This window comes from Podarcis vaucheri (genome assembly GCF_965113315.1).
Source record: "Podarcis vaucheri genome assembly, chromosome: 12".
NCBI classification, from domain to species: Eukaryota; Metazoa; Chordata; class Lepidosauria; order Squamata; family Lacertidae; genus Podarcis; species Podarcis vaucheri.
In genome coordinates this window covers 33,288,042-33,415,367 of record NC_138750.1, presented here as the reverse complement: position 1 = coordinate 33,415,367, position 127,326 = coordinate 33,288,042, and the positions used below count along the sequence as shown (strand labels likewise).

At 43.3% G+C, this 127,326-nt stretch overlaps 3 protein-coding genes and 2 long non-coding RNA genes across 14 annotated transcripts; 2 read left to right on the top strand and 3 right to left on the bottom strand.

Annotated features, from left to right (window-relative positions):
• Positions 1-6,697: 6,697 nt before the first annotated feature.
• LOC309515823 lies at positions 6,698-18,403 on the bottom strand. 2 transcript variants are annotated; one of them, XR_014212676.1, is made up of 3 exons: positions 18,328-18,403; positions 15,349-15,411; positions 6,698-7,944 (listed from the first exon to the last, which is right to left on the bottom strand). It is a non-coding gene; the product is annotated as an uncharacterized lncRNA (long non-coding RNA). The 2 variants fall into 2 exon arrangements; XR_014212677.1 differs by having other exon boundaries at positions 6,698-7,888.
• Positions 18,404-18,561: 158 nt separating this feature from the next.
• On the top strand, positions 18,562-40,585 carry LOC309515795 (uncharacterized protein). Its single transcript, XM_082194011.1, has 6 exons — positions 18,562-18,839; positions 25,089-25,184; positions 25,614-25,718; positions 26,629-26,724; positions 36,319-36,436; positions 40,012-40,585. Exons 1-6 carry the CDS (start codon positions 18,593-18,595, stop codon positions 40,076-40,078), a joined length of 729 nt encoding a protein of 242 aa, XP_082050137.1. The 5' UTR covers positions 18,562-18,592; the 3' UTR covers positions 40,079-40,585.
• Positions 40,586-40,731: 146 nt separating this feature from the next.
• VWDE (von Willebrand factor D and EGF domains) lies at positions 40,732-86,066 on the bottom strand. The gene is made up of 31 exons (XM_082194056.1): positions 85,769-86,066; positions 83,436-83,620; positions 81,994-82,225; positions 78,522-78,581; positions 76,630-76,889; positions 75,052-75,141; positions 73,268-73,412; positions 71,254-71,468; positions 70,450-70,523; positions 68,315-68,588; positions 66,430-66,638; positions 64,089-65,083; positions 62,644-62,780; positions 60,126-60,281; positions 59,650-59,754; positions 57,312-57,426; positions 55,676-55,926; positions 55,327-55,546; positions 54,340-54,477; positions 53,502-53,648; positions 51,771-52,457; positions 50,836-50,931; positions 50,657-50,752; positions 48,599-48,694; positions 47,716-47,811; positions 46,676-46,771; positions 45,154-45,249; positions 44,940-45,035; positions 44,194-44,289; positions 41,611-41,714; positions 40,732-41,505 (listed from the first exon to the last, which is right to left on the bottom strand). Exons 1-31 carry the CDS (start codon positions 85,851-85,853, stop codon positions 41,485-41,487), a joined length of 5,673 nt encoding a protein of 1,890 aa, XP_082050182.1. The 5' UTR covers positions 85,854-86,066; the 3' UTR covers positions 40,732-41,484.
• Positions 78,869-124,907, top strand: LOC309515787 (uncharacterized protein C7orf78). 9 transcript variants are annotated; one of them, XM_082193987.1, is made up of 8 exons: positions 78,869-78,890; positions 101,814-101,895; positions 110,921-110,984; positions 112,841-113,302; positions 117,507-117,591; positions 120,018-120,166; positions 123,179-123,259; positions 124,519-124,907. In XM_082193987.1, the coding sequence occupies exons 4-8, from the start codon at positions 112,862-112,864 to the stop codon at positions 124,789-124,791; spliced, it is 1,029 nt and encodes a 342-aa protein (XP_082050113.1). In that variant the 5' UTR covers positions 78,869-78,890; positions 101,814-101,895; positions 110,921-110,984; positions 112,841-112,861; the 3' UTR covers positions 124,792-124,907. The 9 variants fall into 9 exon arrangements, with proteins under 9 accessions (XP_082050113.1, XP_082050112.1, XP_082050115.1 ...); XM_082193986.1 differs by lacking the exon at positions 78,869-78,890 and adding an exon at positions 100,863-100,958; XM_082193989.1 differs by lacking the exon at positions 78,869-78,890 and adding an exon at positions 100,868-100,969 and having other exon boundaries at positions 101,814-101,885.
• On the bottom strand, positions 97,839-100,739 carry LOC309515830. Its single transcript, XR_014212686.1, has 3 exons — positions 100,561-100,739; positions 99,332-99,380; positions 97,839-98,964 (listed from the first exon to the last, which is right to left on the bottom strand). It is a non-coding gene; the product is annotated as an uncharacterized lncRNA (long non-coding RNA).
• Positions 124,908-127,326: the final 2,419 nt, after the last annotated feature.

Below are 127,326 nucleotides of genomic sequence, written 5' to 3'. Positions count from 1 at the left end.
AGAATGCACTTCACCTTACAAAAAAGATATGCTGTAATTAATATATTTAAGTTATTCCGTGTGTATTCAGCATAAACTAATGTTAGCTATCTAAGCTGCTAACTGTAAGAGAAGTGGGTATATTAAACTTGGCATTGTATGCAAATGTATTTCAGGGATAGGCTCAGCCTTACAGGACTCCTTTCACTCCATTGCTGCAGTCCAGCTTCCCTCTTTTTGCACAGGACATTTACTTTGAGATCAGGTTTAGGGAGTATAGCTCTAGCCTTGTATCCAATGAAGCTGTCATGTTAGCACTTGGACCTTTGTCCGTGCAATGGGATGCCCTCTCCTGCTGCTCTCCTTCTGTGCCCTCCTCTCCCAAGTCTGTTTGGGTCATTAATCCAACCTTCTGGAGTAGATTGGGGAAGGGCAAGAGGAACCAGGAATGGGAAAGAGATGTAGTTTTGTCCCTTCCTAAGCATTTTAGAGCTGCCAGAACACACTGCACTTAAACTGCAGCATGTGCAGAAACGTAGCCAACAGCACAGTCGAATGAATCAACTCTAGTTTTACGTTCCAAAACTTGGGAGGATAGGAGAAAATTCCCAAAAGTAAGCGTGTGTCCTGCATTACAACTCTTCAAGCCAAGAACTGAGTGAATAACTTTCCACTCACCTAAACCAGCTATCCACAAGACACTAGTGTCTGAAACTTTGCAAAGTCTGTACTTTGCTTAAGGGATGTTTTTCTCTCTATCCAAATGTTGAGGAAGGCACAGTATACAAGTAATAAGAGACTTGTATAACTAAGGCCAACTGCATATGGAGCTTTAAAGATACAGAGATTCAATTCTATATGCATTCTGCATCTGAGATATTTATTTATTAAAGAACATTTTAAAAAATGCCTTCCTTTCAGTCTGACAACTTCCAGAGCATCTTGCAGACAGCATTTAAAAACAAGAAAAACTATACAAAATAAACGAGTACCGTAAGCATGCCAGAGCATACATCGAACCAAAATAATAATATGACCAATCCAACACTGCGGTTAACACAGCAATCCTTGCCATCTGCTCAACTGACTGGAAGTCATATGGGGGGAGTGTTAGAGCTTCACCCCTGGAGCTGCATCTCCACTGAGGAGGCCCCACAACATGTGCTGATGGCTTCATCAGTGTAGATGTACTACTGGTGGTGCTGTGGTCTAAACCACTGAGCCTCTTGGGCTTGTTGATCAGAAGGTTGGCGGTTTGAATCCCCGCAGCGGAGTGAGCTTCCATTGCTCAGTCCCAGCTCCTGCCAACCTAGCAGTTCGGAAGCACACCAGTGCAAGTAGATAAATAGGTACCGCTGCAGCGGGAACGTAAACAGCATTTCTGTGTGCTCTGGCTTACATCACGGTGTTCCGCTGTGCCAGAAGCAGTTTAGTCCTGCTGGCCACATGACCCAGAAAGCTGTCTGTGGACAAATGCTGGCCCCCACGGCCTGAAAGAGAGATGAGCACCGCAGCCCCATAGTCGCCTTTGACTGGACAACCGTCCAGGGGTCCTTTACCTTTAAGCTTTTAGTGCTGGTGGTTCTTTTGCCAGCAAAAACCAGCATTAGGTCCCAAAACAGGACACTTGGGTGGGGAGGCAGGGGTGGGACAGAAGTAGTATACTAAACCCTGTATCTTTTGCTTGTGTTCAGAAAATATTTGAATATTTCTAACCAGGCTTTTAGAAAAATAAGTTACAATAAATTGTTTACTGTCTAGAAATGTACACCCAGGTTTTTTGCATATCCCCCCCCCCCCATCCTTGCTTCAGTTAATGATATTGGCAATGATATTGTTGCACTGACAACAGTGAAGGCAAACGGGGCTGTGCCCCACCAACTTCAACCAGCCCTCATCTGCCATCCTTACTTAACATCCAGTCCAAGGGGTGGTATTGGCTGTCAGCTTCCTCCTCCTTAGCCTCAGTGATGCCCTTGTAGAACTGGGCAGGGAGGAGGGTGGAGCAAAAATTGAATCAATTGCCTCCGACTCTTACTATCTCTGGCTGCAGCTATTACTCTCCCTACTTTATCCCATTCGGCACCAGCCACCGCTGGAAGTAGGGTGGCCAATTATGCATTATAGAGAGAAAAAATGCATCACCAAAAAAGAAGATGAAAGGGGACACAGGTTTCCAATAAATTTGCACGTGCTAATGCATATGTATATATGCAGATATAGACGTCATAGTAACAAAATAGAAATGCATCTCACCACAGAGAAGAAGGCTGATGAAGGAGAAACCTGTGCTGTTCATGAGCTAATCGCTGGCAGGTATTTTCAAGCCCTCCCTCCCTCTACCTTCTGATGGTTCTTTATCTTTATACTTTATACTATAATTAATCCACAATGAGTCAGCTAGACTGGTGACTGGGAGTGGCCACCAAGACCACATAACACCAGTCCTGAAAGACCTACATTGGCTCCCAGTATGTTTCCGAGCACAATTCAAAGTGTTGGTGCTGACCTTTAAAGCCTTAAACGGCCTCGGCCCAGTACACCTGAAGGAGTGTCTCAACCCCCATCATTCAGCCCGGACACTGAGGTCCAGCGCCAAGGGCCTTCTGGCGGTTCTCTCACTGTGAGCAGCAAAGCTACAGGGAACCAGGCAGAGGGCCTTCTCAGTAGTAGCGCCTGCCCTGTGGAACACCTTCCTATCAGATATCAAGGAAATAAAAAACTATCAGACACTTAGAAGACAACCAAAGGCAACCCTGTTTAGAGAAGTTTTTAATGTTTGACGATAAAATGTGTTTTTAATGTTCTATTGGGAGCCGCCCAGAGTGGCTGGGGAAATAAATTATTATTTAGTGCATATGCTAGAATATATGCACATGTGCCAAATCTCTAAAATTATTTTAATGCCTTCATGTTCTTAAAAAACAACAACCATGGATGAGTTGTTTCTTTATCTCTCCATCTTTCCTAAAACGGTTTTCTCCACCACAGGGTAAAAGTTGCCATGTGCTAGTTTAATTTCCTCCTTACTTACAAAAACCCTTGGATGCTTTCTTTCTTTGTCAGTGTAGTTGTTTAATTAAAACCACGAAACAAATCAATGTTAAGTCATTTTGCAAAACTGAAGACCTGGATAATGAAATCTACCATGTGCTCTGCATAATATATGCAAATCACTGAAATATAACAGGTAGGATATCATTAGGTTAATTTTATCAGAATTTCAAGTAATTGGACAGTAAGATAAACAACTCTTAGGCCTCTGAAAAGGATGGTTCATACTGATGAGAGCCGACATCTTTAAATTAGCTCTCAAAAGTGCATCTGAGTGAGGCCATCTGTTTCCCCTACCCCTTTAGTTTAAAACTTCATGAAAAATATAGGTTTTTGATATACAAAGGCTTACGTGAATGTACAGTTGATTTTCTATAAATGATAGCAGAAAATTAGATGCTGCTTTTTTCCTCACCTAGGGAATAAAATAAGGTACACTGAAGAACCAGCTGTCTTCTGCCACACATCACAGGGCAGCACAGGGAGTCTGTGGAATCAAGTAGTGTCAATCTTCAAGCATTCAGTTACTGACCCCAGTCCTAAGGTATGGACTGCAAGGGGATAGATTCTCTTTTAAATCATTAGAAATTCAACATGACATTATACAGACCACCTAAAAGTTTTAACTTGCAACTTGCTATCAGCATTTTGATCCTAAACAATTTCAGCTGCCCTCTGTGCCTTCCGGCATCGTGCTGGCGGAGTTGGTGGTTTGCTGGGGTAGCCAGTCTTAGGACTCAGCTGTTAAAAAGTTATTCAAACTGTCTGATAAACCCATTTAGAGCCAGCAAGAAGGAAATGAAATCTGCAAAGCGATACAAGCCTTGTTCCCTCTTGGAATATTTCACTGCTATATAGGTCTCCAAAAAAGCAGTCCTGCGGTTATGTTTCACCTGAAATGTTTGCCAGTTCTCTCACTGTTACTTTTGCTGCCAAACATAACAAAACAAACCTTTATTTTCCATAGCCTCAACATGTAATTCTGTATTATAATTTAAATGGTAATGGGAGTGTATAGTAACTAGTGTATCCAATTATTGCAGAGTTTATACCTTTATGGACTTTGGGGCTTTTTGATTGAGCAAAAAGGTGGTCCCAGGAGCGATCTGTACCATTTCATCACCTGAGCAAAATGGGACTGTGCTGTCCTCCACCTCCCTGCTGTCCCCACCCTCTGCTGCTCCTCACTTCTACCAACACCAGAACTTGGTGAGAAGGGAACATTCTGCTAGTGGTGGGAGCTCTGCCTCTTGCACTTTCACTGCCTGAGGCAGCTCTGAGTGGCGCCGACTGTCAGTTTGTAGAACACAAGGAGGAGGATGGGGTCAAAACCAGAATTAGTTGATTCTGTGTGTCACTGACTCCAGCTCTCCCTACCGTTGGCCTCACTGGCTTCTGTTCCATCACTCTCAAAGGGCACCAGTCACCATTCTAACTTTGGTGTCCTCCCTGGCAATGTAATTTCTACAGGACATGTTATGCAACCAGCTGATTCTGCTTATTAAATATTTGCGCTTCACATGCCTCAGTCAGAAGTTCTAGAGACAGACTGACCTGAGCCGTTGGTTTACTTTAGATAGGTTTTTGAAATATCTGTTTTATTTATAGGTATACAAGAGCATGTTTTTCTGTAAGGCAGCATGCCATCAGATTCCCAGGGGAGAGACTTTGGATCTCCAAAACGCTTCTAGCTTTCAGTCAGCTCCTATCTCTTCCTCCCCCCCACCGCCCCAATTGCAGAACTCCTGATTCTACACACACACACACACACACACACACACACAGTACATCAAGTCAGTGACGTGGGGAGGATCCCATTCTCTAAGCTCTGTTGGTGGCGACCTCTTTCAGACACATAGAGAGATTGCATTTCCAGGGGGAGCTAATGACTTTGGACACAGTTGGCAATCTCTTCAACCCTATAATTAAATAGGTGAAAACTAGGAAAGCACTTCAACTGGTCAGGAAGTAGGAGGGCTTTTGTTCTTCCAGGCTGGCAGTCAAATCCCTGTGCCAGCACCATTTTCTGCTCCGTGCATAAATTAGCTGTTCTGTCCAGCTTGATACCCCCAAGAGATTGCCATCTGCCTCCCAGCTGTATTATCACAAAACTCAAGCTGAGATGCTATCTGGATTTCCCTGGGACAGCTACAAAGTCCACTGTGCAACTTTCTCTGGGAAAGAGTGCCATGTATAAACACATTTATGGTCATTTCTCTACCAATACTTGCCTGGTGTCTTTGACAGAAACACCACTGTGATATTTCAGCAGATGACAGAGTGGATTGCCCTGGTAACTTTCCACGCTAATGCACTTCACTGGACATTACTGCCTCATGTTGATACATTGCACAGTGGACATGGGAGTTTTCAATGGAAGAAACAGTGAGCTGCTTTGGCTCTCTATATCCCCCTGTGTGTCTTAAAATACTTTTTCTTCCATTATTTCTTCCTCTACCTTTTATAACTTAGAAAGCACACACAGGAGCCTTTGTTGCTCTAAATTTACTGTACATTTACCGCAACTGTATTATTGGCTTCCGGGTAGTCTCCAGCACCTATTCAAAAGCACTGGTTTTAAGTGCGGTTTTTTTGGAAGCCTGGGTCCAAAATGCCTTATGGACCATTTTCTTCCATACAACTATGAAGGCCTTCCTCAGATGCCTTGCTCTTGGTTCCCTCATTATCTGGGGGCAGGCAGTGGATGAAGGAGAATTGAGAGAGGGGCCTTTTCAGAAATAGCACCAAAAAATAGCATCTTCACATAACGTGTGTTGCTCTGTCCTTTCTCTGTTGGCCTTTAGCAAGGCTGGCTCAGGATGTTTTGCTGCCAGAGGCAAAACAGAAAATGTCACTCCCCGCCTGTACTTCTGTACGCCACCCACTGCCCACTTTCCTTGCTCATGCATTGCATTTCCAGATTTGTATAATGCCTAAATAAGACTAATGCAGGAAGCATCTGTCTACATGGAGCATATTGCTAATTTCTGCAAAGGTTTACTTCAGGAACGTTAATGTTCATTTAAATAATACCCGAGCACAGCAACCGTGATTTATTAGTCTGCTTTTATTTCAGGACGACACTGTCCCTCTGCTAAAGTTTAATTGGTGTGTGTGCATATATATATATATATATATATATATATATATATATATATATATGCTTTCGTAGATTTTCACGGGTACAGGAATGCAGGTTTTGGTGTCTTCGGGTGTCTTCCCGTGTAAGAGTAGGGGTGTCTGGGCGACGTTTCGACGAGGTCTCACTCGTCATCTTCACAAGCTCAAGAGGTCAAGACACGAAAGCTTTAGCAACTAATCTACACTTAATGACCCACCCAGGGGTATTCAGAATATCACTCATGAAATCACTCAAGATATCCCTCAAGTAATTAAGGAACAAAAGAAGAAAAGGCCCACTAATCTAGGAACTTCCTCTCTGCCCAGAACGTTGGAGGCTATACACCACACCCCTCAACAGTATTTATAGGAACTCAAACACCAGATTCTGCTCTGTTCCAGTAACAAGAAGCCGAAAGCACCAGCCTGAAGATGACGAGTGAGACCTCGTCGAAACGTCGCCCAGACACCCCTACTCTTACACGGGAAGACACCCGAAGACACCAAAACCTGCATATATATATATATATATATATATATATATATATATATATATGACCCAGCTTTTCAATTTATCATAGACTTGCAAGCCTCTTTTGTCCCATATTGGCCATCATTGGCTCTCTGTGAAGCTCCACACAGAATCACGGTTTTAATGGATAGTCTGCTGAGGGGTAAGAGCGAAGGGATGACATGAATTACTTATAAAGTTCAGAGATATACTGTGGCTGACAACAAGACTAATGACTGGCTTCTAGGCTTAACTACTCCATTTCCCACCCACCCCTCACCTATAGGCTGTCATTAACAAACCGCAAAGGTGTAAATGGGTTAAAAACACAGTCTGATGCCTGGGTGTTCACAAAGTGATGGAAAAGCTATGAAATAATATGGGACGTGTACATTTTTCACGGCATCATATCTTAAGCTTTAAATTCACAGATACCACCTTCTGAAAGAACGTGCGGAGAGAAATGGCTGTGTGCCTTCCTTCCCCTTCAGATTTAGTGGGCAGGAGTCCTGCTTTACATCCAGACTGAGAGCGCAAAATGCTTTAGCAGGCTACAGTTAAGTCTGAATATTTTGGTATGTCTCCCAAACAAAGCAAATGTGTTTCTGTGCTGGGCTGCGGTTCAACATTCTGTGTTGTCTTCCTGTGAACAATGCAGCAGCTTCAGCAAGAATGCATGTGTGGGAGAGAAGTGGGGTTAATCCTTCAAAACATAGAAACATGTCATGGGAAACGCTCCACCATCTGCTTTTACTAATCGCACAGGCACCCTGATCTTCGGTCCTCACCATCTTTTATCCAGAACATACAAAGGGGCCAAATGTGGTACAATGCAGTCTACGTGCATCAGCTCCAGGTTCAGCTTCCAGGAAGAAATTATGGACTAACCAAACGAAGCAGGATGCTGGATGATTCAGGACAGATAAAAGAAAGTACTCCTTCATGCAGCACGTAGTTAAAACTATGGAACTCACTTTTGCAGGAGGCAGTGATGGCCATCAACTTGGGTGGCTTTAAAAGACAATCGGACAAAATCATAGAGGACACGGCTATCAATGCCTAGTAGCCTTTTTACATTACACTTAATGGGAGAGGTTGTGGTAGGGAGAGTTCTTTTTACCTTATACTTAATGGCTGCCACTTCTCCAACCCCACACTTGCGAAAGGGGTCACAAAGTTGACTAGACTTGATTGCATGCAACTTCTGGTCTAGTTCGTTTCTCTCTTCATGGAGGACAAAGGAAAGAAATGTTATTGCCATGCGGCTTTGAGAGGAAGCTCTACAAATATATATAATCAGATAGTTCAGCAATATAGGATCTGTTCTTCTAGAACCCAACATAGTTGGGTTAAATGAGCAACAATAACAAAACAATGCACATTGTTAGACATCTAAGCTTTTTATCTTCCGTAAACTTCTGATTCACTCATTGGTACATTAGTAATAAGAAGCCTTTTCTCTTTTCATATGATGCATTATTTGGACATAGAAAGTGCATGTTGTTGTACTGTAATAGCTCACCACCAGTTAAATGTGAGACAGTTGATTAAGGTGTTGGTCTGCTAGATTCAGTTTGCAAGTCTTCTGCAGAACATCCATTTGATGATAGAAACCCTGTGTGAGAGTGTGCATACACGCACATTTACGTGCACACACAGACAGACATGTGTGCTTGGAATTGAAAAGAAGGATGTGTCTATAGTTCAGCAAGGCAATCGAGTTGGCTTTTATTATTAGATTCATTGCTCAAACAATAAAACTAAGATCTTGCGGCTGGCGAAGTGCACTTTCCCTCCCCTTCCCAAATGATGTCAAATCACAAGGTGCTTTTCAAACTTGTCATTGTAATAAAGAAAAATGTGCTTTGAACATACTTCATTGCAACTGTTCTCCCGTGTATTGTATTGAAGTGGAACACTTCAAGCTGAGAAATAAAATTTTTGAAGAGAAAATATAACCCGCTTCAACTGTTTCAAAGGAAAATGTATGAGTATATATAAATGATAAACTTTCTGGGTATTAATGGACAAAGAAAAATGGTGTGATAAATGACCTTATTTGTAGAAACCCAAGAATACATTTTTGGACTTCAGCTCTGCTCTCCAACTGTCTGCCATTGATACTGGCTTGCTGAACCAAAAATTGGCTATTTCATAAAGCTTAAGCTGTAGCTAGGCTTTTACAAAACAATCAGTACAATGGTATTGAAGCATCACAATACATTGGTTGTTAGTATCAACAAAAAGCTAGCAGTATGGGACATTGTGCATATGTACAGCTTGCACTATTGGAAAATAAATCAATATCGAAAATAATTACGCTATCACACATTAAGCCCTTTTGAAAGCACCACTGGTGCTTGATGTTCACAGGCTTCCTTTTTCAATGAGACGTCATGAGCAGCTCCGTAAGAACATTAGTTTGGATTTGGATTTGATAGCCGGCTTTATCACTACCCGAAGGAGTCCCAAAGCAGCTAACATTCTCCTTTCCCTTCCTCCCCCACAACAAACACTCTGTGAGGTGAGTGGGGCTGAGAGACTTCAGAGAAGTGTGACTAGCCCAAGGTCACCCAGCAGCTGCATGTGGAGGAACGGAGAGGCAAACCCAGTTCCCCAGATTACGAGTCTACTGCTCTTAACCACTACACCACACTGGCTCTCACACAACCTCTTGTTAAGGCCCTAACAAGAGCAAACCAAAGGCCTATCAAATCTAGCTTTCTGTTCTCACAGTGGCCCTCCAGATGCCTATTGGAAGCCCACAAGCAAGACCAAATGGCATACTCCTAATTCCATGTGTGCATCCTTTCGATGCACACATCTCAAATGTTGCAGTGAAGGGAGAACCCATGTCTTGGAGAAGGGATGCGGGTGGCGCTGTGGTCTAAACCACTGAGCCTCTTGGGCTTGCCGATCAGAAGGTTGGCGGTTTGAATCCACACAACAGGGTGAGCTCCTGTTGCTCTGTCCCAGCTCCTGTCCACCTAGCAGGTCGAAAGCACGCATTTCATTGAGCCACACTTAATTGTTTTCAGTGGAACACGCGTTTGAACATGCATCCCCATCGACATAATGGCACAGCCAGTCATGTGTAAAGGGTACTAAGCTAAATCAGCACCTTGGTATTTTAACAGATAATGTGTGATCAACTTTTGCTTCTAACCTAACACGTAGCTTTTCCAGCCCATTAACAGATATTTCAGACTGAAACAGCTGAATCGTGACTGCTATAAAGTTGTGTCTGGTATTAGGCATAAGGGGCACAGATAGAACAACAGCATTAACATTTGGTACACACATGCTAAGAGGAAAGTTGCTTCTTTGCTTGTATGTGTGCCAATACATGACATCAGCTCTATTGCAAGTTTACCTTGTATTAATATAGCACATTTAACCCTTGTTACCCAAAGCTTTACTAACATTAATGAACTCTTACAACGATTGAGGTCGATCCTGTGCTGTTTCAGAAAACGGAAGCCTTGTTAAATGCACCCCTAAAAAAAGCACAGATGTAAATATCAACAATGCCAGCTGCGCAGCTCAGTGCAATGCAACCATGCATGTAAGTACCACAGAGTTCATTGGCGCTTACTCCCGAGAAAGTATCCATAGGAGTGAATCAGATGCGAAAGTAAAAAATGATGCCCCTTTTTCTTTATAGGAGCATACAGCTGGTTTTTGGTTTTTGGTTTTTAAATGACAAGTAGAAAGATCAAGAACAGATCTTGACATTGTTCCTATAAAAAAAGGGAGCAAGCATGCAAAAGATCATATTAACAGGAAGAAGAGTCCAAGCACGTGTGTGTGTGTGTGTGTGTGTGTGTGTGTGTGTGTGTGTGTGTGTGATGTATGAATAGGAGTAGCAGAGTGAGATGTCAGAGACCTAACAAGACAACGACTTTGGAAAGAGTGAAAGAGGGCATTAAAAAGAAGGTTCCAAAGTTTGAAATTGTGAGTGAAATTCAATAGATAACTTTAAAGTAGGCACACTACTGAGACTCAAAGTCATGGCTACGAGTATTTTTTCCCCCTCGGTCAAAGTCAACCTTGCCCATTTTTTCTTGCAGTCTTCTTTCCATCTCTGTTATTCACATACCCCAAAGACTCAGAGGCCTTTTAATAAATTGTGCGCCTACATATCAAATCATGATTGTACTGGATTCACATATACTGCACCAAGTTTCAAGAATGTGTAAAGCATTGATCTTAATGCACTGCTATAGAAGGACAGCTTGAAATGGTTCTGGCTGCTGTGGCATTGGCTTCTTCCTTTTGATCATGCACAGCATTATATTTTAGCATCCATTATGCAGAGGTTGTTGGGACCTTTATCTACAACAAGGTGAACTTTCAGGAGTGACATTTATTCAGTACAAAGGGCCATAGCTCAGCGGCAGAGCTACAAATGTCCCTCATCTGAATCCTTGTAGATTCGCTGCCAGCCAGTGTTTGCATTCAAGCACCCGTGTCAAGTACAGAAGTGAAAAGAATTCATTTGGCTTTTGGCTCCTGTTCCAAAAAAGTCACAAAATCCATTTATTAAAAAAGAATGTCACAAAACTAAAATAATTTCTAAACAACACTAAGAGATTGGTTTCATGAAACAACAACTTAGAATGCTCTTATTATTCTGATCTTTCTTTGAAGTCCAGCAATGCTAATGATGGTCTCCAGTATCTAAAAGTAAGTGAATACAATCTTTTCCCTCATTGTTCCCCTGAATTAATCTAAATGGCTAAAGATTATTTGCAGTTCTATTCTAAGAACAGCGCCATTTCTGCTGGGGATTACTGCTCTGTATTTTGCATACAGAAAATGGTTACGAATAGTTCAACATACCCGCCTCCCCCCCCCCCGTGTTCAATACCCCCTTTACTCCAGTCCCCATTTACATAGACCAATCTATGTATCAATCTATGCATCTCAGCATCAGCATCTATAATAAAACAGCACACACACAGGTGGCACCAACTGGCTCATCTACCCGCAAAGGGGCTTTGCAAAAGCCATTTGTAAAGACCCCTTTAACAGCCATTGATTATGTCCTAAGACATAGATAGACACTTTGCTCTTCTTCACAGTAGCGATCATTGGTTAGGCTCAGGAGGAAGGAGCTCTCTTTATTAGCATCAGGGCCAGGGCACTGGGGAGAGGAGGATGGGGGCATGGTACTAAAGGGGCTAAACCTTTTATCTGCACCATTTCCCCAATATAAATGAATCGCTCCCATACCACCCTAGTAGTATGGTGGCTAAGAGATGGAGCTGTAAAGTCCCCAGTGTTAATCTTGTTTCTGCTATGAACTCACTAGGTTGGCCTAAGCAAGCCACTCTCTCTTATTCTCAGCCTAGAATAGGGAGGATAATAATACTAATTTACACAGGACTATTGTACCGATTACACCCAGATGATGCATGTGAACATTTGAAAATGCTATTAAAAAGTTGTAGTTGCTGTTGTTGTTAGCAGTACAGACAAGCTTTGAGGGTTGCTTTTCTGATTTAAATTAGGGAAATGAAAAACTGGGCAAATGAAATCAGGCAAAGAAAGATGTTGGGAAATTCAGTTCTGGATCTCCTCCATCAGATCTAGCTTTGTCTTTAGGGCCAACTAGAAGAAATAACATGAGATATATTGTCGGGCTGCGGCAAAGCAGTCTCTCCTCCCACTGGTATAAGTGTAAAGGATTTGGTCTGTTATTCGGGATCTAACTCATATTGTTGTTTCAGCTGCTTATTTAGTCTCAAGGAGGAGAGTCAACACACTTCCTAAAGGAAGGTAGACTAGTCAATGTTCTCTTCCAACATAGTGGGAAAATAAATATTCCTCTAATGAGGTGCCACCTTGTGGGGTCAGAGAGGAAGCCGGAATTGAAGTATTAATTCATGGGTAGGCAAAATAAGGCCCGGGGGGCTGGATCTGGCCTTCTAAATCCGGCCCGCGGACAGTCCAGGAATCAGCGTGTTTTTACATGAGTAGAATGTGTCATTTTATTTAAACTGCATCTCTGGGTTATTTGTGGGGTCTGCCTGGTGTTTTTACATGAGTAGAATGCGTCCTTTTATTTAAAATGCATTCTACATGAGTAGAATGTGTCATTTTATTTAAACTGCATCTCTGGGTTATTTGTGGGGCATAGGAATTCGTTCATTCCCCCCCCCCAAAAAAAAATATAGTCCGGCCCCCCACAAAGTCTGAGTGACAGTGGACCGGCCCCCTGCTGAAAAAGTTTGCTGATCCCTGTGTTAACTGGAGACACGGCCTGGAAGATAGGGCAGACAACAGCATCTGTTGGCAGTGTAATATGGGAATATTCCTGCCCTTTGTAAAGACACAGGGTTTATTTATGTATTTAAAGGATTTATATAATAAGCACCAACCAAGGATGGTAACCCAAAAACTGAAAATTTAGATTTATTTATATTAAGAAATGTACCGTTAATTTCAGTGACCTTCTTTGGAGGTCACATCCCCCCTTTAAACTTTTATCAAATCAATGACCATTGTTTGTGCATTCAATAACGGTAGGATTTTGTTCAGCCTTTCTTTTGTGAATTGGAAGGACAGTCCCTCCTCTTCACACACAAAACCAATTGAGCAGCTATTGGCTGCAAGGTTTTTGGTTTGGTTGTCACCAAATGTTTTGGAAAGATAAGAGCTTAATAAAGTTACAGCATGATGGTTGAATGGCTAATTGTTTTCGATTTACTGCAGTTAATGTTTGCACTAATCTTTTTACAAGCAAATTAAATGGATAGATTTAATGGATGGCAACTGCAGGGCTTTTGTTTGGTTTGGTTTTGTATCTGCAGCATGCAAAAACCCTCCAGCAACCACATTTTTAAATGTAAAACAGAATGACAAAGAACCAAACTCTGGGTTGTTTTTTTTTAAAAAAAATTAATTCATAATTTGTAGCTATTTCAGTTACTAGTCTAGAGATGCTGGTAAAAATATGTCTGTTTCTCTGGAAATAGAAAAAAAAAATTATATGCTGCTGTAGTACCATGATACTCTGCCAGAAATTTCCATATTCCAGTGCTAAATAATTGTAGGATTGGATGAGACCCCAAGTGACATCTAGTCTAACCTCTTGCAATGCAGGCACTATGCATGGTGCAGCAGGTAAGTGTCAATATATTTACTATTTAAAAAAAAACCAACATCAACACCTTGAACAATGCAATGTGCAATGTGTTCACTATGGGTTATCGTCTCATTTTCTTTTGTGGCAGAATTACGGTAGCATTTCCCCAACAGACCCAAACCAAACTGTTCAGATGGATTAAAACATAGATCAGTTGCTCTGACTGAATTAAAAACTATTGCTGCCCTAAGCTGCCATTAACTGAACGCTATGATGTATTTTTTGGCTGGGGAAACTGGCGTGATCAATGCTGCTAATCTATGATGTAATTTTTCATTGTCTGGTGTGATAAATCATAGATAGAATGATTATCGTGGTGTGTATACACGGGGCTGTCTTTGAAGATGGCTCAGAAACTGCAGCTGGTGCAGAAACCAGGAGCAAAAGTACTGATGGGAACAAAGCAGCTTGAACATATAACACTGGTTTTGGCACAGCTGGCTAAGCCACTTTGAATATACGCAGATGCAGCATTCATTCTCTTGAGTCACTTCTCCAGGTGGCCCCACTGAGAAACATTCAGGGGGCGGGGTGGCAAGAGAGAGGTTCCCTGTCCATTGTAGTTCCCCATTTATGGAATAATCTCTCCAGTGAGGCCTGCTTGGCACCAACATTAACATCTGTTCAATGCCAGGTTAAAACATACCTCTTCTTCCAGGCGTTTGAAGAAATATGGTCATCATTACTACTGGTGTTTCAATGTTATACATATCTTCTTTGAAGGGGCAGTGTTAAACCACGTTTCTGTGTGTTTCAATTGTGTATGCAAATTGCCTAGAAATGTTTTGTATTAGGCAAGAAGGATGCAGCTAGCCCCATATGCCTGATGTTACTGTGTGCACTTAAAACATGAGCCTGAATATTTTCAAGAACCGACAAATGAAACCCCTCTCTCTTAAGTAGTATGAATATGGGTTTGGGGTGGCTTCATCTGTATAGTTCACTTTTCATCTCTGTGATGCAGATCTAGTGCATGCCATAAAATTAGTTTCTGGGCCCAATTCAAAGTGCTGGTATTGACCTATAAAGCCTTAAACAGCTCAGGACGGCAATACCTCAAGGACGACCTCTTTCCATATGAACCTACCCAGAACTAGAGATCATCTTCTGAGGCCTTTCTTCGTGTGCCTCCTCCTCAAGAGGTCCGGAGAGTGACAACACAGGCCTTCTCTGCAGTGGCTCCCTGTTTGTGGAATGCTCTCCCCAGGGAAGTTCGCCTGACGCCTTCATTATAACACCTTTAGGCGCCAGCAAAAATATTCCATTTTAACTCGGCCTTTGGTTGATTTGATTGATATCCTATGCCCTTTTAAAATGTGTTGGGGTTTTTTTGGTGGGGGGGGGTTATTGCGTTGTTGTTTTTATTGTGATTACGGTATGCATTTTGTGGTTTTACATTTTTTTTTTATTCTGTGAACCTCCCTGAGACCTGTGGGTATAGGGTGGTACATAACGGTATATAAATTCAAATAACAACAACAACAACAACAACAACAGTTAGAAAACTTAGAGTATACACTGATGTCATACTCACCTGTGTTATTTCCATGCATCCCTCTTACCTGAGGGGAGCAGTAAGTTGTGATTCTGTTCCTTTCTGCCTCCAGGGACAACAATATAAAGAATATATAAAACATAACACTCTGTTAGCCTACATATACCCAAGTGACACCATTCTGCTTTGCAGGGCAACTGGCATCATTGGGCCAGAGGTTAGGCAGCTACACCAGTGCAAGGAGACAAGGTGCCCCCTGGTGCCCAACTTGTAATATGAGATAGTGCGTGTTTTTAGGATCCATTTGACAACTGGCAAATTTTACTTTATTTCAAGATTATAAATAAATAGTTTTTGAATGGGTATGTTTTTTGGGGGGTGTCTAGTTCCATGTCTGTGAACTCAGCATGCATCCCTTTTTATTGTTATTTTTGTATTGAGCGGTAATATTATTCAGAAAGGAAAAACATGCCTACTGAGGTTACAAGCACTCCTGTTTTAAATGAGGTGCAAACTGCATGACTCAGACAATTTGAAAATGCAGATTACCAGACTCATAAACCCTTAGATGAATTTTGGTGCACAAAGATAATGACTAGACCTAATCCCTAATATTGGAGATAATGTTTAAACAAATGTATTTAATTTAATGAGACACCTGGACAAGCTTATTTAATTCACCCTTGCATCTAATTAGCTGCATTGAAGGGACAGTTACTATATTTCATCTTAAGGATTCTCCCCCCACCCATTTCATATTAATCCTTTTAATACCCTCAAAGGAAGCACAGATGAAAACAGGGAGGGGGGAATCTTGTTAATTAACCTGGACCTCTGGAAAACCTTTTCTGGGGTGTTATAGAGTGCTGCTAATACTCTGACCTCCTATTAAAATCTGAGTCCTGTGCATGAATAATAAGAAGTATGCAAATAAATGTATGCTGTTGCCAGAAAGAGGACTGCGTTAATATTAAGTTATTCAATAGTTATACCTAATCATACAAAAACCAAACATTATATTAATAAAAACTGTGGTGTTTCCCTAGTATTTTAGAAGATTTCTCAGAGAAATGAAAACAGGCCCTAATCCAAAGATGCTGCCTTGAGTTCCTTGGGAGGCAGGATAAAATTGTGTAATAATAAGAAGTAGCAGCATATAATGCCAATCCTGCCCCAACTGCCAATTAGTTTCTGGGCCCAATTTAACATGCAGGTTTTGACCTATAAAGCCTCTCCCCATATGAACCGACCTGGACCCTGCAGCCCTTCTTCATGTGCCTCCTCCAGAAGTCTGGAGGGCGGCAACATGAGAACGGACTTTTCTGTGGTGGCTCCCCTGGCGCCCTTGTTACATATCTTTACAGGGGTGCCAACTTGAATAAAATATTGTGGGGGCCCAATTAGGCCCCGGCCCGTTTAATTGATCACAGGACACAGTGCACACACACCATTTGAATGAGAATGCCCATCAACTTATTGCCCAATATTTTATTGTGGGGACCAAAACCCCCACAGCCCCTAGCAGTTAGCTTCTATGCTTAGGTATGTCTCTCAGGCAGGGGGCGGACTTTCAAATGCCCTCAGTGCCCTTTGTTGTTGTTGTTTAGTCGTGTCTCACTCTTCGTGACCCCATGGACCAGAGCACGCCAGGCACTTCTGTCTTGCACTGCCTCCCGCAGTTTAGTCAAACTCATGCTGGTAGCTTTGAGAACACTGGTAGCTTCAGTGCCCTATGTGAGGCCAAAGATCAGTACCCCCTGCCTTCTGTTCTGTGTGTGCAGTACTGAATTTGCTTTATGCCAGACTGTTCTACTTGATGTTTCAATGTGTTGTCTTTTTCCTTTTTTTGATACAGTGGCACCTCGGGTTACAGACGCTTCAGGTTACAGAATCCGCTAACCCAGAAAAAGTACCTCGGGTTAAGAACTTTACCTCAGGATGAGAACTGAAATCGCATGGCAGCAGCGGGAGGCCCCATTAGCTAAAGTGGTACCTCAGGTGAAGAACAGTTTCAGGTTAAGAACGGACCTCTGGAACAAATTAAGTTCTTAACCCGAGGTACCAATGTATTTTTATTTAAAATATTAAGCAGTATAGAAATGAAATTAATAAAAATAACTGCAATGCCCTGTGGTGCCCACCCCCCCTGTCAGCTTGGTGCCCAGTGCAGGGCCGGATTTAGGTTTGATGAGGCCCTAAGCACTACTGAAGGTAATGGGGCCCTTTATATGTCCAGCTGTCCTCTGTCAACAACAAATTGTCGCTGTTTTTTGTGCTGAATATATGCTGTACGGTAATTTATGGACCTATTAGTTATCTAAAGCCATTTGCACATAACAAAATATGTACATCATAGGAGCCAACACAACACGAAACACTGTTGCTGTATGTAGGTTTTATTTTATTTGGGTTTTTTTTAATCTTATATTTTGGAAATGTTCATCCAGGTTTTTTCCCTTTAATTTTTTTGGGGGCCCCCAAGAGAGTGGGGCCCTAAGCTCTAGCTTGTTTAGCTTATACGGAAATCTGGCACTGGAAGCACAAGCTTAACTGATATAGTGGTACCTCGGGTTAAGTACTTAATTCGTTCAGGAGTTCCGTTCTTAACCTGAAACTGTTCTTAACCTGAGGTACCACTTTAGCTAATGGGGCCTCCCGCTGCCGCCCGATTTCTGTTCTCATCCTGAAGCAAAGTTCTTAACCCAAGGTAATATTTCTGGGTCAGAAGACTGTAACCTGAAGTGTCTGTAACCTGAAGCGTATGTAACCCGAGGTACCACTGTGCTTTAAATTTGCCTCTGCCCCAGGCCTTTCCCCCTTAATAATTAATTAAACAATTTTTAGCCTTTAAAACTGGGGGTTTATTGTTTCTATTTGTTTCTGTTCGTTGTTATGCTTTGTTTCCATTGTAAACCGCCCTGTGATTCTCGGATGAAGGAAGGTATAGAAATTAACAACAACAACAACAACTCTTGCATTGGACAAACGCTTGGATTTTGCTTCGGAACATAAACTCACGTGTATAAGACAGAGCCTTTCAGTGGCTCCAGTCACCCGAGGAAATACGTCGTGTAACGAATATATATATATATATATATAGTGAGTGAAACTAGAGAGGGTCCGGGAACAGAAGGCGGAGAAGGGGAAGGAGTGAGAGAAAGGGGGGAAAGCAGAAGAGGAGGCAAGAGCGGCAGCGCGCACAAGGCGAGCGATGAGAGCGCGTGGCGGGAATCCCTCAGCCGGGAGCAGAGAGCGCCGCTGGGTCGCCGCGCCAGGCCGAGCGATGGGGTGGCGCGTGGCGGGAATCCCTCCGGCGGCGGCGGCGCTGTGGCTGCTCTTGGTGGCCTGCGCTGGGGCGCCGCCGTTGGCGCTGGCGCAGCCGTCCAAGGTGTCTCGCGGCGTCGCCGTGCCCTTCGTCTTCGACCCGCGCGCCGTGTGCGCCGCCCCGCCTTGCCAGCACGGGGGCCTGTGCATCCGGAACGGCACCTGCTTCTGCTCCAGGGGCTACGAGGGCGAGCGCTGCCAGTATGGTGGGTATAACGGGCAGAAGAGCGGGTGGTGGCCGTAACAAGTGTGTGTGGGGGGGGAAGCCCCCTTCCCGTGCAAGGTGTAGGTCATTGCTGGACCTGAGATGTATGTTTTCAGGACCCAACCACGTTCCTTTGACAATCAGTGCTAAATTTTAAATTGCTGTAAGCCGCCCTGGGATCTTGCTGGGAAAGTGCCAGTAATAAATGTAATCCTCGTCCCTCTAGCGCAGGTTTGCAGCTAATCTCTCCTGCTTCTCTGCACCAGCCTTCCTTCTGGGGCTGCCCATCCGAAGGGATGGAGGAGCGACCCTCTGCGTGGAGGCAGATCAGAGAGCCCTCTGGGGCGAGGTGGCAAGCTTCTTTACGGTCCCATTGTTTTCTTGGAATTAGTTTTGGGAGTTTTACTTCGAAGTCAAACGGCAGTCCTCTGCCTGCACGTTTACCTGGGAGAAATGCATGGGTCTTGGGTATTCCAGATTATAAATACGCAGGAAAGGGGTTAGTGCACATTCAGAATCGAAGGTTTGCTGCCCGATCCCATCGTTTACTTGGAAGCCCCGTCGATTTCTGGCTGTCAAGTCAAGAAGTCAAGTCCAGGGAAGCTAACACTACAGTAAGGCTGCAATCCTAAAAGCATCATTGGGCACAACGGGACCTTATTTTGAGTAAACATGAGTAGGATTGAGCACTACACTTCTGTTAATCTCCTAAAGATTCCTGCCACAAAGCTCATGTTTTGTGTCTGCTGTGAAAGTTGACGGCCTGGAGTTTGTTAGCATTGATTTCATTGGTGCCGCTTGTTCCCAAGAAAGTGTCTGTGGGATTGCAGTCATGAGAACAAAGAGCATTTTGGCTTCAGCAAGAGATTCTTCTTACTGAAAGCAAGATCTTGCTTGGCTGACAAGCCCCGCCTCAATTCTTATACTGAAGTGCTTTTACAGGAATCCTTTTGTGACTGTGGAGGAAGATGTAACCCAAGTATTCATCTGGTGGGAATAATGTGCTTGGCTGTTCCGCTTGCAAGTCACCCTTTTTCCAGCACCAGGGAAAATGTTTGAGCAGGGAATCTAAAAAAGAAGAAGAAATGCTGACCTTACTTTGTGTACTGTTTTTGTCCTCCTGAAAGTCCCAGGTCCCAAAGAATAGGGGTGGGGGGAGATATGGGGGTGGAGCACACCAGGGACTTTCTGTAGTCCTTTCCTAAATATTCAGATTTTCTTGTTTAAAAGTACAGTGGTACCTCGGGTTAAGTACTTAATTCGTTCCGGAGGTCCGTACGTAACCTGAAACTGTTCTTAACCTGAAGCACCACTTTAGCTAATGGGGCCTCCCACTGCTGCCGCACCGCCAGAACACGATTTCTGTTCTCATCCTGAAGCAAAGTTCTTAACCTGAGGTACTATTTCTGGGTTAGCGGAGTCTGTAACCTGAAGCGTATGTAACCTGAAGCGTATGTAACCTGAGGTACCACTGTAGGTCTCTAGCCCTTATAGAAACTTTTAGAGAAACAAGAAAGAACTCAGCGACAGTTTGCTTTCCAGTTGATCCCTGCACACCAAAGTTGTTCCTACCTTCTGGTGTTCTGACCAATGAGTGCAAAGGAATGGGGACAATTGACAAGTGCTGGGGCAGCTAGGGAATATTGCATGGATTGTGAATGGAGCAACTTTTGGACAAACTTTGTGGACAAACATCCAGGAGCCACCTATCAGTGGTGAGTGGAGCCTGATGGAAAAGTGAATATGACTCTTACCCAGAGCTTTCCAAACTGTGTGCCGTGACACGTTAGTGTGTCGGCTGCAGTGTGTAGGTGTGTCACACATACGCTCCCCATGCTCCTCCTGGGGCTGGAAAGGGTTAGTTTAACCTCTGGTTTGCTAGTAAAACTGAATTACTGTATCATGAAATGATGCAAAATTGAATTACTGTGTCGCAAAATGATGTACGTCCCAAAAGTGTGTCACCAACTTGAAAAGTTTGGAAAGCTCTGCTCTTATCTTTGTACTGTAGGTTGCGTTCTAGCTGTGCAAATTCAGATGTTTCTACAGACACCCGTTGCATCTCTCTCCATCTTCGTTCTGGCAGGCAAAAGGCATTGCCATCATTCAAGGAAGGACACATTCCAGCCAGGCAAAAGCACTGAAGGACGGTGTGCCCCAGAGAGCTTTGAGGGCCAGTAGAGAGACCTAGAGGGCCCAGGCCTGAGGTTCCCCGCCCCTGCACTAAGTCCTTATTTCTAACATTGCAAAATGTTTTTAAAAATTGAATTAACATTTTATTAATTCATTTTATGGGCTGCCCAGTAACAAAAATTCTCAGGGTGGTTTATGATGGCATATTTGTATGCTCTGGCTGTACTATGGTGATTCCCTCCTGCTTTAGGCTTCCTCACCAAAAAACCTTCAAGACCTCAGGATTCGGTCTGAGATATAGGTAAGCTGAGTAATAGCTGGAAGATAGTGAGGACGTGGTGCTCTAAGCCTCAAGGCTAGAAGCAAAGAAGATGAAGGGTTGCAAAGAAGATGAAGGGTAGGGTTGCCATATTTCAAACAATGAAAATCCAGACAGAAAAGCTGTTGAGCAAAAAAATACCGTTTTTTAATGAAAAACGGCATTGCCAACATGGGCTGCCATACATCCAGATTTCCCCTGACATTTTTTACCAATTTCCACCCAGACACTGCTGCTGACTCCAGTGTCCCTGATATGTCCGGGAAATCCAGGACATATGGCAACCCTATGAATAGGCCCAGTCTGTCCCTCAAAACTCAACAATCTGTGGAGGCCATTTTGATATTTTGACAAACATAGCCTAAGGCCAATGCTTGTTCGTTAATTTGTTTTGACATTTACACTCCATCTTTTATGATTTAACTCAAACTCAATGAAATTCAATTTGATTATGAATTAAATTTCAACTTAAAATTATAAATCACAACAAAGTTCAAGCAATCCTAATACTTAAATGAAACATCAGGAAGAATGGCAGCATAAAATCAACAACTGACAGAAAACAACATCAGTGGTTTTAACTATAATATGCATATGCCTGCCAGAATACAGTCTTGGGAAGCTGTATAAAAGTAGACACCTTTATTGATACAGACAGTATAATGAAAGGAGATTATACCAATTAATCAGGTATAGTTGTGTCTAGGGTGGAAAGCTACTTATAAGGATTATCACAAGAGGGGGTCGAATATGAGGAATCTTTTATTTGCATAATTGAATTAGGAATAGTTCTTTGGAGAATCCAATGCATATCGCTCTCTATTAGTAAAGTGAATAGTTAGCATGTAGCTACTCTGGGTATTAAAGTGGGTGGGTCCCTGAAGATGGGAAGAAACAAAACCCCTCCAAGTATGCAAACAAATCTTGCTTTTAAAAAAAGAAAGCCCAGCTTTTACTTTAAAACCCAGGTTACAGATCTACTACCACCACCCTATATCCATGGATCTCAGAGTGGTTCACAACGTAAAATCACAATATAAAAAACAGAAAATAAATAATAAAATAGGGGGGAAATACATAATGAATATGTATTTATAAATAAATAAATAAATAAATATGTATATGCCTAATATGTACATGCATTTAATAAATAGTAATGCATTTAAAAGACCATAAACTGTTTAATTAGCACAAGGCCTGGGAGAAGAGGAATGTTTTTGTCTGGTGCCTGAAGATTTATAACGAATGTGCTAGGAGAGGCATTCCACAAGTGGGGAGCCACTGCAGAAAAGGCCCCTTCTTGTGTTGCCACCCTCCGGAGCCTCCTTCATGGAGGAGGTACACAAAGAGTGGCCTCAGATGATGATCACAGGGGTCAGGTCAGTTCATATGGGGAGAGGCAGTCCTTGAGGGACTGCAGTATTTTGTTGAACATTTGAACAAGTTTTAAAATACTAATAAATGCTTACTGTGACCTTTAAAAAATATTTCAAGGATTTAATAATCGTTTTGAAAACGCTACCAAATGGAGAAAAAAGAATGGTAGCATTGGATTACTTATGGGCAATACTTATTGCTATGCGCCGAAATATTTTTTTCTGCTCTTCTTCATTCATGAACAATGAGTTAAATAATTCTTGCTCACGTACTTTTTTGAGAAGTGTTTCTTCTTGTGATAAGCTGTTAATGTTTGCCATTCATTATTTTTTTGTTAAAGTGCACATCTTTTTATTATTTTAAAAAATTGCCATTTCCAACATTTAATTTGTGCGTTCAGAGACCAGAACCGTCATCAGACATTATAGACTCCTGCCAGTAAATTCCTGGTGATCACCTGAATCTCAATTTAATCCATAATGCAAGTCCAGAGGAAAACCTGAAAATGTTCTATTGAAAATTGTTTGCAGATAGCAAATACATTGAAATTGGGATTGGCTCATGAATGATTTATTAGCCAAGAACTAGCTAAACTTGTCAGATAATTTGTTTGCACAAAATCATCGAAGCAGCCGTATGCCAAAATGTGCAATTTCCCAGTTATTTATTTGTCCATCGTGCAGGCACATCTTGTAGCTGCCACAAAGAATTCCCCTAGAATCCACAAGGAATACTGTCTCCTCAGCAGGTTTTCATTTTAAGCCCATATTTAGCATGGATGAAAGCTTAAGAAAATGCTGTTTGCTGTAGGAAAACTATTCGGTGAAGAAGCTGATTAATCACTGGTAAAGGCTGGTGAAAGGGGTGGGGTGCGGTGATGAGAAAAATGGTTGTTTGAGGACATAATCAGTTTTAACTGTAGAAAGATTTGCAGTTGTGTTGTGCAGTTCCACATGGCTTCCAACCATAAATCAAAAACTTAAGAGCTCAAGATGAAGTTAGATGTGGGTTCACAGCTGCTCCCAGAACTGTCCTGAATAACCAGGCAGTCTAAGGACCCATGATATTCCCAATGGATTACTAGCATCAATAAAGCTTTAGAACCAACTACAGTCGTACCTTGGAAGTTGAAGCTCCTGCAGCCAATCGGAAGCCACAGAAGTCGCAATGGACGTTCGGGCTCCAAAGAAAGTTTGCAAACAGGAACAATCACTTCCGGGTTTGGAACCCAAAACGTTCGACTTGCAAGTTGTTTGAGATCCAAGGTATGACTGTAGTTCCTTTTAGATAGACTTGTTAATTGCGTATTGCCCAGATCAGTGCAAGGGGTAACAATGAATGAATGAATGAAATCTGCTTTTTGAAACGTACCGTATTTTTTGCACCATAACACTCACTTTTTTCCTCCTAAAAAGTAAGGGGAAATATCTGTGCATGTTATGGAGGGAATGCCTACGGGTGGCATGCCTACGGATTTTCCTCCTCTAAAAACTACGTGCATGTTATGGTCGAGTGCGTGTTATAGAGCGAAAAATACGGTACCTTTACATCTTAAATAAGAAGCCATTCATTAAGCAAAATGGGCACTACTCAGAAAGAAGCATGCCAGAAAATAAATGATCAAATTATTAGTGTTACCGAAATGATAAACTCGCTGATTCAGGGAGAATCAATCAAGTGTTCAAGAATAAAGGGAGCGGGGGAGTTAACTTTAGGCAGACTGAGCGCTCGCTTCTGTCATAGCTACCAGTACACCCAGCACTAACTTCAAAGGGACTTCAAGAGCTAAACCTGCCCCATCATCCTTTGACCAGTGAGATAGGAGTGATTCATTTATAATATTTCTGTAGCCTTGTTGTACTGTTACATTTGCACCAATGTTCATCTGGATTAGCTCTTAATCAGAGTTGAAAAGCAAAGCGTTTCCCATTACTGTAGCTCTTCTCTTTTGCCTCTGGTTTAGCTATTGAGGAATAGCTAATCTATTGAAGAATAGCTATTGAAGAATAGCATGACCCTTTGCTTTGGAAATTGGATTTGGTTCAGGGTCATCCTGTCACAAGTTCTTTTCATATAGCATTTGAGAGCTAATTAATATAATCAGTTGTGGTAGTTGTTATCAGATGACAAGCTTTGCTCCTATCACTGGGTAGCAAACAGTATTTAACATGATAAGAAAGTCCAGTCTTCATTATAGCCATTTCACAAACCAAATTACCAGTAGTAGATTATATTTACCATTACTGAATGTACAGCATGCAATCATATGAATTGCTGCCCAGTTTACTGGGCCCAGGCAAATGTATGAATTAACTGGTAGGCTCCTTAAAGGAGTCGGGTGCTTTTAAGTAGACTGTTCCCAACCCCAAAGCCCAGAAATGTCTCATCTAACTTTCTTTGTCCCTTTCTTTTGGTTCATAGCAACTTGTTATCCAAAATGTAAAAATGGTGGGAAATGTCTCAGGCCTGGAAAATGCAGGTGTCAGCCTGGCTATGGAGGACGATACTGCCATAAAGGTAAGTTGAATTTGGACAGTTTTCAAATTGTAGCAAAGAGTGGGGGAATAGTCTAAAACCATTGCACTTGTAGTCCAAAACTTTTCGAGGGTACTAAGTCGGTCAGGACTGCAATACAGACATGGTATAATGTGTCTGGAACTCTTATATATTGAGATTAATATTTAATTACTATTTGCATTTCTGGATCTGTCCTGCAGTCGCTTTGAGTGTTTCATTTTGAGGCAGAAAGTCAGGACAGCAACGTTTTCCATAAATAACAATAAGCAGGTATAACGTTATCGTAAACAAATGAGCATGACATTTCCACCTATATGCCTCAACTCCATTCTAGAATTGTTGCTTGGAAGAGGCAACATTTATGCAACAAAACACCCTTGCTATAATGCTGTTCTTGGCTTGCTTTGTGACTGTGCTGTTTCCTTCCAGTAAGCTGCGAGGGAGGTTGTCAAAACGGGGGCGAGTGCATCTCTGTCAACGGACTGGTAAAGTGTCTTTGTGCTTCAGGCTGGACAGGATCAAGATGCCAAGAAGGTAAAAAATCTTCACTTCGTTAGTTATTGTGTTTCAGTCCCACTCTTCTTTCAACTTGGAGTTTTCCCCATTTTATTGTTGAAACAATCGGTATAACTAGATTAGGCCGAGAGAGAGATTTGTTCAGGGTTGCTCAGTAACTTTTATGGTTGAATGGGGATCTGAATTCAGGTCTCCTGTTCCAAGCTGAACTTTTCCCACTACGGTATGCAAGTTATCTAACTCCTGGCAGAGGAGAGGAGAGGAGAGAAGATCTCAACTGGTGCTTGGATGCAGTACATTAAAATATATCCAGTGTGTTACAGGGGCAAATCGCCTTATATGGTTCTGCATGGAGGGGTTCCTCCTACTCTTTCTCCCCCCAAAATCACTGTCAGAGCTAACACAGTTTACCCTCTGTTCAAGAGGTAACCGTTTCTGAGAATGACAGCTAAAGCCACTGCTCTCAATCTGTCAGTTTCATGCAAAGGTAGAATGTGGTCACTTTTAATGACGCCACTGTTTTGTTCTGGTCTGAGAGAGGAAATACCCCCCCCCCCCTTAAACCAGGGATGCCTAACCTATGGGCTTCTGAATGTTGCAGAACTACAACTCCCATCAGCCTCACCCAGCATGGTGAGAATGGCCACGGGTGGTGAGAGTTGTAGTTTGGCAACATCTGTAAGACCCCTGCTTTAAACATTCTCTAATGCTCTACAGTGGGGATGGGGAGATCTCATCATCACCCCTTCAGATGTTGGTGGACTACAGTTCCCATCATCCCTGACCACTGGTCATGTTGGCTGGGGCTGATAGACTCCAGCAACATCTGGAGGACCCTAGGTGTCCCCACCCCCTGCCTCCCCAGCTCTACAGTATAATATTGAGAGACCGAGATAGATGACTTTGCTTTATTGTTCTTTCGTTGCAGCGGTTTGTCCTCAGGGATGTCGGAATGGAGCAACTTGCGTCGCTCCTGGAATCTGCAGCTGTGCAACTGGCTGGGTCGGCGGCGCCTGTCATTTAGGTGAGTTACATATCTTTTAGAGGAGCTTTCGAGCCTCTTGAATGAAATGCCTAAAAGCTGACAAGATCATTGTGACACCCGCAAGAGCTATAAGGTCTTTGCAGAGGCATATGAACTGCACCCAGTTTCCCACCCTCCTCTCCTATCTCGTGCGTGTACTATCCCCTCATCTAAATATGAACAGATCGATGCAGATAGGAAATATTGCATGAGTTATTAATTTTGTACTGGGATATAGCTGACCTGAGCAGTTGCTGGTGTGTAGTTGGCAGTTCATTAACTGTACCTGCCTTCGGTCAGTGGCTCTTTCATAGCTGCCCCATGCAAGATTGACTGAAAAGAATGAGACAGCAGCAACGTAAAGATAGATTGCTGGTTTGCATTGTTAGGCAAGTCCTACTGAAATTTATGGAAAGTGAACAGTAGTAGGAATGATGATAATCATTGTAGTAGTAGTAGTAGTAGTAATTAATAATAATAATAATAATAATAATAATAATAATAATAATAATAATAAATTTTGTGCTTCATCTAATGTGGTTTGTTCTATGTGAAACCTGCAATCTAATCTAACTTCAAATTTCATTGGGTAAATAGCCGTTACCACTCAGATGCTGATATTGGTGAAAGTTATGATAAAATAGACAATACTGATGCTCCAGAAATGAGTTTCACATTACAGCAACCTCTAGGATTTCTTTTTTCAGTTCAGCAGGGCTTTAAAAAGAAGGGAAAGAGTCTTCCTCTTCCCTAAAGGCAGACAAAAATAGTCTGTCCATAGCTGCTGCAGGCTTGAAGTGGAAAGCATGCAATCCTCTTAATGCAGTGGTTTGCAAATGGTGGGTCAAAGCCCTTAAGGCAATGATAGATGTCAAGTGGGCGGGTCACTAAACTGAGTAGCGAGTGCCAAGCTTGAAGCAATGCAAGTGGATAAGAGAGTATCTTAAAAGCAGCTTCTGGGATCCTTCAGCTAAAGGATATAAGTGACTGTCAAGTATGTCTGTGCCGGGAGCTGCATTTGTCTGGGTCAGTGGCTGCAATCTAGAAGTGCATTCTGAATTAAGGCAATGTTGGATGGATTGGGTACAGAAGCTTCCAGGCAGGACCTTTCTTTAGGCAGAAAGTCAGCTGAATTGAATTGTGCTGCCATCTGTCTTTCCTTGAGACTAACGTGACAGCTACTCTTACAACAAATGACTGAGACTAACTACAGTGGTACCTCGGGTTACATACGCTTCAGGTTACATACGCTTCAGCTTACAGACTCCGCTAACCCAGAAATAGTGCTTCAGGTTAAGAACTTTGCTTCAGGATAAGAACAGAAATCGGGCTCCGGCAGCGCAGCAGCAGCAGGAGGCCCCATTAGCTAAAGTGGTGCTTCAGGTTAAGAACAGTTTCAGGTTAAGAACGGACCTCCAGAACGAATTAAGTACTTAACCTGAGGTACCACTGTATATAGGAGTGACTGCGAGGACCATAAACCTCTTGTGTTTACTGTACCTCTAATTCTCAAATACACCATTAAGTTCAGTTAGGGCATCATTTTCTTTCAGTACCATGCAAGCTTTCAGAACTACCAGTGGCAACTTCTTTCTTTTCTTGCTTCTAAGATGGGGGAGGGCTGCTTTCGAGAGATGGCCCTTGAACTGAGTTCCCTGTGAAGGAGTGATTAGCTACTTCCCTTTTGAGTCTCTGGATTAATCTTATGGGTTAATCCTCTTGAAATGAATAATCATTGCAATAGCAGTATGTTAAAGTAACAGGGATAGAAATATAGAACAGCGCAGAAACATGCAAAACAGTAGGTACTGCTAGAATGGCTCTGCAAAGGAGCATTCTATTCTGGTTGCTTTTATTAGGAACCCACACAAATCACCATCACTGGCTAAATAACTTGTAATTTGCTTCTCTCACCTGCAACGGTGCAGACCTGGAAACTGCTTTAACGTTCGAGAACACCCATGAGGGTTATTTATTTTTCTATTCGTTTTATGAGTCACTTCTCAACAAGTTGTCTCCAAAGCTGTAGGTTTTGAAATCACAAGATATTTCCCCATTTGAATTATTTTTAAATCATGACAATCGTTCCTCCAAGTATAAGATTTAACAAAATTCCAATACTATAAGGATGAATGGCAGGCACGAATACTGTAGTTCTGCTGTATTTTACTGATATTTTCTTCTTAGGAATAATTGCGATAATTCAATAAAATACTATGCATCAAATGTGGTTAATGAGATGAAATCTGTGCTGTGTAACTGATATGAGTTTTGGACTCCCCCCCCCCCAGCATTGTGTAGGTTGCCATGTCACCATGGAGGCAAATGCATCGCTCCAGATGTGTGCAGATGTCGTTCACCATACTCTGGTATACAGTGTACAAAGAAAATGAAGCAATGAGACAGCCTACTCTGAAGACGAGCTCCTTTTATTTTAATGAATAAACATTGAGAGAAAGGAGAAATTTTGCATTATGCTAGCTAGACGGTCCATACATAGGATTTTAAAGTCTTGATTATATATTAAATGAAAGCTCTCCTATACTGAAGGGCGTTGTTGTTGTTTTTTAAGTATGCCAATATCAAAGCAGTTGAAGGTGTACCAAAATATATGAGTGGGGGGAATTTGGAAGCACGTGGATACCTTATGTTTCATTTTAGCACATGTAACATTGAATATTTTTTAATGAATAAAGCATTCCCCCCTGCCAAAAAACCCCCTGCTCTTGCTGTTTCATTCACTTCCACAAATAGAATTTGTCTTCCCATGTAATGAATATAATCTTGGGTTTTTAAAACTCTTTGATCTTGCATGAGAAATCCCTGGTAAGAAGCAAAGCATCAAATGTGGGTCTTGCTGCGTCATACGGTTTTATAGACATTGCTTTCCTCTAATAGTGAACTCAATGAGTACCAGGATAGCCACAGTGGGGACACATGAGAAAAAAGAGGGACATATCAGAATGGTTTTTGGGGGGTGGACTCCAAGGTTTGCAGAAGTACGATTTTTAAAATCTTAAGGGAATTGCACACAAAGTGTGTGTGTGTACACACACACACACACACACACACACACACACGTCCAGTGAATGTAACAGGCACTTTGGTTTTATAGCTTCCTGGCCCAGCGTGAAAAACCTCTGGGGCAGAAGCAGAGTTCTCTGTGTGGATTTTGCAAGCATGTACTCAGGGCTTGGGTGCCTATAGCCAGCAGTTGAGTCTGCACATGTGGTTCTTGAGGAAGCCTGTGCACACACTCTATGGCACTTATGCGGCCCCCGGCACTAAAGTGTGGTCAATTCACCTGCTCTATTAGCTTGTGGTGCAGATAGGAATAACACATGGGCACCCTCCGTCTGGAGCCAACCACACACAGCTATTTCTCTGCATAGCTAGTCACACACAACGTTTTCTTCTATGCAACTATTGCTGGGTTGGGGACAAGAGCTCCAAAGAAAAGTAGCTGCTGTAAATATATTTCCTATTTAGTGCTTTCCTCTGTATATTAAAAAAAAACCCTAGCAGTCACAAGAGAGAAAGCTTTTCTTCCCTCCTCCCCCCAATCCCTTTTAGTTGTAAAGTTGAGGCAGTAATTGGAATGTGCATATGTTCAGAAATCTTATTCTGAAGTTGCCACGGTGCTAGACAAACATTAATTTCATGGTTCTTTAATTAAAAGCATGGTTGCTTTGCCAACGGCAGGCAAATGTTGGCCTCTTGCAAGGTCAGTGAATTTCTGTATTTTGGATTTTAAAAAATTGCTTGAAAACAGCTCCATCTGCTGGCTGTTAAGGGTTTTTTTCTTCCTCCTGCCCAACATTGTCCATTCCCCTCTGAATCTTCAATGTAATTTTACTATTCAGCATCAGTTCTCTTAAGTCTGGTCTGACACAGCAGCACATAGAATCCATGTCTTAAAGGATCAAATCACAAAGGCTGTGTTAACACAGAGCCTACGTCATAGCATTTACATTTGAAATGGACAGAGTCTGTGCCAAAACTAAATTTAGTTAGTTGCTGTAGTAGCCCCTTACACTGTGTGTGTGTGTGTGTGTGTGTGTGTGTGTGTGTGTGTGTGTGTGTTTTACTACGGTCAGTGGGGTGGATTTTTTTTCCTCATTAGACTGCATTTAAGATTTTGTCTGGGTAGATGACTCACTGCTAGAAACTGCTGGTTGCAGTCTAAATGTGTTTGTGTGTGTTGTAGAGTGAGGTATAATTATATTGATTTAAAGTGGTAGATAAGAACAAAGCCTAATTACATGAATTGGCTTTAGCTGCAAATAGTTGTTTGTGCTCCTTGCTACAAGAGATAGCCTCTTCTGCCTCATTTGCCATAAAAGCTACAAAGCTGTTGGTAAAATAATAATGATGATAATAATAATAATAATAATAATAATAATAATAATAATAATAATAATGACACAGGGTTACACCATTGCTGCTGGGCCAAAAGACCTGAAATCAGCATCTCTTGTGGCAACAAGAGTCAGTATTGCTAGGCACCTGCCAAAACTCATATAGACATCTTAGAAGGAGAGTGGCTTCTTAGCAAACAACAGGCCTCTTGCGTTGCTCACAACTGAGCTGTTGAAACAGTATTTAAGCGCAACATAAGGAGTTTATTTATTTTGAGAAAAATCCTTACTTTTCCAACTTTTAGATTATGGCTCCAGATGAGCACTGTAACCTCTGGTGAGCTGGTTTAGAGTAAAGGGTATGAAAAATATAAAGATAAGACTCTTGCCAAGTGGCACCCAGTGAAAGAAAATGTGCAAGCAACAGCATGATGAAGCCTACAGGTTTTATGTTAGTGCTACCAGTCACTCCTGGTCACTCACAGCATTCATGTTCAGATTTGAGGGGAGGGACAATGGTGAAGTACAAGGTGCCCTCTCCCCCATTTCACACACAGAAGCCAACTAGACTGGGCAGATGGCTCTTACTTCAGCACCGGCAAGAGGACAGCGCCCTCCTCTTGGCAGTTGGCTAGATTAGGATGCACAAGCTGGGCTGTGTAGATACACCTGCTGCTCTGTCCTCCAGCTTCCGGAAGCACTCTGCCTAAGGGTAGGACCAACTTGGGGTCTACCGAGCGCATCTGGCCCAACCTCCCCTGAATAATCTCTCATCAACCCCTTTTGCAGCACAGGGGGAAATGGTTGCACGATGCAGAGGAAAAAAAGAAGTGTTTCTTCTGGAATGCGAGTCCATCCAGTGAAACTATAGGTGCTGGAAATTTCAGGACACATAAAAGAAAGTGAAGAATTCGCACAATGCATAGTTAAATCGTAGAATTTGCCCCTGCATGAGGTGGCGGGAGTCATCAAGTTGAATGGCTTAAAAAGAAGACCAGACGAATTAGCGGAGAACAAAGCTATCCATAGCTACTAGGCACGTTGACTATGGTCTCCCTCCGCTGTTGGTAGTACAGGTAACGACTGGCACAGCCAAATGGTGCGTTATTGCGCATGTGCACAGAGCACCGAACCCAGAAGTCATGGAAAGGAGCAGGGTGGGCTTAGATGTGCTCCACTGATGCACATGAGGGTCCAGAACGTAACCCTCACACAAAACAAGAAATGTCTGTATGTCTCTAACTACCAGTTGCTGGGAATCACAAGTGTGGAGAGTGCACCAGCAGGCATTTGTCTGGCTGGCCGTTGTGAGAACAGGATGATAAGACTATATGGCCTGATCTAGGAGAGATCTGCTAATGTTCTTATTATGAACATTGATCTGATTGAGCAGGGCTCATATGTCTTCTTCTTTGGTGATCAGTTGTAGCTGAGTAAGATTGTCTTCCATAAACACGGTTTTAACAATGAGTTTGTAAGTGACTGTGGAGCCAATTCTGGATCCACACGTCCCTCCACAGTGGGGTTCAGGGAAAAAGCGAGGCAGACTATGTTTAAGGCACCTTCTCTAGCCCCTCCCCCTTTTCAGGGTGAGCAGAGTGGATTCTAAAAAGGGCTGCTCAGTCATGGATACAGCTGCTGAGCTGCTCAACTGCCTCGTTCCTTGAGTCAGAACGACTGAATCTGTATCCACTGTCCATGTGCCGGTTCATGACTAGGGGCTTCCAGATTTCACAATCCTGCCCCCGTTACCATTTGCCAATTGCCTTGGGGCTTTTGGAGTTTGAGGTTGGGATGGGTTTTTGGAAGATGCCTGTGCGTGAATTTGTTTTATGTGTGTAGATCAGTGCACGCTGACCAACGCACAGTCTTCACAGTAAGGCTCTGTTCCAATGGCATGAGTAGTCACTACGACCAGTAGATTCTTATCTGCTGCAGCCTTCATCCACCTTCACAGCTGTTGTAACATACCGCTTGTTATCATCCTCCTGTTCTGCCGTTGAGGACTTCTTAGATCATTCTTTGTCTAGCTCCTTCCCTTTGACCTTACCACTTTGGGTGACTGCTGGGAGTACGAGATTCCTGACGACTTTGCTCACAAGGGTCATAGGAACGTGCAAGCCCATTCATCACAACAAGGTGATGATCCAGCGTGGGAGGGCTCGTATGTACAGTGGTGTGGATCAGTACTGCTAAGGTAATGTGGTGCCAGGTCCAAGTATAGCACTCGTGCTTTGAATCACTACACCTAATCCTTACACCTTTTGAGTTGCAATCTGAAGGCAGAGGCTTATGAGACTCAATTTTAATAGACGAGGAGAAATTCAGAATTACTCTACACTTTGGTAGCTTAACTTGGAATTGAAGTGGGGCTGGAATCATGTCTTTTGTTTCAGACATCCCTTAGGCTTGCACATTTGTCATGTCTTTATATTCTGATGATAGCAACATAGCCTCCAGCCTTCTGCAGTGGCGCTCACAGAGTTGCTGTAGTGAGATTTCCAGGCTAAAGTCACCTCTGTAGGAAGACTATGTCAAGTTACTACAATGAAATGATAAAAGAAAGTTACAGATGCAAGTCATGCAAACCAATTGTGTCTAGAAATGTGTCTGGAAAATCAGACATATTTTTTATGAAGTAATGCTTTAAACCATTTGTCAAGGGAGGAGGACATTTCCAGCATTGTAACATGTCAGATAACAAACACCCTTGATCTTAAACTTTTAAAATTGTAATGTACATGGTTTACAATGTTGTAAATGGATTAAAGGGTTGTTGTTTTTTAATGTGCTGTGAATCCCTATTCTTTTAGGTGGTCAGATGGAGGTCTTCACCTCTGGCATATTACTTCCTCTGAGTGAAGATGGGGTCAGGCTCTGACTTCATCAGAATCTTGTGCTCAGTGTGAAGCAGATGATTGGTGCTGAAGCTTCCAAACAATCTTCATAGGCAGCCCTATGTATAATGCATTGCAGTAATCTAACCTCGAGGTTACCAGAGCATAGACAACAGTATTTAGGCTATCCCTGTCCAGATAGGGGCATAGCTGAGCCACCAGCCAAAGCTGATGGAAGGCACTCTGGGCCCAAGCTATGAACCTCTTTCAGAGGAAGTGTAACCCCATCGAGCAGGCAATCTCCCACTCATCTGGTCTAGGGAACCACCCACTAACAGTGCCTCAGTCTTATCTGGATTGAGTTTCAGTTTGTTGGCTCTCATCCAGTCCATTACCAAGGTAAGACACTTGGTCCAGTGCTTCCACTGCCTCACCTGCAGATGTAAAGGAGAAACAGAGCTGAGTGTCATCAGCATACTGCTGACAACGTACTCCGAACCTCCAGATAACCCCACCCAGTGGTTTCATGTAGATATTAAACAATGTGGGGCATAGGATTGAGCCCTGCGGAACCCCACATTGAAGCACTTCCCAAGCAACACCCTCTGGGAATGACCATCCAAGTAGGACTGGAACCACTGCAAAGTGGTGCCACCACCCCTAGTTCAGACAGTCACTTCAGAAGGATACCATGGTTGAGGGTATTGAAAGCTGCTGAGAGGTCGAGAAGTAACAGGGATATGTTTCCCTTGTCTCTCTCTCTTGACAGAGGTCATCATACAGGGTGACCAAAGCAGTTTCTGTGCCAAAACTGAGCCTAAACCCCGACTGAAATGGATCCAGAAAATCAGTTTCTTCCAAAAGTGCCTGGATCTGGTCTGCGACCACTCACTCCAGAACCTTGCTCAGGAAAGGGAGATTAGCAACTGGCTAGTAGTTAGTTAGATTTCCCGAATCCAGGGAAGGTTTCTTAAGGAGTGGCTTTCTGGCTGCCTCCTTCAAACAGGCAGGGACCACCCCCTCACGTAAAGAGGCATTGACCGTCTCCCTGGTCCAGCCAGCTGTTCCCTCCCTGCTGCTTTTTATCAGCCAAGAGGGGCAAGGGTCTAGAGTGCAAGCCCTGACTGATCTGAGCACCTTGTCCACATCCTTGAGCCTTACCAACTGAGCCTTTCCTTGGAACAATCAGGAGTACAGTCCCAATTAGTCCTTTACAGCCACACATTCACCTATTCCATGTGACAGATGTAGGTCAGGTAGTTCTGGCTTGGGCAAAACAGCTTCCCTAGCCACCCTTGCTTAAGCCTCATTTCTGGCTCAAAGTCTTATTGTGCGCTCTAAATGCTGCCTTCAAGATGCACACAAGACAAAGTTAGATGGTTAGAATAATAATAATAAATCTCTAAGATGACCAGTAGTCAGTCTAGAGTTTGGATTTGATATCCCGCCTTTCACTCCCTTTAAGGAGTCTCAAAGCGGCTAACATTCTCCTTTCCCTTCCTCCCCCACAACAAACACTCTGTGAGGTGAGTGGGGCTGAGAGACTTCAGAGAAGTGTGACTAGCCCAAGGTCACCCAGCAGCTGCATGTGGAGGAGCGGAGACGTGAACTCGGTTCCCCAGATTACGAGATTACCACTACACCACACTGGCTTTTCCTCCAGGATGGTGCCTCCTCCTGTTTGGAAGAAAGGTTGAATGGTGTCTTCACCAGGGAAAGGAGAACCCAGGATGCAGAGTTTTTATGAAGCTGTGCTAAATTCCAGCTTCTGTAACGAATAAAGCTCCCTTACTCCTCCATCCCTCATGACAGCAAATTAGAAACTTGTGAAGCTGCCATTGGTCTACCTAGCTCAGTACTGTCATGACAATGATTGGCAGTGACAATGATTTCAGAAAGGACAGTCTCAGATTTATACCTGCAGATATTAGAACCTTATGTTCCACCACTGAGCTACATCCCATCATGTCAAGTCTGGAGGTTTGACGTGACCCATCTTCTGTGCAGACATATAGAGCACAACAGCACTGCAATGTCAATCTCACATCTTCTCCCCACTCTGTCCTAGGCTGAAATAGTTCCAGAAGCCTTTTCAAAAGATAAATGCCAAGGTTGGACCAGTATTATCCCCCAAAGCCTGGAATCACAAAAGCTACAAAAAAAGTCAATAAAATCTCTGGCAGTACTGCAGAAATTGCAAAGTCAATCCCAGGCACAAAGTTCAGGAACAAGAGGAAAGGTTCAGCCTGCAGTCTCTAATTGAGAGTCTCAATGCCCTGAAGGCTAGAGTCACTGCTTCAGTTAAGGAGCTGCCCAGGAACTGGCCTAAGGGAATTGCTGGGAGGGAACAGAGAGTCTGGCTAATTGGATATGATGAAGGTATGCTCTTTGATTTAAAGCTTCAGGGGAAAGCAGCAGCAGCATCCCTTTTGAAGAAAGAAGATACCAAACAGTCCTTACATCATCAGTCATGTCCTTCCTCACCATTTCATCAACAGACAAACTGCATTCTACAAGGTAACTGCCATTGCTCCCATCAGAGAGGAACATTTCACTGGATGTTAAAGCCATCACAAATATTATGGAACAAACCAGAGTTGGAAATGAATTACATCTAGCCAACAGTGTGATGCGGCAGCTAAAAAAGCCAATGCAATTCTGGGCTGCATCAATAGGAGTATAGCATCTAGATCAAGGGAAGTAATAGTGCCACTGTATTCTGCTCTGGTCAGACCTTACCTGGAGTACTGTGTCCAGTTCTGGGCACCACAGTTCAAGAAGGACACTGACAAACTGGAACGTGTCCAGAGGAGGGCAACCAAAATGGTCAAAGGTCTGGAAACGATGCCTTATGAGGAACGGCTAAGGGAGCTGGGCATGTTTAGCCTGCAGAAGAGGAGGTTAAGGGGTGATATGATAGCCATGTTCAAATATATAAAAGGATATATATAAAAGTGCGTATCTGAAGAAGTGTGCATGCACACGAAAGCTCATACCAAGAACTAACTTAGTTGGTCTTTAAGGTGCTACTGGAAGGAATTTTTTTATATAAAAGGATGTCATATAGAGGAGGGAGAAAGGTTGTTTTCTGCTGCTCCAGAGAAGCGGACACGGAGCAATGGATCCAAACTACAAGAAAGAAGATTCCACCTAAACATTAGGAAGAACTTCCTGACAGTAAGAGCTGTTTGACAGTGGAATTTGCTGCCAAGGAGTGTGGTGGAGTCTCCTTCTTTGGAGGTCTTTAAGCAGAGGCTTGACAACCATATGTCAGGAGTGCTCTGATGGTGCTTCCTGCTTGGCAGGGGGTTGGACTCGATGGCCCTTGTGGTCTCTTCCAACTCTACGATTCTATGAAATTATGTGTTTCCACAATCCCTGGCACAGGTGCTTCTCCTATGCAACCCAAGGCAATTCCCATCACTTGTTTGCCCACGGGACTCCAGCGAGCCAATGTTTGAGTTTCATAATCTCTCAATACCATAACAAATCTTACATAGGGCAGAAAGGAGATGCTGAGCATGACATGTCCCCCCAAAAAAATATTCATCATGAGCTCGACTTAGATTGCTGAATCAGAACTATAGTCTAGCATTCTGTCTCATCCTATGTGTGGCCAACCAGACACCTATGAGAAGCTCACAAAGAAAGCAGGACGTGAGCTCAATTTGGATAGCTCCGTTGTTTAGAGCGTGATGCTGACAATGCCAAGGTTGCAGGTTTGATCCCCATAAAGGACAGCTGCCTATACCTGCATTGCAGGGAGATGCAGTAGATGATCCTCAGAGTCCCTTCCAACTCTGTGATTCTATGAAGAACATACAGTAGTCTACTCTCCCACTCATGTTTTCCAGCAGCTGATACATATTGGAGGTCATACCTAGCCAATGTTACTAGTAGCCATTGATAGTCCTACCCTCCATATGTGGCAGGTGATGTTTCTGTGGTTTTAAGAACATATGGAGAACCTGCTGGATCAGGCCAATCGCCCAACTAGTCTAGCATCATCACAGTGGCCAACCAGGCTCCTATGGGTAGCTTACAAGCTGGACCCAAGCAACAGAGCACTCTCCTCTCCTGCTGTTTCCAGCAACTGGGAAGCAGTTTTGTTGCGTTGTTCGCTTTTCTTGCTTGCAATTTTAATATGTTTCATGAAGCCTGGTGGAAACATAAAATTGTAATGCGTGTGTGTGTGTTGGGGTGAGAGCTCTGTGCAGGCTTGGCAACTGTTGCCAAGGAGATCAGAATGCTAGGAAAGTGATAGTCGGAGGGCATTTTAAGTAAGTGTGCAGCTGTTGGGAGGGGGGAAACGAAATAATGATAACTGAGGGGAAAGAAATAGCTGTTTGGAGTTTGTGGAGGACATCTTTTGTGGCGACTGAACAGACGACTCCACAGCATCAAAACAAGACTTGAAAGCGGCGTGGGGGAGACTGCAGTGCCAGCTCATCTCTCTATAAAATAATTATGCTGGGAAAAGGTATCCCTTTCACCACTTATAATAAACACTGATTTACCAAAGTGTTTGTGTAGGCTTTCAAACTCCCTTCCCAGATGGCAAACTGAGTGTGTGGCCGGTCACGAGTCTTCTGGTGTCACCAACAGGATCTGGGAATGAGGAATTGGAAACAGAGACAAACAGGGAAGCTGGAGAGGAGCAAGGCCCTGTTCAGTCTAGGCATCTCCAGGAAGGGCTGAGATGGACTTCTGTCTGAAACACTGTGATGGCAAACTGGTGCGACTCACGGTGCCAACCCAGGGTAATTCCTCACTTGTGCCCTCTTTGTTATCTAATCACTCTCATGCCCATCCTAGATTTTAGTGAAATCCCACTTCCAAATTCAGGTTTATGTCTGCTGCTACAGCTGGATGCCATTTGTATTCCCAAGGTGTTCAGCTTTTGGGGACACGAGCTGAAGGCAGCTCCAAGCTGTTTTTCTTATGCTTCAACCTCACAAATCGAGCTGCAGGAGCCCTGATTCTTCCGGAAGACTTTAGCTCATGGACAGCTATGATGCTGAAACATCTGCAGGGCATTGTATCAGCTACCGCCGCTTGATTTAAGTTCTCTTCCTTGCCTCTTGTTCTGTCCCATAACCTCTGCACTGTGTTTGATATTTTCTCCAGGTTTAATCAGGCTTCCTTAGCCTGATTAGGCTAAGGAACTTTAAGAGGGTGCCAAACTTTAAGAGGGTGGGAAACTTTAAGAGGGTGGGAAGCCAGCGCCTTCTCTCAAGGACTGTGGTGGATGAAGGAATCCCATGACTTGAAAGAGTTGGTGGTAGTCTCCAGTTGGGTATAAGAATCCAGACCCTGGTTTCTCTCAACAACCCAAAAGTAATACAGATGAATACCTTAGCCCAGTGTTCTTCAACCTTGGCTCCCCAGGTGTTGTTGGACTCCAACATCCATAATCCCCAGTCAGCTTAGTCAATGGCCAGGGAGGATGGGAGTTGTAGTCCACCAACATCTGGGGACCCAAGGTTGAAGAACACTGCCTTAGCCCATTCGTGACAATGTACTTCAGTGAAAATCCAGTTGTTCGTTTCTCTTTGTTCACTCTGACAGGACAGATCATTCTCATATTTCAACTCCCTCACTTCTTTCCAACTTTCACACTCCCCCAATCTTGCTCACATTTCCCCCTCCTTTAGTTGGAACATGTGGTGTGTGGCACATGAACTTTGCCTGCTTTTTATCTGTCCTTCCACAAATAATGTGGGTCTCTAGGACTTCTCCACAAAACGATTCTCCACCACTAGCCCCTTCTATTCCCACAACGTGGAATGGATAAACATGCAACCTTTAACCATTTTAGTCTCCTACATCAGCACTTCAAACCTCAAAGCCTTTTTTATTTCTTGTTTGGCCAATTATTTGTGGATAAGTATTCTAATTATAACAGCAGTGTGATTATTTCCAATTCTCTGAAGCAAGCCCTCCTACTGGCATTCAGGGGTCATTGTTAAGACTCCCTAGTGTAAGTGGCATAATGGGGTCTACTGCAGTAACAGCTATGATGTGCAACCAGCTGCATTAAAGATCTCCATAGCGGTGCTAATTCTCCTAAATTGGCATTTCTGTGACTACAGGTTCTTCTTGGGCATATGCCAACCTGGTGACACCAACAACAAGCAGCAGGTCCTGCCAGGGCCCTGAAACAGCTTCCCAAGGATGCCAGCTGCTTCTCATTGAGCAATGGAGTAATAAGAATTAGAAACAACATGCTGTTCACTGGATCTGTGTACATGCGACATGTAGCCAAAAGTTCTCTTGCGTAGATGAATTGCTATAGAAAACCAAACTGTGATAAACCACTGGCTAAGACAGAAATGGTTAACATAACAGGACCACAGGTATGTTTGAAGCAGTAACCCTGAGAAGTAGCTGGAGCCATCCAGTATCCCCCAGCTTACTCGGATGCCGGTGTGAGGTTACAGTGGTTCACGATGTCCTATCTTACTCACAGGTCCACAGCATGGTGAGCATCTTCACTGGGTCGAGCTGGTCCTTTTGTATGTGGGCGTGTTTGATCTTTAATTTTCAACCTCAGCAAAAGTTCATTGCATACAAATATGGAATTCTCCTGGCTGTATGGTGCAAATTTATGGTGCCGGCATGTTACATATGAGGGGATGTATAAACCGTTCCAGAGTTTCAAATTCATATTGTCTCCAAATGCTCTTTTTTCAATCAGTTGCAGTAAACAGATGGCTTAAAGTCACACAGTTGAATCCTACACCATACATATTGGCAGCGTCGTATTCCACGACTGAACTGGCAGAGGCACCTCACAAATTGCAAGACAGGATCCCAAGCAATATTAGGCACAGGTTTCTTTTCTAAAGCTTGCTCCCTCCAGCTATCATGGATTGGGAATCCGAATTATCTGCCTTATCCAAGTATTTATTACACAAATTTAAAGCTGCCATAACCTAGTTCTGAGGCACCATGACAAAGGTATAATTGATGGTGTATTATGCCTGATTTGGATAATTTCGTTGGTTTTCAAAACCATACTGAGATGGATTCTTTGCTGTAACAAACTCGGGGTACTCCAGCCAGAGTAGCAGTGTGTTGGATGTTGATTGCCAGTCAATCAGGAGCATTTGCTGCTATTCTGAGCCAGCTGCAACTTACTCAGCCATTTGTGGTTAAGGTAAAGCCTGGTACAACCTCACCTGGAAGTATCTAGCAGCCCAATCCCCCTTGGATCCCACATTTGATGCCACTATCTTTCTGCTGCAAAGAGCCTGTGCACCACAGCCATGGGGAGAAGCAGGCCACTGGGTGCTTCGAGGTGAGCCCTAGACAGGCTTCTGCTTAAGGTGATTGGCTGGGAAGGTTGCAGCATGCCTGGCAAAGCAGCGTTGTGCCCTACACAGAGGCAGCCTTGCGGGGAAGGGAAGAACTTCAAAGTATTCATATGAAGAACAACTCTGCACTCTACATGTGGAAGGGGCCAGATTGTGCCACTCGTGTAACATTGTCTTGAGTGATCCTCTCCACACCAGAGATGGCTGGCATCCATGCAGCACATCGTGTGACCCAGAGACATTTGTTCTTCACGCGTGACGTCCTTGTACCTTGAAACATAAGCAGCAAAAAGACCGGCAAATTAGGATGCAGCTTAATTTCTCCCTAAACCTCTTCCATCTTTCAAAAGCACTGAGTATTTGTACTATGATTACCTGAATTTTTTTGGCACATGTGACTCCCGTGTAGCCAGGACGACAAGCACATACGTTCGGCAGTATGCATGTACCTCCGTATAGGCATTTGCGGTTGCACGTGGCTGAAACATACATGTGTGCATGTGTTTTAATCTGGCAATCAAACAAAACCTGTCTGTCGAGGAGAGAGCCCCTGGGGATTCTGCAGCAACTCTTAGGGTGCACAAGCATGTGTTTACATGCTACAGCTCAGCAAGAACAACAACAAAAAGCATTGGTCAGAAAGGCATCCCTCGTTCAGTTTCCAAATGGCCCATGAATATACAGCAACAAAGCAACGTTTTCAAGAGTGTGTGGCTCTGCTAATGGCCCAGTCATTTGAAGAATGTTGCACTCCTATAAGATGATTTAAAAAATGATATCACACTCCTCAAAGGCTGTGAAAAAAATGTATGTATTCACTTCCTATGACACAGTGTTGGAGATGCTAATTTTAGACATATTTGATGAGGCTGTAGGGAAATACAGAAGTACTGGGCTGATGACTATATAAAAGAGATATCAGGGTAAACAGACTGCTAACAAATACAACTGTGTAGCTTTCAGGAAAGCTTGATGGTGCAATCCTGTAAAATGGCAGGTAATATGTGGCTTGCAGCCTGTTTGCTAGTGGAAGCAACAGCAAAAGGGAGTAGTGTGGATTTTATTTTTGCCAATAATGAAGTCTAGGAAAGGAATACACGGCATAGGAATTTAATGTGTAAGGGTGCAATTTTAACTCCTGCTGGCTGAGTTGCCTTAGGAAGAGCAGGAACCACTGTTCAGCTAGGGAAGATGGAGGGACTGTGCACATATGGAATGACCTGCCACTGGATGTTCCCTGGCAGAAACCTCAGCTCTGCTGATGGACTGGAGAGGGGGAATGAAATGTGTTGGGTGAAAGCATGGAGATGCCATGTTCAAAGTCTCTTCACCTCCCCCAACACACCTGCAGAAATGCTGAGGTTCCGTGCAACAGCCCTGGGCTGGAGAAGTTAATTCCCTCCAGTTGATGACAGGAGGAGGAATAAAGAATGCCCCCTCGTTCACTTCCAGCAGTGAAACAGCAGGGCAATGGATGCAGAGTCTACTGTGCCAGCAGATCTCTTTGCACAATACTGGAATAGAAATGCTAATTGTGAAAATGTTAAGAGGGAGGTGTTAAATCATAGAACTGTGGAGTTGGAAGAGACACCCAGGGTCATCGTCCAACCCTCTGCAATGCAGGAATCTCATACATGGCAGATGGCCACCCCGCCTCTGCACTGGGGGGGAAAAGAAAAGTTTCATTATATTGTTTTAGTTTGAGCTTCAAATATAATGTTAACTTATTCACCAAGGATTTAAAGAGGAACTTTTTTTTAGTTTCAGGTTTTAGATTTATTTTTTAATGTTATGATCTAGTACAGGGGTGGGGAACTGGATCTGACCAGATCCAGAAGTAGCTAGCCCTCCAACAAGCCACTTTTGAGAGGTGGAAGGGCTCTCCATCTGTCAGTCACCTGATGTTGTGTATGACTGAAAAGGTCATGCCTCAGCTGCAAAGAAGAAGCCACCGTTTGAATTCAAAAAGACAGTAATAATAATAATAATAATAATAATAATAATAATAATAATAATTTATTATTTGTACCCCGCCCATCTGGCTGGGTTTCCCCAGCCACTCTGGGCGGCTTCCATAGAAACCAAAAAAACACTAAAATATCAAACATTAAAAACTTCCCTGAACAGGGCTGCCTTAAGATGTCTTCTGAATGTCAGGTAGTTGTTTATCGTTTTGACATCTGATGGGAGGGCGTTCCACAGGGCGGGCGCCACTACCAAAAAGGCCCTCTGTCTGGTTCCCTGTAGCTTTGCTTCTCGCAACAAGGGAACCGCCAGAAGGCCCTCGGAGCTGGACCTCAGCGTCTGGGCAGAACGATGGGGGTGGAGACGCTCCTTCAGGTATACTGGGCCGAGGCCGTTTAGGGCTTTAAAGGTCAACACCAGCACTTTGAATTGTGCTCGGAAACGTACTGGAAGCCAATGTAGGTCTTTCAAGACCGGTGTTATGTGGTCTCGGCGGCTGCCCCCAGTCACCAGTCTAGCTGCCGCATTCTGGATTAGCTGTAGTTTCCGAGTCACCATCAAAGGTAGCCCCACGTAGAGCGCATTACAGTAGTCCAAGCGGGAGATAACTAGAGCATGCACCACTCTGGCGAGACAGTCCACGGGCAGGTAGGGTCTCAGCCTGCGTACCAGGTGGAGTTGGTAGACAGCTGCTGAATCTACTGAAGTAGATTGGCAAAAATCTGGATGGGTATAGGGCAGTTTCCTACATTCCATGGAACTGTCATTTCTGACCATCAGACATAAAAGCCCTATTGTTTTTAAACATGACTGATTACCCTGGGATGAATGGAAGGTGAGGCAAGAGTACTTGATCTCGCAGGGAATGCTCTCTTTCAAGTTACTTTAATAAAGACCAGTTCATATGGTGCAGCTCTGGATGAACAAGCTATTAAAAGTCCTATAAAAACACCTGTGCCCCCCCCCATAATCCAAACATTACATCCGACTCACGTGTTTGACACTGAACTCCTTCCCATCCAGGAGGGCAATGGCAAGTACTTGGTCCAATACATTCGCCCCCGTTCCTGCACTTCTGAAGGCATATAGCTGTAAAAGAAAGGCATACGTAGAAAGAGAAGTGTGAATACCCTCAATGGCTCAAAATCAGTGCAAACAATGAACAAATGGTACTGGGAACTGTAAGATATACCTTTGCTTAATCTGCCTGCCATATTGATGCGTTCCCACCCTTGATAGTTTTCTGCGAGCTTAGGCAAATTCTAACAACTGTCTGCTACTCTTGGCGATGGCATTTGCCGGCTTTTTATATATGAAATTAATGCAACCTAATGTTGACCTCATTTTCATTAGTTTAATCAAGCTACAGCCTCATGTCTTCTGGAGGAGAAATGGGAATTTGTCTCGCAGAACTGTGGTAATGCTTCAAAAAGACTGAGGGAGACATGCTGTTCCAGTGAGATACTAAGTTGAGCATTCAAAGCCTGTTTGCTTAAGAACGGAGATAAACAAGGAAATCTGAGCATGCCATTCTGGAGCAGAAGCTAAGACCTGCTTCCATCATTTAGACAGGAAAACCCTCAGGGTCACATTAAGCAGCAGTGGAAAGATGCCCTCCAGTTACAAGCAAATCTAAATTAAATGCTACTTATTGCTGTAGCTTGGACGGAGGACAGCCTTTTTTATACGCCCAATTTAACAGGCTTCTCCTTTTCCAAGCAGCTGAGAGTAATACCTACGAGTGTTACATCTTTTGCCTCTCCAGCCCGATGGGCAGGAACAAACGTTTGGGCCCACGCATCTTCCTCTGTTCATGCATACCGGGTCACAGACACCTGAAACCAAAGAGCAACGAGAAAACGCTCAGCACACGAGACTGAGCTGCCAGAATTGCCCTGAGTTGGCGTGCTGAGATGCGAGAGCATTTTTTTTTTTTTTATGAAGCAACCTTACTTTTTTCACACCGTCGGCCACCGTAGCCACCAGGACAGGCGCAAACATTGTTTCTCATGCAGTGGCCGCCATTCTTACAGGCAGGGTTGCAGATGGCTAAAGACAAGAGAGAGAGAGAGAAGTGATGCAGTGGTTCGAGTGTTGCATAGCAGAGGGGCCTATTATTTTCATTTTCTTTTCTACAGGGAAAAGGCACCTTAGGAAGGGATGCGGGATGCGGCCCTCAACTCTTCTGTATCTGGCCCTCCAGATTCTTCGCAGGCCACATCCCCTCATTGGCTCCCCTTCACATCCTGTTTTTGCCAGTCTGGAATGTTTCCTTGAACTCTGGTCATGCCTCTGGTTTCACGAGATGGAGGGCACAGAGGGGTCTGTGAGCACAAGCACACTAGTAGCCAAAATTGTGGAAAGGAAACCTTTTGGGAAAAAGTATATTTCTGAGGTTTGATGGCTCATAACACCTGATTGCCTCTCTAAACATTCATGCTCATTGGCTACATTCAAATGAAGGAAAGCAATTGCATATCAACCTAAGCAAGTTGTGCTTCCATTTTCTGGTCATTTGGCTATAACTTTGGATAGAATGCAGATAATTGAACAAACTTCATTGCATTACATTCTTCATTAACTTATCTTTCCATTGATATATAATTTTATGGTATTACTCAAAAAAAGTGTTATGAGCCATCAAACCTCAGAAATACTCTTTGTCCAAAAGGTTTCCACAATTCCACAGCTACCTGTGTGACCCTCAGAAGTGAATGCTGCCCACGGTGTTTTAAAGGTTCCCTACCCCCTGATCTTGTTAGATCTGAAATTCTCATCATTGAGGGTTGAGAATGGGAGCTGATTGGTTCTCTCTAGCTTCTTAATTAGAAAAGCTACTGCTGCTCTGAGGCCTGTGACTACTGACTGTCCACACTTAGGCCTATTCATTCCCCATCAGCACAATCTGATGAAGATCAAAGGTGGGGCAGTGTCCTCTTTTGTGGATCATGTATAAAGCGGGTTGTATATGATGAATGGTGCTGGTGTTGAGACCTGCCCCCTGCTGCCCTGCCACAATACAGTTAATATGGGAAAGGCTGAAACCTGATGGCAATGAAACCCTCCATCTGGATCCAGAAATGCTTCTGCAACAAATCGCTCTCCTTCAGCTCCTACAAATTCTGACCAAGTGCTTGAGTTTGCCCAATGCTCGGACCACGATAAGCTACATTATCCCCACCAGGAGTGTTTTTAGAGCACTGGTCCATGACACAAATTTGCATGTGCTAATTATATGTTTTGCCAGCGCTGGATTGTGCAGAGTGCCCATAACCGAAATGGGTGGAGGCACAGAAGTTGTGGGGTCCACCGCAAAGACACAGGGGACACCACCCCATCGCAGTGCCCTTTGTGCCTGCTATATGATCCATTTGGAGCCATTCTATCAATGTTTCTTCCCTTAAAAGTAGAAGTGTGTGTGGGGGGGAATCATTAATTATCGCACGTTTCTTTTAAAATAGCACAACAAAATTACCATTTTGGCAATAGGCACCGAAGAATCCATTGGGGCAAAGGCAAATGTTTGGTTTAATACAGGATCCACCGTTGAGACACACTGGGTCACACACAGCTAGAGAAGACAAGGAGAGAAGAGAATTCATTTTAAAGGTTAAGCGGAAACACATTTAAGCATGTGTGCAATGTAGCAATTTCATTTCACTGCATGCAAATACTTGGTTAAGTCACTTAACTAAGTTGTAATGGGAGAAATAACTGAAGTGTAATTTGCTTTGAACTGTTCTTTGGAAGGAGGGCTGCTATATCTATCAGGCCAAAAAATAATAATAACCTATGCTTATTTGCATAGGTGGCTTATATAAATATATGCTCGGTTAGAAACTGTAATTAACAACAAAACACCCTCCTTTTCTGGGAGAACAAAACACAAATTGGGGGGGAGAACAAACAAACAAACAAACAAACAAACAAGAAAAACCCTAGTTGGGTAGCTTAAGAGGCCAGGTGACAGTCCTACCCTGTGTTTAAAAAATCAGTGAGAACTACAAGAAACTGCATGAAATATTATTAAAGCTGATTTTGCACACATAAGAGGGTAAGCTATAGCAACCCCTGACTTCCCCCGCACAGCCTCTCTAGAAGGTTCCCAGTTTAGGAAGCCAGGGGCTGCTGAGGGGAGGAGCAGACAAGAGCTCCTGTGGCTTCAGTGGAGAGATCCGAGCAGCAAATGCTTCTTCCATAACTTCCTTAAGTAGGATTGAAACCTTGACTGTTATTCTGCAGAGGAAGCCTGACCAGAGTTCCACCATGTGGTTCCCACAGAAGCTTTCCAGACAGAAGTTCTTGTGGGAGCCGCTCCCTCTCCATCCCTACCTTAACCCTGGTGCGAATAAATCTCTTACCACAACCAGCTTAACGCTGGTCCTTCAAAGCCTGCCACTTTTCATATCACCAATCGTGATTTCAGCATTTTTGAGCTGATCTTGTCTCTCTTGGTGGCAACGTGTGCGTATGGTTTTACTGCAAATAAGCGGCTTTTGGGGCTATATTTTTTACCTGTGCTGCATGTGGGTCCATTCCAGCCAACCCTGCACTGGCAGACATCTGGGGCGAGACATTTACCTCCATTTTCACAGTGCCTGTTGCAAACCACTAAACCAAGCAACCAGTGTTTAAGAAACAAAATAAACAGAAGTTAGTAGAGAAAAAAGGGGTTGCTGTCATAGCTTTATTGCATATCTATATACACCCAAATAATTTCCCAGGTTTTGTCTGCAATTGCCTTTCTGCTATGATATTTATTTAATAAAATTCACACACCAATTGATTGTAAAAACAAACAAACCTCATAGTGGTTTACAAAGAGAAAATAACGAGAACTACACCTCAAGATATTTAGCTGAATTGGGACTTAACCATGCTTAGAATAGGCCTATTGACATCAAAGAGGTTGCTGTTAGTATGTATTATTCCATCCAAACAGTTAAATAGGAGTCATAGGTGTATTTTTCCATTTTTTATCATTGCAAAGTATATTGTTGTAACATACTCTGGGACTAAATGGTGAAGAATGGTTATGGAATAAAATAAACAAATGACCTTCAATTAATTTATTCACTGGCTTAGTTCTGAGGGTTTTGGGTGGTGGTTTTGGCATTGTTTTCATTGTTTTGTTTTGTTTTATGCTGTATTTTGTGTGATATGGTTTAATTTGGGGCATTGTTTGTATTATATTATTGATTAGTTGCCTTGAGTTTCTTTGGAAAAACCAGGTGGGTTGATTAAAAAAAGCAAAATATAATAATTTACTTCCGACAAATTCACCAAGAGGTTATTTTGGGGCACAGAACATCAGAAACGTATAGTACCTCTTATCTATGTGCATCTTGCTACAGCAGGATGCTTTGTTTATATGTTTGTTATGTTTTCCATTACTTACTTGTTTCACAATGTGGTCCCACAAACCCATATGGGCAAGTGCAAAGGTTTCTGGTCAGACAGGTCCCTCCATGTTGGCAAGGTGGCTCACAATGTGCTGGAGGTGTAAAGGGAGGCTCGTCAAGATATCAGTTCCAGAAATCAATTAACATTAGAAACTTTTAAACAGAAGGTGTAAAAATTGAAAGAAAATATTTCTACAACACTATTTTTGCATTGGTTACTGGCAAAACTATCAGGATGGGTCTATGTCCCCACCTAGTAGTCAAAAGGCAGGACAACAACTTGTGAAGAAGGCGACTTCCAGAATGCATCTCAGTTCATCCTGCCTTTGAAGAAAACCAGTTTAGATTTGCTTGTGAACAATTTGAAATTGCCACCATCTTGTTAAAAAAACAACTGAAGCTGCTTCTTGGCATATTGAGAATATCTTGGTTTTATCAGGGATCCAACTTAAGTATGCATATAAATAAGCATCACTCTGATGATATATCAACAGAGACAACACTGGTAAATGTCAGTGCTGAACTCAATCTATGTTTGTTTTTGACAGTGGTCTAAGTAGCTTAATGACAGGAAATGTGCTCCATGGCAGATTTAAGACCCCAAGGGCTATTTCATTTATTTCATTATCATCCTGTGCTTCACAGGCAAGCAATCCCAGGGTGAGTTATATAATCCAAGCAGACCGTGTACAGTAAAGCAACACAATATTGAAATGTGTTTTTACAATCTTCCATAACTTACTCCATATCCTCCTTCTCACTATTAAAACAACTGGCCTACTATATTAATCCTCCCCCTCACCAAGAACCTGGAGGTAGAGCTGGGCCTTTAACAGGGCTTTTTTCAGCCAGAACACACAAGGGAGGTGTTCATGGTGAGTTCCGGCACCTCTCTTTCCAGTAAAATAGCACTGGCCTTTAGATTATCTATTCTAAAGGAAACATTAATTTGGCCGTGAGGGATATGTTTCACTGAGTACCGTGCATTTAGACAATATGTCAAAATATTGGCCATCAATAAAATGACCACCATTGACATCCATCTTTATACATATGAACAGGCATGGGAACTATGAGTCTAAAAATATAGGGTCTTTAAGGACAAGTATATGTACAAAACTGTTTGTATGGATATTGTTAAGATGGAGAGTTGGGAGGTATATTCTGAGCAGCATGGGGAGAAATTCAATTTTGTTTGCCTTTTACTGAGAAACTTCCTAATCTGTGCTTTTCAATTCAATACGCAAACTACAATTTGTGTGTCTCCAAATTTTGTGACACAGTTCTCCAGTCAAATAATGGGTGCAGAAATGAGTGTATTGGGGGAAGTGTGCACACATGATTGAAAATAACATAAGTAAATGCATTACGTTTAGGAAATTTCCTTCCAAAATACATACACTAAAAACTGCATAGGGGGAAAAATGTATGTATTAGGTGAAATCTGTCCTAAAATGCTGGTGAGCTTTCATGAGGATTCTTTTTAAAATGCAAATTGCTGCAGAAAAGTGAATTGGATTTAAAATTGGAAAAAATGAGAAACAAAAATTGACAGATTCATTGATATCCCTACTATACCTTCCCTACACATTTATCACACCAAAAATATAACACAAAGCTGTGATGCAGGGTGGAACTAAGGAAGATGGAATAGGACACAAACAGAACTGAGAAGAGCTTGGGGGTGACTCATGCATGCAATTCAGCCACTCTAAGGCCAGTTACATCAGAACAAATCTTTGCACCAGATACATGGTGGCAAACTGTTAGAACTGAACGAGAGCTGCCTGCCTCATGCAGGGTGCCATTATTGCTATTCTCAGTAAAGTTGCAGTTCTTTGGAATACCTTTAGAACCAAGAGTGGCGCACTAGAGCTTCTGCTGTTGTGGGAATGCTGTGATAAACACGAAATACAACTTTTTCATTTGTTTCAGCTGTTTTCTGGAAGGAGTGAAATAGCTGACACTGCAACTTCTGAGAATCAATTTTGACACCGACATTCAGCATGCATTTTGGGTCATCCTTTAATTTTAAAAGGAGAGCCCAGTGTTACCTTCATCACAGATGGGGCCACTGAATCCGGGGGGGCATTCACATACATTAGGCTTGGTGCATTTCCCATTGTTTTTGCACTCTGGTCGACACAGAGCTGTATAAAACCAACATTAAATTCTTAGATGTACCATTTAATATTATTAAATGCAGAGGGTGCATAAAACAGGCATCACTCACCAGCCTGACAGCTACGGCCAGAGTAACCAGGCTTACACCTGCAAGTATTGGGTGCCACACATTCCATGTTTTCACCACAGTTATGCCTGCATATCGCTATGAGAGAGAAAAATGGGGAAAATAAGATCAGTAACTCATCTGGTTTGTGGTATTCACTTTCAATACCTAGCATGCAAAATTAGCTAACAGCACTGACCTCGAAAACACTATACTTTCCATCAGTGTGTGCAATTATGAAGTTCAAGTTGTTCTGCAACCCCATCACATGTGGCCACCAGCAGATATGGCAAAACGCAATGATCAGTGAACAGAATGTGCATTTGGGGAGCCATTTATGCAATTTCTGTGACCTTGTTGATAGCGTTCCTGCTCCCTTCTCCTTCCCCACCATGACTGTTCTTTAGACACAACTCAGCCATGCAAAGTTTCACATAGAACAGCAGCTGCCTAAATTTTTGTATACCCCATGCAGCTTGGAAACAGCAAGCTGTCCAGCTCTCTGGTCTGGTTCACACATAACAATAAGCCTTAGCTTGTTTAAGCAAAATCATGAGGTAACCATAAGTTGTTCCACAGATGATCAAACAAAACATGGTTTGTTCCTCCAAAGTTTGTTTCCAGCTGCTCATGCCTCATGTGTTTGTAGTCTGGTGAACCTCTGGAGTGGAGTGCTCAAGCCATGGCAAAGGGTGCTGAGCTCACTTATAATCAAAGGTTCCTAAGTCAACAACATAAACATGGCTTTACATCATGTTTGCTGGGCTGGGTTTACACACAAACCTAAGCAACGGATAATAAACCATACTTTAATAAACCACAGTTTAGCGTTATGTGCATATCAGGCCTCTACTGCCATTGTAAAAGTTCGGCAAGAACATCTGCTGGAAATAGGATTATGTTGCAACAAAATAGCAAAACATATGTTGCCGCAGTACCTCTACAAATCATACCATCTCCGTAATAACCGAAAGGACAACGACCGCATCTGAAGCTTCCATTTTCACTTGGCTCACAAGGAACCCCGGGGAAACAGGGTGACTCTGCACAAGTGAGTAACAGGGAAGCAGTTGACGCAGAGCCTGGTTTCCGATCCGTGCCAGGCCTTTGGAGTGTCACAGCAAACCTTTCAAAGGTGGGTGGCAAAGTGCTGTCTTTAGGTTTGCCGAATGGCCTTTGGAATTTGTGGCCTCTTCCTCCTCTCAGTTCTTTGCTGGTTATTAGTGTCACGTTAGCTTTGCTGCTCAGTGTTATGCTGGCTTCTAGGGGAGAATAGATCTGCTCTCGTGCCACCGTCGGCTTCTCAGGAAATACTGTCTTATTCCTAAGTGGTGTGTTAGATGCAGAGCTGACTGCCTCTGCTGCTGACTCTTCCTTTGCGGTGCCAGAATGGATGTTTACAGTACTGGCACCTAATGCATAATCAGGGGATGCGCTGCTAACAGGCTTTCTCAAAGCTGGGCTCTGGGAAATGAATACATGTGAAGACACAGTTGTTTTGGCTGCAGAAACGGATGGACTGCTGTTGGCTACTTCTGTGGGAATGAAACTTCTGGGAACATCTGTGGGATTAAGAGGGAAGTCTGTGGTATTTGGAACCTCAGCAGTTGACAGTTGCAGGAAACCTGCCAAACAAACAGGAGACAGACACAAGAGCATTATTACAAGATTTACATTTCAAAGAGAATAGTTTTAAAACAGTAAAAAAAGAAAGTAGACTTCTACATATATCTGGATTTTTCCAGTCGTGCTTGCTGCGGTGTACTTAGCATTAGAAGTCTACTAGGAAAACATACAAAAGGTTAAACCCAAACAAGAGCTCCAAGAATTGTCAGCGGGGAGCATAAGACATAAGGGAGAGTTGGCAAGGAGTGTAAAACATAAACCTGAAATTAATACTCCTTAGCATCTACCTATCAGTAGCCTGCACAAGAAGTGAGCCGCAGCACAAACCCTTTCCATATCCTTTCCTGTTTGTCAGTCCATCTTTCTTTGGATAATACATTCTCCAGAACCTACAGCCGAAGCAAGATGGATAGAAAAACAGAAAAGAGTGAGGCCAAGAGCTTATGCAAAGTAAGAGTAATGAGAATGAGGCATAAAGGAAGACTAGGGACTGCAAAAAGTGTTTCAGTGAGGAACGCACCTGCTCAGGATTACAGCCAGACATGTCTAATAATAATAATAATAATACCCCACCCATCTGGCTGGGTTTCCCCAGCCACTCTGGGTGGCTTCAACGAAAGGTTAAAAATACATAAAAACATCAGTTATTAAAAACTTCCCTAAACAGGCTGCCTTCAGATGTCTTCTAAACATCAGATAGTTGTTTATTTCTTTGACATCTGATGGCAGGGCATTCCACAGGGTGGGCACCACTACCGAGGAGACCCTCTGCCTGGTTCCCTGTAACTTCGCTTCTCGCAGTGAGGGAACTGCCAGTAGGCCCTTGGAGGTGGACTTCAGTGTCCACATTGAACGATGGGGGTGGAGACGCTCCTTCAGGCAAATGTCATTCCGTTTTCAAAAATGGAATATCCCCAGGAATACACGGCCATTCATTCTGATGGTCAGAAATCAGAAGGAATTCTAATAAGGTTTGCCTCCCACCCAGTTCTTCTATCTTAAAATATATATATGAATAACATAAACCTGAGCTCTTTACTTGCCAGAGACATTTTCATCAGTATGGGCACCAGCAATGCTATATCCGTGATTTTTGCCCGCACCGATTTTTTCACTGGGGTCTATTTTGTTATATCCATCTTCTGGAGTCAAATGACCAGAGGGAGCCTTGCTTGTTGGTTTTATTCCAGCTGCGACATAAACAAAAGAATGCCCAAATCAAAGGGATGGCAAACCAAAGGTAGCTTATTTAAAGGACACCCAAAGGGTTACATAAAAAGTTGTTAAGCTTTTTGAAAAATGTTCAACATTCCAGGTTACAGCACTGCCAGCCTCACTATTCCAACTGTGGCCAGAAGGATTCTACGCACATCTTCTGCAAGCACACAGAGGAATGGACTGTACAAACAAACATTTAATTGGAAGTTGCTTATATGGGAAAACACATACAGACATAATTATTTTACCGTGCTGTGCTGATCCTCTCTTGGAAAGTCTTAGCTTCTTACCCAGTAAATGCTGCTATTGTTTTTGTTGTTTGATTCCAACTCCCATCAGCCCCAGTTAGCTCAGACAATTGTCAGGGATGATGGGAGTTATTGCCCCAAAAATCTGGAAGACAACTGGTTTGGGAAGGCTGACTTAAGTCAATCGTTCAACCTGTCTACCAAAACTTTTCTCATTCAAAACCATGTCTCCTATCCCATATAGACGGAATCAGCTATCAAGCATGAAAGTTCTATGAATTTCTATTATATGGACAGGATTATTAGACAGGTTTCTGCCTTAGGCACATCCGATGTTTTAAGCACCACTTAGTGCAATGAACAAAAACACTTGGAAATAAAATGAAATATGATTTTTTTGGTGATAGCTTTTTACCATAACATCTTTTCCCATCTCCGTACAGGCCAGTAGGGCATGGACCACAATAATAGGAATCCATAGTATTGAAGCAAGCTACTCCAGGGAAGCATGGTCTGGATTTGCATTCATCAGGGTCTTTTTGGCAATGTCTACCTAAACAGAAAGAAAGATATTCGGGCATGCATCAAAGGCTCTTTTCAAGTTTCTGTTCCTTCTCGGGAACTAGTAGCTCATACACACACACAAAAAGCCACAAAGATTTTCAAAACAGAAAGCAAACGTTGGTTCATTGCCTAACTCTTGGGAGATAGCAAGCCCTTGATTTTCCAGAAACAAAAAAATAAATAAATCTGGGATTTTTATGATGTATTTCTTCTATATACATTTAAGGGGACGTGGCCACTTTTGCAGAAAAAAACCTCCAGCCTCAGGAAAAGTTATTTGGGATTGATTTCAAGCAGCTGTGATGGAGATTCTGAGTTTTGATCATATAGATTCATCTGGACACATATCTCCCCTATTTATTCTTAATGTTTGGTTGTTTCAGATAAGACTGAAGACAAAATGATTTCATGTATATATTTATGCGGAATTTTAAAAATGAATTTTATGTAATTTTGTTTGTTTGTTCTCCTTCTATGCAGTCTGCGGACTAATTCAATAGTACCCTATCCTGTTCCTATACAACCCTACATCCAAGCCTCATTAAACTCAATTGCACGTACTTCTGAGTAGGCATGTATAGGATTGCACTGTGCTTTCTAACTCCTTATTCTAGCTTCCACTGTAATCCGCAAACCACACAAGCTTTTTGAAAGCCAAGCTTTTGCCCCTCTTCCTCATTGGCTTTAACTGGCCTGAAGAGGCGTACGCAAAGATCTAACTCAGTGATGCTTGAAAAATATTTGTTCTGCTTAAATAAACCTCACAGTAAACTGGAGCCTGAAATCATGCATGTAATTGAATTATTGTTATGTAAATATAGAATAAGTGACAATTCACCCTGCAGCCCAGGTGTACATTCACAGCGGAAGCTATTTATTCCATCAAAACATCTGCCAAGGCCACAGGGGTCGGATGCGCAGTCATTGGCATTCACTTGACAAAGGTCACCTTCAAATCCTGGCATGCAGATGCATAGATATTTCCCACTTCCAGGAGGGAAATTGGTATCGGCCACACAGGACCCTCCATTTAAGCAGTCACATGGTTTCACGCTGACCTGCAAAACATGCCCAATAAACAGCAGGCTATAATTACTCTTGAATGGGATATTCCATTTGCAATGGAGCTCTTGTCATGGCTGCATGATAGCAATTAGAGTTGGCTATTTGACCACAATAGTTATTACCTCGATTGCAACTTTGGTTTCGGCACTGCAGTCATCCGTTATGAAAAAGGTAAGCAGCTCAGGCTTCTTCGACAGCGCCTTCCATATCAGGAGTCCAGCGGGAGAAAGACTGGCACCTGGTGGGCCGGAATTCAATAAGAAAGTGACGGCAGAGCCTTCTGCGTCCGTCGCTGAGAACTGATACACAAAATCCTCCCCATAAAAGGTCTGCAGCCTTTCTTGTGTATTTTGAAATACAGGAGGCTGGTTGTCTGAAAGGAAAGAAAAGGAACAGCCACAAAATGAGAAATATGAAAAACGGATGACATCAGGAAATTTTTATCTGTTCCCCACCTACTTACATAGCCACTGTTAGGGGCCATACCAAATGTGCACCTGACTGCAGTGCTTTGCTTGATCCCGTATCATCAAGTTGTTGGTGAAAGAGAGCATGAGGATCACCTAGTGCAACCCTCTGCAATGCAGGAATCTTTTACTCAATGTGGGGTTCAAATCCACGGCCCTGAGATTAAGAGTCTCATTCTCTACTGACAGAGATATCATCTTGTGCTTTTTCATTAAGCATTGCAGTAAGTCAGCCTTCCCCAATATGCCTTACAGATATTGTCAGATACCAAGTCCCATCACCCCTGACCATTGGCCATGCTGGCTGAGCCTGCTGGGATTTGGGGGTCCAACTGCACCTGAGGGTTGCTAGGTTGAGGAAAGGTGTGCAACCAGTCCGTGACACTGGCTCTAAGCATCTGCTGAAAGGGATTTCACTGGGGTGTGTGAGTTCCTGCACAAAGTGGTTTCCTGCTTCCCGCTTGCCTGTGCCCATCATGATGGCAGACATTGCTTTACACAAGGAATCAGATACAACTATAATTCCATTTCCTGGAATTTCAATGGGAGGGAGTTAATCACAGGTCGCACTGAAACCAATAGGACTTCAGTTAAGTTAGCCTGGATTCAACTCAAGGCTCTTTAACATTCAGCAGGTCATGAAACGTGTTTCTTCAAGACCTGTTTGCAGGTGCCAATGGATGCAAACAGGTCTTGAAGAAACACATTTCATGACCTACTGACATGCAATAAACATCACCCTTCCCCAAGAGCATCACACCACAGTACAAAATGGCCCAAATCCATCAGGAAAATGAACCCATGATGAACTTTAGCCATCATCCTGGCACAGGCAGCTAGGAACAAAATGAGCTGATGCTAGATATCAAATTTCATCTGAAGTTTCTGTTTCTCATGAGAAGGTTCACAAGTCATAAAGTCTAGACAGGTGATGTACTGATCCAAACTCTCAGGCAAGAATGGACAGCCTGTGGCCTTCCAAGATGGTGTTGGACTCTCAACTTCAATCAGCTCCATCCAGCATGGCCAAGGGTAAAGAATGATGCACGTTGTAGTCCAAGAACATCTGGAGGGCCAAAGGTTTCCCATTCTTGTAGGAGTAACACTTGACTCATTGCCAGCTCCATGTCATATGTATCTCCTCCTCAACTTTCTGGAGATGTGTCTCCCCTTCACAGTTTACTGTAAACATTAGTATGCACATGGAAAACATGCATGAATCTGAGAATACAAATCATTTGTTAGGTTTAGGCATCTGAACCAGTGAGCTTCATAACTAATTAGAACTTACTTTCAGCAACTGACCAAGTTAACTTTGATATTTCCGGTCTGCAGAGTAAGCAAGGGCTTGTAGGATTTGTGTCACCTTCACCATAACAAAGTCCATCTATGCTGCATGTTTTCTCCTTTGCAGAAATAAAACATCATTCATTAAGACTTTGGAATATTTTTCCTGCATGTTTATTCATGTGCCATAAACTGTCAAAGCAGTGGCCTACTAGTTACTCTCACGTGCCCCCAGCCTCAATCTAATTTTTGCATGCTTCAGAGAGTTCACAACTTGTAACAAGCCAGGTCTTCAGAAAGGTATTCTACACCGCTCTCGCTAAAATGAGCAGAACTTGGGCTGGACCGAGTATGGCCAAGCTCTTGCACAAACGACATGCCTTCCAGTGGGGCATTCAGGAAATCCTTTGTAGTCCACACCTGATAGGATTTCAAGGTGCCTTGTTGAAACGACTGAGTTTGGTGTTTCAATTCTTGATCACGCAAAAAGGTCCACTATGGGAATCTGAATTATTGGGAGGGTTTTGTAGTGGATCACTAAATTCAATGCTGTATTGTATTGTTCTATAGCAGATTGCGAATTTGGGTTGCAAATACTGTAGAGATTTGCCTGGGAAGAATTCTTGCTGAACATAGTGGGACTTACTTCTGAGTAAACTTGCACAGAATTACCACATCCTTCCCTGAACTGGTGCCAGCCATATGTTGTTGGACTCCAACTTCCATCAAACCCAGTCAGCATGGCCAATGGTCAGGGATGGTGAGACTTGTAGTCTAGCAATGTCTGGGGGAACCAGGGCAGGGCAGGCATGATTACATTTATTCATATCAAATTTTTGGTGGATACCTGGTAATACAATACCATTTTGCATCCAAGTAGAAGCTGCCTGTTTTTACTTAGAAAATATCTTTTAAACAAACCATTCTGTGCCTGAGACAATCCATCAATGTTGTGCAGTGTGAAGCTTCCACAAAATCTGGGTTATGCTGATTCAAGGGCTGCTCTGAAGCAGCTCTGCTATTGGTCTAGGGCAGAGTTGGAGAAACGGCAGTCCTCCAGATGTTGCTGGACTACAACTCCCATCATCCCCAGCCACATGGCCAATGAGCAGGGATGGTGGGAGTTGGAGTTCAAGAACATCTGGAGGACCATAGTTTCCCCATCCCAAATTTAGGAGATGTGAGACTCAGTAGCACACACAAGGAAGTAATATTATCATGGCTGTGATAACCTCTTAGATCTAGAGATGTATGAGACACCTTAAGGACAGGAGGAGGAGGAAAGGCTGAAAGAGAGCACTTTCCCTTCTGGAAACAACCAACAAACACATCAGAAGTTATTTCTGGAATGAATCCAGTCAACCCAGTTGGAATTTGGGAAGCAGCATTACGAGTAAAGTTGGGAAGTAAGGCATTACGAGTAACAGACTGCCTATTTCCAACCTGTGAACCTTAAAAGTTTCATGTTCCTATCACCACTGACTATTGGCCATCCTGGTTGGAGCTGTTAGCCAATGAGGAACTCCCCAGATGCTCCTATCCCTACACATTTAGCTGGGAGTCTCACTTAACTCAGTCAGGCTTGCTTCTGAGCAGACATGTCTAGGACAGTATTGTTGGTCCTATGCATCTGATGGTGTGGCCTCTAGTCATGAATACATGTTCCATAAATAAACGTGTTGCTCTTTAAGGGAGTAAACCCCAAGAAAAAATCTGTACTCGCTCCCTTGCTGAGGAGCAAACCCTACACAAATCTGGAGTGGAGTCCCCAAGATGGCTGGATCACGTCTTGTACGCCTCCTTCCAGCAACTCCTGCAGCCAGGCTCCTGCCAAACGTATTGCTCTGCTTCCCCTTGCATCACATCAGCAAGGCCAAGAGTGGGGGGCTTCTCCATCTGGGCAGCCCAAAACCCCCATTCACACTGCCAGGGCTTACACTCCAGAGAGGTCACTTTGGCACTGCTAATGCAGCAAAAACAACACAGGAGGCAGCAGTTATGAGTTACCGATCTCTGCAGCCACACCAGGCACTATGATTCTCCAGCGGTTTGGCTTCAGCCCTGGAGGAGCACCCTATCATCTCTCGAGACAGACAGATGCCAACAACAACTCATTAAGGTGCCACAAGACTCACAGCTATAACGGATTAACACTGTTGCCCCTCCAGAAATTGTGTATTGCATATTTAACTGGCTAATTAATTGATCACTCCGCTGAAATTGTACATGATTAATCTATTCTGTTTCGTTTAATGAGGTGACATCTCTGCTAGATTTATCTCCTAGCCCTGATGAGGTTGTAAATATTCAAAGCAAAACAACAACAAAAATAAGACACTTGCCTTTAATGTGCAAAATCCATTTGATTGTGGGTCGCATATCTGACAAGCTCCATCAAATAATGTCACTGTTTTAGGGTTGCTATAAGTGAACCCGTCATTAGAAATCTGTTTTGACATAGAGCAACAGTTCTGTGAGTTACATAAGCATCCGAAAGGGGATTATGGCGCGTTTCACAATTGACAACATGCACATCCTACCTAGACCCCTACATATTTTAAGCTTGATTCCTACATACTGCAGGGGTAAGCAGAAGATAGAACGGGAAGTAATGGTAGATCTCTGGGTGGCCTATTATAAACAGAGAGCAAAACTTGTTTCTTTGGTGCATCCCCCCACCCCCAGTGTGCCTTTTGATGATTTTTAAATGGTTTTACAAGTTATGCTCGTGCACCTCCTCAGCTTACTTCTGTAGGATTTGTTTTAAAAATTATCTCAGTCGCTATATGACTATATGAAGTAAATCTCTAGAGATTACCTTAATTTGCCACTTTGCAATGGGTTGGCCATCCACAAGATCCAGACCATCATTCTGGTGTCCTTCAGTGGGAAGTTGGCAATCCACAGTCCTGGTGTTGTGGAAAGTGGCGTGGGTGAATAAAGATTCCCCAAGCACCCACTTGTTATCACTGTACTGAATTAAAGGACCAAAAATGCCTCATTTAGTGACCCTATAAACAAGACGGTGATATACAAATAGATATACAAATCATCTCAACTGAAGCAAATCTCTACAGAGTACCTTAATTTGCCACCTCTTTTGACCCAATTTGGCAGTTCTGGGGGTACAAAATGGGCAAGTATTCTGCAGCACCAGTGCACCATCAAGTCAGAGCCATATAGTGTAATGGCAAAAGATCCATTATTGGATCTTCTCAGGGCTTTTTTTTTTTAAAGCAATGGAGGCCCTAATTTAGATTTAGGCTATGACACTTGGCAATAACCAGTTCCCACCCCCCACTGAAGAATACAAGTAGGTTCCAGCTTGGGTGGGTGGGTGTCATTTGGATTGCAAAACCAGTGCAAGAAAGAAAATGGCTTAAACCATTGACCTACACCATCTCACATCTACCTCTAGAGGAGGGACTTTTTTTGCTGCATACCCTGAGATGATTCTCATTCAACCTGTGCAAGCACCTAGCTTTATCTACTGACAATGGGTCACTTTTATATTCTGTCAGCGAACTCTTTATTTACAACATAGTGGCTGAAATGTCCATGGGCCACTTAAAGAGTAAAAACCCTTCTGCTTGCTTCTTCAGGATGGTTTCCACTGCTCCCACATATAAGGTAAATTTTTTTAAAAAAGGTAAAGGACTCCTGGATGGTTAAAGTCCAGTCAAAGGTGACCATGGGGTTGGGGTGCGCATCTCACTTTCAGGCTGAGGGAGCCAGTGTTTGTCCACAGACAGCTTTCTGGGTCATGTGGCCAGCATGACTAAACCGCTTCTGGCACACCATTTACCTTCCCACCACAGCAGTACCTATTTATCTACTTGCACTGGCGTGCTTTCAAACTGCTATGTTGGCAGAAGCTGAGACAGAGCAATGAGAGCTCACTCTGTCGCAGGGATTTGAACCGCTGACCTTCCAATCAACAAACCCAAGAGGCCCAGTGGTTTAGACCACAGGGTCACCAGCGTCCCTCATATGGAGCAACTGAAACATAATACCTTTTTGAGAAACAACAGAAATGCAAAGTACCGCTCAAGCTTTCACGTTCCCTCAGAACATGGAGTATTCAACTTGAATGTTAAGCAAAAACACAAAAACAAAAAGGGGAGTCAGAGGGAGAGAGAAATAAAGATGACAGTGGGTAGGCATAGTGAAAAAAGTATGCCGTCTATAAGGTGGATTGCAGGAGCTGTGCAACACAATTCCATGCATACAGGTGCTGAAACAGGTCCCACTGTGTCCAACAGAGCTTATTCCCAGAAAAATGAACATAGGACTGCAGGCCTAATTAGGTCAGGCTGTGCTGTTTGTGAGCAAAAAGATCTCAGGTTGTGCCTGAAGTTATAGCAATGGCTGTTCTTCTCCCTTTGCAAAACATAAAAATTAGACATTATTCAGATCTAATGGACTCACATGGCAACCCAAACTTTATCTGCTTGATAAAAGGATAGGCCACAGAACCTTTTTGTGGGGGGGGGGGAGAGCATATGACCAAGAGTGTCGCTGCTGAAAGTGTTATTAAAACCCTCCAGCTTGCAATGAGTGAGGAGTGAGACAGTTCAAGCTGTGATAAGTGAACTCCCAATAATTGTCTCACTAGGAGTTTGGGGAGTAGCTCTTAACTTAATGGAATGTAAATGTGCTGTTGGCTTTCTCGTTTCAAACTGACTTGCTGATGAGAGGATCCATGTTGTGTACAAAGGGAAATCCACAGCCTGCACTGTAATATAACCTGCCAAAATAACCTCAGCATCAGCTGGACGGAGCCAAGTATAAAGGGGCGCTGGAAAAAGAAAATGTTTTCTACTGAGTCGATGGGAAAATTGAATTTCTTATACATGAGGGATTTTTTTTTTTTGAAAGTTGTATTATATCTCAGAGGCCAGGCACTAGTTTCAGCTCCTTTAGCTCAGGCTTCTGACATTGGCCAATTGATCAAGGGTCTTGGATAAACTCCAGTTTGAGTAATTGCTTTCTCCCCTATAAAAATTGTCCTGTAAATTTTGCTCGCAGTCTTCATACTCGCAGTAGTAATGCAGAACCAAGTAGCTGCACCCACAAGTCTGAAAGAGACTTTCCAGTTTGTCACCTTTGCACAGAGCCAAAAAATAAAGTTGAGAAAAGAAAAGAAAAGAAAACCACGCTGAACTCAGTTTCTCATAGCCTTCTATTTGCAGGTTCTACCACTTGTACCACCTATGATTTCCTCAGTCAACAACTGCTTGAATATGGAGAATACGGATGCAGAATGGCTTATAGGAACTTCAGGTTCTAAAAACCTGAACGCTGAACCTTTATCAATAATGCATAAAATAATCCACCTGCAACTTATTAATTTCACATCTGGGGCCTGGTGACTCCATGAATCCACGGCCAAAAACTCTTACAGTTGTGCAGTCATACTGCTGGATATCACACAACCCTCCATTGTTCAGCTCTGTAATTTCCGGAACCTGATCTTGAAAACGAAAATCAAAAAGTGAAACACACCGAGTCAATCAACTTCATGTAAACAGTATAACAAAGCTTTTGTGCCATCAAATACCTATCAAACAAATATGAAGAAAATAGGGCACTACAGACACAAAACCTGGGCAAAGAACAAACTAATTTCAACATATTTCACACTGAATTTCTTTGAGAAAATTCAACATACCGAGTTAAAGGAAGACATAGGTTTCACAAACAGTGAGAATGGGGGCACACTTGTCTCTGAACCTCAAATTTCCATTCTGCGGCCGGGATGGGGGGGTGTGCGCACTCATATGATTTGAATAATGTTCCATCCAAAAATATCCCCAGCTCTCAGAAAACTAAATGTCAGAGAGAAGTGTTCTTACTTAGATATGCTAATTGTTTCATATGCACAAAGAATATGAGGAGCATAATTAGATCCATTACAATCTGGGTTCTGACCTCGCCACAGAATGGAATCAGTCTGGGTTGCCTTGATGAAGGACGTTTATAGAGAGCAGGACACAGGGAGTAGGAACTTGTTCCTGCATTTTGGTCTCTCATCATCAACCATGGCATCCTCCTGGACCAGCCCCGGGAAATGGGAATTCGGTACACTGTATTACAGTGGTTTTAATCCTCCCTTCAGTCCAGAGAGTAGTATTCAGAGAGTGTCTTTCGGCACCCTGACAGCTATGCTGTGGGGTGCCACAGGGGACTGTCTTATCTCCAGTGCTATTTAATATCTTCATGAAGCTGTTGGGAGTGGTCATGAGGAGTTTCAGTGTGAGTTTTCATCAGTATGCTGATGGCACTCAGCTGTATTTCTCCATAACACCTGAAACAGGAGGCCACACAGTCTCCTGGCAGAGGCATAGTGTGGGGAGTGCCAGGGGTGACCATGGCCCTGGACACACAATTTATGAGGGGCTGTGAACCAGGCAACCCCATGTAGACACCCCCCAGCATGGTGCTCCTCTTCACCCACCAAGGGCTGTGTTGCATTATATAAAAGACCCAAACGGTATCTAATAGAAATACCAAATAGAGGCATCCGGCTTCATTCTATAAGGAGGCTGGAATGTGAAATTGTACTATTTCCCCAAGCTAGTAATTGAGACTAGTGTTCCAGTGAGCAGTGGTTAAATCTGGCACAACAGGAGTCAAATATAACATGACTTACCTCTAGGAAACAGGACAGATGCAGAACAGACTGCAAAGCTGACTGTTTTACAGATTAGAATATAGATGTTGGATAAGGAGGCTTGCTGTGGGGCAGAGAAAGAACGCTAGTAACTGTAGCTCGACTCACCAGATGAGGTGCTGCAGTCGTACGAGCTGAAGCCTTGAAAACAAGCACAGCCCCATTCAACGCAGTGACCTCTCCCGCTGCAGAGGTTGGGACACTTCAGCGCTAAAAGCAAGTCATCAGATAATCTCTTGTCTTCTTCTCCAGTGTGGTAATTAACTTTTTCCAAAGCTCTCTTTTCACATTCGTTTTCTAGGAGGGCCAAGCCTGCCTTTGCCCAGCTGAGGTCGTCTTTCAGTTGCAGATCCTTGATGCACAAGTCTACCACATCGCTGACTCGCTGGCCAAGGAGAGCCTTGCAAGCCCTCACTATGCTGGAATTGGCAACTGTCTCCTGGCAAAGGTCCAACGCATCCGACTCAGTGAGGCCAGAAGGCGTAGGCCATGAAGAGATGGGCTCTTGGTATGGGTCAGCCATGTGATCTTCTGGGAAGAAATAGCTAAATCCATCCAGATCTGTTTGGCTAAGGCTCTGGGATGGAAACACAGAAAGGTACTCGTAGTCATGTTGGCGCTTTGGGCGTGAATGTCTTTTGCGGCGCCGCTGGCTGCCAAACTTGTCTGTGTAGCTGTCAGCCCCCCGGCCCCAAACAGCCTGTTTGTGTGTTGTAAATCCTGTCTTGGAGTTCAGAAAGAGAGCTGTGCGTTCTGGGGTTGCTGTCTGAAGAGCTCTTTGATTCTGAGAGCATCCCTCTCTGGAGGGAACAGCAGAAGAAACCTCCTCCAGCACGGAAGCACGTTTCCTCAAGTCCCTGATAGGATCAAGCGAGCCGATGTACTCAGTGGTTACATCCAGCCCTGGGATCAAGGAAGGGAGCCAAGAATTTTGTTTGTTTCTTCTGCAGGGCAAAGACAATTCTGCCTCAAAAACAGAATTCAGTTTATTTGCTGGTTGGTCTTCTCCCACATCACCAGCATTGCAATTACAGAAAACTATTTCCTTGGCTGGAGTTGAAAGATCCGGTATTTGGTCAAACAGACTCTCTCCTGGTGAAATCCTGTCAAAAAAACAAGTGGAAAATCTCAACATGGCTGCTATCCAAACATGCAACATGCATGGATGGATGGGGGGAGGGGAGAACTGTTCATGCCACTGGAGCTTTGTGATACTTGTTACCATAGCAATTTTCCTTTTAGACATTTGGCTGTCCAGCCTCTGTTCCAGCAAAGGAAATTCTACCAGACCTCTAGGCAATTCATTTAAATGTTGAACCAGTCTAACCATCATGAAATTTCTCCTGCCACCCAACCAAAAAGTATCCTCCCATAACTTAACGTCCAGTAGATACAGTCGTGACCTTTGGGGCAGCAGAGAATAAGAGCTTGCTCTCTTCTATGTGACAGCCCTTCAGATAATTGAAGAATGTTCTCCGCTCAGGCTAAGCAGTTCCTTCAAACCCCCTAGGACTTGTTTTCTATACTGTTGAGCATCTCTGTTGCCTTTATGGACTCTAATTTGTCAATATCCTTCTGAAAGTGTGGTGTCCATTATTGCACAGTGTTATATAGCTGGGTTTTTTGTGTATGTATGTATAAATACAGAAATACATAAATAATGGTGACACGCCTGCCATCCCCTCAACCTAGATTGTCTCACTGTACAGATAAAAAGATCAGAGACCTTAAGCTATGAAACAGGACACATTCATAATGACAGGGGAAATTAATTAAATGGACAATGGATATATTGTGTAAGTTTGTGCAGTATCTTTTCATTGTTTTTTTAATGTTATTGAGGAACTAGAGTCCACATCCCCTTCCTGCTGTTATCATTTTCATAATTAACTTTAAGTGACAAGAAGTCAGGGCATTTTGGTACAGCATTTCAAAATTCGGTCAGTGCCTGGATGGAAGGCTGGGAACCACTTGTATGTTACCTTGGGTTCCATGACAGAAGAAAGGTAGAACAGAAATAAGTCTGCACTATTGCGAGCCAGTGTGGTATAGTGGTTAAAGCAGGCATAGACAAACTTGGCCCTTCAGATGTTTTGGGACTACAACTCCCACCACCCCTAGCTAACAGGACCAGTGGTCAGGGATGATGGGAGTTGCAGTCCCAAAACATCCAGAGGGCCAAATTTGCCTATGCCTGGGTTAGAGTGTTGGACTAGGACCTGGGAGACCAGGGTTCAAATCCCCACTCAGCCATGAAGTTCATTGGGTAACCTTGGCCCAGTCACTGTCTCTTAGCCTAACCTACCTCAGAGGGTTTGTTGCGAAGATAAAATGGGGAAGGCAAAAAACCCACACATGTATGGCACCTTGAGATCCTTGGAGGAGCGGCGGGATATAAACAAATAATTGAACGAATAGATCTCCCCTTTGCAATAATATAAAAGATTACCTCCATTCATTGATAAAAGATGTGTAAGTATCGGCTCCTCCAGTGATTTCAGTTCCGTCCACATCGTGGTAATCGTTCTCCACAATGCCATCAAATGTTCCACAGAGGCCCAGCGTGTGTTTATAATCCAAACTGGGGGCCCTGAGAGTTAGACTCATTCCCCATTCACTCACGTCGGCTCGAATAAAAGCTCCTGAAGAAAACGAGATCTAAAAACAAATGGCATCACACCGAGAGAACAGGAAGACCTTTTCAGACTGTGGTTTCCATTTATTGACCATTTTGGAGATGAAACAAATTACTGCTTTGCCCTATCTCATCTGACTCCTTTTTTCTGTCTTTTAAGTACAGTAAGCCCACAACTTATGCAAGGAATACATTCCAGGGATGACGCCTAAAGCCAAAATTGTGTCTAGTCAAACACATTGGGCTTGACAGCGGGTGGAATTGCCAATGTCTTTTTTCATTTTCCCCATTCTAAATTTTCTATTTTGCCAAGTGCGTAAAGCTGATTGCACACAAGTTAAATGCCCATAAGTTGCAGGCTTATTGCACAGCACTGTGTTTAAAAGATGCATTTTCAAAGGAAATGAACCCTGTGCAACAACTCCACTTGCAACTGACTGCTATATTCAAGCGACGGAGGCCCTCAGGACAACCGAGCACAAATCTGTAAATGGTAGGGAGAATTGTCACTTTGACATGGATACGTAGGAAAGGTTGGCTTATCAACACAAAAACCTCTGTGATGGTTCTCTTTCATCCCTGGACCACTCCCAAATCCATGTCAACCAGATCATGTGAGAGAGGCAGAGGACTGTGACCCAGATTCTACAGATAATATGACCAGCAGGACAATAGGTCAGGAGCGTGTACCGCTCTCCTCCTCTGGCGTGGTCACAAGGAGATCAGCATCTTTTGCACCTGCTTTCAATTAACAATAGTTTAGGATTTGGACATATGATTAATCTTAACTATGGCTTATTGAAACAAACTTGCTTTATCAATCACAGTTTGAAGTTGGCTTCTTTCAGTAATCATAAAAGCTAAAAGTAAAGGACCTCTGAGAGTTAAGTCCAGTCGCGAACGACTCTGGGGTTGCGGTGCTCATCTCGCTTTACTGGCCGAGGGAGCCGACGTTTGTCCGCAGACAGTTTTTCTGGATCATGCGGCCAGCATGACTAAGCCGCTTCTGGTGAAACCAGAGCAGCACAAGGAAACGTCGTTTGCCTTCCCGCCGGAGCGGTACCTATTTATCTACTTGCACTTTGACATGCTTTCAAACTGCTAGGTTGGCAGGAGCTGGGACTGAACAACGGGAGCTCACCCCGTCATGGGGATTCGAACTGCTGACCTTCCGATTGGCAAGCCCTAGGCTCAGTGGTTTACACCACAGCACCACCCGTGTCCCTTTCAGTAATCACAGTTAAGACTAATTGCAGTTCATCAAGGTTTAGACATAACAATTGTAGCTAAGGCTTCTAATTTCCTCATGGCCACACTGGAGTAGCAGAAAGAAGGAATGCAGAAGTCCAAGACTAAGCCATGTTTGTTTAGATAATCATAAATCATGGCTTATCATTAATGTCCAAACACAGCCCATGTATGTTTATTGGATTTTTAAATTTAAAAATCCCTAATGCTAAACTGTGGTTAGTTAAGAGTGGGTAACAAAAGCTCCTAGTTTCCTCATGGCTAAGTTGGAGGAGAAGGGCTGGGCAATGCAGAAGCCCAAGGCTCAGCCAAGCTTCTTCATGCAATGATAAACCATGATTTATCATTAATGTCTGAAAGTAGCTTATATATGTGCATTGATTAAAAAGGAAACAGGAAACTCCTCCTGAATCAAGTTGCTTTGCAATGGATATAAAATGGATCAACACACCGTGACTTTTCTTCCTGAATATGATTCACTGATCCTGACGCCGCTGTCTGCCGAAGCTCTGCTCTTTACAGATAAGTGCGGCTGCGAATCACGTAGCTGACCACTGCACATGTCAAATGCTATTATATCAGCCCCTTCTTGGGCAACAAAACCACAGTTACATGATGCTGGGTAATAGAGGCTCCCACAGTCCCACTGGCGCACGTGGACTTCAAAATCACGGGAAGTACTTCTGTATAGCACAAACGTTCCCGTTTTAAAGTTGTCATACATCCTAGAAAAAAGGAGAGCATGCGAAATTATTTGTGTTTCAAAATTATCATCACTTTTACGAATTGCTATTTTAATGCAGTGCTGATTCATCCAATGTTGTCATTTTTTAATCTAACTTTTTTTGGGGGGGCTGTTCTAACAGTTTTTTTTATAAATCAACCCTATGCATGTTTACTCATAGGTATGTTCTGCCTAGTTTTAAAGGGCCTTGCTCCATGAACAGGATTGCGCACTTCCTCACTGAAATACTAAAGTCAAATTATAGCATTCCGTCGCATGTATATTTTATCCCAGATTTCTTTTTATTTACAAAATATAGCTGGACTACAAACAAAAGCCGAAGGCCAACATTGGGTGGCAGTGATGATTTCTTAATCATTTTCCTTTTTGCATTTCCCACTAAAAATTGCCCCCCCAAAACAATTTTTGCCCTGCCAAGGAAAATATGATGCCTGCATCATTTCACTTGAAGGGTAAAAAGTTAGTGAGGTTAAGGAGTTTTTAGGGTGGAAACTGAATGAGGGGAAAGCGTTATGAACACCCACTTTTGTTTACTGCCCCCATAGCTGCATTTTTGAAGAAAAAGAAACTATCAGGGACAAGCTGTATGTGACTGAGGATCGGGTTTAACTTGGCCTTCGTCAGAGGATGTTTCTGGAACTTTCTTTTTCCTTTCAAGGCTGAAGAAAGATTATTGGGGGTGGGGGTTCTCCCCAGGGAGCTGAAACTGCTATAGGAGAGCCACTTTTACTTATGACGTGCAGACTTATTATCTCTGCTCACACCCAGGGCGTAGGGTGAAGCCAATTCCCCCAGAAGAATTCCTGTACAAGGAGAATTGAAAAAAACACTTTGGATTTGGCTTGGGATGTTGGATTTTGGACTCAGAGATGCTAAAGTTTCTTTGAGCAATGTGTGCTTTGCTTCGACAGCTCTATTCAAGCAGCTTCCACAATTGTAAGTAGCACGATTATTATCCAGACATGGCAAGCACCCGATCTCCTGTCCTCTAATGGAACCTTACCTTACTCAGGTAATAGCTGCACTGAACTTCCTACTGCTCAGGAAAAGAAAGAAAGTTATTTATTTGTTTGAAAGAGAACCAGACGAGTATGCCTCAGCCTTCGCCAACCTTGTGGCATTCAGATCATTCAGACGACGGCCGTTATCCCCAGCCGGCACTGTACGGCCTGGGGCTGATGGGAATTGTAGTCCCAAACACCTGGATGACAGTAGGTTGGTGAAAGCTATATTCCACAATATTATTTAATCACTCCCTCCCCATTCCTTGGTGTGCTGATGTTCCCCCAACTCCCTAAATAATACCTTTTTATTTTTAAAGGGAAGGTTTTGTGATGACGTGAGAATGGCATGATGGACAGTTTTCTCCAATACCATTCAGGCAGGCCGCACTTACCTGTGCGAATTTCAGGTAGTTGCTAGGAGACTGGGCTGAATAAAAAAACTCACTGCCTCTTTGCCTAGTCAACGCTCACATAATATGGGTTTTTATAAGCACACACTCGTTCCTGGCTATGCATTGTGGGTGCGGAGCATTCAATGTAACCACTATTACTCATCTCTAGGGACATATTCTGTAGAACTGCTCAGAAGATATGATCAGCCCTGGCTGTGTTTCATTGTGACAGAACAGATTTCCTTCATAAATATAGCAACTGGCGTCACTGAGTTGAAGCAAGTCACTAAAGCCATAGGTTCTTTCTCCCCAGCATTTTGATGGGGTGGGAGATGGTTTTGATTAACAAGCGACAGATAAAAAATATTAATGTATTCATCTTACGATTAAAAAAAAAAATCCTCTCTTGAAAAGAAAAAGGGGAAAGAGTAAGTTTGTAAATTACCTGCCATCAAATGTAATGATATGTGGGTCAGTAAAAGAGTAGCAGTAGGCAGAGGGCAGATCTTTCACAGTAACCTTTAAAAGAAGTGAAGACATTAAGGTAAATCAGCTGATCAGGAATCCTTCAAATATATTGACGTGCTGATTACGGAGATTGACTTACAAGTAAATAACACAGCAATGCTTCAATTCTAAGCCTCACTAATTTCAAAGAGACTTACTTGTATCAGGTAAGTGTGCAGAGCAGGCAATGGGGAATCTGTGCCGTTCACAGATGTTTTTGAACTACAACTCCCATCAGCGCCGGCCTGACTGGCCAAAGGCCTGGGATGTTGAGAGTTGTAGGCCAGCAACATTGGTTTCCCCCATACATGGTGTATAGAGCGGCTGCTTAAGGTGGTCTACCTCCTACATACAAAGGAATATGCTAGTCATCACTGGCTTTTCAATACGCTTTAGTCATCAATAATGTTTTTAACTAAATTTATCCATCAATTAGAGGCTTCTGATGAGGTGGCAAAATGGTTTTAAAATAGCTTTTTAATCAATTAAGATGTCCAAGTGCTGTTTTTATTTCATGTTTTATATATACATGTAAGCCACCTTGGGAGAACCCTGCCCTGAAAGAATTTCACAAAACAAAACAAAACGACATGCTGTGCGAATTAGAAATGTCATTATAAATGATGCTCGTAAGTCATTGTTAAAAACGTGCAAAAAGAGAGAAAACCTAGCCAGTTTACATCAGCTAACTTCCAAGTGATTTCTTTTTCTTTTATCAAGACTGAACGGAATGGGTTTCCACCTGAATACTTTCCACCATGTAGCCATTCCACAGGAAGTTGTCACTAACAATAGGTTCTGCCGCAATTCTGGTTACTCTCTCTCCATTTCGGGTGAAATACGTCACCGCGGTGTAATGGATGTTGGCGTGGCCACACGTCCCATTGTGGCAGGGATGCTGAAGAAGCTCCACAGAGCAAGAAGAAAGAGCCACGTTTAAGCTCTGCGGACCTTTACCTGTTCCAAAGCAGATAGCCATTAGCAAGATTTCTCTTTAAGATGCAACAGAGTTCTGTTTTTAGCATTAGTGATTTGTTAAAATCAAAGCAGTTTTTTGGGGAAGTGGCAGGATATAACTGTCAGGTTGCAAATAAACAGAGAGGCAACTAGTTTAACCTCTTGCAGGATCTTGTATACATTCTATCTCATCGCCCTCTCTTAGCTCCAAAATTTACTTATGTTATCATGTGCACACAAGCATGAAGCAGGGGTGGGAAAATGTGTTATTGGGGTGTCAGGCTGTGTGCCGAGACCCTTCTCACCCCTGGATACAGCAATGTCAGGGAATGGTGTGAATAGGATTGGGAAGTGTATCCTCAGCCAAATCAGCTTCTGTCTGAAGAGGAGGAGGAGAACGATTCACATCCCTTCTACCGCACAGTTTCAGTAGGAGAGAGAGAGGAGAATGCTGCATAGCCTCCGCAGGAGTTACCTAGCTACAAGATAGTTGAAGAAGAGGGGGAAGGGAGGGAACAGCCAGCAGAGACCTCCCTAGAGAGACTGGATGACCCCCTCTCTCCTCGGGCTCATAGGTCTCTCCATATTAGAGAAAAGAGGATGCAGAGGGGTGAAACTTCCCGTTGGCGCCCAGGATGTTGCTGGAGATGGAAGGGAAAGGCTCAGAGTAGCCAACAACCTCTCTTTGTGGGGAGATATGGATTATTGCTTTGCAACCAGATGACTGAATAAAAAGGACTATAGAATACAAACTGCTTGTGATTCATGCCTATGAAGTTACCAGGGAAGGAGAGGACTCTCCATACCTGACAAGCGAGTATTAAAATATAAGTCAGGCTAGCTTCCTGATGAGTGATCACCTTGGTAATGGACCATTAAGGAAGACAAAGGAAAGGGGCTCTGTGTGAGACAACAAATGGGCAGGGTCACCTCCGTCAACTCTTGGGGTGTTAATACTGTGAGCCCCTCCATTAGGTTGTACACATATGTGAACAAACCATATATCATAAAGACACCACAGTCTCCACCATGCCTCATTCCCAAAAGAGACATGAACCCTGGGTAAGCATCTGAAAGCCCTGAATCTCACACTGCTTGGAGATTGAGGTGGGGCGCAACATTATCACAACACAGCCAGTGCCAGACACCAATGCATCTTATTGCCTTAGGTCAAGAATGAAGAATGGAGAACCTTTGGTTCTTAAGATGCCACTGGCATTCCCATCAGTCCCGGTCACTATGGGTCAATGGTGAGAAAAGGTAGGAATCAAAAATTCAGAACAGACAAAAGGAATTACTACCAAAGAAAGGCCATAGCTCAGTGAGAGCATTTGCCTTGCATGAAGCTGGTTCCAGGTTCAAACTGCAGCATCTCCAGGTAGGGCATGGAACATCTCCTGTCTAGAACCGGCCTAGAGGGCCATGCTTATTGTCAGTATAGACAATTATAAGCTAGATGGATCAATGGCTGACTCAGTATACGGCAGCTTTCTGTATTCTATGTAGCCCAGTTTCCACACCTGTGACTAAGAAAAAGAACATGATGAACCCTCCTGCAACCACACTGGTTTAATCTTAGTTTAACGCGGGCATTGGCATGGTGTTTTCCACTGTGCCAAAAGGCAGCAAGCTAAGCTAGAGTTCTGAACTGCAACACAGTGCTGGCTCCTCACACAAAGGCTGCCATGCAACCAGCATGCATCACCTGAGCAGGGCAATGCATGAACATGTCAAAATGAGGATAAAAAGTACATATTCAAGGCACAAGCAAATTAAAAAAAAATTGAAGAAGAAATTACCTTCCTCCATTGTTCTTAATTTTAATGAGATTTTGCAGTCATTTTCCAGCTGACTAGCTTGAGGACAAGGAATGGGAATTTTGCTTTCTATCGTCAGTCTGTATTCCTTTCCATCTTCTGATATTATAAATGCCTCAGGATGTAGCTGAATATAAGAAAAGGAACATGCTATGAACACAAGGTATCTGTGTGGAATTATCTCACAGTAAATGTTCAGAACAATGCTGAAAAGAATTTAAAGCGAAAACTGGTTTTTACAGCTGTAGAAAACAACAGAAAGGCAATCAATAAGATAACATCCAACTGTAAACCTTGCTGTGATGATGGCAATTAAAAAAAAAATTCCCTTGGACTTAATTTCAGTAATCTTGCAAAATAGATTTCTTTCCCCCCCCATGCAAAAGGAATACAAAAGTAGTTTGCTTTTATAAGGAAACTCCACAGAGTGTGCCTAAACACAGGCTGATTTAAACAAACAAACAAAATGATTGCATGCCCATAGGCGCCGACTCCATGGGGCTTGAGGGGGCTCGAGCCCCCTCAAAAAAATTTTTGGGGGGGCTCAGCCCCCCCAATAATCTCGGGCGGGCACCCTTCCAGTAGAGCGCCGCCGCCGTCCCCCGCCTCCTCCGCACCTGCTCCTTCGCCAGCCAGCCAGCCGCGCGCCCTAATCGGAGAGCCCCGGCTGCCAAGGCACTGCCGGAAATCCCGCGAGAACAGGGGAATCCCGACTGGCCACACCTCCCAGCCAGCCAATCGGCTGGCTGGGGGGGCGTGGCTTGCCCTATTTAGGGCCGGAGCCACTCTATTTGCATATTCATGAGCTTATTTATTATTCATGAGCTTTCCCGGGCCCCCCCCAATATTTTTTCTAAGTCCGCGTCCCTGTGCATGCCAACTCGTTAGTAGAAATAATTTAAACGGTTTGACGAAGACCAATTTAGCTTGCACTTAGTTCCCACTATGTCAAGTCTCAGAAAGCTTACGCGCTGCATATTTAAAGCACATGACTTCCCCCAGAGAATCCTGTGGACTGTAGTTTACTCCTTGCATAACTACATATCCCAGCAACCATGGCAAGCTACAGTTTCCATGACTCTTTGAGGGACATCAGGTACTTTAAATGTATGGTGTGTACACAGCCTTTTCACAGTGATTTAAATGGGACCTAGGTGTAATTAACTCAGGCTGGAATCCTATATACAATGGGGTTTACGTCTTAACAGGGTAAGCTTGAACAGCATGCCTGGGTCCAACTCAGGAAAAAAATTGCATGCATTTGGAGTGCCATTTATTACCTTTACATGCTATCACACCACTAATTTTATTGCCAACAGAGAAAAATTCTTGCACCAGCAAATATTACAATATTGTTCTTCTGAATATTTGTACCACTGCAGTGAAGACAAATATGACTTACAGCACAATCCTATACAGCAGGGGTGAGGAACCTGAGGCCCTCCAGATGTTGCTGGATTCTCCCATCAACCCCAGTATGGCCAATGACAGGGATAATGGGAGTAGCAGTCTAGTAACTTGTGGAGGGCCATCTACACATACTGTATATCTACTCAGAAGTGAGCCTCACTGAGTTCAATGGGGCTTACATCCAAGTACAACGTGCAAGTGGGGGTCCTGTGGCCCTCCAGACGTTGTAGGCATTCCAACTTCCAGCCAACATGGATGATGGGAGTTGTAGTCCAACTTCATCTGGGTGTATGGCTTTTCCACCTCTGGGGTACAGGGTCATAACTACACAATGCACTGTTTTCTTTTCAGCATACCTTAATTCCTGCAAAAAATTCCATGCTCTCGATGAGTGAACTCTGCATTTCTGGTTTCTCTAAGAAAAAGGTGGAACTGCTGCAGTAAATCTATGCAAAGGACAAGAGAAGGGACAACACTATATTAAAGCAAGAATGGCAAAGGGCCTTGTGGCACCTTGAAGACTAACTTAGCTTTCAAGGGTTAGAGTCCACTTCGTCAGAGGCATGAAGTGTCGTCCTCTGTTGCAGAAATATATACAAAATCAAGAGAGGTAAGCAGGCAGAAGCAGTGAGATCAGAAGGCAAGGAAATGCAAGGAGTACAGACAATGCAGAAGATCACAGAATGGTTAAAAAGCAATTCCTGAGAATTGGTGCTTTGCTATTTCTGTGTTGTTGCTTTTAACACTCTTATGTATCTCAATTGGATCTCCTTCAGTTGTATGCCACTGGGGCCATTCCATATATCATGTGATCCAACTTTTTAACCTCATGTCATCCAATTATCTTAATATTTTGTACACTCACTGAATGATCAAAACTAAGTTTAAATCTTAAATTTTAATTTTTAATCTCATCCCATTTTTTAGTTAGGAGGGTTCAAAAAAAAAAAAAGGAAAAAAAAGATGGCAATTTTGGCCTTGCCAGACTACACAAAAACCTTTAAAGCTCAGCCCAGGATTGAGATACATCAAAACTAAAAACACCAATCTCTTCAGAACTTTGATCATTTAACAAGTGTACAAAATATTAAGAAAACTGGATGACATGAGGTAAAAAAGTTGGATCACTTGACATGGAATGACCCATCTTGAGAGTGTTAGGTCCTTAAAAAGGGGATATACCGGTAACTACTTTAATTATTATTATTTTTTTAAAAAAATCCTGTTCCTTTGCCAATTTTGATTCTGGCACTGCCTATTTTGCCTCTAGCCACACCCACCACTGGCATGCGGCCCCCAGGAGCCTGGCCAAAAGGGAACATGGCCCTGAGACTGAAGTCTTCACCACCCCTGCTGTAAGCTTTATGGGCAGATGGAGATTTAAACCTGGATCTCCCTGATCAAAGTCTAGCCACCATGCAACGCTGTCTCTTAGGTTGTAGGCATTCCCAGTGTCCCCTAACAGAGGGAACAGCAAGATGCTCTAGGTCAGTTTTCAGTTCACTTTTTAAAATTTGTATACTGCCTTTCCATATTGCTATACAGTTTTTATGGAACTGCACTGAGATACATGTTATTTGTTTGCTCTGTACCTGGTAAAAATTTGCTTGCTTGTGGCAATTATGAGGGGGCAAATTTAACAAAACCAAGTTTTTAGACAGATGCAGATATAACCGTCTCCATCCCAACCCTAAAATCTCATCCGGTGAGCTTGCTGGATTCTTAGAATAACAGATACACAAACCACAACCTGGGAGTTAAGGGTGCTGCTTCTAAGGGAATCACAAATAAGGAGTTTTGGAACTCAGCATTTATCATTTGGTGCGACTCCTTGCTTAACATGGATTAACTTTTTGGACTCGTAATTAGAAGAGCACTGAGGAGCATTACCTCTTTGCAGAAACATAAAACAGTAATACAGAACTTAAACATACCCTGTCTCCTAGCCGGAGGTTTACCCCATCCAGTTCTAAGAGTGAGAATGCCTGGACTGTTGTCTCTTGCTTCAGTTCTTCTTTGATGCTTTCAGGAGACAGTCTGGACCAAGCCACAAGAAAGCCCACAGAGGTGTTTGTGGTAGGAACATCAAAGGAGCACTTTAAGAAAATGCTTCCTTCAAGTAAGACCGCCACTATTTCAGGTGTGCTTGGAGGGGGTGGTAAAGGAAGTGGCAACTGTGAAGTAGGTAATTTCTCTAACAACAAAAACAAGTGGAGAGGTGGGTTAATGCCATTTAAGAAATGTAAAGCAGAGAGAAGACTTCCGGAAACAAGCATCAAGCAAAATAATGTGATTTCCTGCTAACTATTTTAAACAAGAACATAACAGGAGCCCTCCTGGATCCAACCAAAGGCCTATCTAGTCCAGCATCCTCTTGTCACAATGGCCAACATTTAAATTTAGTCTTGATGTAATCAGAGTCAAGGGACGCGGGTGGCGCTGTGGGCTAAAGCCTCAGCGCCTAGGGCTTGCCGATCGAAAGGTCGGCGGTTCGAATCCCCGCGGCGGGGTGCGCTCCCGCTGCTCGGTCCCAGCGCCTGCCCACCTAGCAGTTCGAAAGCACCCCCGGGTGCAAGTAGATAAATAGGTACCGCTTACCAGCGGGAAGGTAAACGGCGTTCCGTGTGCGGCTCTGGCTCGCCAGAGCAGCGTTGTCACGCTGGCCACGTGACCCGGAAGTGTCTGCGGACAGCGCTGGCCCCCGGCCAATAGATGTGAGATGGGCGCACAAACCCCAGAGTCTGTCAAGACTGGCCCGTTCGGGCAGGGGTACCTTTACCTTTAATCAGAGTCAAACAGGTATAGTGGTATAGCATAGCATGTGGTGTGAGAGTGCGTGGGGAAAGGGCAGCTATTGGGAACAGAAAAATCAACACACAATTAACACACAATATCCATTGAACCTATGAGCAGATCATGCAACATAATGAAAACCAAACCATTTATTGATTATGTTTATTACTTTGAGCTATAAAGAGTTAGAAATTAATGCTGGTGTGAAGTCACAAAATGGCCGCTGTAGGGTGGACACAATAACTTCAAACATGGGGAAAGAAAGAAATGGACAGATAATACTCCATAGATTCCTTGTTACTTTTTAGCTGTTGTATTTCATTTCCCCAACCCCCTCCCCAAACTGGTCAACAACAGGCATTTTCCAGTGTCTTTTAGACAGAAAGACTTTATCATTGCCCAAACTTGAGGGTGGTTACAGGACAGGGAAAGAAAAGCCAAGTATGTCAATGGGAGTCACCTCATGTGGGAGACATCACAGGCAACCACCCTTCTGGTGTCTCCCACTCTGGGCCAGTGGGCCACCATTGGGAGCTAATGGCTGCACCCACAAGGAAGCGGCATATAGTTGGTGGAAGGACCCGAAGTGAGAAGCAAGGAAGTGAAGATCTTGCGAGGCTGCAAGAAGAGACAAAAGCTCCTAGGTGACTGCTCAGCAGGTCTGTCATTTTCTGTGGGTGGCCAGGACTGAGAGCTACCTTTGAGAGAAGAGTCTCAATTTGTGTACTGTACTGTATTTGTATTTTAGATACCATGTTGCTGATTTCCCCCTCTTTTTCTGCAGTTGTGAGAATTTGTATTGCATTCTGTATTCCTGAATGTAATTACATTTGTATAATTGTTCTGATTTTAATGTTGCACAGATATCCTGTTATGATATTTGTGTTGTAAACCGTCCTGTGGTCTTCTGACAAAGAGTGGTATGTATAAACAAAACAAATAAATGTTAAATAAAATCAAAGTTAAGACAGAAAATACACAGAATCCCTGGGTCAAAATAATATATTGACAAAATCTGTACAAAACAACTTACCACTGCATGTGGTTTCTCTCTCCCCAGTCTGGCAGGCCTGCAGTTCAGCACCTGAAGCAACTAGAGATATATTCCTTACATATAATTGCATCAGGTGACTGTTCAACAGGAACTCTTAGCATTTTTGCCTTGTATTTTATTAAAGATAAATTAGAAAATTAATGGCTTAGATTTTTGAGCCTAGATTAACAGACCCTCCAAGTGTCCCTATTTTCCAGGGACGTCCCTGATTGAGAGAAGCCGCCCTGGTTTCTGATTTGATCCTGGAATGTCCCCCTTTTCCTTAGGATGCTTCTATTTTCATTGGAGAAATGTTGGAGGTTATGGTGTTATCCAACCCCCAAGCCATCTGAAGGCAATCCTGTATAGGTAAGTCTTTTTAATGTTTAATGTTTTATTATGTGTGGGGTGTAAACAGTAAAATTATCATTATGGAATGGGACATCCCTATTTTCATAGGAGAAATGTTGGAGGATATGGATTGACAGCTGTGGCAAATTCCAGAGTGGTGGCCATGCCAGTTTCTCACAGCAAAAATAAGGGTCCTGTGACATCCTTCTTTCAAAGCAGGTGATGAAAGCTAGCACCTGGTATCAAAAGCTCTCCTTCAGATGCCACAATACTTTTTTGGCTTTTGCTCCAGCAAATAAGCATTTGGATCAGGGATTGGGGGACTGTGGCCCTCCAGTTGTTTGTTGCAGTACAATTGCCATCATCCCTTGCAGTTTGACATGCTGGCTGGGGGTAATGGGAGCCGGAGGGTGTACATATGCCCTCAGAGGCCTTCCTTTGTGCCCACAGGATTCTGTCCCCTCTGACCCTCCCTCAGCTGAAAGAAGCCTTCTTTAACCCTCTATTTTTGCAGTGTGGGGTCAATGCAGGGGAGGCTACAACTGGGGTGGGTAGAGTCTTGCTGTGTGTGGAACCACAACAGTTGCTCTGGTTTTCAAATGTGCCCCAGAAGGGTGGGCAAACCCTTCTATACCTACTCCTGTTTGAAAGTTACACCTCTGGGAAGCTCTGGCCTGGTTTATTTCTTCTACAAATATTAGACACCACCCAGGACTGAGTTATAGAGTGGGAAGATTGTTCACCCGCAGTCAGTAAGTCCCTGGTATTGTTAAATGCTGACATCTAAGTTCACCCTGAGAATGCTTATAATTAAAAGTTCAGTTTTTATTATAAACTATTCAAGCTGAGTGAACTGTTTAAAAAACTTTTCAGCATGCTGCAATTTCACTAAACAGCGCTAAGCTTTTTTAAAACCAAATGTATTTCGCTTTTTTAAAGACAGCTCATTACTTTCAGTTTAAGAAAACAAGTTGGCTTTTAGTTTAATGTAGCAATGAAAACGTTTTCAATATTTAAATTGTTCTCTGCCATAAAAACAAATGGTGTATTATACTATACACATTTCGCATTTTCAGTAAATAAGTTGCATAGGATGATGAAGAGTGTTTATGCCTTTCACTATCGGCTTTTCGCTGGCATAATAAAGAAATCCATTAAATTATGATAATTTCTTTTGGCACATAAAAGTAATAAAGAAAACATTATTATGGTGGCCTACTCAGGGTAAGTAACAGTTCCTCTTCCTGATAATAAAAAGTTTATTTCATGTCTTTTAATTAAAACACTAGACAGTACGAATTTAAAACCCTCTTTTACTGCAAGTAAAGTGACTTTTACCAAGAGATCCTTTTTCTGTTCTAAGGCCAATTTTCAGATGCAAATGGAATTTTGCTCCAACTACTCATCAAGTTTTTGAAAAATAACGCAACTTAGCATGTCAATTGCTCATTTATTCTTTAATGGGAGGGTGTTTCAGAGGCCAGGAGAAGCATCAAATCTCCTTCTATTAAGAAGAGAAAGGGAGAATCACAAGTCGAAGATTCAACATCAGATGCCTCCTTCCCGCCACTGTGAAAACCTCCATAGCCCTTGCCCTACCGGAAGGGTGTGCAGATTAGTGGATTGGAGGTGGGTTAGTGGAAGTTTGGATCCAAAGGATCTATAGACTACCCAGTCGCTCCACACACCTCCAAACCACAGAAGCTGGCATAGGGAACCTCCCTTTCACAGTTTCCAATGGGAGGGAAATCATTAACTACAAAATAACAACAATAAGAACAACACCTGGAAATGGAGACAGAGGTGCCCATGCCTTGCTTTGCCATTACTTCTGTACTGCTGGGGAGAGGTTAGCAGGATTTTGGAAACTGCAGTATATCTGCCTTTGATTCTCCCTTTCCTGCAGCTTTTAGGATCATCACCATCATTATCATCATAATTTATTATTCATACCCCACCCATCTGGCTGGGTTTCCCCAGCCATTCTGGATGGCTCCCAACAGAATAATAATAATAATAATAATAATAATAATAATAATAATAATAGCGGAAAAACATCCAACATTAAAAACTTCCCTAAACAGGACTGCCTTCAGATGTCTTCTAAAAGTCAGATAGTTGTTTATTTCCTTGACATCTGATGGGAGTGTGTTCCACAGGGTGGGCGCCACTACCGAGAAGGCCCTCTGCCTGGTTCCCTGTAGCCTCACTTCTCGCAGTGAGGGAACTGCCAGAAGGCCCTTGATGCTGGACCTCAGTGTCCGGGCTGAACAAAGGGGGTGGAGATGCTCCTTCAGGTATACTGGGCCAAGGCCATTTAGGGCTTGCAATCTAACTCAAATAATTCTTGTAGATGGGGCTGCAGCCTTGTCTGAGCTTATGAGGTACATATGATTTATTATTAGAGACATTTTATGTAATAACTTATAAGAATAAAGCACAATGGCTGTCAAGAGTTTGGCTCGTGATATGTGATCGCTGATTGTTTGGATCACTTTTGAGAGAGGACACACTGAGAACAGCTTTCTAGAAAGGAAACATTTGAAAACAATATTCCCCAGCTGCAGTCTGAGGTGATGCAGTCCTCTCTATAACACTTCAGAATTCTTTCATGAGTAGACAAGGCCTAATATTCTGTATAGATGTAAAAGGTAAAGGTAAAGGGACACCTGACTGTTAGGTCCAGTTGCGGATGACTCTGGGGTTGCGGTGCTCATCTCGCTTTACTGGCCGAGGGAGCCAGCATACAGCTTCCGGGTCATGTGGCCAGCATGACTAAGCCGCTTCTGGCGAACCAGAGCAGCACACAGAAACACCATTTACCTTCCCACCAGAGTGGTACCTATTTATCTACTTGCACTGCGTGCTTTTGAACTGCTAGGTTGACAGGAGCAGGGACCGAGCAACGGGAGATCACCCCATCGTGGGGATTCAAACTGCCGACCTTCTGATCAGCAAGCCCTAGGCTCAGTGGTTTAACCCACAGCGCCACCCGCGTCCCTTCCATAGATGTAGAAGGACTTATAAAAACGCAACAAGAGACCAAATGGTTTGAGACACATTTGGGAAAAGAAAACATATACATGTTCTGGGATGTAGCAGGCAGCATGTGCTTCCTCACCTTCTGCACAATATCCCATGCACCCCTGGGTGGGCTGGAGTAAGTATACAAAGAAATCTCCACAGTTCCTCACACTCACAGGAATTCGGAAAAGGCAGCAGTCCTCTGTGGTGCTGAAGAAAAACTGCCAAGTTGCACAGGCTGTTAAGTGTTTGATCTCACCAGGCTGAGGCAAGGACTCGGACTCTCTCAAAGACAACCAAACAGGGGCCTGTGTCCCACAGTGATTCATCTTTTAGCACCAAAACAGAAGAAGAAAACAGTTGATCAACAGAATGTTTCCACCATCGAAGATAAGAAACGCATGCACACACACACTAATAAGCCAAGCCAAAGAGGAGATTGTGGCCACTTCACTCCTCCTTGGTTATTTTGTTGGGCTGGTCCAAGCCATGGTTTGGCTTGGCTTAGCAGACTGTCTGATCATGGGCTCATGGTTTAGCTCTCTGCGGAGTAACCATCAGCTGTAACCAAGATTTGCTCTATGGTTTACAGCTCATGGTTCAACAGGGAGACCAAGAAGCAGATTCAGATGAAGAACTAAGTCAAACCATGGCTTAGCTCAGCACAGAACAGAAACAGAAGCAAAACCAAAGAGCAAAAGGGTTGCAATCTCCTCTCTCGGAGCTTGATGCCGGTGCAAAATCATGGTTAGCATAACATGCAAAACAGCCTTTTGAGAAATAAGGGACACCATGGGCAACCCATTCCCAACCTGTTGAGTGCAATAAAGATAATGAGGTTGACAAGCACTTGGCAGGCAACAAATACATGCTGGTGGGCAGCCTCAGACTACGCAACACTTAGACTCTACAAACTGAGTAGGTCTATAGCAGCAGCTATCTCATAATAGAGGGTGGGGAACCTGTGGTGCTACAGAGGCTGCTGAACCACAACCTCCTCATTTCTGACTGTTGGGCAAACTTGCTGGGGCTGATGGGAGCCCAACACTATCTAGAGAGCCACAGATATTCCAGCCTTACTTTAGTGATAAAGGAACATAGGGAGCTGCTTTTTACCATCCTGGTCAGATTATTGTGCCTCCACCTTGCACTATACAAGTTGATTTTGGCACAGATGATAGAGAGCTAGAAGATGTCTTTCGTAGGTTGATCATCTGCATTCACTCAGTGTCAATAATGTGGAGAAAGTAAACTTGTTTTAGAACAAGAACAGATATTTTTTGATGCTGCCTACTAAAATCTTGCCCATCTCAGACCAAACAGAATTTTCTATCACTACTCTAGACGAAGAATATTCAAGGAGGTTTGAGGATGCAGCAGTGGACTTTGCAGCCTTGTGGTGGACCAGAAGGACACTTGCATTATAAAGCCAAGCATAACAGCTCAAATTTACATGTATGGAAAATGAGCAATATATATATATTTTAAAAGGAGTCTGCCATATTATACAATTATAGGTCAAAAGGAGAGCATCCATACCTCCACACACTTGGTTGGCATTTCAGCCTGCTTATCGAAAATCAGGAAGCGGTACCACCCTGATGGCAGTGAATGATCACATATTAAGTCCTGGATGGCTGATTGCTGAAGCCGTGATGAATCAAAATCAACACTTCGGTATGGACTCTGAAGGATCTGATGACCGCCTGGATGACATTCCAGAGCTGTAGAAAAATTGGAGACATTAACATTCTCATGCATTTATCTGCAGCGGGTGTTGCTAGTCATAAAATGGCTGCCATGGAGGGTGTGCGAGTGGTTTAACACAAAATGTCTGCCTGGAGCACAGCATAACACTAAATTAGGTAGACAACCCTTCCCATCCTCCTTAAGTTTATGACAGAAACTTAGCTATGTCCTGATTATGGAGGTTACACACACTGATGCTGTCTAATAACAACAGGAAGCATTCTAAGCCAAGGTTGCCACACCACTGTAATTTCACAGAAATTGCTTAGAAGTACCTGCACATTTTGCCCCATAACTTCTTTTCTATGAAGGTTACAGACTTACTTTTTTCTAAAACAAAAGCTGAAGTCTAGGGTACCTGCCAGAAGCACCATTGGAAACCTGCTGGGGTGCCATGGGCACCAGGTTGGTGACCTCTGATCTACAGCATTATATCTAATCTTGGTCTGGTTTGCAAAATATGGCAACCCAAACTATGGCTATACCAGAACAACTCTTGGGCACAACTTGTGGTTAGTGAGGAGAAGGCTTAACCATGAGCCTCAGTCTGGTATACAAACTAAGCCAAACTGTGTTATGCAAACCAGGTCACTATTTCCCGGAACAAAATGATGCCTTGCTTTTGCTACTAATATTTATATTAAATAAATGTCTATTGGGCTCTATTTAGCAGGGAGCTAAGAAGTTCTGGAACATGAATCATTTAGCAAATCTGTCCCTTCTGTCTATCACAAAGAAGCTATGTTTGCAACTAAAGGAGTTTGAATCTCCTTTTAAAAATGCAAAGTTCGTGAATCAGTTGAATTCTGATAATATTGTGTGATATTTGCCAGAGACTAATCAAGACAGGAATCAAATATATAGCATGGGTTTTTTGTTTTTTTTTTTTTTTTTTTTGTCTTTGGAGCAAGCGCTTAGTATATCATGGCTCATTTCACCACAGAGACAAAAAACAACCATCCTGAATTGAAGAACTTGAAATGCAGTATTAAACAAGAAGACAACTGCTTTAAGTAATCAATAGACAAGGAAGCACAAGATAACTTAATAAGACAGTCTCGGTTACCATGATAAGCTTAGGTCAAAACATATCAGCAATGCAATCTGTCTTCGGTTTGTATAATATAGCTAACTTCTGCCAAGTTGTCAAACAACATTTATATAAATGTTTCCTACTAAAGCCCATAACATCATAAAAAAGCAACTCAGTTGTCACTTTGTGTAAAAAATCATTATCAGCACTAAAATCAGTTTATAATCAGTGCCAAGACAATCGATTAAAAATAATATTGAAGCCTTTTTCACTTGGATTCTCACATTTCACGCGATATCCTAACCACAAAGGATTCCCCATACGAACCACAGCAGAAGTATTATAGTCCTGTCTCTTAACTTCTGATCACCATCATTATTTGATTTCTATCCCTCTCCTCCTCCCAAAGGAGCCCATTCCTGTATATATTCTGTTAATTCATCTAGAATCAGTACCCTGACTCCCTACATTTATACAGCAAGAGTGGAAATACATAATAATAATAATAATAATAATAATAATAATGTTTGATCTCTCTTGAAAGCAATGAGGAGTTAAAGAGGCAACATCATGGCTATTAGTTATGCAAAGAATTTCATTTATCTGGGGGGGCTTTCCTTCCAATTATTAGCAATTATTGGTAGCAGTAATAAGGACAGCACTATTCTGTTATTGAATTACTGAGGCTGTGCGCACACCATATCTTTAAAGCACATTCAAACCACATTTTTGACTCTTAAAGAATCTTGGGAACTGTAGCTTGTTAACCCTGTAGGGAACTGTAGCTCCGTGAGGGATAAACTACAATTCACAGGCTTCTTTGGGAGTTAAAATGCGTTAAAAAGGTACCAGAGCGCGCAAAGTGATGCTCAACAGGCACAGAATGAAAACAAAACCACAGACCAACTTTTGGGGAGTTTTTTGTTTTTTGTTTTAAAAGAACGATCCACTACAGACGAGGGCATTCCATTTGCCAGCATTACACCCGTGAACGCGCCCCTTTCCGTGAGCCTAAAGATGCTCCAGGGGCTCCCCTTTTCTTTCTTCGTGCCCAGAGCCACCGCGCGCCCTTGCTCTCCTTTCTCCTTACCTTGCTGGCCGCGCGCTACCTCGAAGCACACCACCAGCGCTGCGCAAAGGGAGAGGACGTTCCCCGGCAGGCTTGGAGAGCGCATAGCTCTCTCCTTTCTCCCACTCTGGACAAGGCGCTTTCTCCCTTCAGCAAGCCAGCTTGGAGAGCGAGCTTGGCCCGGATCCGCTGGGCGCCCTCCGCCGAGCGCGCTGGGAGCGAAGTTTGTGCGCTCTGGCTCCGCTGCAATCTTCTCGCTGCTGCTGCTGCTGCTGCAATTTCCCAGGTCCCGGGACAGCCTCGCGCGCCCTCTCCCTGCAGGCCGCTCCGCCTGGAAGAAGGAGAAGGAGACAAACAAAAATGCAACAGCTGGAGCACCAAAGCTGGGAGGGGAGCAGCAACCCGAGTAGCTGCAACCGAGCCTGGTCGCTGACCCCACTCAGGTCGGCGGGGCTTTCAGTTTAGACTGCCAGAGTAGCAGCGCCGTGCCGCTTACTGCTAGGTAAGTCAAGTTGGGATCGCAGCCTGTAAGCCCCGTCGACCATATGCTGTGGGTCTCTCCGGCACACACGGGATTGGCCATTCCTCCAGCATTCTCACGTTTGGAATGCACGGAATGCTACCAGTGTGCGGCAGTGAAGCTTAAGAAGCGGAGGCCCGGCACTTGTTCTTTCACAGGCCTCTCCACAGGCAGGGTCCTCCTTATTCAAGGTAGCCCTGGGATGACAGAGGCTTCTACAAGGAGATGAAGAGAAGGCAGCAAAATAAAATAATCCCAGGGTAGGAAATAAATTACCAACATTTCCAGCAGAAATAGGGGAAGTGGACAATGCCAGGCACACAGGCAGAATTATGAAAAACCCAACAAGTCAGAAGAGTCCAGCTTTTAGGATTTGGCTTAGTGGTTAGTCTTGATCCCAAACACCTTGGACCAAACACAAACAAAATTGTCTGGATTATGCCCATTGTACAGAAATCACTGCTGGCAGTAGTAACAGAATGTTAGACTAACTCTGCATACATTTAGCACATTGGGTCTTTCATAGAATCACAGTATCAAAGAGCTGGAAATGCCCCACAGCTGTGCCATGGTTTGTTTTGTAGGAAAATATAAGGAGCAGGTAGTTAGCCAGATCCTATGTGGATGATACTCAGTTTTGCTTCTTGTTTCTGTTAACTAATCCCAGGGAGTTTCCAGAAATCTTAACCAGGTGTCCAGAGGTGGCCTTTGGATGGATACAGGCAAATGAGCGAAACTTAATCCAGATAAGATGAAGGTCCTTAGGTGTGGGCTGGGAAATCAATGGCCATTTCCAAATGGTTCTAGATCAGGGGTCAGCAACCTAAGGCCCATGGGCCGGAAGTGGCCCGCGGAGGTCATTTGACCGGCCCATGAGCTGCTGCCCCTGCACCGAATTGCCCGCTCATGTGCTGTGCTAAACCGGCGCAGCACAGCGCGAGGACCCACTTCCACAAAGCCAGAAATCGCGTCTGCACACGGGCCTGCGCATGATCTGGCCCACGGAGGGATCTCCGCGGGACTGATCCAGCCCAGGCAAGATAAACCTTGCCAGCCCCTGTTCTAGATGGTGTCGTTCTCCCAAGCTTGTGTCTTGATCTCAGTGCAATTTCTGGATGTGCAGGTAACACACCAGCTGCAACCCTTTTTAAAATATGGACCTTGCCTCAATTTCTCATGCCCTGGTTACACCCAGACTAGACTCCCAGTTGGTAAAAAGGCAGCTGCCCAGCTGCTTGTTGGAGCCGGATGCTTGGAACACAATACACCTATAACTGCACCAGTTGCGTTGCCTGCTTATTTGTTTCTGGGCCCAAAACCAAATGCTGGTATTGATATAGAAAACCCTAAATGGTTCCGGACCAGGTTACTTGAAAGACTACCTTCAGCTAACCTGGGAATCACAAGTGGGGGAGAGTCTGTAGCACTCTAGTCCTGCTAGCGGACTTCTCATAGGCATCTGGTTGGCCACTGTGAGAATGGGATGCTGGACTCAGCTGGCTGTTGAGCTAATCCAGCACAGCTCTTCTTATGTTCTGATGTAGGTTCCCCATGTGATGTAAAATCCTGGAAATCAGAGAGCCCACAAGAGTGAAAGGAGGCTCATTGCCTTAAGCAAGGAACTGTTGCCCTCCCTGGGATAACTCACTTGGTAGAGCATGAGACTCATAATCTCAGGGTTGTGGGTTCGAGCCCCACATTGGGCAAAAGATTCCTGCATTGCAGAGGGTGGAGTAGATGACCCTCGTGGACTCCTCCAGGTTTACAATTCTACTAACGTGTGGGGGATGATTGGAGGGGGCAGAGTTAATGCATTTGTTCCTGTATCCTCCTGCTTATGTGTTAGTTTACACAGTAGCCAGAACACCTTAAGAGGGTTCTTGTGTATCCTTTTGTTTATCCTTCTAAGCTTGAAATCCTAAACACCCTTAACAGGGAGTAAGTCTTACTGAACTCAGAGGCACTTAATTCTTAAACACACAGGGTTCTTTTGTAAATCTCCTTGGTTTACACTTTGATATTGAACTCTGCAGATGTATGCTGGTTTTGCAAGAGATTGCTCAAGATCACACATCGTTATATGATTTTTGACGATACTCCAATGTCCCGCAGCAATTTTTTACTCTGCTTCAATCCTATTGACGTTTCTTTTCCTTTCTATCCTCTCTTACCCTTATTTCCCACTCCAAATCATTCCTTTTCTCCCTGCCTTTCTTGATCACTTTGATCATTTGCATCTGCATTGGGTGCTCAACAAAACTGTTCTGAATCCTACTTTGCTGAGTAGTAGGTGTGTATTTTTATTTTAAATCAAAGTTAGCAAAAGGTACTCCTTTAAAACAGAGGGCCAGACTTTGTTTAAAACTTGGAACCACTCTTTCTAAGAAACCTGACATGTTGATTATAGGACCAGGCATCAGTGTGCAACATTAATCACTAGAAAACAACATCGGGCCAACTTCCAAAGGTATAATCTGAACAGCAGGCTCCAGGGGAGCTGATTCATGCATATTAGTCTCCTGGACAACTTACGGTAATTATTCTGTCAATCCTGTCCTTGTTACCTTTTTTCGGCCAGGGTAATTTTCCCTTCACAGTCAACTGTCCCTCAAGCTTTGTCTAAGGAGCTGTGCAAGCGACAGGCAATAAGCTGTCCAGTTTCTTGGCCATTTTGTAGATACTTGGTTATCATCATTGTAACATTTAAACATACTCCTGTTTTGTTTCTTTCTTTTTTAATTATTTTGAAAAAATCCAAACACCACTTAACACTCACATTGATAAAAGAAATAGCGAACTGGTAAATCTGTGCTGTGTTAGGGTCATCGATTATGGTACTTTCAGGCTGCAGCAATGTATAATCCCCACTAAAGTTAAAAGGTAAAGGACCCCTCGATGGTTAAGTCCAGTCAAGGTGACTTTGGGGTGCGACGCTTATCTCACTTTCAGGCTGAGGGAGCCAACTTTTACTAACAACAAAATTTATAATTCTTTGTGTGTAGACATTTGTGGACTTTCTTGATTAGTGGACAGTAGAGCTTATTAAAGGGAAAAGATATTGTGAGAAATGGCAAGATTATGGTGGATTGCAGTAAAACAAATTTGCATTAGATTTTCACCACTTGGAAGCTTTTCTTAAGGGACTGATGCACAGCAGGGGTTGTTCCTATTCTACAAAACAGCACATCTCACCATTTTGGTCTTCATCTTTTGTGAGTTGTCAGGCACTAAAAGTATACTGCTGGTCTTTGCTCTGTAAGAAGCTTACATTTTGTAGCCTATCCATTTGTTGCTATGATCACCCTGAAGGATTTCCCTGCTGTTAATCTAACCCTGCAAGGCCACCATTGGTGCAAGTTTGAGCCAAGGTTTATCTCAATGGTAGTTCTGAGAGAACTTCCATAAAAGTCTCACTATAAATGTCAAAGCCCATTAAAAAACAACTTTCTGAGATGGCCGAAAGCAGTTGAGGCCAGTTAGTAAATGTTAGAAGAAGGCGAGGGTGTTTTAGGATCTTTTTAAAAGACTTTAGCCTTCAAGTCTCACATCATTTACCTAAGAGTAAGCCCCACTGAATTCAATAGGGCTTGTTTCTGAGTAGGCATCCTTGAAACTGAATTTTGCCATCACTATTTCCTTTTCCTGTTAAAGAAAATATGGATTCATCAATGGTTTTCTGATTTTATGGTTATGGTAGTTTTAATTGATTTTATCATTATTGTACCTTTTGAAACCTCACTGTATATCAGAACACACAATTTACTTCTGTGGCAGCTTTTTCACTACCCTTGAAGAGTGTTCGTAAGTCCTAGCAAGAGTTATGCAGAAGGTGTAAAGTGTGCAGCATTTTTTAAAAAAAGAACATGTGGCTTCTTGTAGAGGATGCTATTTAGAACAACGATAATGATGGCCTTCAGAGTATAATGAAACTACTGTGTTCTTCAGACCAAGACAAAGGCAGAATTTTGCTTCAGGGCTTTTCTTTCTTTGGTCATCTTGTTCTGCCACAGAGAGGGGTTCGCTGAGTGGCAGCTTCTGATCCCAGAGGTAATGAAAAACAAGTAAAGGGCTTTGCAGATGGTGATCTGGTGATGTGAAGTCAACAATAAGAAGCTAAGGAGAATCTAATTGCATCTGTGAAACTTTTCCTGTAATGAATGAAGAGTGCTCATCCTGCTTTGCCATTTTGATTCAGTTTGGCCTTGGCAAGAGAAGATTCATCCAGTTCATCCCACCTCTCTATAATTATCGCAATTTTTAAATAAATTGAATCTTAGTTAAATGCACCTCTCACCTATTCAAAGGAACTAACTTTTCATAAGCAAGTCAGTCCCTGCCCTGTGGGTCACCCTTCATCCTCTCCTTACCTCCCTTAAACCTTTCCCAAGTTACTTCTGCTGTCCATCATTCTCACAGGCTGCATGCAAACTTAAGGAGGGCCCAGGGCAAGTGCTACAGACCCTCCAAGTGTCCCTGTTTTCCAGGAACAGATTTACAGAAGCCAGTCTGGTTTCTGATTTGATCCCAGAATGCCCCACTTTTCCTTAGGAGGTTCCTATTTTCATTGGAGAAATGTTGAAGGGTGTGGAGTTATGTGATGCCTGAGGCAAGGAGATAAGTAACGATGTAATCTTTAGAAGACACCTGAAGGCAGCCCTGTATAGGGAAGATTTTTAAATGTTTAGTGTATTATTATGTTATTGTGAAGCCTCCCATAGTCAAGATGGGTGGAGTATAAATAGTAAAATGATGATGATGGAATAAGACATCCCTATTTTCATCCGAGAAATGTTGAAGGATATGCAAGTGTTATCTGTGAGCACTGCCAGAGCTCCAGCAGATGGCCAAGGATGCCAGATGCTAATGCAGACCCTTAGTATCGCAAGATTGTCATGAGAGCACTGGGACTAAAATTGTCAACCAAAAGCTTTACTTTTCTGGTTTATAACCACAACAGTTATTAACACTGGGCTTCAGTAAAGCGAATAATTTAATTAGACAGCGCCTCTATGATATCGAGCGACAGAATAATCTGGCCGCAATTAGGAAATTTTGTCCATGGTATGATTATTTCCCACCTAGTCATTTTGACACTTTGGCACCCTATTTGCAAAATTTAACAATTCCAAAATACAGACGCGTTTTCAGATCTGGACCAGCATCCTGTTCTCACAGTGTCTAACCAGATGCCCCAATGGGAAGCCCCCAAGCCGCACACACACCCTAGTGATGCCTATAACTGGTATTCCAAAGCATCCTTTTCCCAGCTCTATTTCATGTGATGCAGCTGCAGCCATAACTTTGAACAATAAGCCTCAAATCTTTTAATTTCCTTGTTTATCTTTTTTTTTTTAAAGGAAACATTAGCAAAGCTATAACCCTCTGTTTTGTATCCAAGGCATCCATTAATAAAAGTGTTACTCGGAATCCCAAGGAAGGTGTGTGTTTCTGAAACGTAAAAGCTCCATGTGTTTTATCTTAAGAAACAGCCATAACAGAACTAGTTATTTAAAAGTGACGCACCCATTTTTAACAAAAAGCTTTATCAGATTTCCCACCAATCCATTAAGAACTCTCTTGGTTCTTCCACAAGCAGCCCAACGTTGACTCTATGACTCAGAGTCTCAGAACGCGTATAGTGCGACTTCTAACGGATGCAGTTAAAGTCACAGTTTCCCCCCAACTATTTGCTGCTGATGGGGTGAGCTCCCATTGCTCGGTCCCTGCTCCTGCCAACCTAGCAGTTTGAAAGCACGTCAAAGTGCAAGTAGATAAATAGGTACCACTCCGGCGGGAAGGTAAATGGCATTTCCGTGCGCTGTTCTGGTTCATCAGAAGGGCTTAGTCATGCTGGCCACATGACCTGGAAGCTGCACGCCGGCTCCCTCAGCCAATAAAGCGAGATGAGCGCTGCAACCCCAGAGTCGTCCGCGACTGGACCTAATGGTCAGGGTTCCCTTTACCATTACCTTTATAGCACAAACCAATGAAAGTTAACCATAGGCAGAGTGGAGCTTGTCGGCTCTCTCTGCTATATATTTTTAAAACACCCTGTTTTTAACTGTAGCCTTGCTTAATGCCTCTCCCAGTTTTAGTCATCATAGCAAGTCACTCTGGCAGTGCCTGAGCAAACTTGACACAGCTAGGTAAATTTATGTCATGCATGTCTAATTCTTAGCAGCTTGAAAACAAATCATGTCTTTAAAAACCTTCGTGTTTAAGGATGGGAACAGCAGGCAGCATCTTGGAAAACCTGAAACCTCCATGAAGCAGCTTCTAAAAGCACTTTTATAAATGCATGGTTAAAAAAAAGTTTAAAAAGTTGAATCCTGCATTTCGTTTTTACTTGTACCAGAGGAACTCTGTATTAAAGTATCTTATGCAAATATATGCCTGGATATTTTAATGCCTCCTTATTTGCACCACAGCCAACTTATCTAGGGTTATATGCCTATTAGCAGTTTAAAACAGTTCTTCCACAGGGTTCCACGTTGCATTTGCATGTTTCTGTACCAGGCATAGGCAAACTTGACCCTCCAGATGTTTTGGGACTAAGATTCCCATCATCCCTGACCACTGGCCCTGTTAGCTAGGGATCATGGGAGTTGTAGTCCCAAAACATCTGGAGGGCCGAGTTTGCCTATGCCTGTTCTATACACACAAGAGATAGGGGTAGGGGTGTCTTCTCCTGATGTGCATTACCTGATGTCCTCTCACACATCTGCAACACCCCAAACTCATATTCAGTGAGACTCATCTGCACACGCACAATGCCTGCCTCAAATGCACATACCACAGCTTAACTGTGAAGTGAATGCAGCAAATAGGACGGGAGCTGGTTTGAGGGGAAGTGCATCACGTAGGTCCAGGCTAGAGATGGATTGTGACTCATGTTGTTGGGACACAGCTTCAAAGGCCAGGCGTGAGAGCACACTGGAACCAGAGTAAACATTAATGTGTACACAGCCCAAGTGGATCACACCGGAGGTTATTTAGTCTGTAATTCAAATTAATATATCATGCAAGGAATACTGGAACAGTTCCCCACATTTTTGTGACAACAAATAGAACTGCAAAATGGGAAGTTTCCATGCGCAGTCATGTTGACAGTACTTAATTTAGAGTGGTGGAAGGATGTTGGGGCTCAAATCAGTCTGGAAAGGTCATCTTCCAGTCTAGAATTGAGACCCTTATTTGGATAGAAACAGAAATGCACTCTGGATTTGCTCAGAGGCCCTTTTAAATTCTGTTCTTTCTGCTTGTGTTCTGGAGTTGGAAACTTGGCACTGAAAACAGATGCCATGACTGAGCCTTGGCACAAATCAAGTCATGTGTAGTGAATAGCAGAAGTTGGCATGGCATGAAATTAAACTGTGGGCAGGGTACAGCTATGATTGCTGTTTTGGCATGAAGGTCGCTCCCATGCAGATCCTGAAAGTCCCACAAACTACATGTTGAGCAGGGCGGTCTCAGTTCCAATCATTGCTACTCTCTCTTTGTAAAACTTCATTAAAAGCTTGTACATAGAATGCAAACTAGGCTCCATATATATATGGAGTTGATTTTGACATGTTTGAAACCCAGGCTTACCTATAAAAATGACCTTTAGAAATGAAACAAAAAAGAGACTGAAAGTTTAGGAGCTCTTGCAACATCAAACTATTTTAGATGTTCAAACACCCTTTGCAAAAACAAAGGATTGGTGGAAAAGGCCATAGGTGCAGTGGGTCAGTTTGGCTGGCTGTTGACTGGAAGTTTGGTGGTTTGTGCACACCCAGGGATGGCTGTGGGCGATTCTATTCCCCCCTCCTTTTCCCCTTCCCCTTCTTCTTCTTTTGACAAAGTAATAACCATAAATAAATAAGAATAGAAATGTGCACCCCACCACTGAGACCATTCCATTGTAACTATCCAACCTTGCAAAATTTCAACACATCTTGCGATGGTTTGACCCCTTTCCATTTTAACAGTACAAACACCTTCCGTATCTCCTCGAAATCATTTCTCCTGCGCAGTCCTCGTCTTACCTCAGTGGCACATGTTAATTTATCAGTAATAGATACATCCCACGCCTCTTTATACCATTCTTCCATATTATATTCTGCTTGCCCCTATTATAAATTGGATGGTCAAGCTGACATCTGGGTAGACTATCAATAGCCACTAGCCACAATAGCTCTGCTCTGCCGCCATGGTTGGAGACAGTAATTTTTCTGAATACCAGTTGCTGGAAACCACAGGAGGCGAGAGGGCTCTTGTGGTCATGTCCTGCTTGCAGATTTTCCACTGGGGCACTTGTTTGGCCACTGTGGGGTCAGGATGTAGGGCTGAATGGGACACTGGTCTGATGCAGCTGGTTCTTGTTATGTTCTTAAGGTTTGCTAAAATCTTATTGAACTCAGCAGGGCTTACTAAACACTTACAGGATTGTACTGTTAGATCTACGAACGTTTTTTGATGGAGGTGTGAAATTTCTCTACCAGGACCGTAAGACTTGATATCCACAGGCAAAACAGGTTTGCCATGCATTAGGCTAGGGGATGTGACTTGATTGAAACTTGCAAGGAAGACCAGCTGACTATAATCAAAATACCACGGATGGAAATTTCTATGCAAATCTGAATCTTTAGCATTGCGGGTGTCGGAGCAGAGTTTGACATATTTTCCAATCCTAAATGGGTTTCCGAGATACAATACCTCTCTCTCTTTTTGTGTGGCTTCCCCCTCCCCATTTACATTTTGGTAAAATTACACTTCCTTCCACTCTGCCTCCTATAGCGATGGGATTTCAGAGGCTTCACTTTTCAATCATAATTCGCAGGATTCTTTTAACACGATGTGAGCACAACACCGTCTTTGTTCATAGCTAGGAGCTTTTCGAAATATCGTTACTGAGATAAGATCTCTGATTCACAGAAGGCCGGACAAAGCACTTTTTAATGCCATTTGGTTAAGAAAGTAAAATGTCTTGTGGACAGGTTAAGTATTTAAAATGATAATAAACACTTAGTGAGGGGAAGATTTGCTGTTCAAAACCACAAATCTGAGCTTGAGTGATTCACTAATTGCTTAGGACCTGGGCTGGACAGCTGTGATAGAGAAGAAAATGTATCATCATATAGGTAGTTGATGGATGGATGAGAGAGTTAACTCTGCAGAGAGTTAAAATGGCTTTCATTCAGATTTGTAATTACAAATGGATTATTTGACCCCCCTGTAATTCAGCGGGTAATCTGAGCATCTGCTCTATATAACTCATTTTTTTTTAAAATGTGTTTATTGAGTTTTCAAAAACAACAACATGCAGACAAGACGAACAATGAATAAAGAACAACAAGTGTGTTGAGCACATTGTTGCAGTTAGAATGAAATAAACAGAAGGTTCAGTACACTTTTGCAGACATAATAAAATAGATTCTGCAAAGGGAATCAATTTTAGGCATGTGTTGTTGGGGGGGCCTATGCAGCACATTATTTTTATTTGTGAGGCGTATAAACAGAGATCATGCAACCTCAAAATGGTCTTATTTCTTAACCCCTCTTATCACCCTCCTGTGATGGGTTAAATTCTCAGACAAAGCAGCGGTCCCACACCCTCTCAAATCATCCATCCCTAGAGAGATCCAGTGCAGACTTCCAACTTGTGGGGATTTCTAGTCTGGCTACAGCCAGCAGCAGAGCTAGCAGCTCCTTGTGAACAAGAGTGGGATTTAAATCACTTTCAATTATATATTGTATGTTTGCTTGTTTTGTGTTATATATTTACTTTTAGCTAAATGACCACAAAACTAGGAAGAGGACAGGAAGAAAAAGCAGGAAGAAACACCAGGGCGCTTTCAGACTGTGGCTGTTTTTGGGTCTCAGTGCACCAACACAGGTAGTTGTAGTGCGGCCACAGTCTTGCCTCCTGGACAAGGAGGAGAATGGTCTGAGGAAAGGCATGGAGAACCTTGTTTGGCTGCATGGTCTGAGGTTCCTCACCTATAGGTTCACCCATAGGTTTAGCGAAGTGCAAGTTAGGGAAACACTTGTTCTACCAACCTTACTGTATGCTTGTGAAATATTGGCCACTTATAAACGCCATCTCCAACTCCTCAAAAGATTCCATCAACAGTGTCTCCAAAAAATTTTTACACATCACTTGGGAAGACAGGTGAACTAATATCAGTGTACTGGAAGAAGCAAAGATCACCAGAGTGGAAGCAATGATTCTTCAACATCAACTTCGTTGGACTGGTCATGTTGTGCGGATGCCTGATGATTGTCTTCCAAAGCAACTACCTGTACTCTATTTCGAACTTAAAAACGGAAAGTGTAATGCTGGTGGTCAACAAAAGAGATTTAAAGGCTCTCTCAAGGCAAATCTTTAAAAATGTAGTATAAACACCGACAACTGGGAAACACTGGCCTGCAAGTGCTCCAATTGAAGAACATCCTTTACCGGGGGGCCACCAGGTGGCGCATTGGAAGATGGCCGACAATAACATTTCCCCGACCCACACGAGGTAACAAAGAGGCTGCTATGGGAAGTATGGGGATGGGGGGGACAGCCTTGCCAGCGACGTCCATAATGCACCCCCGGATTCAAAAGAAGGGGATGCAGGACATTTGGCATCAGTTCGGGTTCGGCGCTTCCTGACGCTGTCTCTAATCAGCGCCTTGGTTCGCTTCAGCTCGAAAATATAATTGGAAATATATAATTGGAATGAAGCTGAAGCACTTACATCAAGCAAAGTTCGAGAGATAAGGCTGCTGATTAATGCATCTCTGTGTTTAGAGCGACGGGAGGAGACAAATAAATCAAGCGATGTCCACCATTACGAGACTGGTATGTGCGGAGCGAAAAAAGGGGGGTGGAGGAAAAAACTTTTATTTTCTTTGCCTCATGTGAGTATTTATAAACTTCCACCCCAGAGAGACGAATCACCGCCTTTTACTAATCGCAAGCAAGAATTTAAGAGCTATGTGGAGTGAATTATTGATTAAAGAGAGGACTGGTAAATATGGAGTGCGGAGGAAAAATTCTATGACACAGTTTTTAATGGCGTCTTGCTAAGACAGGCTTGTCGAAGAAAGACGATGGGAGGAGGACCAGGGTCATTGGAATGTAAATGATGGATTGAATGTGATAACCTGGCAGAGCCCCCTTTGTGATATACGTGGCAAGCTTGGGAAAACTAATAGGACAGACCGAGGATAAATTTTCGAAGAAGGGGAGGAATGGCGGCTGTCCTTATGAGATATGACTTTTGGAGTGTGCAAAACCCACGCAGATGTTGTTTGTTCCTAACCTGCTTGTGAAGACTATCAGAGATTGCAAAGAAAGGAATGCATGATAACAACAAGAAGATGAAGAAGTAATAAAGAGACTATCTGGACAGATCTGGATAGAACCGTTTGATAAAAGCAGTAACAGAAGTGATGTTTTGATTCTCGTTCGGAGCTTGATGTAAGGATACCCCCAACAAAATTTAAAAATCTGGCTGTATAATTTGGAAGTAATATGATTTGGAAATAATGTGATTGGATTGGCCTGTTAATAAAAATTATGTTTTTTTTAAAAAAAGAATATCCTTTACCAAAGGTGTCATGGGCTTTGAAGACACTCGAGCTCAGGACAAAAAGGAGAAACGCACTAAGAGGAACACATGCTTGGCAAACCCTCACCACGATCAACTTCCGCCTGGAAACCTATGTCCCCACTGTGGAAGGATGTGTGGATCCAGAATTGGCCTCCACAGTCACTTGCGGGCTCACTGTTAAAACCATGTTTATGGAAGGCAATCTTACTGGCTATGAGTGATCGCCAAAGAAGAAGAAGGGAAACACTAACTCAGAGAAAGAGAGATGGGGGGGGGAGAGAGAGAGAAGGAGCCCAGTTATTAGTAGAAAATTCATGTTTTTTTGTTTTTAAAAAGAAGCCTGGAAGCACTTTTAGGTCAGTTTTTAAGTGTCTTTGTATGACTAGAACATTTGCTAGCCCCTTAGTGAGGTAGCATCTGCATATTAAGGAAACTAATGAATGTATGGTGTGGTAAAATAGCACATAGATTTTCTTTTAAAAGCATCAATCAGTCAATCAATCAACCAACCAACCAACCAAGGTGGGGAAATTCCTGATCTTTTAAAACGGTCATTCTGTTCTCAATTTCCTGTTTCTCAGTGTTGAAGGCTATTAACAAAATAATAATAATATGTGTTGGCACCAGGTAGTAGTTCATAAAAGCTGAACTTTGATTCTGTTTCCTGTTCATGGAAATGTTAAGCTTTTAAGATTTGTCAATTGTCCCTTTGTGTTTATTAAGAGGACACCATTGCATTCTGAATTCTGAGATCCAAAGGAAATACCTCTGTTCAAATCCAAACATTGGGAAACGATAAATTGTCGGTAATAAAAAGTACCCCTTTCTTTGCTGAAATAAGCTATGGAATCGGAGTGTTGTCTTTTCCATCACTAGCAAAGTGGTCACATACAACTTATGCACCACCAGCCTCGCAGCTGATTGTTGAATCGTCTCTGCACAGCATCCACAGAGCCGGCAAATCTCGCACAAGGGAGCAATTCACTGACTCTGCTAATGGATCTACATCAATATAAGTGGCCATTGAATCGTACCAAACGCTTGTAGAATCACAGAGTGATAATCTTTCGATCTGTGCTTCCTTCCATTTCCTTGTTTCACCCATCTGACAGCATCTGTGAAAAAGATATGGCAAATTTCCTGTGTATTCAATCATCTGCTGGTTTACAGCTTGGACAAAAAAACAAAAAGAAAAGAAAAGAAGAAAGACTCCCACAAGGACATTAAAAGCATAAATAGCAGGAGCTTAGCGAGGCAAGGGTCTCCGTGGATGGAAGAAACAATGAATTGTCTGATATGCTTCCACAGAAATTGCACTGGTCTTCAAAGGCTGTTCTTCCTTGGAGCTCCTAAGCAGAATGTCAGTCTCTCGATTGTCCCCAAGTCCCCATCCATGTGTAAAAGGGCTGGTTTATTAGATTGGGGATGGGGCACCTGTGGCCCTCCAAATGTTGCAGAGCTACAATTTCCATCCTCTCTTACCCTTGGCCTTGCTAGCTGGGGATGATGGGCGCTGGAGTTCAAAGTGCATCTGTGCTAGAATGTTGCAGGAGAAAAGTTAAACTCAACAACGTACATTGGAAGCTGCCAAGTCAGACCCAGATTGTCTGCATTGTCTGGCAGTGACCCTCCAAGGTTTCAGACAGACCACATTCCCAGAGTACCTAACCGTATCTGTGTAGCAACTGCAGGGCTGGACTCTCGTTTAAGTTCTTGCACAAGAGTGCTAGCAAGCTATTTCCCTTCCGCCCACAGTTCTCTGGCTCTGTTTTTGTGAAATTCCAACCTGGTCTCAAGCCAAATAAACAATGAAGAGAGTGGAAACCAATATTTGGGAATACTGTATGTTCCAAAACCCTATATATGCTTTTTCTTATATGTGTCTGTGGAGTTAATCTGAGCCAGGGTTTAACTGGACTCAGCTCCAGAGGCTGATTTCAAATGCCAGGGCTCTGCACTTAAAGCAGAAAAGAGAGACAGACTCTGGGGATGTGCAGAATGTTTTTCTTAAGTCCTGACTGGGCTGCTTCCCCTGCATGTGAAGACAGGCTCTGGTGGATCGAGCAAACGAGACCAAGAAAAGGTCCAATGATCAAGAAGGCAGTTTCTGCATGTGCTGTAGAGGGAAGCAAGGGTGCCTGCCAAGTTGAATAAAATATTGGGGGGACCCAGGTAAGCCCCGCCCCACATAATTGATCACAACACATGGTTCACGCACACCATTTGAATGGCAATACCCATCAACTTTGGGAGCTCCCAGACCCCTCAAATATTTAAGGGGGGGTGAAGCCCCAAGGAACTGGCTCCTATGGGGGGAAGTGAGAAGCAGATGGGGCTTGTCAAGCTGGAAAGGGAGCTCATCTAAGAGAAGGGAAATTCTGATCCTGAACCTCTTCTGCCTTGCAGGATATCTTTGGGAGAAGAAAAGAGTAGGGAGTAGACCCTACACAAATTTGGAGTGGAGTCCTTAAGACTGTTGGATGGTGTATTGTACACCTCCTTCCTGCAACTCCTGCAGCCAAGCTGGTGCCAAACATATTGCTCTGCTTTCCTTTGGATCACATCGGCAAGGCCAAGAAGGGGGTCTTGTCACCTGGGCAGCCCAGTACTTCCATACCGACTGCCCAGGCTTGCACCCCAGAGAGGTCACTTCGGAGCTGCTTCTTAAGGGTGAATCTTTATAGTGTACTTCAGTCAAGCGTATTAAGCACCTCTTGGTGATCAGTAATATAAAAGGGATGGTTCAGGATTAGAGAATACAGTAGAGAAGGATGTCCAGTTGTCCGTGTTGAGTGGAGATTCAATTGCCAATCTGATTGGCTTCTGTATCCGGAAGGGGGAAAGGTGCAGCAAAATGCTTTGGAGTTGCCTAGAGTAACAAGTGCCTGGAATTTCTGTTCTCCCAGCTGTCCTTTGTGAGGTCACGCATGGATCTTCCTTTGGGTTGCTTGTCATGAACCGGCTTTTGTGAGATCACAGGCATGCTTCCGGATGGAAGGAGCCCTACATCATCGAGCAGCGTCGTGATCTGAGCCCTTCGCCTGCATGGCTCTGCGTCTCATCCAGTGGGAGTTGTTAGGGTGTCTTTTGTTTCTGTACGCAGACAAAGGTAGAATTAATGTATGTGTTCTAAAAGCAACCAAGTCAGAGGGAAAGGGGGATCAGGGAAAGAGTGCAGATAGGTAGGAACATTAATGATCTCCTTCATTTCCAAGCTTCCTTGATATTTTCTGAATTCCAACATGAGTGACTAATATTCCAAATTAACTTTCGCCCAATAGTGAGGCACTGCCAATAAAGAAATAGTTTGTCCACAACTCTGATTGATAACGCAGCCTGTAGGACATTTGAAGTTACTGTAAATAAATGTATAAATCTCAGCAATGGCCACAAAGGGCAGTACAGTGTCCCTTGAATTGCAAGAGTATATAAACTTTAACATACCCGATTAACAAAATGTTCCACTTGGCCTGCTTTCCCCTTCCAGTGGCATAAAGAGAGATTTTGCAGACAATCATTAGGTTTAAATACCTGGTACAGTGATCCCTTTTAAGCTTCTCCCACAGGTTTTGTTAAAAGGCAAGCTAAAGACACAGGCAATATTCCTACAGTTTTATTGTTCATGACCTGGTGTGGACTTTTTAGGGTTTTAATAATGATGATGATGATGATATGGCATATAGTGACCGGGCTTAATCCTACGTAGGACTCCATCTTGTACCTAATTCTATACCTCTGAAATCAGTGAGGCTGGCAAGATTGGAGCTACCCATTGCCAAAGTAGAAAAACAGAAGAAGGGAACGAACCTGTGGGCCTCCAAACATTGCTGACCCCGTCTCCCATCAACCCCAGACAGCAGGGATGATGGTCAGGGATGTTGGAAAGTATAGTCCAACAGTATCTGGAGGACCACAATTTCTCCATCTCTGCCGTAAACTGATTAGGACATATTGCTGTTTTCAGGTTGACAAACAAGGGATTTGGACCCTCCGTTGCTATAGGGAATCACCATGTGGCACAGGATCTACAGTACAGGTGGGAAGAGGTAGGTCGTTCTATGTTATTAACAGCATGTGCATCCCATGTCAATATCTTCAGATGTGATGGGTGTGACCCCACGAAGGCAAGGCCTTTTTGGTGGTGACTCCTCAGTTGTGGAATAGGTTCTCCAGGGATCTTGGCTGCCACCTAGCACGCGACCTTTGGAGCACAGATTGAAGGCAATTTTATTCTCTCAAGCTTTTAATCAGTGATGTACAATTGACTCCTGCGTTTGCTATTTCACTCATTTTATTGCTTACTTTTATGGTGGATATTGCCGTTTGGCTTCAGCTTTCAATGTCACTTTCTAGCTCAATGTTAATTGTTGATATTAAACCTTCATTCGTAGGAGCCTTGGGCGCCACTTAAATTGCAACATGCGATAAAAAACCCCAAACTTTATAATAAGTAAATCACTAATACATAGTTCTTTAAGCTGGTATTATTTCCATTTAAAGGACCGATAGATTAATCTTGGAGTCTCTGAAAACGGAACATTGTGTGTTGTTTGATTTGCAGTTTCTTTAACAGTATATAGATTAGGACTATGCAGCCTTAAAATAACACTATTGAACTCTGAAACTTAATGTCTCTTAGCTCTGGCCTTGAATCTGAGGTATGAAGGGATTGTTTAGGCTATAACAAGGGGTGTCTCTAAATTTCCCACTAGAGATCCTGCTTTTAGTGTTGGCAGTTCCAGTCCTCTGAAATAGGCACCTACTGCAGAAGTTGATTTTGCTTAAGAAGGCTGTCCCGAAGTGTGAAATATTAGGAAATACTAACTGAACATTTGTATGAATTGGTTTGTTGTTTTTAGAGTTTGTGGAAATGGGTTTGATTGTTTTTAGAAATTGTGTTTTCTGTACCGGCAACCCCTGATTTGTGTGGGGGTTGCATTCTAGGTCATTGTATGTGACGGGGAAGGTCTATAAGCCTGGTCTACCCTACTCCCACCCCCAGTCCTCACCCCTTTTCTAGCCACTTCCAGGTCACCACGATGTGCGCAGTTGCGCACATATCAAACGCATGTAAATCGATCATTACCTGCATTTTGTTTTTATCTTGTTTTGCATCACTTTGATGGCCTCAGGCTGCAACATGGTTTATAGACTCCTAAGATCATTACGTCCAGGGTCTGAAATTAAGTACTTGCACCTCTAGTGAGAATCAGGCTCCCCACTATTTAATTAGTTATGGAAAAACAAATTATGTATTGAAGAATGTATTAAGTATGATGTATGGTTTTTGCCAGTGAATATAATAATGTATAATCTATAGATTAAGCTAACATGGAAGGGTTGACCCAAACTTGGTTGCAACCTGAGAATCCAGGCTGTAGGTATTTTTAGCTGAAGATGGCGCAAACATCCTCTTTAATTATCTGTAACAAAATCTCCTAATCCTGTATCCTCAGGAGATGATGAGCAGTCATCAGTTAACCCCATTTAATATACGGCTGTTTGAAATGAGAGGAAGTCTGTGTAGTCAAGCATTTTCAGCACAGTGAAATTGAGTAAAAAAAAAAAGTAATATAAACCTGTCGGAAAAAATATCAGGAAAAGTAAGTGCTAGGATGATGGGGGCCTACAGGAAACAGATTGAATTATTTACACACATAAAATGATAATGCAGTAAATATATCCGGAAAGCCGTGGCTTATCCTTTATACACAACAGGTTCCAATTAACCTACAGCCTGTGAACATCCAAATCCATTATATTCAGAGATTAGGAAAGAAAATGTAATTGATTTAATGGTAACTTAATGGCACATAATTTTATACCATATTAACAACAATTAGATTTTCCCCCATCCTGTTATGGGATGGCGACTGTGGAGCAGTAGTACCACTGCTTCTGTGTGTTTTTAAAAATTCTGTCAGAACTTTGAGGGCTTTTTTGGGGTGGGGTGAGGGAAAGGATTTGTACAACTCAATCCTTCTCCATACTGAACGTTTAAGACAAGTACCATGTTATATTGGGTTGGATCCCGACAAAAGCTGCAGTCCGACCTAAGCCCACTGAAGTGCCACCGAACCCAGGAGGACTTACTTCCGAGTAGACATGGTTCGGATTGCACTTGTTCTCCAATGAAATCAATGGGACATAAGTTAGGATTTAATTACCCATTGATAAATCCAGGTTGCGCAATTAAGGTAGATTTAAAGCTCTTACACAACAAACCCGCTTCCCCCTCCCATACTCATAGCTGTCAACAGTTCCCTTTTCTTAAGGGAAATTCCCTTATTCCGAATAGGATTCCTCACAAGAAAAGGGAAAGTTGACAGCTATGCCCATACTGGATGGGGAAATGCGCTTGAAAGTGCAAGGGAACACCTGATTCAATGTTGTCTACCCTCTCCACAAGCAGATCAGCACAAATGATCCATAAATAACAGCCAACATTGCTGAACAGCAACTTCAGGCAACCAAACAAGAATGAACATTCAGTAAGGTTATCTGGCAGTGACTTTAGTCTGTATCCAACCAGTTATGTATTATCTCTCCCCCCCCCCCCACCTTCCAGTTGTCATAGTTTTATTTGGCATGTATACTATCATTCAACTTCTCAAACTGTACAAGCAACAATAACTCCCCCATGGACCTTTCTGGACCTTTTGCTATAAAGTGTGAATCTTGGGTGTCTTTTTTTGTTGCCCCTGCAGCTGTTGTTTTGGAAGACTCATGCCAATAAACCAATGCAGAAGCCCATAGGCACATCTAAGATGGCTGCTCACGCTGGTTACATGGCATGATCAGGAGGACTTTCCATCCTCCAGGTGGTTTGGTGCAGAGAATACAGCAGCACTACTAGCCCTCATGGAAACATCCAGTCCTTTGAAATTGTAGCAACAGAGATGGTATCCTGTAGTTACAAATACACTGCACAGGAATGTCTACCAGAACTCAAAACCAGGCATAGGCAAACTCGGCCCTCCAGATGTTTTGAGACTACAACTCCCATCATCCCTGACCACTGGTCCTGTTAGCTAGGGATGATGGGAGTTGTAGTCCCAAAACATCTGGAGGGCCGAGTTTGCCTATGCCTGCTCAAAACTATCAATCTCCCTCTTTATAGGACAGTGTGTCTGCACCTTGGGTGATGATGTCCGCATAGAGCCTCACAAAATCCATCTTCTAGCTCTACGTTTTCTGGAACGCAGAGCATGTTTCGCGGTGGAATCATGTAATCCTAGAATATACAATTGTAGAATTGGGAGGGACCCTGAGGATCATCTAGCAGTCCAACCCCCTGTCAGCTGTCTCATATGGGGACTGAACCTGCAACCTTAGTGCTTGTGTAATCACTCTGAATAATAATAATAATAATAATAATAATAATAATAATAATAATAATAATAATAATAATTTATTTATACCCCACCCATCTGGGCAGCTCCGAACATAATATTAAAAACATGATAAAACATCAAACATTAAAAACTTCCCTAAAGAGGGCTGCCCTCAGATGTCTTCTAAAAATCAGATAGTTGTTTACTTCCCTGACATCTGATGGGAGGGCCTTCCACAGGGCGGGCACCACTACCGAGAAGGCCCTCTGCCTGGTTCCCTGTAACCTCACTTCTCGCAGTGAGGGAACCGCCAGAAGGTGTCTCTGGACCTCAGTGTCTGGGCTGAACGATGGGGGTGGAGATGCTCCTTCAGGTATACTCTTTCAGATTCACTTTAGCACTATCTCTTTTTCACAAGTACTTCATCATGGGGGGGGGGGGTGGAATCTAAGGACCAGGGATTTAATGTGCCCCCACTCTGGCCTCCGGCACCTTGCAGTGCTCACTAGAGATCTGCCCCCACCCCCGTCACCGGGCCAAACCTCTGACCAACTTTGTTCCAAGTCCTCTATGAACACTTTTGGCTGGCTGGAATGTGTCCTCAAATTTGATCTGCTTCTACTTTTTGAGGATGGAGGATGGCTCTGCGTGTTTGTGTTTGTCGAAACCTCTGACTTTTGAATGGCAAGGAAGTTGCATCCATTGCCCTGCCCATACTTGCATCTGGCTGCACCCATCTTTGACTTCTGGCCATGTGCGACACTGAAGGGATTGCTGCACTCCTACCTTGGCTGCATTCACACCATAAATATAAAGCACTATGGTACCACTTTAAAAAAATCATAGGGTCATCTAGTCTAACCCCCTGCCATGCAGGAATCTCAGCTAAAGCATCCATGACAGATGGCCACCCAGTCATGGCTTCCCGCAAAGAATCCTGGGACCTGTAGTTTGTTTGAAGTGCTGAGAGTTGCTGGCAGATCCCTATTCTCTCCTCAGAGCTAACATTCCCACCCAGAGAGGTTTAACAATCAATCCTTCTTCACAGGGAACTCTGTGAGGGAGAAGGAATACTTTGTTCTGTCTTTCTTTCGTCTTTCTCCAAACTGGATGCCATTGCCTCTTGCTTTTATTCATTTCACAATATTTCTGCTTTCATTTAGATGTAAATAAATAATGCCTTGGGTTAGAAAAAGATCAATTTATTTTGCAGAACTATTTGTGGTTGCTTTTCTAATTTTTTTCATTATTATTATTACTATAGCAAGCAATACCCTGCCATCTAGTGGAGAAAAGAACCACCCAGTTTTACACTTCTGATGATGCCGAATATATGAATTCCCTTCAACTTTAATACACAGGAATCAATCCTTATGATTAGGAGTTAATATCATGCTCACGCATTCAGATTCATGCCTGCGATCAATAAATTTGGGTAGAAAATCTCCGGCTAATGCTAGTTTGATACCAGTACTTATTCTCAGCTTAAATCACTGTCACATCAACTATTTAAAATGACAACTTTTATACATTTTAATATTCTGTGCATTTCATTGAAGAAGAAGAAACACAGTAAGAGCAGAAAATGGAACTCTGAGTATAAGTAGTGAGTCATAAAGTGAGTCATAAAGGCTCACTATTATATGTATATCATCCTTTTGACTTGCAGGTTTGTTATGTGATGTGTTAGTGGATGTGTCCATCTTGCTCCTAGAAATGTTTTTTGTCTTTAGCGTTTCTTTGCTTGCAGCAAATTGGTTGCCCTATATTTCCTTTGCCGCTGGTGCTCCTTGGAGTTTTGCATGTCACTGATGATGGCAGTGGCATAGCGTGGATTGTCAGCACCCGGGGCAAGGCAAGTAATTTGCGCCCCCTAACCCGTAGATTTGCGCCCCCTAACCCGTGGATTTGCGCCCCCTAACCCGTGGATTTGCGCCCCTAACCCTAACCCCCAGATGTTGCCCCCGGTGCGGCCGGCCCCCCCTGCACCCCCCCACGCTACGCCACTGGATGATGGTGATGGTGTACAACCAGTGCTTTTTTCTGGGGGTACAAGATGCATACCCCTAAACATTTTGTGAATCTAAGTTTGGCCTCATTGAGGGGCTGTATGAGTAGGAAGATGAGAGTACACCTAAACATTTTTTATTTTATTTTTTAGAATAAAAGCAGTGCTGGCTGTGCGAATCCGATCCGAGCCGCTGGGTCGCCGCCCACTGTGGAGGGGGTGGGTGCCAGGCATGCGGTGCGGAGAGAGAGCGAGGGACTATCTGGGGGAGGGACAGTGCAGCGGCCGCCCAGAGCAGCGCTGAGCGCGGGAGAGAACCACACCAGACCAGACCAGGCAGCAGCAAGAAGAAGCTGGCAGCGGCGGCAGGTTAGGGGTTAGGGGGCGCAAATTACTTGCCTTGCCCCGGGTGCTGACGACCCACGCTACGCCGCTGCTAGAACTGCTAGATTCAGACTATGTATTCATTTGGTATACACACACACACACATATACTGTGTGTGTGTGTGTGTGTGTTTGTGTATACACACACACACACACACACACACAGTGGAACCTCGGGTTACGTACCATCCTCCTTATGAATGCTTCGGGTAATGAGCTCTGCTAACCCGGAAGTAGGTGTTCCGGGTAGCAAACTTTGCCCTGGGATGTGAGTGGAAGTCACGCGGCAGCAGGAGGCCCCATTAGTGAAAGCGTGCCTCAGGTTAAGAACAGTTTCGGGTTAAGAATGGACCTCCAGAACAAATTAAGCTTGTAAACAGAGGTACCACTGTGTGTGTATATGTGTGTGTGTGTGTGTGTGTTTTGAGACTGCAGACTGAAAGAATAAAGAAACTTATGGTTTATTACGAATGGCAAGCAAAGCCATTGTAAGTACAAGCTTATATGTGGCCATCATGGAGTCATAACAAAAGACAGAACACTAACTGACTGAGAGAGGAGGAGAAAGGAAGTAAAGCCTGAGAGAAAACAAATCATCAGCAAGGGAAGAGAAGGTTGCCTTTCTGTTTATTGCCTTCCGCTGGTTCAGATAACTTACTGCAAGTGTTGCAACTCCCAACAGTACTGGCACTTTTCTATTTTCTATCTGCTGTTCCTGGAGACAGGACTAGGTTTCCATATTTTAAAACTAGGTCCATTGGCCATAAATTGTGGAGTACTACTCAAGTACAAAGGAACTAACTGGGCAAAAGGTATACCATACCCTCCAAAATCTTCTGATGAAATGGGGGACTTCCGGGTTGGCGCCATCGCCGAATGGCGGACTCCCTCCGAGCTCCGGAGGGAGTCTGCTCGGCAGGGGCTGGGTCCTACCGCGCCGGCGACGCGGGGACCCTTAAAAACCACGGGCACGGAGCCCGTGGACATGGGGACTCGGCTGGTACCGTCAGCGCCCTCCCGACTCGTGAAGGAGCCTTTTTAAAGGCTACGGATCGGGTGCCGGGGAGCGGCGTGGTACTGTGAGTCTATCGCTTCCCCTGCCGAGCGCAGCCGCATGCCATTCGTCGGAGAGCGCTGGCTTCTTCCACTTGAAATTCGGACATTTAACAACAACCCGTGAGTAATTGGGTAACCGGGTATAAAAGGAGGAAAAAAAGGAATTTTTTTTCGGATTCGGCACGAGCGGGGGGGATCTAAAAAGGAAGTCAGTCCCCTCCCTGATTGTAAACATGCTAAAACAAGGACTGAGAAACCAAGATCGATTCAGAAGTTTATTGCTGACAAAAATATCAACTCCACGATGGGATACTACAAGAATTGTGCTGGAGGAGAAAAGTCGAGGGTGAGAGGGAAAAGGCAACCCCCCCCCCTGGGAACCGGGGCGATTCAGAGAACCTGGCGGAGAGAGATGGAGAGTTTGACAGCTGTCAAAGTAGCTGTCAAATCTTGAGAATACAAAGAGGACTTTGTTACAAGTATTTTGCTGGTTAATTTTGATACAATTGGACATAAATATGGATACAAAATGTCGGGGGGAAAAGAAACAACAACTTGACTTTTGGATTAGAGGACACAAAGTTACTGCAACCCCCCTAGAGGGGCTTTGGGACATTACAAGTGGCGTATGTGGAAAACTACTGTGGGATGTGTACTGGTCTTAGCTTCTGGGAAAGTAGCAAAACTGAAATATTGTTTTGTCTACAGAGGTGACAACACAATAGAATCTTTCTATTGAAGCAAGGTAGGAACTGGACGTAAGTTTCTGTTCCTGAATAACAAACCTCTGTAGAGATACTAGATTTCAGAATAAGAATGGTTTTGCAGCTGAACAAGATAGAAACCTGAGAAAGTGAGAAACAAAAGAACAAAGGACCAACTACGCCACGGAAAGAACAATGGGAGGAGCAAAAATGACCAAGGGAAATTAAAGGCCTCTATTAGACTGGATTTTTGAAATTAAACATTATCAAAACAAGCAAATTTAAAGAAAACAGGCAAGATGGATTGAGAAAAATTTGGCTGTGGACTTGAGACCTCCAGGCCGACAACATACAGACTGATGGACATGGGGAATCCAAACCGGGGAAGGGAGGGGGAATTCTAGAATCCAAAGGCTATGTAACCAACTTTTGGAATCTTCTTCTATCTTCTATCTTTTATCTTTCTATATAACTTTGGTATTTTGATTTGACATGTTTTGGAAAAAAAGGGGGAATTCGTGGAAGGAAACGGGGTAGATCTTGGGGGAAAAATCTTTGTTCTATTTTGTTAAAGATGAGGAGTGATGTTAAGATTGTAATTTAAACTGGCTAATAGGTACAACATATTAGGTTTAAATTGGGAACGAGAACTTGTGGAACCAACGTAGGGAAAGGGGAATACAGTCGGGAGGGGAAGGAGGGAGTCCCAGAAAGAAGGTTACGAAAACAAGGGTTTAAAATTGGTCTTTCTTTTTCTTTCTTTTCTCTATCTTTTCTATTTTTTCTATTCTGTTATTATTGAAAATTTTAATAAATATGATTATAAAAAAAAACAAAAAACAAAATCTTCTGATGAAATGGGGACGTCCTATTCCATAATAATAATTTTAGTATTTGTACCCTGCCTATCTGACTGGATTGTCCCAGTCACTCTGGGCAGCTTCCAACATATATATTATATAAACATTAAACATTAAATAACTTCCCTATATGGGACTGCCTTCAGATGTTAACGGATAACTGCATAACCTCCAACATTTATCCAATGTAAATAGGGATGTCCTAAGGAAAAGTTCAGAAACTGGGATGGCTTCTGTAAATCCGAGATTGTCCCTGGAAAATAGTGACACTCGGAGAGTCTGTTATATGGGAGAGAGCTTGTCCTATAAGAACAGGAATAAAAAGACTGTCTTTATGCCGGTTCTCTCTCAATGGCCTGTTTCATCTTGTTCATTTTCCCTCAGTTTCATTTAGCTCAGTGAACTTTTCTGTTTCCTAGCATTTGAAAAAATAGCCTTGAACTGGTGTAGCTTGTTGCTAGGTTTCAAGCTCATTTTATACAGCCAAGAGAGGCACTCTTTTCAGGGTTGTTTTTCCCCTCTTTTTTGAATTTTGAATGACGTCCTGAGGCAAGAATTGTCCTGTTACTTAGCAACCCAGATGGGTTGAATACATTTATGCATTCAAACCTCTTTGTATAACAAAAAAGAAAGAAAGAAAGAAGAGCACAAACATATCCCAGAACAAACATTGCTGTTATGAGACTCTCCTCTCTCTGTGTGTGTGCTTGCTTTGCTCTAACCAGGGCTGCAAAAGGAAAAATGTGATCTGGCATGAAACACTTGGGAAAGGACTTGGCTTTAGAGAGGGTGAGTAGAATCTCCTTGCTTCTTCAGCTCTGCCTCTTTTATAAGGGTTGCAGTTTTACTGTTATTAATAACTAGGGCAACACTTAACAGAATTGTGATAGTATCAGGGAGAACTGTGTATATGGCCAGAGGAGATTTCAAAAGTTCTCACCACAATTTCTAAAAAATGCAAGTTTGTACTTTACAGCCTACTCCATGTCAGGTTCAGAGTTCCTGGGCTGATATACAAATCCCAGAACAATGTAGGTCCAGGATAGCTTAATATAAAGCTCAAACACTGTGATCATCTGAAGGAATGCAGTTAATTGTACCCGCCTCCCACTCCTCCCTGTAGCAGAGGCCCGCCTGGATGAACTACAGGCTGGACATTGAGTGTTGCTGATTCCATTCTTTGGAACACCTTCCAAGAGAGATTCAGTAAGCATCCTTGCTAAGGACTTTCAGGTGTCCTGTCAGGGAACTGACATCAGAGCATAGTGGAGAGGCGAGGCTCCCAGATTCTGCAGGAGAGGGGACTAGTAAGGGAAGAGAGAGAACGTCCTCTGGGGAAAGAAGTCCAGGTGACACCAGGAAGAAGGGAGAGGCAGAGAGCAGTTCGGAGGGGAGGCTCCGAGACTCTTCCAGTGAAGTCAGTGGAGAGGGTGGAGGACCACCACTCGGCACGCCCACTCTGCGCAGAAGGCTTCCGCGCAAAGAGGCGAGGCGAAGGTTGTCCATTAAGGAATTCTTATGCTGGAGGAAATTTAGGAGACGCCCACTCACGGATTCTGCTAGCGACTGAGCAGCAGCGCAAAGGGCTACTCAGTCAGGGAAAGACACAACCACCCCTAAGCAGTTTGGAACGGCTGGAGGTTTACACACAAGCAACCCCCTTTCCCGTGACATGTCCCTTGCAGACTTCTTTAGCTGACAGGCCTTTGCAGTTGTCTAGTTTTTATTTTTGCTTAGCCGGTCACCTTAAATATTAACTTTTAAACAGTGTTTTGTGTTCTAACCATGTACACCACCTTGATATCTTGGCAGTACAGATATACTTCTATAAAGGCATAAATATCTGGCTGCGAATATATCTGCATATGGGAATACAAGCTAGCTATTGATTGCATTCTTCCTTCAGGGAAGGAACTTTTTTTGTTTTGTTTTGCATTCTTGTTGGGTGGGGGGGAAATGTATGTGGTGATGTTTTGCTAGGTACCATGTGTTGCCACAACCCCAATTTCAATTTGCTCATTGCCTGAGCACAACTTAGTACAGTGATACCTTGGGTTACATATGCTTCAGGTTACAGAAGCTTCAGGTTACAGACTCCGCTAACCCAGAAATAGTACCTTGGGTTAAGAACTTTGCTTCAGGATGAGAACAGAAATCGTGCTCCGGCAGCGCGGCAGCTGCAGGAGACCCCATTAACTAAAGTGGTGCTTCAGGTTAAGAACAGTTTCAGGTTAAGAAAGGACCTCCGGAACGAATTAAGTACTTAACCCGAGGTACCACTATAATCAGCTACATTCGGAATAAAAAAGTGCTTTATATGCATTATAATACTGTGACACCAGATGGCGCTGTGGAGTCCCATCTTTCACAAACACGATTTCCCTTGATGAAGTTTACAGCGTTTTTAACTGAAACACTTTTTTGATGTGTCTCAATCCAGACCTAGCCAGTTTTTTTCGAGGGTGACTTCTTCTGTCAGCCCAAAGGAAGCGATGCAGCATGCTTATTTTCATGGGTTGTTGCTGTTGTTTTTAAACAGCTGTTTTCTGCAGAATTGTATTAAAAATAAATTTGTATGATAAATCAGTAATAATCAAAATCTTTCTTCTTATTCCTCTTCCTCTTTACCTCTTTACCTTGTTTAGGCATAGAGCGGCGAATGCAGAATGTTCCCCAATATCCATGCTGGGAACCAATCGAAGTGTACTTTCGGTTTGAAGAGGATATTTGCTACGAACCTGGAGTTAGCCTTACAACGAGATCGAGTCAATGAGTCTCAGCCACTCACAGCCCCTCTGGAAAAGGATAGCTGCCTAAAACAACCTCCCGATTTCAGCTACAGGCTTTATATCACCCGAGGCCTTCTCAGGAAGCCGCGAGGAAAGTCGAAAGAGCTGGGGGAAAAATCGCCCCCAAGCACGGTGCAGGAAGAGTTGCAGAGGATAAGGTCCAATTTATTTTTCTCCATCGTGGAACGCGAACAGGAGCCCAAGATCATTACAAGGTTTCCCCACATGGGTCCCTACGAAGCCCAGCTAATGTTCGTGAAGATGGGAAAGTTCAAGAGCAGCAAATACCAAGATCCAAAACCATTCGACTATAGACAGGTAAAGGGAAGGATGAATTGAGATAGAGGCAACTGGAAAAGGGTGGCCTTTGGTGGGGAGGGGGATCGAGGCAATGCGCTGAACCAGGTGTGGGTAGACTACAAGGCTTCTGGTTTATTTCTACTTTGTGCTGCCCCAGAGGTATTGGGACATTTATGCACAATCTCACTTTCAATACCGTTTACACAGTTTTGGGGTGGACATACTGCTTTGTTTCCAGTCAATGCATGTCCCATGACTTCTTGCTTAAAACATTTAACTTTTCATACTACAAATGTTCCGGGTTTGTTTGACTGTTTCCCTGCTTTCATTGTGCTGCAGCGCAAGACTGTCCCTCCAGACAGCAATAGCAACTAACACCAGGGAAGCTTCACAGAGCAACTAATAAAGCAAAATGACCTATGGATGGTCCACAGCATAAATCTACCACAAATGCATTATTGTTGTGTCAATGGCATGTTGCAGAATAACCTGCAAACAACAACAACCAGCCAAGATGGGGTGGTTTATTTCTTTATTTGTTTTAACTATACGGTCGTACCTTGGTTCGCAAACACCTTGCGAGTTGAACGTTTTGGCTCCCGAACGCCGCAAACCCAGAAGTGAGTGTTCTGGTTGGCGAAGGTTCTTTGGAACCCAAACGTCCGATGCAGCTTCCGTGGCTTCCGATTGGATGTAGGAGCTTCCTGCAGCCAATCAGAAGCCGTGCCTTGGTTTCCGAACGTTTGACTTCCGAGGTACCACTGGAGTTCTAAGATGTACAAGTTGGAGCCAAGTGTTTACACAGTGGCTCAGTCAGACAGATGTACATATAGAATTGAAAAAGGCTAAAGGGTACTTCTGAGAACATGCTTGGCCCAGTAATTTGCTTTTATCACCAGGGTGGGTTTCTCCCAGAAATTCAATCCTGGCCTGCCCCCCACAAGTTTTCTTCATTTCAGCAGTGAGAGAGGCACATATTTTCATTTGATGCTTTTCTTAAGGAGCCAGACATCAGAAACCCTTGCAATCTAGCTCAACTCACCTAGAAATCTACCATTAAAGCTTAGTTATCCTTCTGCCTTTACACATAGGGATTGGGGGGGGGGGCTTGATTCCATTCTCCTTGAAAGGTGAACCTACCTAATTCACACTTCCCGAAATAATACATGAATCAAAACACAGCCATCCTTTGAAATTTGCATTTCTCCAAATTTTGCAGTGTGCTTCTCCGGCCAAGGAATATGTAAAAAAATGCATGTACTAGAGGAATGCATGCATATAAAACCATGAAAGACAATAACATACAACAGGAATACTGCTTTGCAAAAATGTCAGTATTGGGCAAAATTGTATGCTACAATGCTGATGAATTTTCATGACTTAAAAAAAATAAACTAATGTGAAGAACCAAAATAAATATTAGAAAAATGAGAAAGCGAGAGAACCCTAAATTGAAAGTTTCGCCTATCCCTAACTATATAACACAGAAGCTATATCATTTCTGTTTTGTGTGTCTATAACAGGCATAAGCAAACTCCGGCCCTCCAGATGTTTTGGAACTACAATTCCCATCATCCCTAGCTAACAGGACCAGTGGTCAGGGATGATGGGAATTATAGTCTCAAAACATCTGGAGGGCCGGAGTTTGCCTATGCCTGGTCAATAAAGTACACACACACACCAAGAAACAACACAAGCAATAGAATTTAGTGTCTCCACAAGATGGCACTATTGCAACAAATGCTTTGGTCAAATGAATTCAGTGATGTGGATCACATTTATCTTTTCCTTATAGTGTAGTTGGGTTATGTGGTTATATTAGCCTTTGAAAAATGTCTTTGAAGCCTCAGGGCTCTTCAGAAACTTTTTAAACATTAAGATCTTCATCTTCAATCATGGTACTCTGTTGGTGACTGGATTTTTTCATGAGACTTAAATTATTTTATAGAGGCACATTAATGTCCAATACAGCCATTTCTGGGGACACGGGTGGCTCTATGGGTTAAACCACAGAGCCTAGGACTTGCTGCTCAGAAGGTCAGTGGTTCGAATCCCCACGATGGGGTGAGCTCCCGTTTCTCGGTCCCTGCTCCTGCCAACCTAGCAGTTCAAAAGCATGTCAAAGTGCAAGTAGATAAATAGGTACCACTCTGGCAAGAAGGTAAATGGCGTTTCCGTGCGCTGCTCTGGTTCACCAGAAGCAGCTTAGTCATGCTGGCCACATGACCCGGAAGCTGTATGCCGGCTCCCTTGGCCAATAAAGTGAGATGAGCACCGCAACCCCAGAGTCGGCCACAACTGGACCTAATGGTCAGGGGTCCCTTTACCTTTATCTCATGTCCAATACAGCCATTTCTAATGCATTCCATTGTTTTTCTCCATTCAACCACAACACAAATTAACAGGTTAACCCTCCCTGTAGTATTAAAAAACCCCCCGATATCATTACTTTTATCGCACCGAACATTTAAGGTTGCAGCTAGGACAGGAGGCCTTTCCACCTGGTCCTCAGGACTCTTCTTAGGTTTCGCCCCTTCCCAGGCCAAACCCCTCACTGGATCTGCCCCCTTCTTGAGTGTTTTGCCTGGAGGATGCAGAGGTGTAGGGCAGTTCTGAGCTAGATGGACCAACAGTCTTCCTCAACAGAAGGCAGCTTCCTATGTCCCTATGAGTGTTTCTGGCTGGCTGGAATATGTTCTTCAGCCCTTACTTCAATGAAGGACAGAGAAGGGTGCATGAATACGTGTAGGAAGTAGCCTACCATACAAAGGTAAACTTTAGATTTGTTGCTCTCCTACTTTTCCCTCTCATCTCATGTACCACTAGCATGCAGCAGGTTACTTAAAAGAAAATGTGGCGCCAAGCAGAAATGGGTCCTCAGAACTGACTTAAAAGTTTTTTTTTCATTGAAAGACGACCCTGCTTATGTGGTCACATGTGAACCTTATGATATTAACAAAGGGCAGGTGTTTACTAGCAGAACCGGTTAAGAATGTGTATACGGAGATGAGGTGCTTTGAAAAGCTAAGATTAGCATTTCCTTACTAAACTTACTGGATAACTTATTCCTGCCTTAAACCAGGAAGTGACTGTATATTATTAACGACAGCTGTGTGTCTTCTGTTGACTTTTGAGAGCCTCATAAGTTTACAAATCAGTTTTATTGATGTTAGCTGAGCAGTTTAACAACTGAGTATGTGGCAAGAAATGAGCTCTGTCCGGTTCCAGGATCACTTCTTGTTTGTTTATTTATTTTAGAGAATCTCAACCTTTTCAGACCCATGACCCACTTTTACCCCAAACATGCATTTGGAGACCTATTTCTTAGTCTTTTATCACATATTTGCAGTGCTCCTGTTGCCACCCACCTTAAATCAGGCTGCCACCCACTAGTTGAAGACTACAGTGGTACCTTGGTTTATGAACTTAATCCGTTCCGGAAGTCTGTTCTTAAACCAAAGTGTTCTTAAACCAAGGCATGCTTTCCCATAGCAGCAGGAGACTCAGTTTACAAATGGAACACACCCAACAGGAAACAGAACATGTTCTGCTTCCAAGGCAAAGTTCACAAACTAAAATATCTGCTTCTGGGTTTGCAGCGTTCTTAATCCAAGTTGTTCAAAAACTAAGCTGTTCTTAAACCAAGGTACCACTGTAGTGCTGTAAAAGGATCCCGGTGTTGCCTTGAGACTGAAACACAACAATACAAAAAAAAAACCAACACCAAAAAACCGCACCCTAGTAACATAAATAAATAAAACAAAATACGGGATATAAATCCATTTAAAAAGCAGTATGAAGGAAATGTAGAACAGCTCACTTATTAAAGCTATGTACACACTGCATATTTAAAACACATGCCTTCCCACCCAAAGAATCCTGGCAGCTGTAGCTTGTGAGTATGCTGGGAATTGTAATAATGTGAAAGTTAAACTACAGTTCCCAGGATTCTTTGGGGGGAAGTCGTGTGTTTTAAATGTGTGGTGTATATCTATCTGTATAGCCTTTGCTTTAAAAGTACGGTGCCACAGCAGGAGGTAAAAAAACCTCGACAAACCTAAAAAAATAAAAGCATGGCAAAATAAAATAAAATAACCCTGTTTGCTATATCTACAAGGAAGTCGCTGTGAATGGGCAGTAAGAATGACAAGCGCCAAAGCATTGCTCCCAAGTTGTTTGCAGCAAATCCAGGTGTTCCCTCTCCATGTTTTTCCCTGTGCAGTATGAGCCAGATAGACCAAATTTTGTGACCAGCTATGCCAGAGACCCTCTGAATCTAAAGTTGAAATCCCAGGGTTTAAGCAAAGGTAAGTCCTCGCTGATCTTCAGAAGTAGGTATGACACCCGTTTCATGCATCAGAGGAACATTATGGTTTGAACATCATGTTCTCTCAGTAATAAATTGGATTGGGAAGCTTGTGTTGTGCTGGACATAGGGTGTGGTGTGGGATGTGGCTCTCAAGACTCTCTCCAGGCTGCGCTCCCTCCTCCTGGTCCTGCTTTGCACCCTCCTTCCTTGGCTGAAATATGTCCTTGAAATCTGATAATGCTTCTTACTTACTTGGGTGGAGGATAGATAGGGGTGTATGAGTCGATATGCTATATACTGTTTAGCGGCCTACGGTATAATTGCACTTGATAGCTCAGTTGGTTAGAGTGCGGTGCTGATAATGCCAAGGTTGCAGGTTTGAGCCCCACATGAGACAGCTGCCTATTCTGGCATTGCAGGAGTTTGGACCAGATGATCCTCAGAGTCCCTTCCAACTCTAAAATTCTATGATTCTAGAAAGGTAACATTAATGTCTGCTGCTCTACCAACTTTTGCTGCTGGCCCTGCCTCCCACAGGCCTGCAGCCCTCAGAAGGTTGCCCACAAGACAATGTGGCCCCCATCAGCTGAAAAGGGCTCCTCATCCCTGTAATAAATAATAGAATCGTAGACTCATGGAGTTGGAAGGGACCCTGAGGATCATGTAGTACTGCTGACCTATCCTGGAAGTTAAAGAGGGTTGCAATTGGCTCCCAGTATGTTTCCGAGCGCAATTCAAAGTGTTGGTGCTGACCTTAAGGCCCTAAACGGCCTCGGTCCTGTATACGTGAAGGAGCATCTCCACCCCCATCATTCACTGAGGTCCAGCGCCAAGGGCCTTCTGGCAGATCCCTCACTGTGAGAAGCAAAGTTACAGGGAACCAGGCAGAGGGCCTTCTCGGTAGTGGTGCCCACCCTGTGGAACGCTCTCCCATCAGATGTCAAAGAAATAAACAACTACCTGACGTTTAGAAGACATCTGAAGGCAGCCCTGTTTAGGGAAGTTTTTAATGTTAGATGTTTTATTGTGTTTTTAATATTCTCTTGGGAGCTGCCCAGAGTGGCTGGGGAAACCCAGCCAGATGGGTGAGGTAGCAACAACAACAACAACAACAACAACAACAACAACAACAACAACAACAAATTATTGTTGTTGTTGTTATTGTTAAACTCTGATAGTATTAATCTTCATTAAGCAGACATATTAAGTAGTTGGCCCTCACAACAGCCATTATTTCCTTTAGGGAACAATAGTATTAAAGGTTAGTTTCTGGCATATTTATAACACAAAACATTAATGCTAAGATTCTCATTTGACTGTTTATAACACTCAAAAGTCAACATATCATTACAAGCAGGTGATTGTGAAGCTTGACTAGGGCAGTCCAAATCTTCCTCTTTTGTTCGTATACCCCAGTTGAATTTTTCTTGCCATATTTGACTATGCTGCTGCCATTTAGCAGTGTACTAGGTGCTCTGGAGAATGTGTAAGTGGCACTGATAGACGCGTTCAGAACTGAACATCTACGCTAACTGGTTGTGATCTATGGAGCAGCAAACTCGGCAGAAGGCCGAACACCTGCTGTTGCATTTACAAAACTTCATGCGAATATGTGTCCACCTGTTAGGTAAATGGGATACAGAAAGCGGCACAGGTGTATGATGTGCCTGGTGCAACTCTGGCCGCTGATCCTTGATTTATTAAGATATGCATGGCACTTGAGTATAAAAGCAAATAATTTTAATGTGGTTTGCAAAATGAGTAAAACAATGGAATTATCAGTAAAAAAAAAAGTTAAGAACAACTATTCAAAAAAAATTTTTTTTTGGGGGGGGAACCCCACCAATAAGCAAAAAACAACAACCCACCCCAGAATAAAACCTATATTGATGTTCTACCTATCTTGGTAGGCTTGCCTAAATGAAACTGTTTTACCAGGCACTGACTAGAATACAGAGAAGGCCCCTGGCTGTCCCCTAGTTACTTTAAATTTATTTGTACGCTTTTATACTAATCTCCAGGCACTTTCACACCAGTAATCCAACATCACACCCTTTAATAAATCTTCCCAAAATCTAGTAATAGTTACAGTGGCAGACATTGGGCTCTCAATTTTTTGTGTCACCCTGTGCAATGCTAAAAATTGGCACACACAAACCCCACCTCTTATGCTCCCTTCTGCATAGTTGTTCTGGCACCCCTTGTGGTTCCTGGTGCCCAGGGAAGCCAGACCGGTGTGGCTCCCTAAAACTCATTAGTTGCTTTGGCTGCAATTCTATTAGTCCCACTGGCTCTTGTGGGACTTACTCCCAAGCAAACACCATAGGATTGTGCTGCATGCACTTTCAAATCCTTTCCCTTCAGCAGCAATGCACAATACGGATTCTGAGCCCAAACTGCCTTTTGTTTGCTGTCCCTTTTCAGTCCACGGACTCCATCCTCTCACAGAAGAAAAAGGGGGACCCCAATCCAAGGAAAGATTCACCACCTGCTACAAGCCTCAAGAACTCAAGTGGGATTCGAAGTTACTTCTGCCAAAGGAGCCTTGGCCTACTAAACCTGTTTCCTTCACAGTTAGTACAACACTCCATAATTCCCTTCCCTTCTTCGCATCTTCTTCCACTGAGCTCATATTTGGAATAGAAATCTGTGGGTGTTCTGAATGGTTGTGTTTTTTTTTTTAAAAAAGTAAAATAAAATAAGGGCATTGCTTTGCTGGAGTACTTGGAAGTTTCTGCAAAGCTGATAGCTAGCCAGATTCTAACCTAAGGTGATATAATTAGAAGACAGGCTGTGGGTTGTTTTTTTAAATGTCTGTCTCATACACAGGTTCTCACAGGTGGAAGATATTTGTAGGCCTGCTGCTATTTATAGTTTTGTTTGAAAACTGTAACTGTTTCTCTTGCAAAATGCCATGAACGACACTGTGTTGCTTTACGCCATCAGATATGGGGATACTTTGTAAAAAATTTTTTTTTTTTAGAAAAAGCAAAATATATACTGTAGAACCTTGGGTACATTGGCTACATTGCAGGCTGAAAGGAACAGATTCACCCAGTTTTCCAGGGATCAGAAGTGACTTGGGCTTTCTGACAAATTATAGACTTTTCCTAATGCGGCATGAATGACTCTTGTGTTGTTTTAAACGGAAACAAGCCAGAGCCATTTCAGAATGTGGGAGGCGTAATTTTCCTGAGCTAGTCTTGGAGATTCAAATGCATGTTGGCAAATAGTGTAATAGCATATGTAGAATCTTGCCTACTGTTGATATCACTTGAGCTGCAAATGCTCTTAAATTATAATCGCTAATACATGTGGAAGAAAATTCCATTGTAACCAGTAAGGCTTCCATCTGATTCCCTGATATAGATATGCTGTATTGGGGATAAGGAACCTTTGACCCTTCAGATGTTTCCAGACTACAATTCCCATAATTCCTGAACTTTGGCCATGCTGGCCAGGGCTGATGGAATCCAAAAACCTCTAGATGACCACAGGTTCCCCATTGATGCCCCATATAGAATGCGGGACCTCCCGGACATTGGGTGAGGATGCCCGTATGCACATGCAAAGTTTTGGATCGTAGCTATGAAGATATCAGTTAAGAATTTTTAGTCACTTTAGGGAATAACATACTAAGATTATGTCGTTTATGGTGAATGCTTGAATTTGTTCCTGCTTTGTTTAGATGCTACACAAAGTAGGTATAATCACAGATGCATGTATTCATGTGCCAGCATTTGCTGGGCAGCACAGAACCCAACTTTCTGATGCAGAACCTGGTTTAGCAACTTTTTAGAGCTACATAGAAAATAATGGGCAGATATTTTTCTTGCAAAGCAGGGCCAGCCCACCTATGAGGCAAGGGGAGGTGACTGCCTTGGGTGGCAGAATAAACAGGGGCAACAGATCTGGCCTCCAAGGCATGCATTGCCCACTGCGGTGCGCTCCTTGGAAGCTGGGTCTGCTGCCTCCTTGGTAGCACCCCCCATGCCAACTCTATAGTGGTCTCTCTTGGCTAATAGGAGGTGCTGCTGTTCTCCTCCCTCCCCTAGGGAGGAAATAGCAAGGGCTGCCTTCTGGAGCCTCCTAGGCTCTGCATCTGCCTAGTGCAGGCATAGGCAAACTTGGCCCTCCAGATGTTTTGGGACTACAGTTCCCATCATCCCTGACCACTGGTCCTGTTAGCTAGGGATCATGGGAGTTGTAGTCTCAAAACATCTGGAGGGCAGAGTTTGCCTACACCTGGCCTAGTTAGATTCAGAGTGGGCCCCTCCGACCCACCATGATTCGCTGCTGGTTAGGTGCCCTGTACATTATCCTGTCCCTCCTGTAAGTTCAGATGTTTACTGCTGCCCCCAGCCTATGCTTTCTGTTATTTTATTTCTTCCTCTCTCTTTTTGTTCCTCTGTGTTCAGCTTGATTTTTTAAATTTAAAAAACACATGGCATATTTTTATGCATTGTGAGAAATCATATCACAGTACAAATCTTGCCAGTCCTCTGTATGGATGATTGGATGAGGTGCTTCCTGTTGTTGTTGAAGGGACTTCAATCGCTTGAAACGAAGCACACATCATGGAGGCTTTCAGGAACTTCGGCTTTGCCAAGAAACTGCAGGAAAAATAGTGCCAAAACACAAACATGCCACCACTGTTACATAAATGGATTGCTAACACCCCAGTACGAACCATGTCTGCTCTGATGTAAACCCTGTGAATTCAGTGGGGCTTATTTCCAGGCAAATGGAGGATGACAGGGATGGTGTAAAACTAGTTTGCTCGCACCTACTCTCCCCAAACCCCTTTGCATTTTCATGTCAGGCGTGTACTGAATGCCTGAAGGAGCGTCTACACCCACATCACTCAGCCCGGACACTGAGGTCCTCCTCTAAGGGTCTTCCCTCACAGCTAGAAGTGAAGTTACAGGGAACCAGGCAGAGGGTCTTCTCAGTAGTGCCGTCCTCCCTGTGGAACACCCTCCCCTCAGATGTCAAGGAGATAAAGAATTTAGCAACTTGTAGAAGACATCAGAAGGCAGCCCTGTATCGGGAGATTTTTAATGATTGATGTTTTTATTATGTTTTTAGATATGCTGCAAGCTACCCAGAGTGGCTGGGGAATCCCATCAAGATGGGCAGGGTATAAATAATAAAACAACTATTGTTGTTGTTGTTGTTGTTGTTGTTAGGCTTATATCTGCTGAGGCCAGTGCTCCTCACAGGCAACCACAGATATGTGAGGAGATAGGCCTTCTGGGGAAAGTTTTTTGACAGGCTCTCATCATATTTGGCAACTGTGAAGCACTAGCATTAAAAACACTTGAAACAGGCTGAGTACATATCCTCAATAGTAAATGGGTGTCTGTATGATATTCAGTTTGGATGGGTATTCAATTATTGCAGCTAAAGCCTTTTTTGCCAGTAAATGTTATGTATCTTCCCTTCAGGCTATGCTTATGTTATAAAGCCTAGCTGCAGAGCAAGCCCCTTTCGTTTTAAGACGTTTGATATCTGTGAATCCCCTTTTGGTTAAAACCATGCCCGTCAGTAGTTTTCTTATATTGTTTTAATGATTTTGTCTTCAGAGGCACAGAAGCCAACGAGCTGCACACAGTGCCTTTCTGGAACGTGTAGAAGAAACGCTAAGCCAGCTGTGGTTGAAAGAGGTAAGTTGCCTTCAGGAAATCTAGCAACCCAGTTTTAAACCAGTTTATTCCCCTCTAAGGAACTCTTATGGTATAAAGTACAGAGAATATTTAGACAACTCCCACCAGTTCCATTCAAGACACAGAGAGCCACAGGTTCCCCACATCAGGGGAAGAACTGAAGGAAAGTTGGGATAGAAGTTGTTGTGGTGGCTAGTTGTCCTTGGGACTGTTCAGGCGGAAGGCCGGTAGATCAGCAGTAGGTAGAGTCAGAGCCAATGACAGGCAGTGCCACCTCCTGATTGGTTCTAAGTAAGAAGACAGGTGGATGGGGGCTGACTGAGGACAGACTGACCCTAATGGACTCACCCAACTTGCCCTAATGGACCAGCCTCCACTGAGAAGAAGTGAGCAACGTGCTCCAGGAACACACTTGCAGCCTTCATAAAGGTGAAGGTAAAGGGACCCCTGACCATTAGGTCCAGTCGTGACCGACTCTGGGGTTGTGGCGCTCATCCCGCTTTATTGGCCGAGGGAGCTTCCGGGTCATGTGGCCAGCATGACTAAGCTGCTTCTGGTGAATCAGAGCAGCGCACAGAAACGCCATTTACCTTCCCGCCAGAGTGGTACCTATTTACCTACTTGCACTTTGACATGCTTTTGAACTGCTAGGTTGGAAGGAGCAGGGGCCGAACAACGGGAGCTCACCCCATCGCGGGGATTCGAACCGCTGACCTTCTGATCGGCAAGTCCTAGTCTCTGTGGTTTAACCCACAGCGCCACCCGCGTCCCCCTGCAGCCTTCATGGGTCACGTAAATAAGGACATATGGAGAGTCCTCTGCATCGTGCCAGAGGCCCATCTAGTCCAGCTTCCTGTTCTCACAGTGGCCTTATGGGAATCTGGCAAGCCAGAACTGAGCACATGAGAACTTCCTCTTCCTGTGGTTTCCATTCAGAAGCCTTACTGCCTCCAGCTGTGGAGGAAGAGGAACAAGCATTGTGGCTGGTTGGTAGCCATTTCCCCCATGAATGTGTCCGTTCCTCTTTTAAATCCTTCCAAGTTGGTGGCTACCACTGCCTCTTGTGGCAATGAGTTCCACAGCTGAACTGCACTCTGTGTGAAGCAGTGTACCATTTTATATGTCCTCAATCTGCCCAAGTGTTGGCTTCATCGAATGCCCGTGAATTATAGCGTTGTGTGTGCGAGAGAGAACGAAATTAGGCAGGCTTTCTAGATACGGATGTTGACCCTTTGTGACTTTTCCTCCCTGCTTTCCAGGCAGCCCAGAAGCAGGCCCAGGACAGAAGAAAAGCTGCATCTAGGCTGAGGCAGAAAACGCCAAGCACAGCTGTTTCCACTGAGAGCGATATTGAGATGCAGCAACAGGCCGGCAGGCAGCAGGAAAAAAGCCTGCAAAAAGGACGGCTCTCTCAGCCACCACCTATGGCAACACTGGGGTTGCAACTGTCAATGCATATAAAAGCAGAACCTTTGGGCTTCTTGCTGCCAAGTGGCGTTGCCCAGAGTGTCGAGGAACTGAGGTGCAAATAATGAGGGGGAGACCACAGAACACTCAGTAAATACCTGGACTGTATTATGCTCATTGCTGCTATTCTAGTGCCAGTAGGGTTCTGTATTGCAGGAGGATAAATCTCATCCTCTCTTTAGCACAGTGAATCTAATAATTGTAAAAAATAATAATAATAAACAAACATACATACAAGTGCAGCAAGGGGTGGTTTTCTCTATATAATACACTCCCACATCTAATGGCACTCAGGAGTGTTTTGCTAAAAATGATAAAATCAAAACCACCAATCCGTATTCAAATAGGAGGAAATTAGCAATATATATATATATATATGCAGGTTTTGGTGTCTTCGGGTGTCTTCCCGTGTAAGAGTCGGGGTGTCTGTGCGACGTTTCGACGAAGTCTCACTCGTCATCTTCAGGCTGGTGCTTTCGGCTTCTTGTTACTGGAACAGAGCAGAATCTGGTGTTTGAGTTCCTATAAATACTGTTGAGGGGTGTGGTGTATAGCCTCCAACGTTCTGGGCAGAGAGGAAGTTCCTAGATTAGTGTGCCTTTTCTTCTTTTGTTCCTTAATTACTACACAGATCTGGCTGGCACAAGGCACAAAACCACAGCTCGCCCCTATACACGAAGCCAAGCCAGAGCACAACTAAATGCAGCACAGCCATCTTCTCAGAAAAACTCTTCACAAGCTCAAGAGGTCAAGACACAAAAGCTTTAGCAACTAATCTACACTTAATGACCCACCCAGTGGTATTCAGAATATCACTCATGAAATCACTCAAGATATCCCTCAAGTAATTAAGGACCTCGTCGAAACGTCGCCCAGACACCCCGACTCTTACACGGGAAGACACCCGAAGACACCAAAACCTGCATTCCTGTACCCGTGAAAATCTACGAAAGCATATATATATATATATATATATATATATATATATATATATATGTTAATACTGTGAGAATGAAGTAGAACTACCTGACATTCAGGAGACATCTTAAGGCAGCCCTGTTCAGGGAAGTTTTTAACGTGTGATATTTTATTGTATTTTTGGTTTTTATGGAAGCCGCCCAGAGTGGCTGGGGAGGCCCAGCCAGATGGGCGGGGTATAAATAATAAATTATTATTATTATTATTATTTGGAGAAGACAAACTGGCCTGCTGCAGAATCTGCACCGTGATGGTGTGAAAGCTCTGGGATAGCTCAGATTCCTGCATTGCGGGGGTTAAGTTAGATGACCCTCGTGGTCCCTTCCAACTCTATGATTCTACGAAGCATGTCTCACATGAGGTGCTTCACAACACCTGTACCAGTGTGGGGTAGAGAAACAGGCTTTGAGCACAGCAGAACGAGCAAACAGAAGCACACAGTATGTGAAATCAGAGGAACAGGCTAGAAACAGGTGAAAGTTGATGTGCCCTCACAGAATAATTTCACACAGGCTTCTGATTGCAATGATAGTTAATGGCATCCTTCATCCCAACTAGGTATGCCTTTGAGGCATGAATTTGTGTAGCACATTCAGAGATTTGAACATGTTGTTTTGATAGAGCATATAAAGATGGGTTTGGATCAGATGGATTTGATATGCCCTACTTCATATGGGGGTTGGCAACCTTTTTCAGCGGGAGAGCTCTTCTTTACAGCCAACTTCCGAGAGTGGGTACATGCCCACACAGAAGGTGTGGCCAAAGCAAAGGTGGGTGTGGCTGAAGTGGGCGTGGCCACAGCTGTCACTCCAACACACCACACAGAAATGCAGGTGCATATGCACTCAGCCCATGCATGAGCACACATGCAGGTGTGTAAAAGAAGTTCATGTCACATAAAGGCACATAAAGGCAATAGGATGCATGCATCTAAAAACAAAGGGGAAACGATCCTGCCACAAATGAGTGTTATCTGTCCCATGCGTATAGAAGCACACTGTAGACACAGCATTTGCCAGGCTGCTGAAAAAAATTCTCACAGCTCCATGAATGAGTATAAAGGTGGTTTCCCTGGAAAAGCACATCACGTGCGCCAAAAAGCTCTCACCCAAACGAAAGGCTGTGTCAGCGGTTGCTGTTTGTCTCTAAGCCTCGAGTCCATTCAGTGCTTACTGCAGGGGAACAACAAAGATGTTCACAGTGTACAGTGCCGGGTTTACATATAAGCTAAACAAGCTATAGCCTAGGGTCCCACTCTCTTGGGGGCCCCAAAAACGTTGAAAGGGGGGGGAAACCATGGATGCGCATTTCTGAAATATAAGATAAAAAAAACAAAATAAAACCTACCTACAGCAACAGTGTTTTGTGTTGTGTAGGCTCCTATGATGTAAGTAATGGGCCGCCTGCTAGCCTGCTCCCTAAAATATCACTGGTTTGCTCATTTCTATATATAGGGTGCCTACATTCTGCATGGACTGGTTGCTTCAGTGACTACAGTATCATATGACCAGTGATCCAGAGCATATTTTCTACAGTGTTTATATTTGCTTACATGTAAGATTGGCTTGTTAAGAAACTGAACTGCATCCTTCTCATATTAATTCTTACAAGTCTGGTTGGTG

What these genes read in the sequence shown, in the direction of transcription:
- LOC309515795 (XM_082194011.1), top strand. Translation starts at nt 18,593, where the DNA reads ATGGGGTGGCGCGTGGCGGGAATCCCTCCGGCGGCGGCGGCGCTGTGG. An exon ending in AGGACGATACTGCCATAAAG is followed by an intron (nt 25,185 to 25,613) that starts GTAAGTTGAATT and finishes GTTTCCTTCCAG; the next exon opens with TAAGCTGCGAGGGAGGTTGT. An exon ending in GACAAACTGCATTCTACAAG is followed by an intron (nt 36,437 to 40,011) that starts GTAACTGCCATT and finishes CTGTGACTACAG; the next exon opens with GTTCTTCTTGGGCATATGCC.
- VWDE (XM_082194056.1), bottom strand. Translation starts at nt 85,853, where the DNA reads ATGCGCTCTCCAAGCCTGCCGGGGAACGTCCTCTCCCTTTGCGCAGCG. An exon ending in AGATGGGAAAAGATGTTATG is followed by an intron (nt 53,649 to 54,339) that starts GTAAAAAGCTAT and finishes TTTATGTCGCAG; the next exon opens with CTGGAATAAAACCAACAAGC. An exon ending in TACTGATGAAAATGTCTCTG is followed by an intron (nt 52,458 to 53,501) that starts GCAAGTAAAGAG and finishes TTTGTTTGGCAG; the next exon opens with GTTTCCTGCAACTGTCAACT.
- LOC309515787 (XM_082193987.1), top strand. Translation starts at nt 112,862, where the DNA reads ATGTTCCCCAATATCCATGCTGGGAACCAATCGAAGTGTACTTTCGGT. An exon ending in AACCATTCGACTATAGACAG is followed by an intron (nt 113,303 to 117,506) that starts GTAAAGGGAAGG and finishes TTCCCTGTGCAG; the next exon opens with TATGAGCCAGATAGACCAAA. An exon ending in ATCCCAGGGTTTAAGCAAAG is followed by an intron (nt 117,592 to 120,017) that starts GTAAGTCCTCGC and finishes GTCCCTTTTCAG; the next exon opens with TCCACGGACTCCATCCTCTC.